We start from the raw sequence: 129,759 nt of genomic DNA, 5'->3' as shown, positions 1-129,759 counted from the left end.
AGCCAGCCTTCTGAACACACGGTCTGCCATATCTGTGGGTGAAGCCTGTCACATCACCTACCTGAGCTCAGGATAGACATTCTCCAGGTACCAGCGGAACGAGTTGCAGTTCAACTTATGGCGCAGTTCCACCCGGTCTGCAATGCTGCACAGTTAAGAAGAGGTAAGGGTGGGGGGGTTGAGAGAGAGAGAGAGAGGAAGAGAGAGTGAAGAAGAGAGAATCATTACATAAGGCAAATAGATTGCTAGAGACAGACAGAAAAAGAGAGAGAGAGAGAGAGAGAGAGATGTAAGTAGGAATGTCTCAAAGCTAATTGTGTCTTACATGCTGAGCTTAGTAATGACGGTGAGAACAGATGTGAGGCAGACTTTTATAGGAAAGAGAGTGACTGCGCAATGACTGAGTCAGCCTTTATGAGCAAAGAAGAAAGTGCACTGACCTCCCGAAGGCTTTGCCCTGAGCTGAAGGTCGAGCAGCGTAGTAATACTGCTTATACTCGTCCATCCACACCTCCGCCGCCCTGCGAGTGTTCCTGGAAGGGCAAGAGAGAGATGAAGACATGGAATGTGTGTTCCCCTTTATGTGCCCATATGGCTTTGGGAATACTGCACTCAGTCAATCAACCCACAGAGAGAAAGAGAGAGACAGAGTCAGAGGAGTTTGATAGAATGAGAGTAAGAAAGGACACGGTGATGGCGGGGAAGAGAGAGGCGGACAGAGGTAGAGAGAAGAAGCGAGAGACCGAAAGGAAAGTGTGACGAGTTCCCACGCAGACGCGGCTCATCTGCCCGCCAGACTCTGTCTGGCACGGGCGCCACTCACTTGATGTACGTGAGAGCGTTGCCCTCCGGGAAGTCGTAGGGGTGGCGCTTCCTGAAGACGTGGCCCACCCGACTGCAGGGCAGGATCTCCAGACTGCCCCCACACATCCACACACGGAAGGACAGCTCTGGGGAGGCGAAGGCAGAGAGAGAGAATGGCAGGGGCCCATTCATTAACAGGTCAAGATCAAGTGTAGACAATTCTATTGAGTGCTTTTTATTTTCTATTCATTATTCTATGATCGCCTTTCATCTCCGAATACTGAATATTGATAATGGACGGGTATGGGGTTGAAACAGACATGATAATGAGACGTGACAAATTCAGTAGTGAATCATTTCTGCTCTCTCTCTCTCTCTCGCTCTCTCTCTCTGTCACTCTCTCTCTCTCTCTCTCTCTATCACTCTCCCTCCCTCTCATCCCTACCCCTGTAAATCTGAACCTGCTGGTGAGCAAGAGGGCCGTAGATAACCTCTCATTTTCATGCTTACATAAACTGCAGATTACATGGGCTTAGCATGTCAGTCTGAAACACTCAGGTAAAGCTGCAGGACAAAACCAGCAGAAAGACCGAATAGATCGAAGTGTAGACAATTCAATCAAGGTCTTTTTATTCTATGATCTCCTTTAATTGCTTAAAAATCCTTAATTCTCTCTCTCTCTCTCTCTCAGGACAGACCGGCAGGCTTTCACATTTCTTCACACCGAAGCCACCATTCCCATGACCATAGAACCACAGAAAAGAGATGGCTCGAAGCTGTCATTGCTTTTTCTTTGGGCTGCCTTGATTTGTAACAGCTATTATACAATTACCCTCCAGCAGGGCAGAGGACACCCATGACGATGGTTGTGGTTTGGGTCTCTGGAGGGCGAATAAGTTCAACTGGGCCAGATGACAGAACCTTGTTGGTGATAACCTTTGTAGTGAGCTGCATATGTTCGGGCGGGAAGGTGGGGGTGGGGTGGGGTTAAGGTGATAAATTTACCAAAGTTCTCTCCTCCCCAGATGTCCATGTGTGTGTCATACTGGCCCAGGTGGTTAAACCAGCTCTTGTCCATCACAAAGATTCCTCCAGCAATGACTGGAGTTCTGGGAGAAAAATTCTGGAATTAGACTTTGACACTATGAAAACACTATGGAAAAATATCAACTTGCTTCATTTGGCCTTTGGATCCAGAAACACATTAATTCTGTGGTGGCTGACAGAAGTCTGAAACTGATTTATTTATTTATTTCGATGTAATATTACCCTGACTCTATCATGAAACCATGTCACTTTCTGAGCCAGTAGTTTCCAAGATCAGACTGAAAAGACCCATACATCAGCCTCACAAACTGGGAGCAACTGAATCCAACTGAAAGAAGGGAAATGGAACTGCAATGCAGTCAGAGCAGGCGACACAGTCACTAATCAAGTAAGTACTCACTTGATTTGTTGGGTCGGGTCATTCCTGGCCATTTTCTGCTCAATGGGAATCTGTTCCCATTTAAAGTGCAAACTCCAGTCAAACCCTGAGAGAGAAAGCGTGGGTCAGACACAAATGGGAGAGAAACCGATAAAATCGGCAGACAATACAGGAGACAAACAGAGATGAGAAGACCCTCAAAATAAGTTTCAAAATGAATAAATCCCAGAGGCTATGTCTGGAAAGAGATACTGGGCAAAACAAGGCATGGCTGAGCTTGTCAGTCACTGTCAGTCTGATTTCCCAGAGCTGTGTCACATCAGCTTCACAGGTGACTGTGTGGAGACAGCTCTGTCGCTGCCCCCTGTTGGTGCATCACACACACACACACACACACACACACTCACCTCCCCTTAGGTCAGCTGAGGCTGCCAGGTAGGCGAAGTTGTCCAGACTGATGACATCGATGATAGGGCTGACAACCCTCGTGTGGTCCTGGGGGGAAGAGATCAGCGCTGGAGTCAGTTATGTCACTACACGATCTTCCAGGCCGAAGTGACTGCTTTCACACCAGCCTTATGACACTCAGTACAGTGACAACAGAAGTGTTGCAGCACAGCTTTGAGAATCTCGAAAGTGCAGGAAAGGATGCACATGTCTCTCTACACATGTAGCCAAGAGATGACATCATCCTGACATCGGAAACCTTTTTCCAACAAACATATAAGCTAACTGCGTCGCACATGTATTCCATAACACACAAGACTGGCTCTCCTCGTGAAAATCCCTCGTGAGGCCCTAGGAGGGGAAACTAAGGGGTTCACACTGAGTGAGTTGTCCCAGCCAATGTAATATGAGTTATATAAACAAAACAGATTAGCATGCATTTGATAAGTCTGTGTGTTTCTCTTTCAATCTCTTTCTTTCCCTGTGTGTGCGCGTGAGTGTGTGTATGTGTGTGTGCCAGATGGCAGTGGACAGAGCAGAAGAGTTTGTTGGAGTGTGTGAGTCTATTTGTGAGTCATAACTGTGTGTATGTCTCTGTGTACCAGCGAGTGTGGACAGAAGAGGATTTTTACAATACGCCAATCAAAGCAAGTGTTTCTAGTTAGTGGAGACATTGTTGCAAGGGGGTCTGAACGCCAGCTGAACTCTGCTCTTTGCGTCAGCCATAGTGCGGGGGAGAGCCCAGATAAAGCTTAGCAGAGCCAAAAGCATTCTGGGAATCATCCCTCACAGTATTTAGAAATAAGCTCCTCATGGATCTTATTAATATGCCTCTCTGATCGGGAAGAGAACACGGAGGCACTTAATTTCCAATTAAAGCCCTCTCTCTCTCTCTCTCTCTCTCTCTCTCTCTCTCTCTCTCTCTCTATCTATCTCTATATATCTATCTAACACAAATATATATAGAGAGAGAGGGAGAGAGAGAGAGACTAAAAGAGAAACCGGTGACCTACACAAAGACGAGGCATCTGTTAGTTGAATCCAGTGGGTTAATTCCAGCATATCTAACCTCGCCTCTCTAGAGTAGTGATTGGTGGGTGGAAACTGGCAGGTTAATGAGGCCATGCCTGAAAGGAAACATGGACCACACCACAACAGAGGGCAGAACAGCGATGCATAGACATGCTTACACACACACACACACACACACACACACACACACACACACACACACACACACACACCCACACACACGCACACACACACACACACGTAAACACAGACACACTCACATGCTGTGTAAGTAAATCTGAGGTTTGGTTAGCACAAAAATCTATGAGTCACTCCATGGGCTTTACAACTACACAAAGGGGAAACTGCTACAATTCAGATTCATGCTACACTCAAGGGTCATCTGCAATGCCAAGAAAATAATAATAAAATTGTGTGACAACACTAGATTAGTTACAGCCTAAAGAGATGTGCGATCTGGAAAGACACAGCAGCTCCAGGAGTCAGGTCACTGTTCGTTAACACTCTCATTTGTGCTCGTCTTAATCAAGCCTGCTGAGTCTGTTATTAGGTTTTCTAGTAGGAGTCCCAATTGTCTCAGAAGTGTCTCATAGAAAATGAATAGGTGATTAATTGAGAAATGGGAGTTCCCTGTGTGTTGTGGGATGAATGGGAGAAAAATGAATGAGCTGCAGGACAAAAGAGGCATGGTGAGTCAGGACAGTGTGGTGGATAAGGTCCACCCTTAGGGGAACGCCAAGAGAGGGATGTGGTGAACTGGGAGCAGGGAAGGGAGGGCGGAGAGGAGAGGAGAGGAGAGGAGAGGAGAGGAGAGGAGAGGAGAGGAGAGGAGAGGAGCAGCTGTGTGTGTGCCTCAATTACTCGAGCCTTTTCTCCCCAAGGAGAAACAAGTCTCAGGAGCAAATAAAGTCAGACTGTGACTGTGTGTGTGTGTATATATATATAAATATATATGTGTGTGTGTGTGTGTGTGTGTGTGTGTGTGTGTGTGTGTGTGTGTGTGCGTGCGCGTGCGTGTGCGTGTGCGTGTGTGCGTGTGAGCGTGACCTCCAGTGCATTTAATTATTTTTTATATGTGTGCACGAGTACAAATATGAGTGTATTTGTTAGTGATCTGCTTATCTGGGTGTCTGGATGTGGGTGTAGTCATGTGTGTGGCTGTGCGACAGAGTCTGTGTGTGCTTGTCTGTGAGACCATGCATGAATATTTATGTGTGGGTGGGTGTGACAACGCATCGCTGACCATTCTGAACTCAGTGACCGACACAAAACCACGATCTTACATTCTCTGATGTGCACACAACAGGATGTAGTGGAGAGCGAACAAATGCCAGTGGATGTTGGAATGGGGACATGTGGTCATACAGACACGAATGCTGATCTCACCTCCTTGACCCTCTGGATGAGGGGCTGCAGCCAGTCAGTGTTGACCTCGCAGTGGCTGTCCAGGAAGGTGAGGATGGTGGCAGAGGCGACGCTGGCCCCTCGAACCCGTGAGCGAATCAACCCTGGGGGAGGGCATCGCATCATCACATTTACAGAGATGACAAACTCAATCACAGTAGTCTCAACACTGTATATGTATGTAACGGAATCAGGCTGCATTAAATCCATGGTGATGTATTTGACTCCAGTCAAGGAGGAATATAGACATTGACATTAACCTGACAAAGGTTTAATGACAAGGATGTACTATATCTCAATTCTATTAATACATCTGTCAGCGTTAATAACAAGACTTTGCTGTATGTCTGTTCCATTTCACTCCTGTTGTGTTCTCTGTCATTAAGGTCTTTGTCACGTCTCAGTGGATACGGCAGCCCTACATCTTCCTGTCAGTCTAACGTCTCTCACACTCACCCTCTCTGCGTCCATTCCGCAGGCAGCGCACTTTGGGGATCTGAGAGAGCAGCTGGCAGTCCTCAGCTAATGACAGAGGAGACATGAGATTACTGATAGAACACACACGTGCCTGTGCACATGCACACACACACACACACACACACACACACACACACACACACACACACACACACACACACACACACACACACACACACACACACACACACACACACACACACACACACACACACACACACACACACACACACACCAAACCGTGCAACTGATTATTGTAGTTTTAGAGCTAATGGTTCATTATGCCATAGCATCATGCGCAGCTTCTTGCTGACACAGGAAATGTCATTTCAGCCACTCCGTGCTCATTGACATTTGGATGGGTTTGAAATGGCCCGTCGCCCACACACGCCGCTTGTTGTGTTCGCTAATTTCAGCCAGGTCACTGTCATTTCACAACACTCCAGGCTCCAAGCAGTTCAGAAAGCACCCAATACAGAATGTGGAAAATAGACAAATAGCATCAGTGGCCAAGATACTAGGTGAAATGTTTTCAGCAATTATTATAATTATTTATAATTATGATTAATTAATTATTATTCAGCAAGTAAATAACACATACCAATATATAAAATGTCCCATATATTGTGTGGTATATATCAGTATGTCCAATATATTGCTATTAACCTTTTTTAAATTTTGTATGGTATTTCTCCTGTCTTCAATGAACTGCACAGCAAGCAACTGACGCACAAACCATGGTGTAGCAAAGGTATTGGCAAGACTCTCTCTCTGCTCTGGAGTAATCTCCAAACACACTGGCATCTTCCTTGGCCATTCAGACACGGCTGTGGCTTGGGCTGTGGCTGTGGCTGAGGCTAGTGGCTTGGGACTTAACAGTAGTTTGATCATGCTGGTCCCTTGCTGCGCTGATCAGACAGATTTGGCCCACAGTGACACAGCTTCACCAGGGCCCTGGCAACAGAGCGAGCCACATCAGCGCAGTCGAGACTGCTAATCCACAACGCAAGGGAGAGACAGGTAGAGAACGAAAGAAAGGAAGGAAGGAATGAATGAATGAAGGAAGAGATGGAAGGAGAAAAGAGACAGAGAGAAGACAGGAAGAGAGAACAAGTATCTGTATATCAGTAGATAAGAGGTCTATAGTCAGAGTGTAATATGTCTGTGTGTGTGTGTGTGTGTGTGTGTGTGTGTGTGTGTGTGTGTGTGTGTGTGTGTGTGTGTGTGTGTGTAAGAGAGAAAGAGAGAGAGACAGATGGCGTGGGAGGTTAGTGGGGGTGGGGCTGGACAGCTCACTCTGGATTACCATGGAAACAAAAGTCACACTCTCACATCAAGTCCTACACAAAACAGTTCTTACACCCAAACCAGATGTGACATATATCCTAGCAGAGGAGGATAAAGTGCTTGTATGTATGTGTGTGTGTGCACGCATACACGGGCAGGCATGTGTGTGTGTGTGTGTGTGTGTGTGTGTGTGTGTGTGTGTGTGTGTGTGTGTGTGTGTGTGTGTGTGTGTGTGTGTGTGTGTGTGTGTGTGTGTGTGTGTAACAGCTTTGTGCTGACAGGTGAGGTGGTACGCATGTGTAAGCTAAATGTGGTCTGTTGTGTGCGAGGCAAAGATCAGTGATGTTGATTAAGACTAGCATTAACAGGATTTAGGGGACAGAGAGAATCCTTTCGGTTCAGTTCATGCCCCCTCAACAACCCTGATGCCTACAAGCTCATCAAGGCTTAATCAAACTGACTGCATAGACCAAGAAATCCACTCTGCATGCGCTGTATGTCTGATTACATGTAAAGGGACTGAGGAACACACTCTTAAGTGTAATGTGATGGCTGCACAGATGCTTTCAGCATATGCCTGCATCAGTGTGCTGCTTTGGATGGGACGTGTTTTCAGCATCTGCTTAGTTCTTCAGCAGTGTGTAATCTCTGCCCGGGATAGATTAGCATTTGAAAATAAAAATAAAATTTAGTTTTGTTCCTGTCTATCATGATCTGACCTCGGTCTCTCAACAGCACATGTGGTGCCAGGCCATCTGCTGAGGCTCCATGGATGTGTTATCATCAATAATGGAGAAGACATTGAAAATATAGCGTGTCAGAGAGCCAGAGGGTCAGAGCGCAGAGGAAAGCTTTCAATATATATTCTGTGTGTTTGGTGTGTGTGTCTGTGTGTGTGTGTGTGTGTGTGTGTGTGTGTGTGTGTTTGTCTGAGGCAGTGAGGAGTTATGTGTGTTATATAAGGGCATAACAGAGAGAGTGTGTTTGCATGTATGTGTTGTGTTTTGTGTATGTATATATAGATACTTGTATGTAGAGTATATATATACAGTTCATCCGCAAAACATGCTTGTGTGTATGTGTGTGTGTGTGTGTGTGTGTGTGTGTGTGTGTGTGTGTGTGTGTGTATATGTGATGTGCTGCCGTTGACATAAGGTGCATGTGGTGGCAATCAGAAGAGCAGCGTATGGTCTGTATGGAGCGGCAGCATGAGCTCACAGCACTAACCTGGCTTCTGTTCAGGGGAAAACGCCCGTCATCTAAATGCTCTCACCTCCCCCATCTCCCCACCTCCTCTTCCCCAACATTACAGTGTAATGCTCTCACCTCCCCCATCTCCCCACCTCCTCTTCCCCAACATTACAGTGTAATGCTCTCACCTCCCCCATTTCCCCACCTCCTCTGCCGCCCCAACATTACAGTGTAATGCCCAGGATATTATTTCAGCTTTTCCCTCATTTGTGCATTACAGAGTGTCTTGTAATGGGACGCTCAGCCACACGCCATCACTTCTGTGGTGCCGTTGACGGAGGCCGATCCAGAGGCCATTTGCATCTCTCTTGGAACTACGGTCACATATGTGGACATGAGGTTCTCGTTTTCTCAGCAGGCACTATTCCAAAATGCATTTTGGGTTGTATGACTTCAGCCGAGTTCACCCCCATGTCCTCCTTTTCTTTTGTCTTGGTTACAAAATGTGTGTGATCTCTAGCAGACTTAGTGGAACTGGCGTGCTCTCGGGAAAAGTGCGTGTGAACGTCGAGATGCTCCTCCTCCGTAAACTCAAACACACCGCAAAGCCTTGTTTAAAAAAAGGGACACAGAAGATGGAGGAGATACTTACGGTCAGAGCTGAAGTCATCCACCAGGATAATCTCCTGAATCAGAGAGGGAGGACTCCTCATCAACACACTGGCGCAAGATGGGAGAGAGCAAGAGAATCGTTAGAAAAAGAGTATAAGCGTATGTGTGTATTTGTGTGTGCGTGCTTGCGTGTGTGTGTGAGTGTGAGGAAAAAAATAGAGAGAGAGAAAGAGAGAGCAAGCGAGAGAGAGAGAGGAAGAGAGAGAGAGAGAGAGAGAGAGAGAGAAAGAGAGAGAGAGAGAGAGAGAGAGAGAGAGAGAGAGAGTATTGCGTAGAGTTTTTCAACACCAAGCTCCCAGAGCACCTGACAGGTGCAGTGTAATTACCTTTTAATGGTGCGCAGGAGAGTGGACCGAGCTTCATTGTGGAAAGTGATGATTACGCTGGTGGGGGGCAGGTCTGGATCAAAATTCACTGAAGCGCACCTAAAAAAGACAAAGCCATTCCAACACTGCCTTTTTCAACATGTCACTGGCCTACTTATTATGCATGAGGTTTCTAAGTAGAACTATACTAGTGTGACAGTGTGTGTGTATGTGTGTGTGTGTGTGTGGGGGGGGGATACAGGTTTATTGAGAAGTGTGTTTGTGTGTGTGTATATATATATATATGTGTGTTGATGTAATTCTGAGTGGAGCTCTGTGGTTTTACATCTGCGTGAGGGTTACCTGTAGTGGCGAGTGTCTCTGATGGCCCTCTCACTGCCTATCCGGTCGCTCTCCTGCAGGTTGAAGGCATGTTCCCGGTAGGCGTCCTCCCCAGGCTTCAGCTGCTTGCTGCTCAGGTAGGCCTTCTCATCGAAGCTGGCCACCAGCTGGTTCTGGAGCTCCCCGTGAGGCGCATGAGTGACCTACAGGGGGCGAACGCAGAAGCACTACGGGTCAGAGCCCCAAAGAAGCAAGTGCCATGACAACCATCTTCCACCACGTTCTGCTGTGTCTCATTTGAGTCATTTTAAGGTAAAGGTCTGTTAGGAAATTCTGTTGATCATAGTTTTAACTTGCTTAAACTTGCTTGAAGCTGTCTGCGCAGACTGCGTGTTGCGCCTAGAGGCAGAACAGGATGCTGGGCCGAGAAAAACAACACATTCTGAGAAATGTCACAGAGTAAACACATTCTGTGAAGTGTGAGACGGTGTCCAAAAGACAGGTTCTGTTGATACCAAATTAGGAAAGGTCACACTTTAGTGGTTCTACCCCAAATGAGGAACCACACATGTACTTTAAACGCTGCAAGAAGGGATTGCCCCTTCGGAGTTGAGTTGGCAGCAGTGATGTTGTAACTTCTCTCCCTCTTTGCAAAGATAAATACAATTGTCTAAATTCTACAACTGTGTGCCTCTGCCTTATTATAAAAACTGCGTATTGTTGATACTAAAATAACCAACAAGGTCAGACGCTTTTATCCGAAGCGACTTATAGACAACCTACGTGATCAGAAATCAAACCCAGGTCAACCACTTAGCAAGTGGTGACGCTAGCCACTGCATAGTAATTTAATTTAATTGTATTAAAAAGGAAGCCATGGCAACATTTTAACGACTGAGCTCTCTTTGCTGCCATATGTGCTGAGCAATTGGAAACAACAATATAAGTAACACATACATGCATTCTACCTCCTGTTCTTTTATCATGCCGTGCTAGGTTAAATTGCCATTGTAGGATTACTTATTTATAAATCAATAGTGTTTTACAAAATTTTACAAAAGCCAGATTGGTCACGACGATAGAATAAATGTCTAAAACAGAAATAATCCTTATTTAAGTAGCCACCGGCAGCACAATGAAAATGAGTGGCTATGCAGTTATTTTAAAACAGAACATTTAAAAAGTATTGTATGTCATGAGTATGTAAAGATTATTCTTAAGGACAAACAGTATTGCCCTGCTTTCAATTATCCCTGGACACAAAAATGTTCGTTGCATGTTGTCCTAAATTACCAATAGTACTGCTATTAGGCATCCTTTGCAACAGCCCACACACTTCTGGTGACCTATCAGTACTGAACAGTCAACCAGCGTCTTTGGACTCTCGTTGTGACACCAGTCCGTGCTCAGACCCCTCAGCCAACATGAGCAGCTGGACGCTGAGTTTGGTCACCTCCTGACGACAGAAAGGTCACATATCAGATTACTCCCTGATCACAAGTGCTGCTCTGGAAGAACAGTTCTGCTCAGTCTATCCTGCTCTAATCTATGTTTCCCATCAGAGTAATTACTTATTACAGCAGTCCTGGTCTACTCGTGTCCAGCAGTGGGAGGCCCACTTCAGCTTGTACAGTAAGAATGGTTGGATGTCGTCTGTGTGTAACAAAGCAGGCCAGATTAAGAGGGAGCTAAGGTACAGCCATCTGAACAAGGACTGACATGAGATTTGAACTTGTTGCAGGAAACATCTGGACATGGCCGAGTCTGCGGACCAAATTAAAACACTAGAGAGGATTGACAGGCAAACACTCTAGAGATGGATGTAGGAAAACATTTGATGAATCGGGAAAACACAGACCTGCAACAGACAACAAAGAGACCATGAAGAAGTGGGAAAGGAAAAAAAAGGTGGAATGAAGTGGATGAAAGAGAGAGAAGGGAAAGGTGCGGGGGGGAGGGGGGGGGGGGTGGCATTCCTCAGCGAAGTGTTATTAATTGGCTGTCAGGGGGATGGCTTAGTTCAAATGGCATGACCACACTCTCATTACTGTGTGGAGAAAGTGTCCTCACATGCAGAGTAAAATATTTGGACTCTGCATTTACAATGCTATACGGTTAAGTATACGGCTAAGCACGGTTTAGTAATCCAGGAGGTTAGACGAGAGCTTGTCTTCAAGAAAAGACTGGCTGTGTATATAGGTTCTACTTTCACTGAAGACCACAACGCTAAATTTGCTATGAAACCCCCTTTTCCTTTGAAGTCTGAAGTTAAGCACAAGCTTATATGAACAAAAAAAACTGATAATCCCTCAAATGCATATGATCTATGATCTATCTATGATGAATTTGAGTAATATGTACCATGTGTACCATATGTTAGTTGTGCTTTGACTTACTTTACCAATATGATGGTGAATTTCAAAGATGCAATTCTTTGCTGTCCTAGTTTGCCAACTTAATATTTTTAGATACTGCTTTTAGTCATTTTAGCTTAAAAATTCAATTTAAGGAGACACAAATGACTGTGGCTATTTCTCTCCGTTGGAGCAGCTGGTCTCTGTGTGCCTCAGGTAAACAAGGGATATTTAAAACAGGGACGGGCTGACAGAAGCAGATACTTTAAAAATGTATTCCAAAACAGGGAGCTTCCATCTTCACTGTGAGCTTTTAGAAATCCACAAATCCACAGATCTTCTTTACAGTATGTGTTTGCAACATAGAGTAGTATGAGATTTACATCACTCAAGGTCTTGCATGTGCCTGAATATGTTGCGTTATGCACCATTTTTGTGGAAGCAAAAAGTGAAAAACTGTTGACAATAAACCACATGCGTATCTCTCCAGATCTTTACATTGTGAATGTACAATAGAAAATACTAGGAGTCTTAAAATAAAAGTCCTTCGATACTAGGGCAGGATATGCCAAACACAGCAGTGCACTTCAGCCCCAGGGGTCCTTTCTAGCTTTAGCACACTATATTGGAGATGCCAAGATGTCCAATTACATCTAAAATTAAACAGAAATCATGGGAGACTCTCAGGGCTGATCTGATCTGAGTTTGAGAAGCCCCCAGTTTCTGAAGTTTCATAGAAAGATCCTAATAAGAAAGAAAGAGAGAGGAGGAAGGCCAAGATTCAGGTCATCTAACAAACTTAACTTATTAAATAACAATGCCGACAGTACATTCTTCAGAAACACAATGTAATCACTGCAATGTTATGTGTGACTATCAAAGAATTAGGTTATTCTCCATGGCTACAACACATTGCATTACAAAGGTTTGCACATAGCCATGTGACTGCCTGAGATAGAAAGAAAGAAAGAAAGAAGGAAAGAAACCCGATCCCATTCCTAATTTCTGCTAAATTGATCAAAGAACCCCTTAACCAAGATTCTAAGTAAAATCTTCAAGGATTTTCTTAGGTGAAAAGTCAAAGACGCTTTACATGTTGTAGGCTGCAGCTTTTAACAGCCTAGACTGGACTAGAGTTGGTACTTTCAAAACACCACATATATTATAAAACTATCCGCCAACTCTTTATTGGAAGAAGGGTTTTTAAGAAAAACAAAACATTTCAGGAATACCTTACAAGATGTGTCCACAACAGAGGCACAGCGCCAGGCCTAAAAAGCTTATCACATATCAAAGCGTCCGGTGAGACAGCAACAGGACGGTTTAGATTACATCGCTTGTTTGGGTCTTGTGAACATGTCTCTTATTAAAGTTGGAGCCATGCTGGACTGGAACAGTGCTCACAGGGTCACATGGTTTGGTCAACAGCCAGGCACTGCACTGAGTGGGACATGCTATTTGCTTACCCACCACTCCTCAACCAAGAATGTATCTAAGAGTTGTGGCAAAGAAGGAGTGATAAGGCTTACTAAAGATGTAAAACAACCTAAAACCAACAGAAGCTTGAAATTATGACACTATTTTCATCATCTATGCGACTTTCTCTCATCATTACAACACACCCTATGAAGTTAGGTTTAATAGACAGTGTCCTGATGCTGGCTTGCCCTTAACACAGACAAGTCAGTGGGTTTTCTTTGTCAAATAGCGGCCATTAGTCATGATGACACACTCCAGCAGTTTTGGAGAAAAACTGCTCTGTTACCATGGAGCTTTCTAACGTGGCACAAGGATGCTGGTTTTCACTTAGCTCAATAGGACAGCCAAGTTGAGCGTTGCCTAACACATGACACAGGGCAATGGTGGCCTAACCCGAAGAACAAGATTCAGACAACAATTCCACGTATTATTTTCATTTCTGAAACTATGAAATGATAGGCAGGTAGCCTGATTTACAAAGCCAAGAGGTGTGTGTCGGTACATGGCAAATATAACCTACAATTGGTTAGACTAGCATTACAAATCTTCAGACAACCTAGTTTAATGCCCATTGGTGATGTAACCTCATAAATGCATAACTCTTCATATAAAGCTTTCGACGGGTTTTTATATATTTCCGTCCATTTGAAGAATTTGGCGTATGAATGTCAGACGAAGGTCCAACCAAATTCGTTCCCGTGAATTGATATCCGCCACGGCGTCCTTTTGCACAGCTGTCGCCATTCACTGCCTACTAGGCTTGTAAAATACCAGGAACGGAGAATGTTTCGTCCCTGAAGCAGACTTCATCCAAACCCTGTGTTTTACGGCTTTGTTCTCCCCCCTTATTAGCGAAATAAACATAATTTATAGATAGAATAAAGTTGTCAATCAGAAGTGGGCTAACAAGTCAATGCCTGAATAATAGCCTCATGAGCTCATTAGAGAAATGAAACATGTAACGACACTAAATGCCAAAGTAGTGATATACACATAAAAAAACAGGTTTAGTTAGCATTATGTCATCAGTTGCCAAATGGGCCACATTAACCACGACAAACTGAAGGCATAGTCTACTACGATGCAAATAAGAAGCAGAAAGGAGTTCTTTCGATTAAGGACTACTGACGAAGTAGAATAAAATCACAATAGCCCATCTCTAGACTATTTGAGATATAGTACGTATCTGTATGAAGGGATTTTAAGAGTAAATATTTAGTAAGGATGAGAGCAGGCGTGCAATCTGCCCAAAGTTCGCTTGGCTGCAGCTGCGCGTTAAACATTAATTTGGTTAAAATATAGCAACCTATGGGTGTCACTGGAAAAATATAGAATAGTGTTTCTGACCAATTTCCTATCATATTTTCATAGATGATAGAAATATATCACGCAAACTAGTCCAATGGCTCAAAGCGATTCTACTCAAACAAACGCCCGAAGAAAGGGGAAAGCACGCGCATAGCTCGCACCTGCACCAGTCTTAGGGAAAGCCTCTTACAAGGGCCACGTAAAAGCCAACATGGATTTCAGTATTATCACTTCTTTTGCAAAGCTAAGACCGAGAACAACCGGCAGCAAATACGCTATGTTAAATGTGACATTTCATTGTGGTGGTGCCAAATAATAACGGCGCCCTATGTTTTGACTAGCCAGTATACGATGGCCACACTATTTGTGTGTGGACGAAGCTTCAGTTTATGCGTCCGTCCAAACACAGAACACTGGCGCATCAACATGCAGCACACACTCTCCTGCAGTTCGCCACTGCTCGCGTCGCGTCTTGCCAGCCTTGTAAATCACCGGACGCTTTCATCTGCGTCTCACTTACTATAAGCGGAATTGTCCGGTCCTCTCGATGTATTTCCACGCGTCCAGCAGATCCCTTTTGCCCATGAGATTTAACGCCTGCAGCCCGTGGCTGCGACGCGGAGGAGGCGGACAAACGTGGTTTATTGTCCTGCCACAGGTAATAAAATGTGCCCAGGATCCAAGCGACGGTTAGAATAGCGATGGCGTTGGCCCGAATCCTGCGCATTGTGAGCCCATATGGAGGGCTCCGGACTTGTGCCCAGGCGGTTCCGGTTCGTTTGTGTTCTGGGCAGTGTGTGCTCGCTGCCCTGTGATGCTTTGCGCAGCGGCTGTCAGCTTCTCTGCCTGCAAGCTCTTCTGATGGAACCGAGATCCCTATAGAATTTTCCGCACTCAGAAAAGCCCGGTCCTAGCGCCGTGATATTTTCCTGGTCAATGTAATGCGCTCATCATTGGCAGGGCAGGGTCAAAGGTTTTCGCTTTTCTTGTTGAGGTTTACAGATCTGTGCATTACAAAACATTTTTGACTACAACCTATCTTCAGACGTTAGTAGCCTATTTGTCTGCCGAGAAACAACGCGTTTCAATATGTGGTCTTCTTCGTAGTGTAGGCTACATGTCATGTAGTCTACAAAATGAGAGCTAAAACGACTGCTAAGATGCCCAAAGCAGCGAGGATCCGCAATATATTTATTCCAAGTCATTGTGTTCATCATACAAGTAAAAGACAGATTATTGATGGACTTTCCCGGTTATGAATTCTGAATATTTTATATTTTGCTGCGCTCAGGGGATTGTGCTTTCGGATGAGGTCATTTGCACCCCACCTACAATGTAGAGAGTTTAATACTATACAGCTGTCTCTACAGTGTCAGAAAATTGAAAGTGCCTTTTCTTCACTGAAATTAAAACTTGGAAAGAGAGAGAGAGAATATAACAGTCTGCACCATACAGAATAGGAATAGTGATTTTAAACTATCCAGTTTTCCAAATGAGATGACTTAGTCCACTGACCTTAATTATATTACACTCGCGACATGTGCAAATGGGCATCTACATTTAGAGAAGTAAACGATAAAATATGTGACGAGTTATTTGCTTTAAGATGCTACTTCCTCGGACCACTATGTCATAATTAATAATTGACTGAGGTGGTCGGATTTCTCGCTGGTGTGGCGTATCTGTTTCTGGCCTGCCTACCCTGTTTGTGCACCAAATCCAATTATACATGTAAGCCTAGAGCTCGGCGTTCCCTGCATAAGTGGCGCATGAACCAAAGCCAAGAGCTGCCTGACACCGAGATCCGGGACTGAAGGCTTCTCAGCAATGGTTCAGATCCTCTTTAGAGGCACAGAGGGAATGCAGACCATGAATAGGGACTGTCATCACTTTTGTACGGGAGATCTGCTTTGATGGGAGCACAGGGAACGGGCAAACCGGAAAACATACAGGGGGTGCGCATTTTTGAACGAAGTAACATCTGGAGTTTGCAGCGTAATGTATGGCACCGTGTCATTCATCTCAACAGTGCCGATCCTCCAGAGACGCGATGCCATACTAAGCCCCTTCGTCCTTCCTCTGATGAACTACACCCTGCTAACCTCGCCAGAGTCTCCCTGTTGGCATTTCAGACATCTATGCCAAAATGGTGATTTCCCCGAAGGAGGGAAACAAAGACACACACAGTCAACACACAGAATCCTTGCTCTTTTTTCTCTCTCTAACACACACACACACACACACACACACACACACACACACACACACACACACACACACACACACACAGGCGAATTCCATGCTACAAGGGATTCCACTATGATAACAGTGGAAATGTCCAGCCTCCAGCCAGCAAACATCCTCGTCTCCTGTTGGTCTTTTGTGCCGTATCTCTAAGGGTAAAGCTCCAGACTGGCCAGCCTATGGAGCTCATAAAACATTTTAAGATGTAGAGGAGTGGGGTCTGGAGAGTGACTTATGCAGGCAACCGTCTGTTTAAGAAGGGAACACATGTGAGAGTAGGCTGGGTGAACAGAAAGGGGTCATTGTGAAATGATGGCCAGTACAGTCGTCCCTCCTTGCCCCCACCATGGTGGGGGAGGATGGTTTTTCCAGGCCTGACATGGAGTGCAGCTGAAATTGACAGGCTTATTAATAAACTGGTTTTAAATACTGTGTAGAACTACTACATTCAGAGCAACAGCGATGCGTTATTCAGAGGAATGTGTTCCAGTCCATGGTAATGAGAGCTCCCATAAGCTGTTCTGCCATCACTGGCTTCTGATTGTGGAGAGATAAAATCTGAAAGCTTCTCAACAGGTGCCAAATATGGAACGATTCTGCATGCTTAACAGAAACACAAGCACTACGTTTTAGGCTGATATCTACCAGTCACAACATTTTTAAAAAGTACAATGGAACAGAAAGTTGTGAATGTACAGAGCATATATAAAAGCCTTACATTTTTTTGTCCAAAATAGACAGCGTGGTTTATTAGAAAGGATAGAAGGATCTAATATACCACCTTTGCACCAACCACACTCTGAGCCAACAAGTTTCAGTGTCAATCGAACTAGCGGGTCCTGAAGTAAAGCTTACCCTTTAATCCCCCAAGCAGAGAGAGGGGAATGACTACAGACGTGTGAGTATTTATATGAATCCCACGGCTCAAAGGGGGCTAAATGATATGACCGAGCTAGAGAAACAAAGAAAGGGTGAGTCACTGCTCTGACAGATGTGGGTGTGTGTTTGTGTGGCTAGAAATGTCCCAGAAGTCATGTGTGTGTGTCTCTGTGTGTGTGTGTGTGGTTGAACAGGTCATGCTGACAGAGTTCAACCTTATTTATTTGTCTTTCCACTTTCAGGCAAATGCTTTCGTTTCCACATCTGCATGCAACTGAAATAAATATGAGCCACAATTCATTTGTTTAGCACAGTTCAGTCAAGCGAAGCCTCCAAGAGTAATATACTTGAAGAGACATGGGAAAGGAGTGGATGAGGTCATTTGCACAATTAGAAATGTAGTCATTTGCAATCAACTCCCATCAGATTTGACAACATCAACATCAAGTTTCAAGTCAGGGTCTTTGAGTGTGGTGAGGACTGCCTCTAATACAATGATGGCTTTGGGAGATCAGTCATTGTTCTTCTTCCTCTGGCTGTGTCTGTCACACTGGCCAGTAGCTGGGTGAGTAAACCCAGGCCAAGCTGCATAGGAGTAGCCGTGACTAAAACACTTCTGTGGAGAGCTGGCTGTGGCTCTGTTACTCCGGCTGGCACGGTGTAGTGTGAAAGTCCATTAGGGGATATGTAACCCTCCTCGAATACACCACGGCACTTAGGGCATCAACTCTGAGAGATGGTGCTCGGGGGGCTGTACCAAGAAGTGGAAGACGTCATGTGCTCTTGCACTTGCACTCAACTGCTCAGGCACACATACACTAGGGACCCAAAACAATCTCAGAAATCATGTTTCCCACACCTCATCAAGATGAAATGCCTAAATGTATTCAAAAACTCGCAAAGTGTCTTTAAATGTACCGTTTTATGTATTACAATAATTAGGACAATTACAAATATGTTTAATGATATCAGCAGTTCCTTGGTCACGAATGTCAAAGACATTCTCAGTGTGTAATCAGTGCTGTAAGAGTGACAGGTGAAAGTGCAGTTACATTGTGGAAATTGAAATTGAAAAGTAAATTGTGCAATCTTTAAAAAAATAATAATAATTTGTGATTTTCCAACAGCATATGAGCAAGTGTCTCTCATTTGAGTTCTTAGATATTAAAACAGTAATGATTAAATGGATAGATCTGCCCCTGTCCATCCCTGGATAGTTTTGTCACTTTGTGTCCACAATAACAGAATCTCAACAGAACTCAAACAGACAATTCATGAAGTGTGAATATGATGCAAGTTTATTAGCAACTGCCACAGCTTCAGACTTTGTTTTAAAAATACAATCATTTCCATCAGACACCCTCTCTATACAAACTGCGGTATTTTGCATGTTTGCGAAACAAGAATAACAGTCAAGGTTGAGAGGGGCAGGAGAGCGAAATGAATAAAAATAAAACAAAAACAAACAAACAAAAACAGATAGGCGCAGATGGACAACCAAAGCTCAGCAAATGATCACAGGGTTAGTCTGACAACCCACACCACCTGATGACAGTATTGCACTCTGGTGCCCCCTAAGGGTCATCCTCCTCCCCAAAACCGACCAATGATCACAGGCGAGACATTCCTGCATATTCATCAGTTTCTCTCCTGTAACTTAGGTCCCTTTGTGGGGTTAGATCTTGTTACAAATAAATACGAAACCATAAATTAGATTACACAGGCTTAAAGTGCCATGCTTACTGTGCAGTTGACTTGAAGCTGCTTGAAGTGAGTATTTCTGCTTTAAGCTTTAACCAAAGAAAGGCTGTATAGAACACATACACACAAACATACTTCAATTAAGATGGAAAAACGCATGAAAGGAAGAATTTTTTTTTAAAAATGCAAGTAAGAGTGGCTGGGCAGGCAGAGAGAGAGGCACACTCAGCCCAACAGCCGTGCCATGAGCCTCAGCCCATTCTGAAGGGCCTCTCTTGGCCTCTATTGTGTAGTTGCAGATAAAGCTGCTGTCTGGTGTCGGGTTTCCTGCTTGGCGCAGCTTGGTACAGCCCCAATCTAAAGCTATAGAAATGGAACACGGAGTCCAGCGCAAAAACACTGTTGGCCATCAGCTGAAACTCAGCGCTCAAGTACGAGAGCGGACAGACAACAGAAAGGACATCATCACTTGTTATAAGAGCAAACACACTGCAGAGCTTGACAGAGAGTGTTAATGTGCAAATTTGAGACATGGAGAGCTGAGAGAACATCCAAGCATACACACAGGACAGACAGGGGGGCTTTTGGGCCTTTAGACTTCCCTAAAGGCCTCACAGAGTTAATGTTCTCACTGCATTTGGCAGACCTGTTCTTCTCTTCAAAGGTCAGGGTTGGGCTCACATCCTTCCAGTTCAGACAAAAGTCTGGCCCCATCCCCCCACCCAAGACTACACACGGTTCGTTCCAACAGGCTTGAAATGACTCAGTGAAAGGCTAACAAGATGCCTGAGATCCAAGTCCTTCAGCCGACTAGTCATATTCCTGTTTCCCACACATGAATGGATCCCTATAAAGTCTTTAGGTTCTTGTGAGATCTGTGGGTCCCTGTGAAGTCCACATGGTGCCCACGAGAGGCGGAGGTGTGGTGCACCCATACCACTGGTGTGCCCGCCTGGCAAAATGGACATCACTGCTCTGTGGGGCACACGCTGCGGTCCTTGCAGCAGAAGTAATGTACCACCACACCGTTAGGATACCGGGCAAAGGCACTGTGGATACAAATAAATATTTGTTAACACTATTGTTCATTCTGAGCATAAAAACAAATGAGAGCAGAATTGTAGTGTGCGGTCAAAGTAGAAGTCAGCAGCTGAAGTACTCAAACTTTCCAGGGACTTCAGGAAGCATGTACTTGAACATTTTGGAAAAGGGTGGGTAGGTCTCCTTGGCCTACTTTGTGGTTTTCTATACTTATGCTTAGCCTTTCTCCTTTGTCAGCTGACAATAATGCACAACCTGACCAGACTGTCCATGGAAGGGTAGTCAGAAGACAGGATGAGGCAGGGTTCATTGAGAAGGAACATGTGCAATGTATTCTGTATGTGCTGGGACAACATACAATGAAAGAAAATCACAAGCTTACAGGATTAATTATTATATACTACTGTATATACTACTTTTATATACTAACCACTTTTTCACTTGTACGATTTAGGGGAAAAAAGGTAAGCAGATGAATTGCATCAGACTACTGGAAGCAAATTAACTGCAGATCCTTTGGGTGCTCAAACTCCCACCAGGACTCCCTGTGAGACTTAAAACTTTAGTCACAATGATCCTACATTTTTTATTACCCCTTCTGGTTTTTTTTGCCTCCCCAGTGAGATGTGAGAAACTGTCATATTCTTCCTTGGAGAACTGGCCCTCTCCTGACCCCCTTTCTCTGTTCACAGACTTTGGCAGACTAGAAAGCCTTACGGATGACAATATAAGCTTCACCTTGTTTGTAACGTAACATGTGCTGCCTTAGAGGCTGTCTCCGACTACCCAGAAAAATGTAGCAGGGCCATCAGTTGGTAGCACTATCATAGGAGTGTGCAACCACCTCTGACTACCTCCGACCACAGTGTAAATAAAGCCAATGAATGGACGCCTGTGCTGCTTGTAGACAACAGTTCTAAAAGAATACAGATCAACCAAAGCAAGAAAGTCTCAAACAAACACCTGCAAAACCTGCTGCAAAATCTTCTCATTAAGGTTTCATCGAATTCAGCTGAAGCCAGCTGAGATGTAGCACTTAATTAATCACGTTAGAGATTGTTACACCAGAACTACACATACCTTTTCAGGGAGTTCAGGGAACATAACACAATGCCATCAAATAGACTCTTTCAATTCAAGTATTAATTTTAAAATCAATCATGAAACAATAAAATTGCATCATGAAGATTCGTCAAAGTTCCCCCAATAGGAACTATCCAGTGTAATTATGACTGCTGACGTTGATGTGGATGTAATGAATGCTGTGTACTTTTACATGTGTTTAGAGTATCTACCTATTCCCAATCTTCTTCTTACAAACTCTGCAGGTCTTCTCCTCTGTTATCACACATTTCACCTGCTGATGGAAGATCCTCTCCTCCTGGACCTACACACATGAACAGACACCATTTCACACATCTTATGCACATAAACACATATGTAAAGCATACACACAGGAAGGCAAAGAAACACACATCCACACAAAGGGGCTCACCCGCAGAAACTCTGCCTGCAGCAGGCTCTTGAGCACCTGGTTGTAGCGCTTCCTCTGGGCCCTCTCCTCCAGCACACTCTCCAGAAAGACACGGATTTCATTGATCTGGGTGTTTGCTGGGAGCAGGTTGATGGCCTGAGCCCCATAGCAGGGGAGTGACAAAGTGGAGGAAAAGAGGGTGAGACAAGACGGACAAAAAACAAACTATTGCAGAAAAATGTGACACTGCTCTGCTAGTTTGCACAGGCTGGAGAACACAAACATCCCCAACTCTGTGACATGCACCACACTTGGCTCTCCCACAGTTCAAAACGTTCAACTATTGCAGCGTAAAAATAGTTCCACAATGCAGTAATGGCACCAGTCCAACCCATGTTCTGGACATCACTTTACCATGAGAGCTTTGTAAAAGGGAGGGGGGGGGGCAGGAAACAATAAAGGGAGTATGCTAAACAAGGGGGAGCCAGTGAGGAATGACAGAAGAGGGGCGAAAATGTGAGTGAAAAACTAGCTAAAGAAATGAGATAAAGGATAAGGATTTAAAGGGTAAAGGAGGGAGGTTGACAGATGACAGAAATGTTAAGGCAATGAGCTGAAACAGAGATGGCGTAGACATTAAGCGTGCGGGGGGACAGCATGTGTTGGGCTGGCGTGTGGGCCAGGTCTGCAGTGGGGCCTGACGCGTGCTGGAGCCCCTGCTGCCGCCGCTGCTCTGTTGTGGCTTTGCTCTGTTCTGCACTGCTGGCACAGCCCAGGCACCTGGCCCAGCGCCAAGGGAAATAAAAGACCAGACACATTATAGCATATGAGAGAGAGGGAAAGGGGGTAAAAAAAAAGAAAAGAAAAAGAAAAAGCAGGTAGGACCAATGGGAAGCCCCACTCTACAAACCTCATACTGTACAGTGTGGTCCCTTTTATTATTGAGCTCAAGGGAGTCACCAACAGAGGGGAGGCAAATACCTCTGATTCCATTCAATTGCATCATTCCATAAAAGCTCCAGATGATGACTTGGGGAAAACATTATCACTTGTTCTGAAAATGCTTTTGGACCCAACATCTTAATCAATTTAACTGGGAATATGTCCAAATATGTGAACCACTTAATTGTTCCTCCAAAAAAATTCTACCTCTGACTAGGGATACATTTTTTTAAAAAAAAACCTATAAAAAACTTGTATTGGATTTATGGCGCCACACAAAGCTCTTCATTCAATATGCACATGAATCCTCCAAACCACAGTGAAGAGAAAGTACAGCTTATAAAATCAGGGCCATTAACCACTGAACAAGCAATCGTAATATAAGGAGGGCCCCTCCCTTGGGGCCTCTAAGGGCCAAACTTTTGACTGTTGACATAACCAACCACAGAGCATTACATCAGTGTGTTGTTTACCCTGTGTGACCAACACAACACAACCTACTATGACTGACGTATTTTGCAAAACGCTGACTGGTTCGATAACTTTGTTTTTCATGGAGAACTGATGAAACCTACTTAGTATTATATTTCAACTTCTGGAAATATGTGTCACTCCACAGTTACATTTCAATGTTTGAATTCACTGATTTACACCTTTATGTTGTGTTCCCTTTGCGTCACCATGTTAGAGGCTTGACATGTGATGGCACAAAAGGTTTGTCGAAACAAATTGTGTGTAAAATGTGACTATATATTTGCAATATATTTGCTGTACTAAATCATAAAAGGACCCATGACGCGTCATCCTAGATTAAGGAAACATTGGCTTCTCCGAACACCATCCTACAGCCAGTGTGTTCTCCTTTGAAATTTCCGCTTCGGAGAGGACTGTCTGTTTGTGTTTTGGCTTGTGTGATCCCACCCACTGCCCCTTTTCCCAGTACCATTTCGACATTCCAGGTTGCCAGATGAAACAAATTGGCAGGCAAACACAGCGTGCTGCAGCCATGGAAGCAAGCAAACAAACTGGATCAACAGAGATAATGTTAGATTCTACCCGACCCTAAAAGCCTCGGCATCCTTCTAAAAAGCGTAGTAAATATTTGGGTAAATATATAAAATGTGGGTAAATATTTAAGATGCATTTGAAAGATGGAGACAGCTAAGAACCCAGAAGGATTTTAAGTTGGGGGCCGAGTTGGCACATTTTCTCCTAAAAAGGAAGGCACTGAGCTTCAGCTATGGTTAGCTAACGTTAATTAATTAATCACTACTGGCAGGGATGGGCATTTTAAGTAATTTCAACATTCCAGCACTCGCATTCATACTCCACATGCAGCTAGGTTATCATGTGTATTTGACACACACAGCCGGTGAAGTGATCCTGACTATAATGTTGGCTAACGCTGCCACGTTAAACACGGCAATGTTAACGACGATCAGTCACACCGGAGCTCATTCGTGTAGGTTCAGTGTTCTTAACCTGGCAACCTGCGTGAGCTTCAAGTCTGAGGAGGATGGGGTGGGGGGAGAAAACTCTCCATTATTTTGAATTTGGACTGCAGTACTCATTCAAGTAAACACTTGATGTCAGTGTTAAATATTGTTCCTTTACATAAATTATGTGTGAAAGATCCTCAGGAAACAGGATAAGAAATAAGAAATAAGAAGACATGAGACAAATAAGAAATACAGTTGTTGGAAGGGGGTGGATTAACTCTCAATCTGCCAGATAAAATGTGAAGGTTGATGGAAGCGGGTTATTAGTAGGTTTGCTGCATTTTGACATGATGAACCTGGGTGTGTCGTGAGCATCCTCTCACCTTGGTGGTGTTCAGCTTGCTGTGGTGCAGCTCCAGCACCTGGAGCGCGGCCTGCAGGTTGGCCTGGGGCTCCGACAGCTCCATCTTGATGGGGCCGAGGCAATGGACATCTGGAGGGGACAGGTACATGCGCAGCAAAGACAGGTACACCTGCACATACAAATATACAAACACATAGAAAAAACGTATGTGTGAGTAGACTGCACTGACTGATGATGGTTATAATCAACCCATAGGGATGGAAGGTGAAACCTAATGTCCTTAGTGGTTGTATTCCTATTGGAGAGCAGTTTACATGTAAAATTCCATAGACTGGATACAAATTTATATATTTATTACAAAGCCATATCAGTGAAGTTTTCGAAAACAAATAAAAAATATTATTACAGTAATAAGCTACTAACTGTGAAAACAAGTGTTATTTTGCCTTCTTTCAAAATTTTGAAATTGTTCCTTTCGTTTCATAAATGGACTACAACTCAAGTTCGACGTGGGCTGAGACATACCGGTATGTACCATTAATTTAGCCTATTGTTAGAAACGCTAACACCAGGGGGAACTCGATTAGCTACTTTCCCTCCACCAACTGTATATAGAGACACACTGTCCACCTCTATACACGGTCATTGTTTCCCATCCCTATTGCCCTGCACATACTGTAAAATGATAGCCTACTTTCCTTTGGAGATAAAGAACAAAAAAGGTGGATAGCGATGCTTTAACACCGAAGACATAGACAATCTTTCAAGATGTTATAAATAAACAGGTCGATACACTGATGTGAGAAGGTCACACTTGGTTTCGTATATATTCTAAGAGCCAAATGTTTCCCCCTATGTTCTCTTGAGTTGAAATGATCTGGGCACAGTGCCCCGACCCAGCTGCCCCTTTGCAGTGTACTCACATCCTTATTCCCATCGGTCAGCCTGTCGTAGTGCTTGTGACAGTACCTGTAGGGCAAGGACAAAAAGATATGAGCACAGGGGGGGGGCAAACTTCTGGTCACAACAAGAACAACTTTTCTAGAACTTTCTAAGGTCAGCATTGGCAGAAGGCCAGACTTCGGTGGCAATGGCCCACACTGGGCCAGCTAATAGATGAGGCCTTGAGATGACAGGGACAGGGGCCTGGTTGGAGAGCGGTGTGCTACTTACTCCTCAGCCATGCGCGTGTCGTTCAAGATGTGCACGTAGATGAAGAGGGCCTGTTCGTGCTTCCCCATGCGGCCCAGCAGCAGGGCACGCTCCTCCAGCAGACCTGACACAAACACACGCACAAGAACACACAACAATTTTTAGTTTCTTTTCTATTTTGTTTTTCTCTTTCTTATGTGAAGTAGTATTTAAAGTAAAAAGTAGTATTATTTGTTGTTTCACTAGGTCTCTATTGCTCGTAGCTTGACTGTTCTTTTCCTTGTACGTCGCTTTGGACAAAAGTTTCTGCTGAATGACTAAATGTAAATTCACCTCTTGGCCGTATGGTAACCACATTGTACATATATAAGGACATATATACATATTGAAAAACACAATGCTGCACAATTCTTTTTCATGACCAAAGCATTTCTCACTCCATGCTCATTACCTTGTAACACACCAAAACCATGAGTTTATTACCCTTGAAAGAACGTTGTCCATTCCCATGAAAGATCTATAGACCACAGTTTAGCCTGGTTTATGCTCGAAACTCAAAACACTGAATAATTGGAAAGCATTTTGCTCGGAGGCTGTTCTTCAGAATGTGGTGATTGTGACAGTAAGATGGTGTTTACACCTTTCCTTCTTTTAATAGAAATGCTCATCTGTGAACATATAGCCAAGACCGTACCCTTTTAATTGATGTGCATATCACAGTCACATTTTGTAAACATCTGTTATCGCAACTAAACATAATGAAACCCCACAGCTGCTTCTGCTGTGAAGTTTGTAACTTGTTAAAACCCAGAGCCTCATGCGTATCTTGCAGATAACAAATGAAAAAAACTTTAAAAGGAAAGGACCTGGAAGAACATTTAGCTTTATGTGCCCAATCCTCTGAATGGCTGAATGAGTCCATATGACACTTCCCTGTAGCTCTCAACGGGAGGTCTGAGATTAAGCTCCTGGACAGTACAACCTGTTTATTATCAGTAGTCCTCATTGACACTAACAGTCAGCATTCATACTTGTTCATAACAATAGCAAACAGTAGAACATCACGTGAAACTAGTTATGCTAGGAACTTCTCTAAAGGGAACTCCTTGGGAGTCACCACAGACTCACCATCAAAAGGAAAGTCGCTGATGAGGCGCCCTGGCTCGTAGTTGCTGGAAATTTCCAGAAAGTTCAGCAGCTTGTTTCTGAACTCCCCCAACTGGCCTTCCTCCTGGCCTGCAGCTACCGCAGGCACTCCTACTCACCAGAGGCAAGAGACGGGAGAGAAATAGAAAGAGAGGAACAGAGGATAAAAGCTGATAAACACAAGGCAATAACAAAAATCCGCCCAGTTAAGAGGTAAAACAAACTGACAAACGTTTAAAAAAAAGGGGTTCAGGTTAGTGTTGAATCTCATTGGGTTCCTACCCTCAGGCAGAGAGACGAGATACTCCTTCATGAGGGCCTGCACGCGCTCGAGGTACAGCTCGATCAGCACGTTGTGGAACTCGGGCACCGTGTCTTCCCACACGTGGATGATGTGCTCCAGGTAGGGCACGGCCAGCTCCTTAAAGCCTTCTTTCAGGAAGTTCAGCACTCGGTCTCGTGGAAGCGCCTCCACCTCGGGCAGGTCCTCAGTAAAGATCTGACCCAAGATGACAAATCGTAACAGTGTGAATTATCGGACGGCGTGTGTTATCGGCAAACGTTCGCGTTGTCATGTTAATCCATTATTAAACTGAAGTTATAGATTGTTAATCCATTATTAAACTTAGCATTTTGATTGTTTAACAGAATGGCCGATGTTTGACACTGTCCGATAACTGACATAGCTACGCTACATGGCCGAGTCAGACACATACTGCAGATATCTGTTAGCTCACAAGGCTAATCTACTGGAGCATGGGTACAAATAATGATGAATAAGAGAAAAAGGTGCTGCCTTCACAACAAGCGCAACACTAAAAATTATACTGGACTCATATTCTTAGAATAGGAAAAAACCTCCTGGTAAAAGTGGAAGATTAATAGTTTATTATGCTTCCCATTCTCTCTGGTCTACGTATCTCATATCACCACCATGTCTCACAACGGTCTCATTACTTCATTCTTGTACCTTTAAGCCATCCTCGGGGCAGGTTTTCAACACCCAAGGAGAGAACTCAAAAATGATGCCCATGTTCTCCACGCCTGGAGAAATACACAGAAAGAAATGGTTAGATAGGGCTCATGCATAGTGTTTGGGATGAATATGAGTGAACAGAAGTGAATGTGAGTCAGGTATGTTTGTGAGGGCTCTGCGTATGTGCATGGCCCGGGTTGAGGCTGGTGTATTCAAGTGGGCAATGCCATACAACTCAGACACTGACTCTTGACTTTTTGACTTTGACTGTTTTGTGCCCAGTAGATCCAAACACAGATTCACTACACAATATACAAAGTGCAGCCAATATTGAACTGGTAATAACAGGCAGGCGGAGCCAGGGCATTAGTTCACATTGCTGTATAAAAGAATAGTAAGCAGTAAAGACTTGGACGTTTCTCCAAAGATACATTGGTTACAATAAGCTCTGGTTGACTGTGTGGTTGTAAACAGCTGAAATAAGTGCACTTTCCCATTAATGAAGCATAATTCAGGCTAGCACTAACAGGAATATCTCAAGAAAAAAGAAGGAATGTAAAGATTATCTTTTCATAATAACCACATTACTGCTGTATACCCAAATGCTCAGAGAGTTTAGGCTACCTCTAAGCCATATCAAACATAGGCAACACAGCTATCCATAATACAACAAACAGTAATCGGAGGCTTTGCCTATTTCTGCATAAGGAATCTGCTTGAATTATTAGAGCATGTCTGATTAGTTTGAATGGTCAATGGCATCAACTAGATTATTTTGGTATTGAAAACCTTGGCCATCTGCCTGGAAGACACTGCTGAGCGCTATAGACCCATTGGTCCAAAGGTCCATGTATGGGTCTGGGCATTTACAATTTCCTCTTCTCCTTAGTAAAAAAGGATGGTGATACCAATTCTGGTTTGCCATGCCATGTTTCTGATCGTTTCCCTCCCCACCTCCTCCTCCCCTTCTGCCACAAGCCCCTCCTCCCCTTCTTTTTCTATCTCTACCTCTATACCAGTCAGGATCCAAGCAGATGGGCCCCCCCCTTATGAGTCGGGGTTCTGCTAAAGGTTTCTCCCTGGTAACAGCGAGCTTTTCCTTGCCCCTGTTGCCATTGTGCTTGCTCTAAGGGGGTTCAGGTCCTGGGCTCTGTAAAGTGCCATGAGACAATTTTATTGTTTTGGAGCTATATACATACAATTGAATTTAATTGATTTTGGTACAATACTGGTACCTTACTATTGCATTTCTGGTATTCTGGTGTGGTTTTAGCACAATAAGGTATGCATGAGAATATCACTGCAGTATGCACTGTAGAAGGGTTTACAATATCCATGTAGGCTAAAGCCAAAAAAAACTAACAACCTATTCCAGAGCATTTAATAGCCATTCAGACAAAATGCACACACTGGGAAAATAAATATGCTGAGGGAATGCAGGTCTGAAGCTGGGAGTTGGCAGAGAGGAGGGAGAGAAGTTAACTCAAGGTCGCCTGTGTTTATTTGTGGGGTATGCAGTGTGCTTGTGCTTGGCGTAAACAAACATGACCAGAGGCAAAAAAGAAGAAGTGTGTGTATGTGTAAAAAAAAAACGCCTGTGCGGTTCTCACCCAGTCTCTGTAGGTACTGCACTGTCCTCTCATGGCCCTTCAGTGGCGAATTGGCCTTGGTAGACTGGTCCAAGAGGACCTGCAGGGCTGCAGATCAGAGGGAGGAGGAGATGAAGGAAAGAAGAAAAGAAGAAAAAAAGAAAAGAAAACAGAGTGCTGGCTCAGAGTGAAGGAATGAGTGCGTGAGCGAAGGGGGTCAAGTAGAGCATGAGAGGACCAACAATTGAGAAGAACATGGGGAAAAGAGGATTTTGGATGACCCCTGTGATGTAATATGCAATGTGGTGCTGAGCTGGAGCTTTGCCTTGGCAGCGCCGCTAGTTTAACTGGCTGATCAATGAGGCTACACGGGGGGGGAAGCCAGAGAGTGAGTGAGCAAGAGACCATGGGAGTGAGAGGGCGGCTCATCCCCAGCTGCCTGCACTGAGGAGCATGACATCACCACAGCAGCTGAGAATTACGGATGAAAACCACTCGCTGTGAACAAGAGCAGGCCTCAAGCCACCGCCACGAACAACAGGGATCGGCCCAACACTCAGATGGCTCTCTCTCCCGCTTAAGGACCACCACGGGCCACCGCGTGTCTGGACCTCAAAGCAGCTTATTAGCTTTCAAGCTCCAATCAGCTGTTCAATATAAGCATATATAGGTATAAGCTCTTTCCACAACTCAATTTGAGAAAGCCACAGAGATCTCATAAAAGCGGAGAACAGAGAACCATGTTTTGTTTTGTTTTCCCCTCATTGTGGTTTGTTTTTAACATGTGGTACTTATTGTGGTACTTATTGTTGCCTTATACCAGCGGTCTTTAATCTAATATTGAAGCTAGGCAATTGCAAAATACTGAACATCTGTGTTCAACAAAATCCATGTTACGTAGATGGAGCAAATGGCAATATCAAGAGGCATTCGTAACAGTGCCACTATCAATGGTGTACGAGGGGGGGGGAAAGACAGCAAAGGGCAGATCTTTGGGGTACCTTTCTGGTGCAAACCCTTCTTCTCATAGAGGATAATGAGTTCGCTGTATTTGTGGGCCTTCTTTAGCACATACTCGCTCTCTTCAATGTGGCAGTGGTTGTTCTCCAGACGCAGAAGAGGTGACACTAAAGCCACATTGGTCTAGAGGGGGTAAAAGTATGCAATGTTTCAACAGAGCACTTCTGTTCATTTAAAAGGAACCATTAGTAACAGCATTCACAGTAAGAGGAAGCAGAACTATGGAGAAAAGAGGTTTACATGGAGGTAGCACTTGAGGAGGGTGGTGTCGATGATCTGCAGCAGTTTCTTGCGGCTCTTAATGGTGGGCGTGCCCTCCATAAGGGGGGAGGTTGTAGAAGGGTCGGAGTCGTTCAGCTGCTTTACTAGGTGACTGCGTTTCTGCATGGAGAGCACCAGGTGGAAGGATTTAAGAGGGTTTACACCAACACATTGTAATGATAACAGGCATGCATGACCTTGCAGACTCAGGCGTTAAAGTGTACTTTTTCATAATTTCAAATAAATTCGCACCTGAGTAAGGTAATCAATCAGAGCGAGATGGGCCTTTTCCAGTTCGGCTCCTGACAGCGTAGGCAGTGGGTTGGGGTAGTGCAGTTGCTTGCGGTAGTCTGCTGGTAACAGGTCTGGATACAGCCCAATCACGTGAGTGGGATCTGAAAACACAACAGGGGAGCTCTTCACAACTCTTCCGATCCCAAGAAAACTAAACATTCCAAGAAAACTACTAGCTGGATCTATAAGCTTTCCTCCTTGCTAGCTAGCCCACCTGTTCCTAGTTTGGCGAACCCTTGCATGGAGTCGTCAAAGCGTTTCTGGCAGAAGAGGTTGAAGGCGTATAGATTCTGGATGTGGTGGATCTGCTGACTCTTTTCCCCGTCAGAATCGTCCTTCATCTTCTGGGGACACAGGGAGAGCAGCACAGGGAGAGTGAGGTATGAGGGGTCATAACAAGATGAGGGGGGTATTCAGACTCAGCTGTTTCAACAATGTGTAAAGCATTGGACTGAACACTCGATTGAGACCAACAGCAAGCAGCCCAAGCATTCCTATTCTCCTTTCTATAGATTCTGACATGGTTTTTGTCTGAGTTAATTTTATTAAGCAGACAATTCATCAAAGAAGACTTGCAAAACCATACTTTGTCAACACTTTTGTTCCCTGGGTATTGTGTGTGCAGTCGCTGGCATAATACTGTACTGTTTCAGCTACGAACAGGGAATATGAAACAGAGCTGGGGGGATTTGAATGAGAAATCACTCTGCAGTGCACATTTGCATTCTGGACCTGTTTGGGAGCGCTCAGGCCCGTGGGGGTTTATTGTGGGGCTGCTCACCGCCAGCTGAAGCGCCAGCTCAAACTGCTTGTCCTGAAGGAGCTGCCGGATCTGGCTGGCAATGGAGACGGGCACAAGACGCCACACAAAATGGTTGCTGGCCACGTACACAATGTTAGGCCTGAAACAGGAAGAGAATGGAGGTGGGGAAGAGAGAGACTTCAGTTTGACTTATCCACAGGGGAGAAACTGCACAAGTCTGGCCTTTTTTCTTCAAAGAATAGCAGTGACAGAATAAGATTTGAGAACACATGCATTTGTATCACAGTGTTTAACTGTTATATAAAAGCCCCAGAAAACAAGCCAGCTAATGAATTAATCCAAGATGGCAAGACACCTGAGGCATCCTGCTGGTGTTTAATTCCCCTTAGCAGCTGGTGTCCCAGTAATTACATTGAGTCATTCAGTAGATACTACTCGCATGACAATGCATACATGTACAAGCACATCTCCTGCCTGGAACATGACCCATGATACTAAGGTTCCTAGAGCCAGCTGGGAGAGGATGGAAATCACTGTTTCTGAATCAGTTAAGATCGAGCTTAAGTAAAATTTGTAACTGTACCAATAATGATGACAATATGACTATCGCAACATGTTACACCCCTCCCCTCCTTTTAACATATAGGCTAAACAGTGGGCTCTGACCATATTATATACGCAAGTACAAAGTGGACTATAAACTCATCACCAAATAGATTAGTTACAGGCTACTATGCTGTAAGAGCACTGCCATACGGAACAGTAGTTGGTTTTTCAGGGTTCTTGTTCTGGGGGATTAGCCTAAAATCGACCTAAAAAGCATGCACCAACAGTCTGGTTGCCCCTGGAAAAAGCTTGTAAACATGCTAACTGGCATCTTTTGGCTTTATGGTTGGAGATGTCGTTGTGTGAAGGCTGTTCTTACTTTTTCGAGGGGTGTTCAAACCCCAACCACACAACAACATAGTGCATAGCCTGCACAGCTAGTGGGAAAGAGGTGTGTTTATCTATCCTTCACGTGACTATTTACCAAAAAAATTAAGTTAGTTGTTGCTGAAAAAGTGTCAAACTGTTGTATAATGTTCCTTTACTTTTACCAGTACTTGTTTGTGTTGGGTTCTCATTCCATTTTGTTTCACCCTAAACCCGCATGGATGGATATAATTGATGATTCCATACAGAAAGAAGACTTCAGTACTGTACTGTTCACCCCTGTATTCCACATATACGAGGCATGCACATGTGTAGTGAGGAGGCGTCTCTCACCCTGCAGAGGTGATGAAGCGAGGCCTCTGCAGCTCCACACTCTGCACCAGCAGCCGCGGCTCAAAGGTGCGGATCTCTACGTAGCGTGGAAGCACAGCTATGATGTACGGAGGTTGGTGCTCTGAGCAATTAAGAGAAGGGGAGAGAGATGAGGTGAAGAGACAAAAGACAGAAAACAGTACACATAGTGCTACATAATAATCCCCCCAGACACACACACACACACACACACACACACAAAGAACACTGAATGGTATTTCCTTACTGATGTTAATTAAATCTGTGGGACGTTAAGAACAACACAAGGTATTGAGAATGAAACAATAGCCTTCTTCAGCAAACGGATGGTTTGGAATTGAGAGGAAGGGATTTGGCAAAACTGAATCAGTGCTTCTTGCAACAAAGCTAAGGTTCGGAGACATCCAAGTCTCCTGGGCTGGCGAGTGGCAGGAAATGTGATTGGAGACAGAGGGCCAAAGCCCTGGGGTAGAGCCTTCATCAAGCTGCCATTTGGACGGAGTAAGGAAATGACTGAAGGTCACTTTTGAGGACAGCTCTAGTTCTGCTCTAGCATTTTAAATAGGGAAGTAGATAGTGATTTGAAACCTGAGCAATGACAGATCATTTCCTATTCTTTTTTTATTTTAAAAGCTATCTAAACCAGAAAAAGGCATAACTGTTGTTTTGTGATTGTTGTATTCTTAGTAGCCCACACAACATCCGCACAGTTTTTTGTCATTTGTGTTCCAGAGAATCCCACTAGCACGGTCTCTGTTTAGACTGTGGGCTTGTCTGGAAAGGCAAGCTGACCAAAGACAGATAGGACTGATAGAAAGGGAATGGGTCAAAGGTTTACTGGGTTGGATGAGTACAATAAAGGGCCGAACAAGCAGTTACTGTCTGGAAGAGCATCTCCATCCCAACTTGGGGGCTCCACGGCCTTTTCCCACACTCAGTGAACAGAACTCATAATAGGAGTTCTATGCTCTCTCTGTTGAGCAACTGGGGAACTGCTGTAATAGAACTACTGAGTCCAAACAGCATAAATCAGTCATTTCACTTATAGCACTTGGCTGCTCTACAAAACAGCAGCGGGAAAGTCTTGTTTACACTTAATAATAAACACAAACATTAACACTAAACATATTCCCACAAAGCCAGTAAATGCTTGTCTGCATGTTCAATCTTTTTCTAAAATCATATTCATTCAAAAAGGACAGTGGACAAATGTATCTGTTTCTGTGCGTTTTTTCTTTCTTTCTGGCTGGCTATCAGGCTGGGACACAATTGTAAATTTGGAAAACTTAAACAAAGGAATGATGAACAAAGGAATGCCACATTTTGACTAGATGTTAAATGTAAATGTTAACACTTAGCATAAGATGTTTTGCAAGAGGTCAAACTATTTCACTTTGTAAAATATATAAAAGTTGGAACAGTACCCATGGCAACAGGAATGTCTGTCCAATTGAGTGCACATTTCTGGGTGCAAACTCCCTCCTCATTTAGTACAACTGTAAGATCATCCTGGCCCACTGCCACTTTCCCATCAGCCAATGGGGCAACCAAGGGCTCTAACTGTTTTCCAGTAGGAAAGAGCTCCTTGATAGAACCACGACCATCCATCTGAAAGACAGGTACAGGGATTTTAAAGGAGGTTCTACATCACATATAGCATTTGGGCATTTGACCCTCATTAATGGATTAGCCATTCAGCTTAGAATGTCTGACACTGGATATTTTTAGCATGAGAGAAAATATGAAAACTCACTCGGATAAGGTAGTAGTCCCGCTTGAATCCTACACAGATTGAACTCTCACACCATGCCATGGACTTGGGGATGTCAGGAGCAGCAAAATCCCCCTAGGAAAGCAGTGTCACTAGCTTATTATTATGAAACCGCTGACAGGAATACACTCACAGACACCGCTCATGAAGGCCTCCTTCATGTCTACTCTCTCACCTGCAGCTCGTAGAACTCTCTGTCTTTCCAGTAATACAGCTGAAGCTTCTTTTTCACAGCCACACACATCCTTAACTTTGCCTCTCCAGACGCGGAATGCTACAGAAACATAGAGGAACATATTGACAACGGGCCAGGAGAATGAAATAAGACAGAAAGAAGAAATATGGAATAAGTTGACAAGTCAACGAGTACAAAAATGTACAGTACGGGAAGGCAATGATGACACATCTACAACAGACCTGAAGATCACAAGCAAAGAGCGTGGCCCCTCTGGCCTTAGTTACGACAGTGATCTGCTGGAAGGTCAGGAGGTCATGCACATGGATGTTATTCTCTGTAGAGAAAACAAACATATAATCAATACTGCTAGTCAACATCCAAAGGTCTTGTACATTGTACAGCAACCGTGCAAACAATATCAAGGCATCTTACCAAGAAGGCTGACCAGAATTTTGTACTGCGACACCACATACAGCTAGGGGGAACAGAATGTATTGAATTAATTGATGGATTGTTGTACAGGTGTGATAGACCAGGTCAAAACTCGTATTCTATCCTCTTGCCATTGGAATCATAGCATCCCATAGGCTACACAGCCAGTGACAAACCATCATTAATTCACTACGGTCACAACATTTCCAACGTCCTGAGAGGTCTCTGGGTAAACCAGTGGTTCCCAAACGTTTCATGGCAGGGCCCCTTTTGACAACAGGGAAAAATTTAACTCACCACATTTCATAAGTACAAAGTAATAACCAACAAGTTAGTTATATGCTGCTATGCTGTAAGAGCACTACCATAGAAAATGTCACCCGTAGTTGATTGTTTAGGTGTCCTGTCAAATTTAAGACACATTTCCTCAAATAAGAAAACTGATTCCAAGCCACCAGCCCTACTAATAAGAGGAGGCCAATGTAGCATCACTTTGAATATTGTAGCCAGTTACAGCCAATTTTATATTCTGAGAATCTTAATAACTACATGTGTGTTATTCTAAATGAGTTCTTAAATTTAAGAATTGAATGTAAGTGTGAGAGCTCAATGAATGTACCTGCTGAATCTTCTTTGAAAAGTTCTTGTTGGACTTCTCTAAGGTCACCTCAAACCTATTGGTACCTGTGAGAGATGAAGGATGTTGGGAAGACACTACATCATGGTCCACAGGCTGCTTGCAAATTGAAAACAATCAATCGGGTACCTTCGTATTGTACATTATGGCGGCATCACGCCTTTTACCTGCATCTTTCTTGATCCTATACAACAGAAGATGGCCTGGTTTTGTCCCCACAAGAAGCCAGTCCTCTGTGAATACGATATCCACAGCAGCATTAAGTTACAGGCATAAATGGTATAAAAAAATGGCTAATGCTGCATTGTTCACGTTAACGCTACCATAAACTAACCCTTCGTATTTTGTGTTCTGTGATAAAACAGATCTGCGTAATAAAGGGGCTACTTCAAACAAATAGAAGAAAGCACGATACGAAATACAGAATAAAAGTGTAAACACCGTATGCTAGCAGGCCAGTTGACACCTGTGTACGTAATGCTGTAACCTGCTGTCTCCTACACAAGAGCAACCAAGCCCAATTACATTTTGTTTTCAATGTCTCCAGGTACTACATCGGTAGAGGAACTTACCCCAAGCCGCCAGGCAATCAATCTGGAGCGGCAACTTCTCCAAAATAGGGACAGGCTCATAGGCATCATGCATGGTGAAGGAGTCTCGGACGTAGCTTCCGTTAACGTTGGCTGACTAGCTATGATTTCAATGGTAATTTAGTCACGTTTGCTGGACTAAAAGACGCAGTTCAAAGAACAGCGTGGCATCTATTTATGTTAGTTAGCTAACCTTCGCAAAGACAACACAAGGTAACTGAAGAAACAACTACGGACTGTCAACTAACCAAGCAAGCCATCTTGTCAAACCAGCACCACAAACTAGCGAATGTTAAATGTAGCCTTTGACTAAACAAAGTGTCCAAGGCGAAACTTGCCCATTTCTTATACTTTGCGTAACTCTAATACATCATAATATCTACACCATCGTCGTGTCACTTTATAAAATGTTCTCAATAGTTAATGTTTGTTAGGCTATTTAGCCTACAGCTTCTGGCGTTAGCTGTTATGCTAGTTAGCTAGCTACTCAACCAAAAACGAACATTTAAATTTTAACAAATGAACAGCCACTTTCTCAGCCCATTCTTCAAAATACAACCGTCGTCTTGTACCATGAAGATATATTCGGTCAACTGAGTAAATAAAGTTATTGTGGGCGCTGCCTCAAATGCAGAGTATGTCCACACAGTCAGCAGGCCAGGCAGCAAGTCTTCAGCAAGTGAAGTGATGCACTAATGCTGTTGTGACAGGCACGTGATCCCCGCCCATGGACTCACGAGAGACGAATTATAGGTGGAGGTGTGAGGCTTTTCGAACATGTCTACATCATACAGATCATGCCAATTTTTTTTTTACAAATTGTAAAATGGAAAGCACTCTGAAAATGATTCAATTTACAAAACTGACCAGAGAGCCAAAAGTCAGGATACAGAGGAATTCTCTGATCTCCTATTTGTTCCTGGGAACCTTTTACTTGGGCAAACAATGAGAAACACATCTGGTGTTGACTGTGGATAATAACTTTTGTATTATAATGCACCTCTGTCTTTCATGTTTGTCTGAAGTGACTGACCATTGTTTCACATCCCTTCTATGGCTGTCTCTGCCATTGGGCCTCCTGATTTCCCCTCACGCTCTCCTGTGGCCCGAATAGCGCCCCCTCCCTTCACCCCTTCCCATGGGCACAAGGCATCATGAGGCCACACCTCTGACATCTTGAGATGTCTGTTGCATTTAACTATCTATACTGTCTGTGAATGTATATGAATATATGTGGACTTAATAATTCAATTAATCGATTCGACTAATCATATTTTTCACAATATTTACCACTCTAATGCATGCTTCTGATCCATTACTTCAAACACGGTTAAGCGTTCCAGCCTGTTGTTTGTAAGTTGATTTTGGTAATAATTTTGGGTATCTTGCAAAATACATAACCTATGTAATACATATATTACAAACATAACAGATGTTATAAAGGATATATGAATTTAGATAGAAAGTAGCCTACTCCCCAGAATTACCTTTCGACCGGATCTGCATAACAAAAAAAATATTAGGCCTATTTAAATGGGTCAATGTCGAAGTAATGTGTGTAAAATAAAATAGTTCAACAGATTACATGACAAAATAGTATTTGATAGAAAGTTTAATCCCCAACAACAGAAATTCACATAAAGAAACTGCATAGTAACATCATTACAAACATTATATAGCCTACTGCCCATTTAAAACTTAAACATAGTGACACAAAAATAAATAAGTTAATCACCCTATTGACCATCCCTGTAATAGACTGCACACAAAGTATCATTAAGAATGGGGGAATTTTGAAGAGAGAGTGACATAAAGCACTGAATGACAGACATGATGCACCAAAATTTTACAATCGTATAAGTGATAATGCATGGTGTTGCAAACAAGAAAAGGCATAATGTTACACAGGTTCAAGTAAGAAAATCTTGGCAGCCTATTTCGAAGTGAACTAACTGGCAGCATTGACTTAACACTGCTATACCATGTATACAAAATAAAATGACCAGATGCCAATCATGTGCATCTAAACAGTAATATTTCTAGGCACCAGGCAGACCACATAAAATGTACAGCTGCTCAGTGTACTGATGTGTCACTCCTGCTTTTCCTCTTCTTCCGTGTCTACTCCATTTTAGATCTTTCCATTTTAGTTTTCTGAATTTCCTGCAGAGAAAAAAAGAAGGGGAAGGTAGGATAAAGGAATAAGTGAGAGAATTATGTATAATTAGGTATGGTCTAGCAAGGGCTGCTACAATAGAACATCTGACTGCAAGCTTCTAATAGATAAGAATGTGACTAGAGATCACGAGACAGTGGGAGACGAAGAAAGACATTCCTTTACCTCCTCCTCGTCCAACATAACAGGAAGGGCTCTGTGAACGAAAGGAACAAGAGAATAAAAAAAAAAAAAGGTCTCAATATATTTGTCTGTGTATTACTATCTGTTGTAGATCTGGTCATATAATATACAGTACAATGTGCCTATTCTGAAATCTTTCCTCAAATGTCTCTACACACTGTGAAAAATGTGCAGCTGTATTACAGTACTTATTTGACTGACCACTACTGTTCCAATGGTGTTCAAAGGACACTCTGATTGACCACTACTGTTCCAATGGTGTTCAAAAGACACTTACACATCAGCCACAGTTGTGGGAATGTTTTCTTCCACCCACTTGAGGTCTTCATCCTGTCCCCACAAAAAGAAAATGGCATTTCCCACATCTTAGCTCATGAAATGCAAATATGTCCAATCAAAAATACATCAAGCAATGCTGAAATTGGCTTTAGTAAAAAACTTAAAAAATGTAATACTAGATAAAACGACATCAGACTGAAGTTACTAAACCCACTGTTTACAAGTAGATATGTTAACTTTAACATAGAATATACATTAATATTGTGTAACATTATAAGAAATGCACTGATTATGGCCCTTTAAATAGATGCATAGATGAACCTCACCTCTTTACTGAGAAGTTTCTGGGCCCCATTTGTCTCCAGCTTTGAGCCCCTCATCTTCATGCCCTCTGACCGCCATCAAATCAAAGCCATTGGTTGTGTGAGAAACATTATAATAATAATAATAATAATAATAATTCATTTCATTTGTAACGCACTCTTCATTCAGAAGAATCTCAGAGTGCCATTAGTGTGACCCAGAAATGTCCACGCATCACAAATGTCTAAAAGTTCTAAAAGTTGTTGGTTTATGTTCTAACTCACCAAAAGCCGTGTTCAACATGGGTTCTTTGGCTTCATCTTCATCTTCCTCATCGTTATCATCTATGAGAGGAGAATGGGAGAACCTGATAGAAGCACGGGAAAGAACCAGTGCATTAGTCAATATTCCAGTATAAGGTAGGAGCTTGAGTGAGATGTGATCTACATTACAGTCTTATTCTACAGACAGCTAAAGCAGCAGTATCTATACAACCCACCACAAAAGCAGCCTTTATGATGTCCTGTAATGGCTCCAGTGACACCATTTCTGATGCTGCCTTCATGTCCAACGCAGTCTACTCTGGCAGCTCATAACCTATCCTAGTCAGTTACACAGTTTATCTGTGTATATTATTATTACACTGCTTATTAAGTATATATTATTTTGTCCCGTATTTGTAGATTATTTCGACTGTAATAGTTCTGTTTCCTTTCTTTACAGACCACAGGCACAGGCCATAGACCACTCATTTACACACTGAGGCAGGTTCAATAAATGTGTTCTTCCACGCTTAATCCCTGGTACCATACCATATATTATTGACACTATTAGATCCTGTTCCTCTAGTTTCCTACTGTGTCTATTGTTCATTGGGGACTGGATATGCCTGCTTAAGATAATTTGACTAATATGTTACATAACAGGAATGCCCCCCCCCCCACACACACACACACACACACACTAACTAACCTCTGGCTGTTGACTGAAGGCCGCAGCAGCACCATAATGACAAGCAGGATGGAGGAGAAGAGTAGCCTCCAGAAGGCATCATCTACCCAGAGATCCCTCCATCCCTGACAAACACACAGAGATGATCAAGACAGCACATTCATGTATACTCACTCTCCTCTTAGCAGTTTGCTGACCTCAATTAAAATAAAACCCCTTCCATATACTGAAATCTATCTTAATTAATTTAGTTAATTCATACTCACAGTCTGGCAATCAACAAGTTTGAAGACTTTGGTTGTCCAGATAACAAATACAATGGAGGCTACAAAAAATGGACATCAGCGTCATAAACTCAAACACACATGCATGCGCACACACACACTCACACACACACACACACACACACACACACACACACACACACACACACACACAAACACAAACACAAACACAAACACAAACACAAACACATATACATTACAATCATCCTTACCTAACACTGAAAAGATGAGTGTGTTGGTAAAGTGCCGATATAGAGAAAGCTTCACTAAATTTCTGCGTAGCGTAAGAAGTCTTGTTGTTTGGGACAGACTGATGAAGATGTGCACATCACTTAGTCAAGGAACATACCACACATCTGGTGCTAGTTAGGTTTTTACAAACATCTGTACAGATGTGTACACCTGTACATAAGCAAAATCACAAACAAGAACATATTTAATCAGAGATTGTCAAGTATGTGCTCCTTAATGCTCATTCTTTAGAAAGGATATCCACCACATGACACAGGAGTCAATGAGGGAGAGGCTCAGATTGGCCACCAGCGCCACAGTGCCATAGAAACCCTGAAAGGTGAGGGAAGTATTTGTCACACATTCACTCATCACCATCACAGGCCAACTTTAAAACATGTTAAAAATAAAGGACACAGCAGGCTGATGTAATGTTACAGTCCTGAACAAGTAAGATGCACATAAAAATCTAATACGTAGAGCCTCCTCCAATGTTAATAATTTATATGTTATAATCTAACAGTCATTTAATCCTAACTTGACACTGAAAAATCATGTGTGTTGTCAGGAGCTATGAGGAGCTGCAACCCACCCCCGTCACCCTGAGGACACCCTCAACAGAGGAGAAGAGCAGGTACAGCAACCCCACTGCCACCAGACGATGGACGGTGGTCCCCAGCCTAGGCCTGTGGAAGAGAGTAGTATTCAGCACCAACATCCCTCTCTGTCTCTTGCAAAAGAAACAATAGCTTCTTCTTTCAGTGAAGAGGACTGGGAGCAAGAGAGATGACAGGTCAGATATGACACGTGGGTGTGACAGTGTCATGTTATGTTGGGTCTTGGGCCATTTCTCTGGGTGATGTGATTCAGATGCTGGCAGACTCACCTGACGATCCCATAGCCGAGGCTGACAATGAGCATCAGGATTCGTGCTAGAGATCTCTTCAGTGCAGAGAGCAGCTCAGCAAATATGACAGCGCCTTGGACTTTAGGAAAATATAGCAGTTTTAAGAGACAGTGAGCAGTAAGACACAGAAAATCATCTTTCTACATGTATTGATACTAGGGACAATATAGATATGGAAAAAGGTCATTGTAACTAGCAAAACCAGAGGAGTAGAGGGTTTGGACAAACCATAATCGCCATGGTAGCGAATGCTCTGGTACTCTGAGTAAAATACAGCCTTTTCCAGCATTCCCAGAATGATCACGGCACCAATCCAGTACTGGATCCTCAGTAGGTCTCTCCAGTAGCAGGCCGACCAGAGCAGCCACAGGGCCCCGAAGAACACATACACGATGCACATGACCATGTAGAACTGCCAGGGAAGGAGGTCATATGTGTTTACAAAGACACAAGGAGGCAGGTGGCCTAAAGAATGTTTCAGAAGGGTGTCTATATGAAGACACATAGCCGCCACATGGCAGAGGTCAGGCAAGGAGAGATCCAATGGAAAACTTACCATCATGAGGGGCCAGTCTGCAGGTGAGGAGTACTCACGGGGACCCTTCATCTCCACATTCACTAAAGATGAATGCAAGTATACATGCAAAAAAACACACACACACACACACACACACACACACACACACACACACACACACACACACACACACACACACACACACACACACACACACACACACACACACACACACACACACACACACACATTTGGGGGTCAACACAAGCTGCATGTAAGATTACAAATGGTGTAACTGGCTTTCTGAAAAACAAGGTAAGAAAGAAGTGTCTCACTTACTTATGAAAGGATATTTAGCCTGATTACCATTAGGCCTTTCATCTTCTCCGCCTTCTCGTCGGCCTATCTGGACACTCACTATGAAGAGGTAAGGGCTATCTGACCATGCCTTGGCCACAGCACCTATGGTCTACCAAGATACAACACTCACTTAGCACACATAACTATGGTTATCAACACAGTGCACACATTGTAAAAAAGAACATGCTAAGGAAAGAGTTAAAAACTTACTGGTTTGTCTTCAAACAGGATTGTCCCACTCTGATTCAGTGCACTCTCATCGGCCTGTGCAACATTCCAAGTCAGGGGAAAAGCATGAATGTTGTCCCTCACCAAAATGTGTTTATTACCCAAAACATATCAGAACCTTGTCTTAACACAGACCATGCGTAAACAAAAGACCAGGTCTTTTATATTGGTAGTTCATATTACAAAAGTTCAAAGCTTCACCACAAAACACCAACATAAATATAGAACATAACACTTCCCTGTATTTAGGTTTCTCCTCAATTATTAATTACAAAGCCTGAGTCTGATTAAAATGGTTTTAGTCCTCAAGAGTAAAACATATTATTTTATCACTGGCTTTAGATCAAATACCTGAAATCATAATGAAACTGACTTGAAAAACAGTCTTAAGAACATTGAGTTCAAAATCAAATCTCATCTGTGACAACAAAATAGGCTCTAATGAATGCAATTCCAACAAGACTCACCACAGGGCTGACAAGAGGGTGAGCTGGCACAAACTCTTTGTAGTATGACTGAGAGGAGCACAAACAGACACATATATAAGCCATAAGAACAGCAAATTGGTTAAATGGTTATGGCACTGGCATCTGTGCGCCTGTCCCTCCCCTACTAACTTGAGGAGTGAGGAGGGCTGAGCAGTTGTCAAAGTAGATGAAGCTTTGGCTGTAATGGCCGCTCCAGCCCTCTTTCAGCATGTCATTTCTTCCAAACAAGCCCATGGCCTTGGAGTCCTGCAAGTGGGGCACAGCAGGACGTTTGTCAGTTTGGTAATTCTGGTGTTGTTGTGTCGCGTTCGAATGTCACAGGAATGTTAAGCAATGTATTATCATTGAGGGGGCCCGTCCACACCGCCAACGCTAACTATATCAATTACTGTAAAGTTTTTTAATAATCACTCTAGCTCATAACAATGGCAACGTCCGCACCCCACACTATAACAATAACATGAAGAACAATATAATTGTTCAGACTGTGTGAAGAGCCAATCAGAATCCATCAAATTTTAAAGGCATCACATTAAAACATGAGTTATATTTCTAAAAGGTAAGGAAAGATTATGAAATCAATCATCAATCAATATCACAGGCAGTAACCGTGTCTGTCCACCTTGTTCCTGGCCTGGCATGCCTTGCCCAGCTTGACCTTTCACAACCCATCAAACAAGGCAGGCTTGCTTAACATATTATAGCGTTACTTAAATCACATTAATTGTAACCTTTACTATTTGTAAAATGAAAATGTGTCCAAAAACGATGCTTTTTTTCAGTTTGATAGCCAGGCATGATAAAAGATTATAAAGACTTAATCTGCATAATTATATCATCAACAGCATATCCAATCTGATATATTTAAAAAAAAAAAAAAAAAAAATGTCCTTAGATGGATAAGTATAACCACAATTCAACCAAGTAGTCTATAAACTGTTAATTAAACAAAGGGTATTCCAAATCTAAGGATCCCCCATCACTACTAGAGGCCCACAGAAAGCCTGATAATCAGAACCTGTAAATCTTGCTAGGGGAACCTAACCGAAAATTCCGTCAGGGGGCCTGGAATTCGTAACAGCGCCCCTGTCACTGACAAACACACGCTAGACATTCATGGATATATAGGACCTCACATGCAAAACATCCTTTTAAAACAATAAATGTCTACAATGATCACTAGCACTAAACCATTTGCATTCATAGCTGGGGGCCCATGTTTCCCTTTATGTATTGCAAGGGTTAACCCTGAAGTAGCGGTGCAGGGTTTTACGGGCTTGTGCCCGTAGGCCTGTGTACTAATTCAGGCCAGCTGAGAGGTTTTCCCTATAGTTGGTCAGTATGGACGCTCATATTGTTATTGTTATTGTTATAGTTACAGTTGTCATTGTTGTTGGCAGTGTGGACAGCCCTTAAAGCTTGATGCATTACTCTGATGAAAAATGTAAACAAAAATGACAATGCATAAATACATCAGGAAAAAATTATTTCTCTACTCACTGGCGTGTTAAATACTTCATTGAAGCAAACAGAGGAGCGAAGATACCAGGAAATGTTGAATGTCATGTGTTCATTACATGGCATTTCACTTTTAACTAGAAGAGAGGAAATAGAATGTTTTGCTCAAGTATTTTTCAAAGGAATGCCATTACTTTGATAAAGACAGCTGAGATCGATCTCCTTGACTCACATTTCATGAAGATCGTGGTGTTAGCATAGAGTGTTTTGCGAAAGACTGCAGAGTCCTCATCCTGAAAGCAGATCAGTTAAGGTAGTCATAAGTAGCCAGAGCCAAACAAACAGGGTCTCTGTCAATAGCTTTGCACCGCTGCATTATGATAGGAAGAGGCCACAAAGCAAGATATAAACATCCAATTTTGTATTTACCATGGCCCAAAGGCATCTCCATCTCGTGATAGAATGAAAGGTAACATGTTACAAATATGTTGCGGGATCTGCTGGCTTTGCACAGACTGGTTGTTGCCCTCTTGAGAACTGCTTTGTTTCTATAGCTATGCCAATCACCGTCGTAAACAGTACGTGTTTCTGCCTTGTGTTATTCGTATGTCCGAGATAAATAAACTGCATCCGAACGATGAACTACAGACACTAGGCTGAACACTGCCATCTTTAAGGAGATGGCTGCAAAATTCAACAACAGTAGCCTAGGCTATGCACCGACTACACTGACAGGTGACAATTCATCCATACGCGAACGCTTGCCTTCAGGGAACGAAAACAAGCAGCTGAAGCATTTTCTTCGGAAGTTATCATTACCTAACATAGGTTGAATTTAAAATCACTGCACTGCAAGAACTTACCTCATTTATTTCTACATTCCACAGGGATACTTCTGCTCCAAAATTGCAAGGAATATGGGAAATAAAATACAAGAAGCATGACAGGCATACCGTGACATATGGCATTTTCACTTTACTCAAATCAGTTCCGTCTTATTTCCGGGTACTTCAACAAAGCATCAGTAGAGGGCGACTTTCTGACATTTTCCAGATGTTCGCCAAGGATCTTTTACATAGACATAAGAAACTCCATTTTACCCAATCTGATTATGAAGGATTACGTTAGTTGTCACCATTGTGAATGCAAAGGGAACTGAAATAGTAGCAATGGTCTTTACGAAATTGCATGTGATGAAAAAGAAAAACAGACCTGCCTAATGCAAACACTACATTAACCAAGAGGGTACTCTGGCGCAGTGTGATGATGAAAGTTGTGTGTCAGTTACCTATGGTTTGTTTGCAAAATTCATGAAGGACATGCATTTACGCAGGAAAATTTCCTTTCAGGCCTGTTCACCTGTGCGTTTGTGCGTCTTTAGTACGCAATACTGACAGGGCCGTTTCTGCCAAATGTTATTTGTTATTGGCAACACTTCAGTGGAAGTACGTGCCGACACGTTCACCGAAACAAGTTAATGGCAGATGAAGCGTCTACAGAAAAGACGGAGAGGTAGCATGCATTACAGTGATTACAGTGTACAGATTACAGTGTTTCCCTGCAAATGAACTTCAAAACTGTCTCCAGTGAAGTTAACAGAAACATTTTCTATTAGTTTGCGTAGTCCAAAGTATTTCGACGCATGCAACGTCATTTGACAATGTAGCCAATCAAAATAAAATGTAACCATACAGTAAGTTAGTACAAACATTGTATTGACCAAAACAGTAATTACCGATTTTTCTGTTTGTTTCAGCGTCGTTCCTGATGATGAGTGTAAGGAAAAGTACAAGAAAAGTGAACATATATCATTTTACAGGTATTGTCCAGTTACTCCATCTGAATGCACATCTTTATAATATTCCAACTGAATGTGCATTAATTGTAGGCTACATTTGCTGGTTTCTAGGCGGCATAAACAAACCCCTGGAGTGCAATACTGTGTCTCTCTGGAAAGCTTAGTACTGACAGAGAAAGGGGCCAGCTTGGAACTCTTTGAGCCAAAGTCTAAGGTAGGCCTCATACACATGTGCTTCAGTGTTAGGAAGAAAAAAACACATGTCCTGTAACTGATTGCAATGTGTGTCACTCACAGCTGCATTTGCTTTTGCAAGTGAGGGCCTGCCGGGAGAGAACTGTAAGAATTTCAATAGATGAGATCCACCCAATTAAAGTACGCTACAGAGTTCCAGATGTTTTGATTGGAGAGCTGGTGTATGAACAGTAAGCCTGAAATTGATTGGTTCAATTACCTAATTTGATAAACGTAAGTCTGCAAGGACATACAAATTATGATAACATAATTACTCATACATAATTACTCATTACATAGTTACACTCTACATAGCAGTAATCCTTGTCAGTAGTCATAGAACATGAGACTACCAAATGGTAACTCACTTCAAACAACTCACCACCCTGCCAAAATGGTTAGCCAATGAGAGAAATTAGGAAATGGGGATATTTTCATTGGTAATCAATTGACCACCTATCCAAGTCTAGGGAAGTTCTGTTGGTCTGCCTGTCATTCAGTTCAGCACCTGATACATAGTATTTGTGTGGCAGGTTACGTGTGGAGAGAAAAGGTCAAGGTTTTGTAACACTGTCCTGGGGCCTGGGGCAGCACCAGGTGCGGATCCACGAGGTCCCTTTCAATCTGGAGGTTCTGTGTGGGGAAGAGGTGACAGCCGCACTCAATCCAAATGGGCGGCTGTTGTTTGAGACCCTGCAGGATCCTCTAAGGTGGGTTTAGACCAGAGTAGAGTGAGAGGAGACTACCATGAAGCTGTTCCTTTAAACGGGGAACTAAGCATTCACCGAACATCACAGGCATCAAGTCACCCGGTAGTCACCAGAAAGAACCTTCCTAAAAGTGCAGCATATTCTACTGTGCTGAATTAGGCACATGGTTCTTGCTTCAGGGTTTCATTTAGAAGTTGTTGGTGCCTAGGTTAAGTAATAGTATGTGACAGTGTGTGGTATATTTTGGATACATCAAAGCTTCAGCAGTAGCACCGGACACACTTAATGCCGTATTATATCACAGTTAAATGACTGATAATGTTTTTAGTTTTTCAACTCACTCACTCATCCTTTTGCTTGCTTTGACAGGAGTAACTCCACAGGAAAGCAGGTCAGGTGCCTTCCATTAGATTTCATTAGCCATGCATTCATTTGTAAATTGACAAAAAATGTCTTGTTTGTTTATTCAGTGACTTTGTTTTCTGTTATATTAGGGAGATCAGTCAGGCCAATGGCAAGAGACCCTTGGAGAGTTTGTAGATGCGAAAGCCGATGGTAGGTGCCCTCCTATTTTTTGCACGTTCTGTATAATCCGTGACTTCTGATAAGGCAATTAACTGGTTTTATACCCTAGGTCCAGGTTCTGTGGGAATGGACTTTTGCCTTCATGGCTTCAACCATGTGTATGGCATTCCAGAACATGCAGACCGACTCCGACTGAAAGACACCAGGTCATACAGTATCACTGACACTTATAAAAAATCTGAATGTTATTTCAATAAATATGGATGGATGGTGCTGTACTAATTAAGCTATTAATACTAATTCATTTAATTAAAATGTTGCTGTCTGTGTCTGGGCTTCTGCAGTGATTGTGAGCCATACAGGTTGTACAATCTGGACGTTTTTGCCTACCGTACGGACAGCCGGCTAGGCCTCTATGGCTCTGTGCCACTGCTATTCGCACACAAGTCTGACAGAACCTTGGGGCTCCTCTGGCTTAATGCTTCTGAGACCACTGTAGATCTGCACTACAAGCCCGAAGATAGTGAGGTAACCTGAATGTTGGTGATGGCCTTCATCTCATATTCATCTGGTTTGACCCATGTTATTAAGCTACTAACTTAACAGATATCTATTAGGTATTTATTGTGTATGTGTTGACTATCAAATCCTCTCTCAAAACCCACCTTTTCAGGATTGCATTTTCACTGTAGTTGCCATGCTGTTTTTACTTGCACTTTTAATTTTAATTGTTTTGTTATTTGTTTGCTCCTGTTTTAAATTGTAAAGCGTCCTTGAGTGACATGAAAGGCGCTGTGAAATAAAATGTATTATTATTATTATTATTATTATGAGTTTCTGTAACTCTTCTCAGGAAGACATGGCAGCCCCAGGGAAAAGGAGCAGAACGCCCATCCAGACAGACGTCCACTGGATCTCAGAGAGTGGAGTGATTGACTGCTTCATCCTCCTTGGGCCCACGCCTTCACAGGTCCTCTCTCAGTATGCACAGCTGACAGGTGTGGGTTTCATTTAATGGCTGCCTAAAAGGAATGCACTATTTGGTGGATGAACGTTGTGTGCAACCAAATCTGCTCCTTCCGTTAGGTTACCAAGCTCTTCCACCACTCTTTTCCCTTGGATACCACCAATGCCGCTGGAACTATGAAGACGAAGCAGATGTGAAGTCTGTGGATGCCAGCTTTGACCACCACTCCATCCCCTATGATGTGATATGGCTGGACATTGAGCACACAGATGGGAAACGCTACTTCACCTGGGACTCAAAACGCTTTCCCAACCCTGTTGAACTCCAACAACACCTGGCAAAAAAGAAGAGGAAGGCAAGGCTGTTAACACTCTCCTTTAAAATACATTTCAGTCATTGAAAGATACAGTAGAGAAATCTTAAAATGTTATGTTATGTTAAGTATCAGTAATCTCTGTCTGTTTCAGCTGGTGGTAATCAGTGACCCCCATATTAAGGTTGACCCTGACTGGCCCCTCTACTGTGAGGCGAGAGATGGAGATCATTTTGTGAGGGTCAAAGATGGAGGTGTCTACATAGGCTCCTGCTGGCCAGGTCAAGTCTGAGCAGCTTCATCTTATAAGTGCAGTTATACTACTACTTTTTTTACAGACATTCAGCTAACTGTAGTTTTAAACAGTTAAACAAAAAAAAGTAAAACGTGCAAATTGATTTAATTAGCCTTGTGTCATATCTGTGAAACACGAGAAACACAAGACATGCAAAGGTTTCTTGACATTTTGCATTTCTCTGGACCCAAGTACTTCTACTGTTTCTCATAGATGTTTTGCCTCATTTCACAGGTGACTCCAATTACTTGGACTTCAGTTGTCCACAGACGAGGTCTTGGTATGCCAGATGCTATTCTCTGGACAAGTACAAAGTGAGTCTCAGAACAACTGGCATCATTCAGCTCATTTAGTCAGTTCTACTCATCACAGTTGACATGTGTTTGCGTATTAGGGGTCTACGGAATCTTTGTTTGTGTGGAACGATATGAATGAGCCCTCGGTTTTCCATGGTCCAGAGCAGACCATGCCAAAGAACACAGTGCATCGTGGGGGCTGGGAGCACCGGGATCTACACAATCTCTATGGGTTTTACCAGGTGTGTGGTGGCTCCACTACATTAAAAGAATACTCGGCGGAAAGATATGGAGCTGGTGCCCAGTTAACAGTGGAATCAAAGCTCATGTCCTCTTGCTTCTTTCAGCACATGGCCACGGTGGACGGGCTGATAACCCGCTCTGGTGGAACTGAGAGACCCTTTGTTCTATCACGCTCTTTCTTCGCTGGATCTCAGAGGCTTGGTAAGCCAGCAAAACACATCCGGAGCATCCTGAATTATGTGTCTTGGTTGGTAAGTGTGAGCTAGTGGGTGGATGTACTGTATGTGTGTTTTTACACCTACCTGTATTAGCATTGGTTGTGTGTTGTAGGTGCAATCTGGACAGGAGACACAGAGGCCACATGGGATCACCTGAAGTTCTGCATCCCTATGCTGTTGTCCTTAAGTCTGGCAGGCATTGCCTTCTGTGGAGGTAAATTGCACAAGATTACCATTTTTTGGCCCACAACAACAATGCACTTTTGTGAAAGTCAGATATTTAGGAGAGACTTGTTGAGTGCACACACAAACGCTGAAGGATCCATCCCATGTGGAGGATATTAGGTTCATTTTAAAGCAGCTGTATTGCTGTATCACATTCACATCGAATCTCCCTCAGCTGATGTAGGAGGCTTTGTGAAGGACCCCGAGCCAGAGCTGCTGGTGCGCTGGTACCAGGCGGGGGCCCTGCAGCCATTCTTCAGGGGCCATTCTGACAAGAGCACCAAGCGCCGCGAGCCATGGCTCTTCGGCGAGGCTGTGACAGCCAGCATCCGCTCAGCCATCCAGCAGCGCTACTGTCTTCTGCCCTACTGGTACACCCTCTTTCACCAGGCTCACACCTCTGCCCTGCCTCCAATGAGGTAGGAAATCAAATTGGAAATATAGAAAAATATGATGATACTCTTTACTCTGAAAAGTATCAATTCAGGTTGTTCGATGTTCATAATATCCATGTAGCATTGTGTTACCCGCGATGGCTTAGGGGTAGTTCAGGATTTAATATTAGAAATAGCTGAAGAGGTGGTAAGTGGCATTCATACCGACAGATTTTTAGGAAGTGCAGAAGCCATTGCCTGGTGCTATCCTTGATTACCAAATGACAGGACCAGTGTGCATACCTTCGTTTAGAGCTGTAGTTTCAGTTTTTGGACATAGCAAAAATACACATATTGACACTAGCGCAGTCATAAGTTCTAGTGCCCTAGCCAAACAAATGTTGTTTTTACTAGACCCCTGTGGGTGGAGTTCCCTGGAGAACAGAGCACCTTCAGTGTGGACCATGAGTACATGATTGGTAAACATAACACAGCATGTATTATATTATTATAACTGTATTAATTCTCCTGTTGTAGATGATGTATTACTGTTATTTTATCTCTATATAATGATATTGTTATATTATTCCCATATATTTGGTTGTGGATTCCTGTGGTTAAGCCTTGTGTTTCTCTTCATAGGCAGTGCACTACTTGCTTGTCCTGTAACTGCACCAGGCATTAAAGAAGTCATGGTTTTCCTCCCAGGCTCGAAAGAGGTGTGTGAGATTCTGCTCAGTAAGTGAGTTTTAAGATGAATTTAAGTAATTGAAGTTCAAATGTATGCATTTCTTTTATCAGCTGTGGTACGATGTTGACTCTGCTCGAGTATTCAGTGGAGATAGAAACCTGACTTACCCTGTGACACTGGACACTGTAAGTCAGATTTTCATAGTTTGTTCCCTCATGCAGTCATTGGAATGCATGCCCAGCCCACTGCTACACATAATCATTTTTGCTCTCTCTTTCTACCCCTCTCTCTCTCTCTCTCCCTCTCTCTCTCTCTCTCCCTCTCTCTCTCTCTCTCTCTCTGTCTCTCTGTCTCTCTGTCTGCTTTACTCTTTCAATTCAATTCAATTCAATTCAATTCAATTCAATTCAATTTCAATTCAAATTGCTTTATTGGCATGACTGCATACAACACAACGTTGCCAAAGCATGTTTACACAAAATGTACAATCGCAATTAACATAAATAAAAATAAATAAAAATAAATACGTTATAGATGGTAACAATGTGGTATATAAACATATAACAGGTTCATTGTTAATCATTAAACATTAAATATTAGTTATGTGGGACAGGGGGTTCACATTACTGTGGAGCTCATGATGTGCTTTCTCCATCACCCTGTGGTCTCTCCTGCAGGTCCCTCTGTTCCAGCGCGGGGGCACAGTGGTGTCCAGGAGAGTGGGCCGTGGCACCTGCTCCTCTGACTTTCAAAAGCTCCCCCTCATCCTGACCGTGGCACTGGACTCGAAGGTGAGGAGCATTAACTCATCCGTTCCGGTTACAGCTTAGAGACACAACATGGAACTAGTGCTAACCCCTGGTAATCAATCAACAGTACTTTTTAAAAATGAGTTTGTTTGTTTCAATGTTGTATACCACTGGTGGGCTACTGTAGACTATTAAACTGTGAGTAAACTGTGTACAAGAGAACTTCATATGGACATCAACATCCCATGAGCATGTGAAGCTGTAAGAGATGGTCTGTCATGAGTCATGTTTCTCCTGGCAGGGCTGTGCTGAGGGGCTGCTCTATGAGGATGATGGGCACTCCTTCGATTACCGTGACAGGAAGAAGTTCTCCTTGCGCAGATTTGCCATGAAGCCATGGACCTTTGCATGCAGGTAAGAGGGACTGTTGCTGAAAACTAACCCAGGTTTTTGACGTTAATCTGCTGTTGAAACTAGTTTGAGGCTGATTTTCAGAGGTTTCATCAACACTATTCCCTCTATTTTCATCATACTTGCATGCTTATACTTTTGAACTATAACCACACATCATCAGCACATAGAGCAGACAATTACATTTCCATAGGTATGGATTAAAGAGCAGTGCAAGAGTCCACATTGTTTCCAGAACAGCCCTGAAAGCTGTACCAGGATCCTGGTGTTTAGCAACATCTGAAGGGTATATATTGTCATGGCTTATCTCCTTCCCCAGTCATGTGTGTGAGGACAGCACCTTCATCTCTGGCAGCTCAGTACAGTCTGTACTCATCCTGGGCATGAGAAGAAGGCCGTCAGCAGTGACAGCTCACATCTCAGGTATCCCACAGGATCGCAGTACTCACACATCTTCCCTCATTATTATTTTTTTTTTGTATGTCTGTATCAGTAAGGCCCAGTTGTCATTTCTATATGCAGCTTTAAGGCACCAGTTGTGTTATTAGCTGTTCCAAGAATCAATCAATCAATCAATCAATTTGTTTATTTGATCAAGAGGGACGGTGTACATTCATGAACATTAAAATGTAAATGCACCCAATTATAGCCAAAAGGCTAGTTTCCATTGGCAGTCCCCCTGCCAGAGTGAAAAAGGCTATACAACCAAAAAAAAGGCATGAACTTATATAGGCTATCAAACATAGAATTGACATAAAATAAAATAAAATAAAATAAAATCCCAATATACAAGTTCTACTGCGTACCCACTTATTAATTAAATTAAATGATGGCTCAGTTATTTCACATACTCAGCTATGATATGTATTCACATATGAAGATGACATCAAAAGGACTAGGCTATGTTCATTCTGCAGGCAAATTGGATTTGTGTCTCAAATTAGATGTTTTGAGACGACTCTCCGACAGTTATTTTCAAGTGATCCGATCGGGTTTGTGAGTCCAGACATCACCAACCACACCACAAATCTGTATGGGTTGCTGTGGTAACGACGTATGCGTCAGTAACTACGATAAGTTCCCTCCAGCTTTGCCTCCCCCAAAGTGCAAATTTTGTATTTATTCTGTCCACGGCTCCTCCATAGCGCCGTCAAACAGTACTGAATCAATGAATCAATCAATGTAAGTTCTTTGGCGTTTTTCTTTTCAATCGTTGTAAGTTCATTGGCACCATGAATTCCAGCACCCCCGTCACTCTACATTTGACGTCGTCGACGTGTGTCGCATTGCGAGTGACGCAAAAGACACTGAAATCCGATTTGTGCGTCCAGCGCGTCCGGACTGAGACGCATCTGTAGAAATTGGATTGGAATCCGAAGGGAATCGCATTTCAAACCACCTCCAAATCAGATTGGAAAAATATATATACAATCTGGATATGCCAAAATCGGATTTTGGACTGGCACTCTGAACAAGTGTCAGCTAATGTTTGTTGTGCTGTAATGTTGAGCAGAGAATACATTTTGCCATTCCTGTTCACAGGTATCCAAGTTACACTGATGTTCCAGTATAGAGAAGACCAACACACATTGACTTTGGGGGGGCTTGATCTGGAAGTGGGTGGGGACTGGGATATCACGATGCAGTAGGGACTGTTTTGTTTCTAGCATGCAAATTATTCTAGAAAAGGTCCTCCCTGCTGGCTAAACATGCGGCTAAACCTGTGTGTTGACATATTCTGCTTTTGACATGTGATGACATATTCTACCTTGGATCCTAAAAACACATTTTAAAGTAATCTTGCAAGGGTTGTGCTAGTTAACTGACAGAAGGATGATCAATAACCTATGTCTTTGGTCATTTCTAGAGGACAGTCAGGGTGGCAATGTAAAGACTGTGTCAAATGTTTAAAATACTTTATCTTGAAATTCAAAGTTTGATCTGTGGAATGTGTGCATCTTCTGTTCATTTAATAAAGTACATAAAATATTCTCTACTTTTCATTGTTAATCAATTGTCTGTTAGGGCCGCATGCAAAATGGTTTCACCAACACAAACTTTCAAATGCTGATGATGCCTAATGGCTTCACAAATGATCAATGAAAGTCTTTTGAAATGCATTTTTTTTGGAAACGGTGAATATATTAGGTCACCGACCTTTGACCTTTGCCATGTGTGATACTTAACAAAGCAGACAATGAAGTCAGAGTAGGAACTGCTGTTTTAGCCCAAATGTTCAACGTAGTGGTCCATTTTACTCTCAAAAGAATGTCATGTCATACCAAATAGAGTAGTTTGGTCATGTGGTGTTACACCTTGGCAGACAACCCTATGACAATGACCACCCTCAGTATACATGACGGGTGATGAAATGAGACCCATCCCTGAATTGGATGCTTTGTGTTACATGGTGGCTTGTCCATGGCTATCCAAAGTGCCCCACTTAAAAAAAAAAAAAAAAAAAAAGCTGCGTAATTTTGACTGGGACATAACGCGTCAGTCTCAATGTCAGATTCCCATTGCCACCACCCTCCCACCGAAAATGAAAAAAAAAAAAACAACATTGGTTTGTCTCTCAGGATTAGCCTGGTGGCGTTGTGCTGAGACTGCTCAATGCAGCTCCATTGAGGACAGGTTTAAAGGGCTTGAATGCCTTCTGCTGAGGCAGGCCATCCCACCAGCCGACCCACTCTTTGCAGCCACTGCGCCACGGCTCACTCCCCCTTTGTGTTCCCCAACAATGCTGGCACGAGGGCATCGTTAGGGAACCCTCATTGTTCAGTGGCCAATGGGAACCCACTTTATGAGTGTGTATGTATGCCCATGTAGTTGGGTGTGTATGTGTGTGTTTTTGTGTGTTTGTCTGTGTGTAGGTGTGTGTGTGTGTGTGTGTGTGTGTGCATGGCCAAGGGAATGTTAACATACGTGAGATGAATGTCTCATTCTTCTAGTGGCAGTGTCCACTCCATAACCAGGTGCGAAGGGACGTCATTTGGAGAGCCGGCCAATCAGAGATTAGCAGTTTGGATTTATGCCAGAGATTTTTAGGCTTGTAAGATTTTACCAGAGGTGGCCAAAGCCAGTTTTTTATCAGCAACAAAAAAAGTCCATCAGGTGAGTCGTGATGCCCTATACTCCGTCTGGCTTTTTCTGCGACCGGTTGATCCGGGAGAGAGAACGCAGGGACGGGGAAGGATCCTTGAGCAAGCCTCTGCGCTTCAGCGGACAGGACTTCAACCTCCTCAAACAGGAGTGCCTCCAGAAGAAGACCCTGTTTGAGGATGACACTTTTCCGGCCTCCGTGGAGTCCTTGGGATACAAAGAGCTGGGTCACAAATCCAACAAAGTCAAGAACATCGTCTGGAAGAGACCCAAGGTAGGATGGGCATGTATGGGAGACATGGTGGTCGCAGGAGGACATGGAGCTGCTGCTTTTCCTGTTTGGGAACTCCTGTGATGGAAGTGTTAGCTAGCTGAAATGAAGCTAATGTAATAACAGATGGAGAGCTATAGTAATTATCCTCACTCCCAGGAGGATTTGTAGGGTACAAAACGCTGTTTGGATATCTAGAAATTTCAATTTGAATAATCTTTGAATATAAAAACGTAACAAAAGCACAGTTCAGTCTTACGCATGAGCTTGGAGTTTAACTCGGAATGGAGATTCAAACCTGCTAGCAAGCATTTTTGGAGAATGCAACTAAATACTTCTGTAAACTCTGTTGAATATGGCAGCTAAAAAGTATGCTGGTTGTCTGTTACTAACTAGGTGAGGGGTGAAAGAGCAAAAAAAGAACACATTTTTTAGTTACCATGATATGTTTTTTTTTTTAAATGAATTCATTGTTATTTTAAAAGCTATATGTTTGAGGGGAAGGGCTTATTGTTGTATTTGTCTTTCATGTGATCATGGGTAATTGTATGGATAGCTCACTGTGTGATCTCATACACAAGAACTGAGTCAAATGCTTTGTTAAACTGTCAATGTACAATGCCCAAACTATTCAGTTACTAAAGGGTTTAAAGCATCTTATTGAATTATATATTATATATATTTATCTAATAGATATAGAATAGAAAAGCCTTTATTGTCATTGTATTCACATACAATGGAATTTGGATACAATTATAACCTAAATGTATAATTTCTTTTGCAAAACATGTTACAATATAGCACAAATGATATTGAAGAAAGAAAAAAGGACCAGCAGAGAATCCACTGGCCCAAATAGCCATCAAAATGTCCATCACTAGTCATTTCTTATAGCATAACAATGGTGTTGGGGGACCCATAATCACTATTATGATGGCCATGTGACTTACTGTGTCCATACCAACATCTATGCTCATACTCTTAAAACTACAGGCATCCCTCCAGACACGCCATGAAGCTGTTAAAATAATTAAAATGGTTCCACACAAGGTTAAATACAATGTCATATTACAGTACACTGCAGTTCAATGGTAACAACTGCTGACTGTATGGTAAGGATGGAATGTATGGTTGGATTCACTTCAATGAATTGACTCACAAATACATTTGTCTTACTCTAAATTAATCTCCCTTTCTGTTATTTTAGACTAAGTACCATCCCTGTAACTATACATTAGATGTCCACACTTGTCTATCTATGGGGATTTCTTTCAGACTTTGCACCTAAAAAAGATAAACAAACCAATTAATTCCTTCCTAACTGTCAGGCTAATTTAGTAATTTAGTAATTGAATTACTCTTGTAAGTATTAACTTTTGCACTTCTAATATTTCTTGATTTTACAGGAAATTTCTGATAATCCCGAATTCATTGTTGGAGGAGCCAGCAGGACAGACATTTGTCAAGGAGACCTGGGTAATAGACTCATACACAATGTCATTATTCAGTGCAGACACAACAACAGTGTCCAGATGAGATGTAGTCCAATGATCTGTAATGAGAAAGACTACGTGTGAGTGAGAGAGAGGTGGTGAGGTGGAGGTGCACAGAGCCAAGAGTGACCCAGGTCATCAGGAGTGAGAGGCTGCGGCTGAGGCTTGTCTGACCAGGCTAAAGTGCGGTTGATGGGCCCTGGCTAGACCCTCTCTCCGGGCCCCTGTGCATAGGCCCTCTTCACCTGGGGCCACTCCACATTGTGCTTACTCTACTGGAAGGGAATCTAGGCTGCAGCACTTCTCATTGTTCCTGCGATGTACATGAAAAATAAAAGGCATCCAAGGGGACAAAGGTGTGGACAGGGCATGGTGCCCCCTCCCCCCCTAAAATGAACATTGTCCCCCAGATCAAGCAGACACCACCCTGGCACATTTCCTAGGGCCCGCAAAATACTGATGTCAGCAGGGTTGTGTTATTTTGCCCATTGCAAAAGCAGTCCAAATATGAAATATGAAAGCTTTTGACTAATTGTTAGTGAGAGAATTAGGGTGACTGTGATTAATTGTCAGGTGTTTCCATGGTGTGAATAGGTGACTGCTGGTTGTTGGCTGCCATTGTTTCTCTGACACTCCATGAGAAGCTGCTCTACAGAGTTGTCCCAATAGAGCAAAGTTTCAGTGATGGCTATGGTGGAATCTTCCATTTCCAGGTAAGTGCTGGCCACCAACAGTGATGTTCTGTATGATAGCATAGTCACCTGTGCGACTCTGTTACTTCCAAAAATCCCTCTATCTTCCATGTGTTCACTGTAGTTCTGGCGGTACGGTGATTGGGTGGATGTTGTCATCGATGACCGCATCCCCACCTTCAACAATCAGCTGGTGTTCACTAAGTCTGCGGAAAGGAATGAGTTTTGGAGTGCCCTTTTGGAAAAGGCCTATGCCAAGTGAGCTTTCTCCAGATTTTGAAAAAAAAAACAAGTTGTTAATCCATTCTTATTAATCAGTCTACACTAGATAGGGCCATGGTATATTTCGCATTGCACCATCAATCATCCACAAGCTATTGTGACTATCACATTTTAATGTCCCCATTTGTGGTCTAATCTGTGTACATGTGCATATGAGTGTTTTGGGTTTATTTTGGGGGTAATTCACAATAAATATATAATTAAAATGACATCCCGTCCCCTTCTCCAGGCTGCATGGCTCCTATGAGGCCCTCAAAGGAGGCAACACCACAGAGGCCATGGAGGACTTCACTGGAGGAGTGACCGAATTCTATGAAATGAAGGAAGCCCCAAAGGAGCTCTTCAAGATCATGAAAAAGGCCTTGGAGAGGGGTTCCCTCATGGGCTGCTCCATCGATGTAAGAGAGCTTCTGTACCCATTGCACTGAGACCCATTCTTCACAGCTAAATAATGCATCATCTATTTGGTGGTTGGCTGGTTGGATGGCCTCTAACAGACACAGATGGATAGTATTAGGACAGATGGATAGATGGATAGGTGTGTAGAGTAAAACTGATGTCTTTATTTTCCCAGTCTCTGGTTCCTGCTCGCTTTGAGACACGCACAGTGACAGGGCTTGTGAAAGGACATGCTTACTCTGTGACAGCTGTTGAAGAGGTAAGATGCTATGTTTAAGTATTAATATCTTTTATTATTTTAAAATGAATACATACAGTATTGAGCCGGTACTGAGACAAGGCCAAATAATATGTTTCCCTAATATCCCTTGATTTGTGTTGTAAGTATTGTTCAGCAATATTTTTAGTTTTGTGTTTCACCAACCATGAGATGTGTATTATAATGTATCATGTACCGTGAATTTTAAATTGTGGCATGGTGTGTTTTTGCTCAGTGTAAGCAGTCCCAGCACAAGGACTCCAAAGTACGCCTGGTGCGTCTCCGCAACCCATGGGGTCAGGTGGAGTGGAATGGACCTTGGAGTGACAAGTGAGCCATCAAATCATTTTTGTTAGGTTTTCTATGCAAAGCTAAAGCTAAAGGTTCTAAAGTTGACTTTCTCCACTTACTGTTACCTCAACAAAGTCATTCTAATGTAATTTTACCTCATCGGTTTAGCTCTAAGGAGTGGACCAGCATCTCTAAAACTGAGAAGGAGAAACTTCAGCATCAGAATGCTGAGGACGGAGAGTTCTGGTGAGCAACATGTCAAATAGTATATTCAAATGCATGTCTGTGTTCAATTTAGCATGTTGAAGCTGGACTTTGTAGCAGATGTGCATTATCTATTAAAACGATCTCCATTTGTTACTCAGGATGTCATTTGACGATTTTAAGAAGAATTACACCAAGATTGAGATCTGTAACCTTACCCCTGATGCACTGGAGGATGACAAGATACACAAGTGGACAGTGTCTGTGAACGAGGGGCGCTGGGTGCGAGGGTGTTCAGCAGGTGGCTGTAGGAACTACCCAGGTAAAAAAAAACACCGGACAAACACACACACACACACACACACACACACACACACACACACAAAACTGTCAAATGTAAAAATGCCAGTGTAAATAACCATTAGAGAAAAGTTACACAGCCCCTGCACAGCACAATGTTGCATGTGAAGCTTTAGTACACCTTAGAGAGCCATACATATGGTATGCAGTGTATAATGCAAATAATTCTGCAGTGTAAAGGAAATATGTGTTCACTGTCTGAATAGCAGCAAGATCCATGGTAATATATTTTCGTTTCTGTAGATACTTTCTGGACCAATCCCCAGTACCGTCTGCGACTCTTGGAAGAGGATGATGACCCAGAGGACAATGAGGTTGCCTGCACGTTTGTCGTGTCCTTGATGCAAAAGAACCGTAGAAAAGAGCGCAAGATGGGTGCTAACTTGTTCACCATAGGATTTGCCATCTATGAGGTGCTGCTACTGCAAGTTTTTCACTATTTTTTTCCATGTCAGGAAGAAATAAGTTAAGTAATTGAAATTCACATTAAACAAAGACATTTTAGAATGTTTATTTTAATATGTTTGTCCTTCCTGTCTCCGTAGGTGCCAAAAGAGGTATAGTATTTTGTCTGAGACCATCAACATGTTTTGAGACCTGCTCAGTATCACGGCTACCTCAGTGTATGCGTATGGTTACACAAACTGCCATCCTCGTTTTTTGTCACTACATTCTTTGTTTACTCCATTCATTAAATTAATTAATTATTGACCTGTTTAGACACTGTATATCACAACCTCCCCCATGTTTCCCCTGTTGTCATCCACCCCTGTGCCAGATGCACGGAAATAAGCAGCACATGCAGAAGGAATTCTTCCTGTTCACTTCCTCAAAGGCTCGCTGCAAGTCTTACATCAATCTGAGGGAGGTGACCCAGCGTTTTCGACTGAGTCCAGGAGAGTATGTCATCGTGCCTTCCACCTATGAACCCCACCAGGAGGGCGAGTTCATCCTCCGCGTCTTCTCTGAAAAAAGGAACACCTCTGAGTGAGTGGGGGCGGAGGGAGAATTAAGGGTACACTATGAGTATCTCTGACTTTGGTGACCGGGATTTTATCTAGGTCTCTTGCTGTGCTGGGGTGTTTTGAAGTGTTCAGTGCTTTCAGATTTGTGTGAATGTATTCATGTATATTAATGTTTATTATTCATGTAAATCATTGGCTAGTTATAGTTTCATGGCGTATGTAAGTCAATAATGATTAATATGTTATGTCTATTTAGTAGTGATTTGAGAACTTTGTCTCTTTGGGGGTGGGAAGAGAGAGGCAAGGAGAACGGATTGGGTTGAATAGGGGGAGGAGTGCGGGTGAGGGTTGGTTCGATTGGGGGTGTGGGTGTGGGGACAAAACCACCAAGGACAAACAATTTTAACGGCGATTTGATTTGTAGACCTGGAAGAAATCGGCCCCAGTTCGAAGCTGTAATGGAATCTTTTTTAGGACAAGCGACTTCAGATTTGGGCACGATCCGGTAAACATTCCCTTTCAGTATTAAATTTCCATCTGGTCTGCACCCAAATTGCCCCAGAAAAATGAAGACGTGACCAACTGTGGATTCACCCGAGATGTGCTTCCAGTGCCAGGATTCTTGGGAAGACGCAGATCAAAGCAACTCATCAATTCCTCAGTAATAGGGCATTTGGTGTTTACAAGCATTTTATTATAGAGGAATTGTCAACATGGAAGCATGGAAGAAACATGTTAGGTCTACCATACTGTAACTGAATCAGAGTTGGCAGAGTGGACTGTCGACTGAGAGGACCAGCAGAAACAAGAACACTACAGGAGAAAAGGCTGAAATCAAAGGAAATACGTCTTCAGGATCAAAATCTTAAATTCTCTTTAAATATGCTAACAAATAAGCTTTTCTTCACAGTTTTATTTAAGACGGTAAGTGTTTGTGATTTGAAGTTGACACTGAAGTAAACTTCAGTAACTAACGGCACATGTAAAGGAGTTACAATTCTTTACAAAAGTGAAATTCCACCAGCTGTTAAATCACAATTGCTGAAGATGCCAAAGGAGGCTCTGGCACGGTCTTGTAGTCCAGCTGCTTTTGAACTCATGTGGGTTACTATGATGATCACTGTTTTCATTGATCTCTACTTAGGGAGATAGAGAACAGGATCGAGGCTGACCATCCGGTGGTACGTATCCTTATATTAACACCTTCAACTTAGTGTCTGCCCTTATGTATTTGCAGTTACACTCAATCTCACTCAATATATCCTCGTTAAGAACATGTGGAGTTCATCAGGGTTGTATTCCTGGACCTTTATTATCTTGTCAACTTTGTAGAGAACATTTGTTTTACGTGTCATTAAAATGGAAATAACACAATTGAATTATTTTTAGCAATCTGTTTATTTGCATTTCCTATTGATACAAAAACATTAATAGATATCAAAACATTAGTAACCAACAATAGAAAAACTGTTAATTTAAAGACGTACTATGTTTTTATCCTTCTTTTCATAATACAATTAATGTCCACAAACCTCTAAATATTGAGACTTCATAATGAAGGAAAAACATGCTAGGGCATATAAGAGCATGACTTCTCACTATGTCTGTGTGTGTTTGCCTCACGTGCCATCCAGCCAGCACCAGCTTCAGCAGGCGAGGAGAGTGAGGAGGATCAGCAGTTCCGGACCATCTTCCAGCAGATAGCGGGGGATGTGAGTACATGGAGACCAGGGAGTGCTGGGGGGGATTGTGAGTGTGAGTATGGTGGTAATGGGGGAAGTGGTTACTTCTTTTCTGTTGCTGTCATACCTACACTCCTAGATGGATGTTCACTCACACGGACAAGTGTGGAGATGCCATCTATAGCGCATAGTCTGCAAATACCCAAACTGGCTCTGTCCTCTCCACCTCACAGGAAATGGAGATCTCAGCCAATGAGCTGAAGAATGTCCTGAACAGGGTGGTTTCCAAACGTGAGTAAGATGATTCCCTGTCAGACATCATGCTAATGCTAAGTCCATGTATTTCTTAACTCTCCACCTTCGTTTCTCTTTTTTCCCCTTTTTCATTCTCTGTACACAGATAAGGAAATGAACACAGAGGGCTTTAGCTTGGAGAGCTGTCGGAGCATGATTGCCCTCATGGATGTATCCTTGGTATCGAGAACATCAGCTAGCTGTATCTGCGCAGTCACTCTATTACAATGAGATTGCCTGCGCAGTCAGAGCATATTGCGCTGATGCTACTGATAAGACTATAAAACAATAAAAAACACATAAGCTGCCAGATTCCACTACATCTCAGTTGTACTTGGCAGGCAGAGATTAAATCATATTGTGCATGTCTCTGCTCTGTACCCATACCCATTTAACTAATTGATGGAAGTGATTGGTTTAACATTGTTTTGGTTTCTTAACCATATCTGTCCAGATGGATGGGACAGGCAGACTTAACCTACAGGAGTTTAGGCACCTGTGGAACAAAATTAAACAGTGGCAGGTATGTATGTCTCTAGCTACCTTCACTCATTGTCAATCTCTTTGATCTCACTTATCGTTATTATTTTGTATTTGCAGGGAATCTTTAAGCACTATGACGCTGAGCAGACTGGATGCATTAACAGCTATGAGATGAGGAATGCTGTGAATGATGCAGGTTAGACCAAACTGGTATTTTTAAACATTCCCTTCAAGCCTTACCAGGCTATAATAGTGTTTTACCTAGAGACTGACATCAAATGGACTCTAATGGACTTGTCGCTGTACAGTTATTCGTTTTGTGTACCATTCAGGTTTCCGTCTCAACAACCAGCTGTATGACATCATCACCATGCGCTATGCCAATGAGAGCATGAACATTGACCTTGACAGCTTTGTCAGCTGTCTGGTGCGCCTGGAGGGCATGTTCAGTAAGTGTGAGCCCAAGGCTGTCTCACCGGACATACAGCAGACAGTCAGTCAGTCTGTGTACTAATACTTTTTTTTGTCATTGCACACACCCTAGGGTCTGCAGAAGATGCAGAACATCTTGTGGTGCATAGTCAAGTAGTATTTTTACATAAATACTCAGGGATATGTATGACAGGTTGTATGACAGGTTGTTAGACACAGAGACCGGCACTGATCTCTTGGGCTTGGCCTTAGCCTGATGCAAACACCTTTTTCTCTTTTAGGGGCGTTCCAGGCCTTTGACCAGGACGGGGATGGCATGATCAGGCTCAGTGTTCTTGAGGTGAGAAGAAAGACCATGCATGAGCAAACCCTCTTTAGATCAAGTTTTACATAGCTGACAATGGATTAAATCATGTCCTTTTTCTCCATAAATACAGTGGCTCCAGCTGACCATGTATGCCTAGACAGGCCCCTGTGGCCTTCTGGGCATCCAGGTGAGCCACATCTCCTCTCTGCAAGGACCAGAAAATTACCTGCCTTTACCTCAACACTCAATGTGCCAGTCAAGCCCAGCAGGAAAACATCTCTCAGCACAACACAGTATCTGTCTCTTCTGTGTCGAGCATCCTCTAGTTTCCCTTCTCAGCACGTACCATCATTCACCATTTCCTCGACTCTCTTGGGAGTTCTCCCTCTGTAATCAACTCTCAGGTTCCTTACAGCAGCCTCTCATCACCCATTCATTTCACATTTGTGGATTGTTTATTTTCTCCCCCCCCCCCAGCATTGTTCAACTTTTTTCTCAGGCACACTATACACACATACAACCTCTGTTTTTTTCCAGTCACAATACCATACCTCACCATCACCTCTTCTTATAAACCCCCAAATTATTATCTTATACAAATCTGTGGGAACTTGCTTGACACCTTTTTACCAAAGCTAGATTCCACAACTCCTACCCACCATATATTGTTATTTTAGTTTTCTTTTGGTGTCTAAACCCAAACCCACTTGCTCTCCACAAGATCACTCTCTGTGTGTCCTCAAGGGCCATAGACGCAGCAGCGCTTCCACTCAGGCCAGTGTATTCACCCATTATTCTTGTGGGAGTTACGTCTTCTTCGTTGGTTTTTACTACCTAGTCAATAACAGATTCTGCCAGTTCATCAGACATACCTTCAGACTGAAAGAGAAAATATTCAGCAGTCTTTGTGAACTCTCTCCCATTACTGTAAGCGGATGAAGCACAAAAGTATTATGGTGAAGGGGCAGCATCCAGGCTTTGCGATTGGGGAAAGGCATCCAGGCTTTGGGAAAGGAAAGAAAAATCACCAAACATGGAGACAAACGTGGGTTTGGACTTAAGGTTTTTTTGTTGTGGTTTCCTATTAAAAGCTTTGGGTCGAATGAGTGTACTGGATTTTTAACACTTTTAATGAATAAATAACTGTTGTTCTTGGTTGGAGTGCTTCTCGAGGAATGCAAATTCTGGATGTTTTTCAAATATTTTCAGTGTTACTGTGAAACACACTGCTCTAAGGGTCGTCACTGGAATCCTCATTTCAGTCAGTGGAAAACATTGTATGTATTCAACATGGCAAAAAAAATGTAACAAACCGTGAACATCTCTTTTATTCCAGTCTTTTTTTTTTTTTTTTTTTTTTAATCTCTCAACAAATAAGTTCTTACAAAAACATGTTATAAGTTCACAGCATTTTAATGAACAAAATTCCGTCAAAGAAGAAACTCAGGAGGACTTGTTCAGAGAAAAAGTGAATGCTCAGCCCAGCGCTACACACCAGAAAAAACTCCCCAGAAAAGACCTCCAGTAATCAAGGTGACTGTTGGGGTCACTGGGTATAATATAGAAAAAAATAGTTGCAAGACATGGTATCAAACTCTGTGACAAACAATTAAGAATGTGCTAGAAAGGATCACTGGGTGTTTTAAAAGCTGTAAAATAGCTCCCTTAAAGTCACATGAAAAATGACTAAACATGAGACTGCATCCAATTACAGCTACTCATGGTGGCAGTAGAGTCCACCCTTGTGTGTGGTGGCAAATTTGAAAGCCATCGTTTGTGTGTGTGTGTGTGTTAGTTCTCGGGTTGAGGTATGGCATGGGAGAGGATCATGGTACTTTGTACTTCCAACCACTTCCCTTTTGAATCACCTCCACTGACAACCTCCGTCACAAACACTACACAACTAGAAACACCTTCCTGCTGGCACAGAGCCAAATGGTATCGTCCCACACTTCTTGTCAACACCAACACCAAAATAAAAAACAAAAAAACAAAACTGTAAAATTCAGACCACATACAAAAACAATTACCCCAAATATGTAGGAATAACAGTTTAAAAATACCTCCCATTCCACTGATACAAACAGAAAGCCATGAAACATCACCACAAGTTAAATGTGGTTCTTAGGCTCAAACACATTCACACACACACACACACGGTTCACACACACACACGGTTCACACCTGGATAAGCAAAAAATGCCCGTTCACTGGACACCCTCACTGCAAACTCAAGTCCTTCAGAGATAAATCCACAGACTGAAATCACTACACAGTGCACACCACAGTCCCCTACCAGTTTGCTTCTCGGTGAACACTACCACTTCTCTCAACTTAGAAGCACTCAACCGGCCGAGAAACTAAACCTATTAAAAAATCTTTAGGTGACAAAGTTTTAGTTAGAAAAATAAACTCAAATTTAAATGCCTAAAATTGTCAACACCACCATACAGTATTCTACTGTATTTGAAAAAGACCACTTGAAAATTAGGGGAGGGGGGGCCAAAACCAAAAACATTCTCAAAGCACCTTGGGATTTTGTATATTCTCTCCAAGAGGTACCACTGACCCTGGATAAAGTCACAACATAGTTGCTCAACAACATACACAAGTACCATGCTTTGACAACTCACAATACTCCAACTAAAAATATATCCCTAAACCCATGCCATATGCATTGTTTAAGAATGGAATAGCACACGGAAAAAAACAAAAAACAAATAAAATGTTAAAGTGTGTGTGTGCAGCTGGGAGAGCAAACTCTTCAACCAGGTCCTAAGTTTCATTCAATAAAGTCATCATCTTTTATAGTCATTGTTTCTTCTTATTTTGGTCAGTTATTCTTTTGATCTTTCATATGCACATAATCATGTAAGATCAGATTAGAATCAACATATGTAGGAAAAGATCAGACATACTGTCCAGAAACTGATTCACAACATCCCTTTTCAGGAGAAATGGTCAGAGAGTTGCTATGGCAATAGAAGGTGTGCAGGCTCTGGCCTTTCTCCCACAGAGAGTATACGGTATAGGAGGACATTAGAGACAGACATGGAAGATATGTGACATGAGAGTCTCTAAAACTGATCAACCAAAACACAAACTCCTCCACTGAGAAGGCAAGACTTCATGCCTTTGAAAAAAGCACTTCTCTGCTATTATTTCAAAACAATTTTTTTCCCCCACAAGACAAAATGTGCCCACCAGGAGGTCCCCAGCTGGATTATCCAGAGAAGTCTCAATAGTTGAGCCTGGCACTGTCATGGTCTGTCTGAATCCCCCCCTCTCAGTGGAGACTGTTGGTGTCTGGTGACAGAAATACAAGATGGAGGAGCAAGAGCTCCAGTATCGAGCTTGCTATGGGATCTTCCCAATATGGGAAAAGTAACATGAGGCTATGGGGGAGGGAGGCGGCTGTTAACCCCCCTCCTGCTGGACCTCAATTTTGGCCCCTCAAGGTTCCATTTTGCTGTCGTCCTCTGCATGCTTCTGCATGTGCTTCTCAAGACCCTACATGGGAGAAAAAAAAAGGGCAAAACACAAATCAGCCCTCAGTTCACCTACACTACACAGCAGAAATATACTGGTTGTATAATCAAAAACAAAACTATTGATTTATCATACTGTATTCTGAATTTGCAGTCACAGTAAAACAAATACTATTATAATAGTTTGTATAATTTAAGGTGCATCCCCCCAGACACTACCACACATGTATGGGCAGAGAAGTTCCTGTGCTATAGATCAGTGTTTCTCAACCACTGGGCAGAGAAGTTCCTGTGCTATAGATCAGTGTTTCTCAACCACTGGGCCCTATTTTGGTTTTATTTACTTGTTTGTTTGTTCGCTGTGCAAAATAGGCCTCGGCCTACTGCAAATAAATTCCTTTTGTCCAACTCTTTTGGATAATAAATCCCTTTTGACTGAAAATGCTCTGTGTGGTTTTATGTTGTTTTCTGGTGCACAATACAATGTTGATATTGCAATATCCAGAGTTAGATTTTTCTTGTATTAATTTTTAGGCTTCCACCTGTAGCAGCTGCTGATGGTGCTCTTTGTGACACATAACAATCGCTTATTAATTAGAATGGAATATAGATGAGCTAAAATAAGCGGGGTGTCTGTTGGGCCGCACCCTGTTACAAATACGAATAGGTGAGCCTTGGAGTAGAAAAGGTTGAGAACCCCTGCTATAGATAATGGATGTTAAAGTTGGCTGTGGGCCTCTGTTGTCATACCTGCTTAGAGCCATTGCGGGCACTGAAGAAGCAGTCACAGTTCTTCCAGCGGCACTTGAGTGTCTGCAGGTTAGGCGTGGCGTGGTCCTGGAGCAGGTGCTGCTGAAGGTGCTCCATCACACCAAAGATCAGAGAGCAGCCGTGCCACTGCACACACACACACACACACACACACACACACACACACACACACGAACAGTACCTCAGCAGGGAGATCGATGGCTGTCACTGCAACACTGACAAGTTGAAGGCATTGCTCTAAGGTATTTCATGAAATGATGACACACGGACTTGTGCATAAACAAAGTTAGAAAATACACTCTCATCAGTCTTACCAAGCAGCGGTAATTTTGGATCAGGTTGAGCTTCACAGCTCGCACAGCCCCATCATAACAACCTGTGTAGATCTAAAGCACAGAGGAAATGAGTCACAATCCAACCAGTGCTATTAACAAGACTATTAACTATTTTTTTTTTTTTAAACAAAAAACACTGATAAGAGAAATAAGGAAGTGTAACACATTTTGTCTGCCATGGACTCACCATACTTTTGTGTATGACCATACACATCGTCATGTCCGAGTGTCCACCATACACTTGCAGCCGATCATGAGACTGCAGAACAGCAGAGGAAGTGTAAGACGACAAACAGTGGATAGTCCCCTACCAGTAGGTCTGCAGGCACTGTATACGCCTGGATAAAGCTGAACACTAAACACGGCAAGGGTCCAACTATCTGTTTTAATAAAATAATCTGATTCCCAGAGAGACTCACCTGAAGCTCATAGACCCGCACCAACTTATCCAAGCAGGCAGTCACCATTACTTTCCCCAGGATGGCCACCACAGTGACCGCATGGCTGTGGCCCTTATAGATGCGCACCAGCTCTCCTGTCTGAACACACCGATCAGAGAAGACGTGATGATGGGCTTTCGCTAGAAATATCCCACACCATAAAGTTCTTAAGTAAAGAATAAGACCTCAAAATGCATACATACAGAGTGGATAATATCAAAATTACAGTGATGGACTTTCATTTGATCTCATGTAGTGAGCACATCAAATGTTGCATGAAAGAATGGTAAACATACATGGATATTGTGCGCATGGACAGACTGGTCACTGGAACCACTGAAGACCAGATCATTCACAACCTGATGGAGACATTTGGACAGATCAGATTTGGCACAATAATAATAACAATAATAATAATAATGACACAAACACAAACTTCACCACCATCCAATACACACACACACATCCCTCACCTTCATGCAGAGCACAGTCTTGGAGTGTCCCTCCAGTGTGCGGAGCAGCAGTCCGTTCTTGGCGTCCCTGACACTGATGGTGCTGTCGTAGGAACCCACCAGCAGAATACGCCGCGCGCCCTCCTGTGCTGTCGCCAGGCAACTTACTGCCCGGGGCCCGTGACAGTCAAACACTTCCAGCTGCCGATTGGTCTGTTGGAAGAGACGAGACAGGAAGTCACCAACACCTAGTTACCCACCATCCAAGTTTTTTTACTTCTTCTAAACAGAGATGAACTGTGCTCTGACCTTGAGGCTGAAGGTCATCACTGATCCATTGGCCAGGCCTACAAACAGCACCTTCCAGCGGCTGTGCAGGCAGAGCACCCGGTCTGGCAGAGAGAGCTGCTCCACACATTCACCCGTCTGCAACAGAATAGAACACATAAGCAGTTAGATGAGGACAGCAGACGAGACAGTGGAGGAAGAAATGCTTAATGACTCTACTATAACCAGAGGTGGGGTGAGTAAGCAAAAGCTGTACTCAAGTAAAAGTACTGTTACTTCATAATAATAATAATAATAATAATAATAATAATAATAATAATTAGTAGATGTAAAAGTACTCATCAAACTGATGTAGTGAGTAACTTCATATGATGTTCTATTAGCCTATCTATTATGTATTACATTCAAATGTGTTGTGATTCACAAAATGTAAAAATTTTAATGCACAACATAAAATAAAAAATGAATAAAATAGGGAAATGTCTGGCAGCAGACTGTGCAGGAGGGTGCCTTACCCTGAGGCTGTAACAGCGGACAGTCTGATCACTGGAGCCAGAGTACAGACGTGGGGCCAGACCAGGCCCCGACGACAACAAGATGCAGTTCACCTTGGAGCTGTGACCTTCAAACACGCTCACGCACTGACGAGTCTGCCGGAGACAATTCACAATTACAAGAGAAACCGCCGTGAATGTTAACATTTTCTCTGACACGATACCAACTTCATAGGGGCTTGTGTTGGCACTGGTCCCTCCACTGGTACCTGTATGGGCTCACACAAACTAACATGGCAGTGTGAGGGGGAAGGCGAGAAAAGTGAACTGCCTGATAGGAATCAAACAGGATGTTGGAACAGTGGTACAGGAAGTAGAGGAGTCATTGCTAGTTCGATTCCCCACTCCTCCTTACCAAGTGTGTAAGTGTCCTTGAGCAAGACACTGAACCCCTAACTGCTCCTGATGTATAAATGCAATTTCCTTGTACGTCGCTTTGGATAAAAGCGTCTGCTAAATGACTAAATGTAAATGTAACTCACGCTGAGACAGAAGGCTCGTATGGTTCGGTCCCCAGAGCAGGTGTACAGCAGCCCCTCGTGGATCTGCATGTCATGCACCGCCTCCTGGTGGCCCTCGAACATGCCCTCCGTCGGCTCCGCTTTCTGCTCCTCCCCCGCTTCACACACACCTGCTGAGAGCACATTCAAAACACACGTATAAGGGTTCATGCACACCCCACACACATGACCATACAACGACGGCTGCTGACATTCCCATCCAATGGTTGTGCCCTTTCCTTAGCTGCCATGTCACTTTGTCTTTGCTCGTCCATATACAGACATATGTGTAGTGTCTATGGAGAGGAGTTAAATGTTTCATTCATCAGGATCTTCCTGACACACTGTCCACCCTAATGAACTGCTTTCAAATTCTGCGTATTAGGTCATATCTCAGCTCTAAGAATACCTTGCCCTTTAAAGTCATCCAGGGTCTATTCAAAGCATAATATGATTCTGTTACTTGTTCAATCATCGCCTGGGTTTAGTAGAGATGAGAATCAGAAGTGTTAACTTCCTGATGAGACCTACCTGCTGAACTTTTGCGCAGCCTCCCAGCCAAGACAGTCGAATATTTTCTGGAACCAAGAACATTAAAAGAATGTCAAGAATAATCTGCATTTGCAAACTTCTTCATCTTCCAGTCTGCATTCCTATTCTATAACTGTCTGTAAAATGACCCCACATAAAAGTTCAAAGTACAAGCACATGACCAGCACCCCGTCCCTCCTCATCAACATTCCAAAATGAAAGGCATTCTCAGGCTAACAAGTTCAGGCGACTCAAGTTCTCATGCGGAGATTACATTACAGTTCTCATGGCAGCATGACGTCTTTTCCCAATGACAACATTTGCACACTAAACTCAACCTATGGCAGTGATCCTTACTCGTCAGTCTTGACGGCGGCGCTGGCTTTTGGCATCTCACTGGTGGAGGTCACCTCATTGCAGGCCACCTTTGGCAGCTCTTCTTTGGTGCGAACTTCAGGCATGGCTGGGACTTGGCAGCACGTGTTGGCAAGAGAGGTGGCCTTGGCTGCCCCCACCTCCATCTTCACATCCTCTTGGTCTGATATGTCGATGCTGATCACCTCGTCGACCGCTGCTGCTGCTGCTGCTGCTGCTGCTGCTTGATGCAGCTCCACCATCTCAAGCTCTGAGGAGTCGGAGGCATGCAGCTTCAACTGCGTGAGGGTAGGTGGAGAACTCCTCGCCGTGGCGAGACCCTCGGCAGACTCCCCTTTGACCCCACTGTCATGGTTGCCGTTGTTCTCCTCCTCCTGCTGCTGCTGCTGCTGCTTGTCTATGGAGGGTGAAGTGGAGGTGCTGACGTGGGAGCCGCTGGCTCGCCGCCTGGGCCTCAGTTTGCGCATGAGTGTCCTGGACGCCGGCAACTCGCGCTCTGACTCCGAGTCACTGTTTTCCATCGGTGGGCTGGTGCCCTGAGCCTGGCGAAGCATGCGCTTCTTCTTCAACTTGCGCACCTTCTTCACGGCCTTGGCCTGCTCTAGCTGAGTCGGAGGGCAGAGGCCGGAGCCTTCGGCCAGCAGCGGCTGTGGCAGGGTGGCATCCAGGGCGCGGGAGCTCCTGCGGCTGGATGCGGTAGAGCTCTGAAGCATGGGGGCACAGCTGGACAGGGCAGCGCTGAGGTCCGCGCTTGACCGACGAAGCTCCACCATCTCGACTGATGTACACTGAAGGTCCAGACCTAATTAGGGATAGAAAAAAACTTGAGGCTTGAGCTTGAGGCACGTTCAATCACCGTGCAAGTTTTAGAAGCGTCCTATTTAAATATGTTCTGAGACTGTCTATACATAAATTAAGAAGTAATGATGGGTGCAAAAATAATCCTACAACAACAAATAAGAAAATAAGAGAACACACGGTGTTACACTATCATCACGTCACGGGGCTCTACTTGTACGGTACTTCAGCACAATGTGCTTTTAAGAAGTGTATTTCATTTTGGTTCTTACATGGAAATATTATTCAACACCAAGACCAAACATTGTGAAGGCAGAGTAGGTAATACCTGAGAGCGGTGCAGTGAAGGCGGGGATCTCTGGCGTGGTGCTATGGAGCTTTGGTACAGGGCTCTGGGCTGACTCCATCACTTCAGGGACGGTGCAGGGGGAGAGGGGCTCCAGCTTGATGACTAAGGTCTGGGTGGTGGTGGTTGGAGTGGGCTGGGCAGGGGAGAGGGGCGAGAGAGGAGCAGCAGCATGGTTCTGGCACACAGGCTGGCCCTGGTTAAAGGCAGGAGTTTCAGGCAAGGGGGAGAATGGAGAGGAAGCAGCTACTGCCATGGAGATGGCTGCTGTTGGCACCTTTCCAGGGATCTCTTCAACGCTCGATCTTCTGGGAAAACTTGTGTGCTGCAAGTCATCTACAAAAAACAAAGTATTTTGTTACATACCACCATGTCCTAAAGAATTTTGCATGGGGCGACAGTGGTACAGTGGTAGAGAAGTCGTTTAGTAATCAGAAGGTTGCTAGTTCGATTCCCTGTCGAAGCGTCCTTGAGCAAGACACTGAACCCCTAATTGCTCCTGATGTGCAGTGTGCCATCAGTGTAAATGTAAAATGTGTATACATTGTAAGTCGCACATATGTAAGTCGCTTTGGATAAAAGCGTCTGCTAAATTACTAAATGTAAATGTAAATTTCATGAGAATACATCATGTTCATATGCAGTTTACCTTGCATTCCTTTGAGAATATCAATGCGGCGTGTTCTCAGTGTGCTCATCTCCATTGTAACCTGAAAATGTCAATACAGCATTGAGGCAGAGCATCCTTAACGACTTTACAGATGAGACTATAACTTGCACTGGAATCTTCAGATACAGCAGGTATTTCCCTGAGAAATTGCACATGGAGCCTGAGGTAGGAGAAGCATACCTGCTGTTTGACCACCAGGAGGCGCTGGACCTCCATGTATGCAGCCTGAAGGGCAGCACGAGCTTGGATCAGATTTTGGTCCACTCCCTGCAGAGCCCCGTTCAACTCTTCTTCTCTCAGGGAAACAGCCAATAACTGGTCCACATGAGAACGCTCTACAGAGACATGAATAGATTGTGAAAAATAGGATGTAGAAGACTTGGAAGACTCAACATAGTGGCACAGCGCTTTCAAATCAAAGGTTGCATAGCTCCAGTGTCAAGTTTGCTACAAAAGCAATGCACCATTTAATGGAGCAATATTTCAAGTATAATGAACTCACACATTGAGTGCATGAAATGACACTAGCGACGTACCTTTCTTGCCCTTGAGTTTTCTTCTCTTATTCTTTCTCTCGGCACATGCCATTTCCACAGTGGGAACCTCCTGCCAGAAGAAGAGAGTAAACATGGTGTAAAACCTGCCATTAACTAGCAACAACTATTGAGAGCACTGTAGAAACAATTCAACTTACCCCTGCTGCTCTTCTCTTTTTCCCTCCACTGTGACACTCATTCAGCTCCGTTCCCGACATGCAGCTGCTGTCTCCCTCCACAGACTCGGGAGCCTGGGCCCTGGCGTCCTTTGCGGCTTGGGTCGGCCCCGGAAGAAGCTCCGTGAGGTTCTGTCCTGGGATTTCTTTGGGTCCCGGGTCAGACTGGCTGAAGCTCGGTCTGGCATCTCTAACATTGCTGGGTGTGGAGAACAGTGACAGGCTGGCGGAGGTGCGATCGGGGGCAAGGCTGCTCTCTGATAAGCTGCGCTTGCGGGATGGAAGGGGAGCCAGGCTGCTGCCCAACAGGGATTCCCAATGGTATCCTTCACAAAGGGGCTCTTCTCCCTCCATTTGAGCAGCATTCTCCTGTTCATTAGACACCATCTCGATGCCAAACCTGAACAGTCAAAGCAAGTGACAGTTGAGTCTTCACAAGACAATAAATGTTGCACGGAAATATAACAGACAAGTAAGGCTTAGTGTTCCCCGTTTACCGTTTTTTGACATATGGATAAACCCCCTCATCGACTTTAAATGGAGAAAACAGGAAACAACCTTTCTGTGACTGGTCTACAGTTTATTATAAGATACAAATAAACCTTGCGAATGGTGTTTTTGATTTTGTGTATTTAATTAAAGATTTACCAATCTTTATATTTCTCTATACTCCCAAAACACCTCAAACCCTCAAATGTACCTGGGTAAACCTTTGCCTTTCTCCTGTTTCTTCCTGCTGACCTCCTGGTACACCTGGTCCCAGTTGACATTGCGTCGTGACCCTGTGGAACTGATGAGCTCTCTTAGGATGGGCTTCAAACCGGAGTCCTTCTCAGCCTCATTCTTACGTGTGCCACTCACATTGCGGATTCGCCGTGCAATGTTCAGATTGGGTTCATGCCCAGGACCGGCCTTCCCTTTAGTGGTGATGTGTCGGCTCAGGTCCCGCTTGAGGCAAGCAGGCAGTGCCAACTTACTCAGACTGGGCACTGTGGCATTGCCATCACAGGGCGCTTGAGTGCTTGCATCCCCTCTCTGTGTGTTACTATCAGAGCTGAAGCCCTCGTCCGCTGTACGCAATGCCTGAGCTGTAGCAATCATGCTTTCGTCCTCTTCTTCTTTCACTTCCTCCTCATCCTCTCGGTCAGCAGTGGAGGTACTAACTTGCACAGACTGTAGGGACATGCATTCGGTCTGGCTTGAAGCATAGCTGCTGCCAGGTGGGCATCTATCAGCAGCAGAGTCCCCTTCAGAGACAGGTAGTTCAATCTGACAGTTGGCACTCTTTCCTTGGTCTTGGTCGGCTTCACTCCTGGTGCTCGGCACACACTCATCAAGCTCCTGAATGTGCAATACCGTCTCAGTGCTCTGCTCTCTCCAGGGTTCTGCAGAGGGTCTCTTGTCCAGAAGAGTCTCTTTGGCTTTTCTTAGCATGTCAGAGAGCAGACGCTCTTGCTCTGTAGCGGAGGCTGTGCTTCCACTAGCGGGACTTAAGACTCCTGACTCTTCGTGTCTGGTTGTTCTGAGGTGAACGGAGTCCTGACTGGATGTTCGACTGAGGTCAGCCCTGGAGGAGTAGGGTAGAGGTGCTTTCTCCATGTGCTCTGTTGGCCTTTCAACCTTCTTATTGCTGCAGGGTGAAGTGGTAGTTGGGCTTTCACTGGTGGTGCTTTCACTGGTGGTGCTGCCACTGTTCTGGTGAAAACTCTGGTGCCTTATCTTTCTATAATCTTGGTCCAAGTTGTGATGTTCTGAGGGCAGATGCTGTCTAGATCGCAGGTGCCACTCTGGGTGCCTACCGCCACGGCCTGGATCATTCTCCATGGAGGAACTCTGACCATCCACCAAAGGTGGTACGTCATTAAGTTTGGACGATGGGTATGGCGCCCAGCGATAATGCTTGTCTGCCTTTGGACCAGGTCCTTTGTTCTGATCTAGTTCTCCACTTGAACCTTCCCTGCTGTGGTATCCTTTCCTTGGACCATCCTGCCCCCGGGGATACTTCGGGTTGTCTCTTCCTAAAGACTGTGCCGACTTAAATGACTTAAGGGATTTGGTGGAGAGATCCCTGGAAGACTCAGGCTGCTGCCCCACTTGTAGAGGTTCCTTAGGTGGTCGCCACCATTTGTCTCTGCTATTGCCTCCCTCCCTACCACCCCAGTTCTTACCTCTGAGATACTCAGGATTTCCCCTGTAGTCATTCTGCCTGCCACCATGGCTGCTGGCTTGCCCAGGCAGGGTACCTCCAGAGCAATCCGCTCTGCTCCAGTTTTGGAAGTTAGGTGGCTCTTCTGCATGCCATGTTGCACTTTTGCTATGTCTGCTTTGGTGGTGGTGCCAGCCGCCTCTGTCTGAGTTGCCGCCTCCCCATGCCTTCTGCCAACTTGACATGTCCCCCCACCAGCCTCTAGGGGGCGGAGGCACCTCAGAGAAGTTCCAATCCCATGTTGCCTTGTTCTGACGAAGCCATGGCTTTGACCCGCGGCGCTCCTGTTGCTGCCGCTTCCTCTGTTCTTCTTCCTCACGCTCCTGTCTGGCCGCAGTTTCCTGTAACCTGGGTAAAAGAACAACCATTCACAACAGTCACAAGTTAGTGACTACACCCAGAGATAAGAACAGAGACCTATAAAGTTTGGTCTCTGTCTGCAACAAAGCCTTCCCAGCAGCGATATTTTGTTATAAAGACTGCAGAAGGGAGGCGTGATACTGCAGTACCATGTGTCAAGAGAAAGAATGAAAGTGAACCATGTGCCATCGCCAAGAGAGTCTGACCTCATGGGGCTGATCAGAGAAGGATAGACTTTGGCATGTGACAACACAGCAGCTGCACCCAAACTCCTGTTTGTGACAATCACACAACCCCACTACCCTCCCCCACTACAAGCACAGGATGTCGAACAACTTTCTCTGCCAAATGTAACCTTCATGTAAATTTCATAAAAAGGTACAGTATGAAAGGCACAGAAAAATATTCACTTTTACTTGTAAATCCTTAATAACTTTAAATGAGGAACTGTGTAGCTTTAAAATATGCAGACACGGAACCAAACAAGAGGATACAGTTATTGAGGCTTTTATCAGGAACATGGATTGTTCCTGATATTCAGTGGCAAACAGCCCCACCTCAAATTAAATTATTTTGCATTGCATAATATTTTAGAGAAGTGGTGGCTTCCTTTTCTTTCTTCAATAGTATTTTCATTCATTCACCCGTACTAAAAATGTTTTGCTTAAATACAATAATTTCTCTTGAAAGAATTCAAATGTTTTAAATCTTTACTATATGGTGCATAGAGCCCGGTGCTCATGCCAAGGTGAGATGATATGTATAGAATATAGGCTGTTTAGGGCTCAGTCTCCTGCCACCTGACATCTAACTCCAGAGTCGGCCCTGTTTTGCAGCACGGTCTAATTTAGAATCGAGCGCCATGACGCATGCAGGAAACTTCCAGCACAGCCACAAGACGGCACAGTATCAGCCGCAGTTTTGTTAACTCCTTGTTTGCATGTGTACAGAGGGGGCAACACACTGCAGTTCTGAACAGATACCAAATGTTGCCTTCTAATGTATTTACTGCTTAACAAAATAAGGATAAAAATAAAAAATGATAAATAATACAAAATAATGGATATAAAAAGTACAGAACAGTTAAGAAAAAAGCATGCCATAAATCATAACCGACAGCTGGACACAGAATCAGACTTGAACGGTACCTTATGAGCTCCCTGCGTTTCTCTATGAGCTGCACCAACTCCTTGTCGAAATATTCCTCCTCCTGGTCACTGGCTCTGGTCTGCCGCTCGTGAGCCTCCACGCACTGCTTATGGACGGGGCTGGAGATGTGGTCGGCGTAGTCCGTCAGGCCCTTCACCTTCACCCCACACACCCGACACTCATGGCCACAGTCCCTGGGGACGGAGGGGGACATCGGGCGGTCAATGTAACCTTCCGGCATGTCTATCTGCTGCTTCCCACGGCTCTCTCGGTCAGGTATGGTTAGACTTTGCTTGACTTATCAAACAGCCAATTCAAAAACAAAAGGTTTTGCAAAGTAACAAAGAAAAAATAGAGAGATTCAAAAAGACAAAGCGAAGATTCCAACACTTGGCAATTTCCATGAAAAACAAAACAAACGAAAATATCTTCCTTCAATGAGATCAGGAGGCAAACACACTTCAAACTGAAAAAAGGCAAAAATTCAAAACTCCCCCCAAAAAATTTAAAAGAAAAAACAAAGCTGGGTCTTCTTGATCGAACAAGGCTTTGTGCAGCGTTCTTTGGGAGTGGCGGGGTGATGCAAACAGGCCAAGGCTGCCTTCATGCCTGGCGCATGCCGGATGTTGAGCGAAGACTGCTGTTGCTGGAGTGTGGCGCTTTTAGCCTGGCAGTGCGGAGAGGAGTGGTGACCAGGCCTCTCAGTGGCAGCCGGAGGCCGGAGCTCTAGCACGCTGTCATGGTGGTGTCTGTCCGCCTGGCTCTGACAGCTGCTGAAGGGCAGCGTCTGCTATTCTTTCATCCCTGGCTCTGCTTTTCCTTCAGCTGCCCCTCCTTCACTCTCTCTCTCGCTGTCTGCCTTCCTCTCTCTCTCTCTAACTTGCTCCCTCTCCCCTTTTCCCCTACATCTCCCTCTCCTTCAGAGAGCTTTAGGAACAAGCAGCCAATCCGGCATTAGCTGCAATCTGAGCTTGCTGCAGCTGTACCAACACCCCTAAACCCATCCCTTCTCAAGTTCCCCTCTAGAATGCCACTCTGGTGCAGTGATGAGGGAATGCCGGTATTTGGGCAGTGTGTCTCTCCAAAAAGTGTGTCATGGCATCGAGCCCATTTCAAGCCCTGCCTGTTTAATTGTCTGTTCTGCAGTGTCTGTTTTTTGATGTTATCTTCTAAATCCATATTTAAAATGGTATAAATACAGCAATATTACAATTGAATTATGCACTGAATGGAATTAAATCCAAAAGGTCTCATCTATAAGCATTATTTTTCTGTTTGAAATATGCACAGAACAGTTTCAGACAGCCAAGTTCTCTTCTCTGCACAAGAGAGGGTACAGCTGCTCAAAAACTACACATTACCCTTGACTCTTACAGATATCCCTGGAGGTGAAAATTAAATCTGCTTAAAATGACTTCAGAGTGTCACAAGTTCTGCATGAAAACACACCACCCCCACCCCACCCACACCTTATCATGACATTTCACTCATTCAAATACTTGTCAGTGATCTCTCCAACAGACATTTGAGATAGCCAGTTATCATGAGTATCCCTCGCCTGTTGTTCCAATGGTATAGTGCCTATATATAAGCTGGAGCAGACAGCTGCCCTAGTTCTCCCCAGAATAACCAACGAGGCACGTGTCTACCAGCACACGTGCTCCATAGTTTCCATACTAAGTTCCATAAAGCACAAGACAAAACAGACCAACCATAAAAAAGACAACATGAATTACATCCGCATGACAGCAAATGACCTTGCCTCTACCTGGTCTTCATTGGGATCATCAATGAATGCCAATGGATTTCTAAATGGTCCAGAGATTGGTGGACTATAGAGCTTGTTGAGTACACCCAGAAGGGAGAGAGGGTGTTACATTGTTATCCAAAAGTGGCCTAATGTGTCTAGCCTTCACAAATCCTGTAAAAACTCACCGGCCCCTCAGATTTTCCAGCTCTCTGTGATGCAGCATGCTCCTCATGTGCTCGTCCATTTCCTAGAGACAAACAAGGACAGATAGGCTCATAGAGACTCCTCTCAACCACCATTCTTATGCTATATTGTTAACTCGTAGTTGTCAAGCTGTGTCTTGTAGAGTGTGTTTAGGAGAGCTTTTCAAGGCAGGAAATATGGAAAATGTGATTAACCTTCCACAGGCACGATGCTTTGAGAAAAGGAAAACCTGCTGAAGACTAAGGTTGGACAGTTGGACAGTCTGGTTCTGTCATCTTTTCCTAATCACACTTTGATGGAAAAATGTGAAGGAAAATTCATAAAGATGTAGGAAAAGACCACTGTGGCGCTACGATAATCCAACTGCACTTAGACTAGGCTACTAATTATGCAAAGGCAGATGGTATTGCTGTGGGTCACGTTGATCGGTTGTTGATACTGCTGCAAATAATTGTGGGGTAGTACTCGGGCTGAACGATTAATTGCATTTGCGATTTAATCGCGATATGATAGAACGCAATTTTCTAACCGCAACGTTCGCGATTAAAAAACGTGGTCTTTAAAAAGATGGTACATTTTGCACACAGTGTTTAAAAAGTGCATGCCTAGTGTTTATACTTAAAATGACTTTTTTAAATTTACTTAAATGCACAGTGGCAAAGCCACCGATTTGTTCTTGTTTCTGTAATGAGCAGTTAAATAAAAATGTAAAATGTGGGAAAGAATATTTTACACTAAATGTATCTAATATTGTGTTGGTCATATTTAAAATCATTCATTATGTTTTGTTGGGGAAAAAAAGAGGATAAAAAAAATCGCATATTAAATCGCAATCGCAATATTTTGGTAAAAAAATCGCAATTAGATTATTTTCCCAAATCGTTCAGCCCTAGGTAGTACCATCTCCTTTCCTTTCGTAAAGGATGATCCAGTGTACCCTATACTATAGGAGATACGGAAGGTGGCACTAAAGCCCTCAATTAGGAACCTTAGAGTGTCATTCCACTCAATTAGGAAACTTCCAAAGCAAAAAAATACTATAAAAACGGGGCCTATAATTGCTGAAAGTTGCTGAACAGCTCCAGCATGTTAGTAACAACAAAAGACAAAATAAGAGGGTTATGTTAGGCCTCTCTGCTCTTAGGGTAGGTGCAGGTTCAAGAAAACCAAATTGAATTTGGCTATATTTACCTGCTTGGAGCTGTAAACTATTTCACACAGAATGCACTTCTTTTCTTTCCCCATGGTGGCCATGTCTCGAGGTCACTCCATACTTAGTAAAAACAAATCTGGACAGAGAAGAAAGCAAGGGAGCAAGGGGATTAATAATTGTTCTACATGGACATAGGATATATATATACATACAAACAGACATACAAAAGATTACATTGCCTCACATCATGTTTACCAAGGGGCCGAAGCTAACTTGAAAAGAGTATCTCTATGGGAGACTGCAACCTCCATTAGTGGGACTAGGACATGACCGTTACGGTTTCACCATCCCCCAACTGCCCAACAAGTCTGGCATCCCTGAGGAGAGTTCATTCTGGACTGTGGGCTAATTCAGGCCTGCTGATAGTGCAGCACCGTGGCCAAAGGCTGGCCTTTACCATTGCAGAGTTGTGTCTGAGCAAGTTTAGGTTGTTATCACCAGAGGTTACGTAAAAAGGGGAGAAGAACTTATTGCTGCTTGCAACAGACTAAATAAAGAAAAAAATGCATATGCACATGAAATGAGCTACGATTCATAAATGGGCCAAGGACTTTGACCTACACCTTTAACATCATTAGAACAGATGACTATGGGCTATAATATTTGCACGGATATAGCTATAACATTACTGCTGAAGTAAACAAGCGTGGGCAACTTTGATGTAATTCGGTAAAAGAGTGAGAGACTGAATACCCAAAGTAATGAGCTGGGTGAAATGTGTTATCATATAGCTGGTTCATGGCTAAAACCTTGATGATTGTATTCGATCATAAAAATGCACATGGATCAACCCTTACAGTATGAGTCTGCCTCTTACCCAGCAACGACAAAGGCAGTTATTTATGGCCCTCTGGAATGATGAGAGATCCTGCAGCCTAACACCCTCCCTACTCCAAAGAGAACGTCTGGCATGTAGTCTTGCTGCCCACTGACACACTTTGAAAGGAAATACTCCTCAGCTGACCCCACAAATGGCAGGGTGCTGTGCAATGACAGGAGTTGTATTACATTCAATAATCTGTCCAAGTAGAGCAGTAGCATGTAAAACTCCATCCCCCTGGAGTCTGTTTGCCATGGGCATACAGTTTGACTATGAGGATTGCGTATGAAATCCTGTGAACGGGAGGGCAAAGGTGTCTAAAGACAATCTACTCTCCCGCTAGATCGGTTTGTTTACCAACAAATCATTGTCTGCCAAGTTGAATTAACTTTACAGGCAGACAACCATTCTGCAAGTGGACAACTGTGGCAATGAACAGGCTAATATTTAAGTGGAGGCCAGCATATTTACCTAAGTAAACAACCCCATAGTTTTATTAGCAATGCAAAGCTGAAAAGCTGAAGTGTAATGAACAGCAGTTTACTGTGTGACCCGCCATAAACGCGGCGCATTCTCTATGTCAGAACACAGGCAGATGTTTATTTTGTAAGGTTAGCTATCTAGCTAGCGAAAGTTGGCTAAACACAGGACAGCGTTTGGTCGTTTGACAAAACACGACGACTAATGTTTCACGACGATGCACTGTAAATGCTGCAGGCAATCATGAACAAGAATTAACTTTCAATAGCACCAAGTAGAGCACAACTAACGTTAGCCAGGATAACGTATTGTTGTCTTAGCTAATACAGTAGCTCTTGCAATCCTAGCTAGGTTAGGCTAATGTAAGTCTATGAGACCAAGACCAAGTGAATTTATAGTTACAAATAAAGTATGAAATCTGAATTGCATTATTTAACATTATTATGCAACTTGAAAAACCTGGCTCGCCCAACTTTCTCGTGCTACGGGCTAGCTAGATCACGCTATATAACCACTAGAGAAGAGAGCTGTAAACGTAACTTGAGTAACGTTACCCATTGCAATCTTCAACAAAATATCAGGCAGATGAATTAGCTTGCACGCTGCAGTTTTTACCTATGCTGTGAAGATGATTGCCTAAAAGTATTTAATGACATTTACAATGAAATCAGTTCAGCGTCCAGCTAACGTTAACGGTCTCCCTAGCTTAGCCTAATGGCACTGTTAACAGATTAGCATAGCTACAATAAACAGATGTTCGACTTATGTTCTATCAACTTGATCTGGGGTGGGGAAGCATAATAAAGAAATACCTCTGTACAACAGCACATGTCCATCGATTTATTCCATAGTATTTTCCTTATAGTGAAGCACACTAACCAAGAAAAGTTCCGATTTGCTAGCTAACGTTAGCTAAACAGGCGAAGGGCTCTGGACCATAGACAGTAAAATGCGATTTGCGTCGAATCTGCAGTTACCTAGCAAAAATGTTTCTCACTTCCGGGTGTTTCAAGGGATTCCGCAGGAGATGGGCTATCAAATGGTGTAAAATTTGTGTTAAGAGTGTTAAGTCTGTTTCACATCTGAAACCCGCAACAATATCAGATTAAAACTATCTGTAATCGACGGTGAACTGCCATGCTCACTGAGCCGTCAATCAACTAAGTTCATTGTGTATTCATTCATGAACCCACGTTACGGAATAGTGAGGGCAAACCTCCGCCAGACAGTCAGTATGGGGATGGTAACGATGCACCGGTGTCTGCACCCCTCTCGAGGATATTGCAATTAAAATTGGTTTGCAGTCCTCCTTAACCTGTTGAAAGCAACGTTAGCTAACACGAAAAATAAATAGTAACCTACCTCTGACTTTTATTGTCGTTGTCATGCATTACTTATTACTTGCATATAATATTATATTCAGATTGATTCCACCTCTCTGAACTTCTTCAGGGATCTAACATTTGGGGAATAACCGCCATCCCAGTCGAGAAGGACAATTTTGTGGAAAAGAGCATAAGAATTGGGCATCTGTCCTACTTAACTTAACAAGTCATTTTTAAAACATTTCTCTGGATAAGCATTTTAGAACATTAAGGTAAAGTATTTCTGGGAGGTAACTGTCATTTCACTATTGGCAGTTTGTTGACATACATTACTTGAACCTGTTGGCAGCAACCTTACTTGTCTCCTGTCCTGTTCACCATAGAGGTCAAGTGTGTAGATAGTTTTCTGAATAGCATTTAGATACTGTAAGAAGTAGGTTTATGTAGACAAAGTGTAGGTAATTAGAAGGTAACTAGTAAGTGACTAGCTGGGACAGTCATAGTTCTTGCAGTTTATGAAAGGTGATTAAATTGAAGCCACCAAAATCCAATGGCAGCCTGTATTCCACACACCAGCCAGTTCTTTGAGGCTGCTGTCAACCAATGTCAAAAGCATGTCACATAGCAACAAATGCAATTTTTTAATAATCAGTTACCATTTCTCACCTCACATGGCATTGCTAACATTCAAGTGCATTTATTCTCATGACATGTAGCCATGCCTTCAGTTATACCTTGGAATGTCCATGTCGCACAACAGAATTTCTGTCTCCGCTCATAATCACTCCAGTTGTTGTGTGAGGTGGTGCCATAAAACATTACATAGTTCTAGCGAGAGGTGTCGTGCCCTGTCTACCAAAGTTGCATAGTGCAATACCAGGCGTGCAGTGGCAGACGCCATTCTCCGTATTGAAAGTCAGTGTACCACCAAAAGGATTCTGAAGCTGTTATTTTAAGGTAAAATTGTTACATCATGTTGCTTTAAACCTGCAGAACATTTTTCAGAGCTTGCAACTTGAACTGTTCTAAATACGGTTGTAAATGGAGACCGCTTACTGATGCTCCTGCTGCTGTCTGCCATGATTTCTACTCCATCTGTCATGATTTCTTCTGCCATCATCAAGGCTACATTGCTTTCCAGACATTTTTCTTATACGGCTGGTCAACTCTCAGGAGCTGTTTCCATTTTTGATTCAAACTTGACACACATGTGGTAGAAAATGGCTTTGTCATCATCACGAGCTGTGGTGTTCAGCCAGAGACCAACACAAAACATGGCAAATTCTACCAGGCCTTTGTCCTCACATGTACGAGTTAGAGCTTGGCCCAAATGCCTTTACAGCATGAGCAGCATGATTCTAGCACCTGCTACTAGCTGGTAAGCTCTGTCAAGGTAGTTGCCGATGGTAGGCTAACAGCAGGCCTTGATCAGGGCCTAACTGATTCCACTTCCTCTTTGTGAATACGTATTCTACATAAACGTCATCAGCTAAAATGAGATTGTTGGAATGTCATGCTCGTTATTCAGCAGCAGTGACTGGCAGTGGTGGAGCATGTGTTCCCATTCCAGGCTGTAATACAGCACTTTCTTGTTTTGGCCAGCAATCGCAGCCACAACACACCGTGGCATCCAAGTACAGGGGCACCTACCAGACTAGGTTAAATAGCTCTACATAGTCACCAAACAATCCTGAGAGAAATAATGGGACCTCAGTGGGGCAAGGGCTTACTCTGATATCAACGTACTCAAAGACGGGAATCTCCCGCCATCTGTTCTCACTTAAGCCATGGTGTAGGATTGCTGTTATTGTTACAAAGGGGTAGAATGTTGGACACACTTTCAATACAAACAAAAACACTGGCTGTTTTAATCCAACATGGGTTTTAATAAACAGTGTTGAAAGGAAACATATATACAAGCAGTTTTTCAGGACAGTATCACTTCCCTTTATCCCTTTAACTCAGATCGCAGTTTCTTTTGCAGACACATCAACAGGCATATATTATGTCGCTGCTATTCATTTTTGTTTACCATACAGAGTATGTTTGGCTTGTTAATAATGTGAACTTTCGTTAAAGCAGCAAGTGATCCTTTTAATAAGTATTTCTATTCATGAACAATGAATACTCATTTTACTCATACCATTCATTCGCAGATTCAACTTTTTGTGTCAGGCCTAATATATATAACGGTCATGTATACCAGTGAGGTAATGTAATTAAATAAATATGGAATTTGCCAGAATCCATATTAACATGCCAAACTGGGTCTGAAATGCAAAATAAAATATTTATCATTATTAAATATCCACATTGCATAAACATAATTTTCAATGATGATTGATCGATGACGTGATTGTATCTTCATTAAGTTGTAGGAAGTCAATATACCATTTTGTGTTCTACTACCTGGTAACAAATCAGCTAATTTGGTTTAGCTCTCTACTTCTCTTGCCCTTTTGGTGCCTTTTGCGAATTTTCTTAATCCAGTGAACAGAGAGTTTTGCGAAGTTAGCAGCTTTAAAAAGAGCCATGAAGACTCCACAAAGAATGGCAAACGTGTTCCAAGGGTTTGCTGTGACTATCTGTAGAAAGTTGGGAAAACCTCTTTTAGTCTTAAAAAAAAAAGTGTTCTAAATTCAAGACATATGAGTTGCAATTTTACTTACAGCTTTCACTTCTTGTATAAATGGATCCCGCCACTGGAACACGACGAAGAAAAGTTCATTTGTTTTCTCTGCAACTGGTCTTCTGTCATTGTACTTCACAACACTGGACTTAAAGGAAACAACATTAACAGTTAGGGATATAGCATTATTTTAGGGGAACACAAGGGAACTTTGACAGGACATTACCTCTTGGCGAAATTCCACAGATTCATTTCTTCTCCCTGATGTCTTGACTAAAGACATCTTGACCCAGGTCCGAAATCCTCCAGAGAAAGTCCACATAGAGTAGTTTCTTTCACAGTCTCTCATAAACTTTTGCTTGTCCAAGCTGGAACAGATACACAAAAATCTAAATATAGTATGTATGTATGGTAGCAATATATACCAACATAATTACACATATTTTTCTTATTACAACATAAACAATCAACAATTTGAAAGCACGCAAAATCTGTGTTGTACCTCCTGGACATGTCTTTGTATTTGGCAAATAGCATGTAACTGATGGCACTAAAATCCTCCTCGGTTTCATTCTGACTGAACTGCAGAAAAATGAGTTCCCGGTCCTGGACATCAGTAGGGCCTTGGACCACCAAGGCTTGTTTCTGTAGTAAACCCAATACAAGTACAACTTACATTTACATTTAGTCATTTAGCAGACGCTTTTGTCCAAAGCAACGTACATAAGAAATATAAAAAAATGAAAAGAAAAAAGAAAAAGAAGTGCAGAAATGTAACTGCTGTAATTGCAAGTTACGCAGTAGTCGAAGTGCCAGTTAGGACGGGAAGTGCTCTCTGAAGAGTTGGGTCTTCAAAAGCTTCTTAAAGGTAGAGAGGGACGCCCCTGCTCTGGTAGTGCTAGGCAGTTCATTCCACCAACGTGGAACTACAACTTAGTCAGTCCTCTCCACTGGAGAATTTTGAAAAGCATGACACCAGTTCTCACCTTGGTGTAGTTGGAGTAAGGATCTGTGTAGGTGACCTCCTCCATTGTACAGTCCCCCTCTTCAAATTCCCCAAGAGACACCCGTGGAGGAATGTGGTCATGGTAGTGATGCCTGCAGCTTAACAACTTGGCCTTTCCAGGATAGAGAGCAATACCTAATGACAATACATCAGTGAAAAAAAAGCCATATTACTGTATATCATGTACTGTATTACGTACAACATAAAATATGAACAATGACAATATATTAACATATGCAGAGAAACAGTAAATATGTCAATATAAACAGATGTAAAACAGAATAGTTATGTTAATAAAATGACATACTTGATAGTGACATTCAGATTTAACAATGACATATATTTATAATTAGTAGAAATGGATAATTTAACCCACCTGGGGAGTCAAATTCATCTACCTCTTTGTATCTGACTGACATAACAGGGTGGTTAAGTTTTTCCATGAAATCAGATATTGTTTGATAGGCTAAAAACGCTGCACCTGCTGTCAGAGAAAGGTATATAAGGATAAGAATGACTGAAAAAACACTCTTCAGGCAACCCTTGTTGAATGCCAATAAGGGGTTGGTCTCAGTGGGATCATCCTCTGTAAAATGTAAGTCAGAACATCAGGATCCAATTTCATGGATAAACATGTAATTAATCATGTATTTGTTGCTCGCGAATGCACATGTACAAGAAACTTAAAAACTAGCATGGATTTGAAGCAGATATAGGCCTACGGACCAGGCGGAGCAGACCCGTCGGCCTCAGACCCCTCCTTGTCGTCTGCACAATTCTGATAAGCTTCTGCGGGCTCTGCACCATCATCGTCATTGAACTGTGAAAAAGAACAAGTTTTTCCTATTGCAAGTGTATTCCTGTACACGTATCTAACACAAAATAGCAAAGGCAACCTGTGATAACAAGACTTATTGTTGGTGTAGATAGACCGGGGAAATTGCCATTAAAGATCTAAAAGTAAGTGTTTAAAAGACACAAATCAACAAGTGCTCTAAAAGTAACAAGCAATTATGAACAACACTTGGCAGCTAGTTAGCTTGTGTCAGCTGCTGCATCACATGACAGACCTTCGCGTTCATTTGAAAAATTCACTGAATTGAAGCCATGCCTCAATCCTTTCCTACTTAAAAACGAAACATTTTTGGCGATATAATAATGTCAATACTGTGAGACTTTCATCTAGACACAAGCAGGCCTACTAAGACCAACGTCCACTTAAACTTACCTCTTGATAGGACTGAGATGTTTCTCTTCTAAGCATTGTAGCCTAATTGTCCTACTAGAGACAGCCTCCGTGATATTTTTCGTCAAGCTGTAAACTATAGCACACTACAGGATAAAGTATCGATTTCGCATTGGCATTGTGGTGCCATGGCTGAAAAACGTTGACTTTCGCGGAAGTCAGTTAAGGACAAGCCGATCCAGAAAGTTTTCACGAGGATCCTGCTTCCTTGGGTGACTGGAATGTGACATCACACCTAAGGAACCAGAGGAACTGTTGGATGCACTGACGTAGGGTTGGGTGTCCCTATTCGTCTGATCACACGTCTCTGTCACAGGTTATTTGGGTTGTTCTGTAGCCATTTATTCCCGGGCCTGTTTTATTAGTTGTAAATGTTTTTCAGATTTGTTCTATTATCCATTGTCCATTCGACATAGGGTTTCTTTGTAGGGGAAATCATATGTATACATTTGACAAGGGTTTAGGCTGAGCCGTTTCCATTTTATTAACAGATCGGAAAACCCGATGTTAAAATATCGCAAAGAGCCAACCGCAGCCACAGGTAGGCTACGCTATGTCATTGCCACTTATTTCAGTCTGGACAAGGCCTTGTTTCCTTAATATGGCTATCTCTATCTCTAATGCTCTTTGGTACGACTAAAGTCCGTCCTGTAATTGTTCTAGGTGCCATTAATAGCTGACACTATATGGGCAGTCTTTCTGATTTAAATTTAAATGTGGTTGTCTGAATCTATCGCTTTAAGTTCGACCCTAAATCAGCTGGAGGCGCTATTGAGACTGACTGAGGAAGCAGGAAACCTTGGGAAAGCCTATTCGTTCTAAGTAGCAGTGTATTCACTTATGAGTTTTGCATTTAAGTTGAAATGCAGTGCACGCAAATATTGATCGTGTTCTCAGCAGTTTTACTTGTTTGTTTAGCAAGTGACCGAAAATTAAAAGAAAAAACCGTCTCCAAGCCCGTGCGGCTGATAACCGAAGAAGAGTTGGAGATTTACGATGGAAGTCAGGTAATGAAGAAGCTGTCGCTGTGGTTACATCAGCTAACATACATTTCGATTATGAATGAATGTCTTTGACGTTACGTTTTCTTCACAGGATGGGCAGCCTGTTTACATGGCGATAAAAGGAGTAGTGTTCGATGTTACTAAAGGAAAAGGTAACCTAAAGTCTGTTGTTTATGAGAGATGAACGTTCAGTGTGAGTCATTTCCATGTGTTTGTAACATAGGCTAATGCATAGGGACATAGGGACAAGAGGAGGCTTAAGTTAAAGACATCCTATGTAGCCTAATTTTTGTCCAGAGTGAGGAAGCCTATAACCAGAGACTTTGCCATAACACACAATTATTCCCGCCCGTAGGCTATTAATGATAGGCTACGTCTGCGATAGCGAAAGCCACTATGTCCAAGCCACAATGTTTCCCAGTTACAGCTACACAACAAGGCTACAAACACCAGAGAACGGACATCTAGTGGACTGTGAAGAGCAATTCGCTGAATATGACAAAAGAATCGTGGCATATGCTGAATATGACAAAATTGTGGATTAGATTTTTAAAAGTTTGTTTACAAGTAGCCTACCATTAACCCATACATCCAGTTTTATAATTTTAATTATGAGGGGTTTTACCGCTTTATTCTTTTTTTACTGTAAATATTTAAAAATAGCAGTAAAGTTCTGCCTAATTGAATGAAATGGAGGAGCAATCTGCAGCTTATCATGTAAGCAGTAATGGCGACACATTCCATGCCCCTCAAATATGCTCATAGTTTGATTTGGCATTAACAGGTGAATGTAACCAAAGTTATTGGTAAACCTATAAATTGTGATGTGCTCAACATCTCAAAAGAATGAACAATGTCATGAGGTTCTTGTACAGTGGTCCTAGAAAGTTTGTGAACTGCTTAGAAATTCCTGGAAATTGTGTTTTTGGTCAAATGTTACATACTTTGTAGGACTGTAGTAGAGGGTAGGCTATTCTAATCACATGGAAATAATCAGAATCTGTGTCGTGTTGCCATAACTGAAATAATTAAACTTTGCCCTTATGTAGAGTTTTATGGCAAGGGTGCACCATACAATGCCTTGGTGGGGAAAGACTCTACAAGGGCTGTTGCCAAGATGTCCCTTGATCCAGAGGACTTGACTCATGACACTGTAAGCTGCTACACATTCGGCCCGTTACTATAGAGAGAGAGTGCATAAAACCACGCCGACTGGAGGGGGAAAGCTGCTGTGTGATGGGATGCACTAGTTACAGGGTTAAGAACCTAGAACTGAGTTTTTATAAGCTGCTGAAACAAAACAAACCTTTAGGGAGACAAAAGTCGATACAGCTATATATTATATATACACTGTCAAAATGCTTTAGCTAAACTAAAATATAGTAGCCTATTTGACTTCCAGTGACAAAATGCTTGCTTCACATGTTGGCATACTGAGTGTCGGGATCCCACAGTTCTACTTCATACATGTTCCGCCCCTTGAACGGCTTCACTTGTGCCAATCCCCTCTGCTGTAGGCAGCATTACCCTGAAAAAAGACTTATCAACCCTGTCCGGCCAAGCAGGGGATAGCACCTGCCCTGTGTCAGCTACTACTTGCTTGTCATGAACGGTGCTTGGTGTGGCAGCAAACTGTGGCACCGTTTAATCACTGCCCTCACCCCCCTCCAACGTGGGACTGTGTGTGTGTGTGGGACGGCAGTTGCGTGTCTCTTCTCTAAGTTTCAGCACTGACTGAGGTTACTGCGCATAAGTTAATTGTGCACGTCTCCCTCTGTTCTTGTCAGGTCATTCACTGCCCGGCGTTTGTTGGTCTGCTTGTGCTTACTGACTGCTCAGGACACACAGGTTATATCTGCCCACTCAGTGGCTGGTCTGTGCTCTAAGGCCAGTTACTATTTGCCTGACATGAGCTCTACCTGTATGTCGAGTACAGTGCCTAGCGTAGTCCCCTTAATCGCTGTCCTTGGTGCAGGGCACTGAGCCTGCTGTAACACACACACGCATGTCGCTCCCTCTTCAACGAATGACTGCATGCACAATGGCAGTTATGTGTCTCTTCTCTGCATCTGACGACTGGGTGCTGGTCACGTGCAAATCCTGTGCTCGTTCATGTAATTCACTTCTCGGTGTGTGTGGTCTGCTTGTACATACCGACTGCTCGACTTTCTTGTTACGTCTACCCGATCAGGGGACTGGTCTGTGCTCTAGGGCCAACTGGGGGTGAGCTGTGACTGCCGCTTTTGGCACTAGCGAAGCTGTTAGAGGGTGTATGTATATATTAAGTAGAACATTAGTTACTGGGCATGTAACCCCAGTTCTACAAATACATGCAAGCCCTCTAACCTTTTGTACCAGCTGGCCCAGCAAGGCGCTGAATAAGTATACTGGGAGCAGATTGTTAGGTGAGCCATCCTTATAGGGCAGGCACTATCAACTGATTGGACAGACGAGGTTGATATGTCTTTTTTGGGGGTGATGCTGCCTACGGCAGAGGAGATTAGCACTAGCGAACTCGTTAGAGGGCTCACATGTATTTGTAGAACACAAACCAGTCACAAACCAGTAGCTAACATTTCCCCCTTTTCTTCCTGCTGAAGCCTCACGCCTTCTAGCCTCTGTCCACTTTTGTCTCATTTAGAGGCTCAGTTTTTTTGGTTTGGCAGCTTATAAAACCTTTAGTTTTTTGTTTTTACCTTGTTGGTAGTGCACCCTGTCACACAGCAGTTTTTAGACACATGTTTCATTTTTTTGTTTAGAAGTCAGAAATGACAGAGGCACTTTCACGCAATACAATGTCAATGGAGAGGAATCTATTGTTTTCCCCTCTGGAGTGGGCAGGACATAATTGCACTCTGTCTCTATCTTTGCTAAGGCATTTTTTCTTGTATTAAAGGTCTCATTTTACTGGGGTGTTGTTTTTCAAATACACTCTCTCTCTGTGTGCCTTTCACTTTCTGTCAGGCTGGTCTGACAAAGGAACAGCTTGAGTCTCTGGACCGTATATTTACTGGAACCTACAAAGCTAAGTATCCCATTGTGGGCTACACAGCACGCCACATGCTCAACGAAGATGGAAGCCCCAACAAGGACTTCAAACCAGAAGACCAGCCTCATTTCACTTTAAACGATGAGTTATGATTAAATGGCCTCTTGTGTGATTTCACAGAGTTACAATCAAAGTGAAAACATTGTGTCAAATCAGGGTTTGGATTTGTGTCATACCAGGGCAGTGGTTATTATGTCTGTGTGTGTGATGTCTCAGAACTTTAGATGGCCAGTAGGGGCAGTATCGTTGTGGGAAGGGAAATGACAGGGTAGTCTGTGAGTGCGTCTGTGTGTTCCCTCTGCCAAATACATTTTAAGCAAAGAAACGTTTAAGCAATCAGTAAGTTCAGAATTGATTTACACTGAGAAGACATTCTTTGTACCTTTGAAAAAATCACATTACTCTCTGATTTTATCTCCATTTGTCTCTGATGGTAATACATAGGTCTCTGACAAATAGCTGAGGCAATTACTCCAGAATATCAATGAGACATCCAATCCAATAATCTAGTTAACTAGTATGAACTAGTTTTGTTCTGTCTAGACCGACCGTCCGTCCTTTGCATCTTTTCACTTGTTTGTGGAGGTGGAGGGTGAAATGCTTGTGGTGGTCTATCCCCCCACACACTGGTTAGATGATGCATGTTGGTTTTTTCCCCCTAGTGGGCTTTTCCAGACCAGCCCCTTAGCGTGGGGGAGTGGCAGAAACACCTGTGAACTTCTTTTGATACGTTTATATTATGATTTTTCATTATTATTTTTATTTTATTTATACAAACAAGATGATTAAAATGTAATTTGATAAATCAGTCCTATGTCATTTGTTTTGTTGGGAGTGTTGGCAGTGTCATTTAGTGGATGTTTCTGCTTCTAAAGAGCAAATGTATGTTTTAACATTTAACTGAAAAATTGGTTTCATCCTAAGCGAGGCTACAGATCGTATTGCATGTTCATTTCATTACTTTTATTAGGACTTGAATGCCAATATCACAACAGAAAATACTTTTAAAAAATAACTGCTGAGTTGAAAGGTTTGCTTTGGAAAGGACAAAACTGGTCCTACAGCACATCTTGGTCATCGGAATTTCCTCCTACTTTGCACCATCTTTACTGCCCCACATCAAACGAGGTGTTAGGCGAAGACGTTAACCTTACAAACCAGCAGTGAACAGTAGGTGGGTAGGCTAAGGCACACGTTCTCCCACTACAAACCAACCGTAAACAGTAGGAGGATAAGCTAAGGCACACATTTCCCCACTCATTTGGCCCCTTCCTGGGCTGATGGTGTTTATTGTAAGCAGAATGGACATCAACGTGGGTTGATGGATGTTGAAGTGAGCACTGTTAGTCAATAATTATAACATTCTTTTCTCAGAAGCCGTCTCTCGGGATGAGTCTTTTTTCTGAAGACAATTCAACTGTCAGGGATTACCATAAACTTCATTAGAGGGCTGTGACAGTAAATCAGAAGACAGTAAATATCTGTCATAAGAAGGTCTGCCACAACAAAAAGTTTGAAATGACAATTAGAGATGAGTATATAAGATAGTGTGTTAGCACACATTATGATGGGCACTTTTCATGTACAGTAACATAGACAAAAATATATGTTTTACATATGACCTACCTTGCGTGTTGAAGGGCATTATGCCCTTTTCTTTACCACAGATGTATCATGTACTGTACATGGCAAGTGTGATTTCTATGTCTTTTTTCACAGACCTTTTGCATGTGGGAATGCATAGTGAAGATACAAACAAATCTATCTATTGCTCTGCATTACACCAACAATGCAAAACCACACCTTTCAAGACAAATGTAACATTCTGGGGGAAGATTTGAGGAACTCAAATATGTAAATAGAACTCCTGTATTATACTTTTACACTTCTGTTATCTTGTTAGACTTAATGTTATATGTTAAGCCACATCTGCTTTGTAGAGGAATATTAAAATGAACATTTAAATATTAAACCTGCCATCACAAAAAAACATTCTTCATCTAACCTATGTCACATAAGGTCAACAAGAACAGAATGTGTTTCACATGTATCACTTTCCACCCACTGCCGACGCTGTCAACCCTTATATGGTAGGAGGGGGTGTTCTCAGTGGGTGTCCGTGATGTTGTTTCCTGTCTCCATTGCACATCAGAATTTCCCCCTTTCCAGCCCACAGCAAGTGAGCTGCTGTGGGCTGTCTCAGGTTAGTCTGTCTGCCTCTCCTGTAGTGGATGGGTGCTACTAGTCCGTGCTCTGACTTTGTCTCCAGTTTTCATAGGATAAAGAGTAAATACAAACTAGATGAATCCCACAGGTAAGAATCGCGCTTCATGAATCATTTGTCATTCTATCTGTTGCGGCTAGTTTGTTTATGATGGCATGGGTAGTTGTTTTCACTTATTAATGAAGCTAGATTTGATCTATGATGGTGTGTGTATCTGTATCTGTACTAACTGTTAATACAAGCTACATTTGCACCTGAAGTGTTTTACAAATGTAACTGGTTTGACCATGTCAAGACTTAATTACTTTTACTTGAATACACATTTTAAATGTAGAATTCATGCATATCAGCAGATTGCACATAATGTTTTACTTTTTTATTTGATTTATTTTGGTCACCCAAACAAATACTTAATGTTTAATGTAAAATGTCATCTTTTACAGTGACATCCTAAGCATCCCAAAGAATCTGTGTTTGTTACCATCTGAAGACATACTCATGAAGGTGTTAAGCAATCACGTGGTAGGTTAACACTTCTGAGCTATCTCCCATTTCTATTGTCTAATGATTCCATCAAGTAATTGAATTATCACATTTCATAGTGTTTAAGATCTAATTGTTGGCATGTTTACTTCACACAGTCTAAAAGTCTTCCTGAGGGTAGCATGGACTCATTCATCATGTTGCCCACAACAGTAAGTATTATATTTTGTTCAAGAGACAGACCCCTCATGCAAAGACAGTACCAACATAAAAATCTTGAATTTAAAACGTTTCTGAGGACACCTTCAATCTGACTTTTAGTCAGTGACAGATAAACTCACCAATGTTATTGAGAACAGATTCCAGTTGATATAAATAGCCCTTTTAATTACCATCCCTGTGTGAGTGGATGGTAGTGTTGTACAATGTTGATGCTAATTGGCAGCATTGTGTTGTAGGAAGGATATGGAAACGGTACTATTTATACCTCAGTGTTTATGAACTATGACCAATTTCAGGGAAAGGCCATTCTTGGCATTTTGTGGGGTCACCACATCAAAATGTTCTTGTTTTTCCCAGGGAGATGTGAAGTTCGAACACACGTTCCTTGGAAAGTCACACAAAACAACAACTGGAAACGTTTCTGCGACTGGTGAGAACAATAAAAGCCTCTGAAGTCTCTTAGGTAGAAGGCCAGTGCTGTTTACATTAAGAATGCATACTGCATTATAAATGGCTAGTCATTGCTAGTTCTCACACTTGTTGTGCTAGTTCTTACACTTTTTGTGCAAGTTCTCACACTTTTTATATTTGTATATTTCCGTCGACAATATAATGACCTCAGTCTCCTTCCCCTTAACAGAGAATATCAGTCAAAGGCGATGGCGGAGTATGTTCAGGAAGATTCAGAAGAAAGGCGTCCAACCCAAGTCAGCTCTGTTTGGACAACCACTTTCCCATGTCTTCGTTGATAAAAACACACTTCCAAAACCTATTCAAGTAAGTATGTTTTGCTTTTCTTTTCTTAGCATCTCCAAGCATACACACACACACACACACACACACACACACACAATATTTATTAATCATCCTTACAACTACAATGTTAATTCTATTACAGTACCATACTGTCCTATTCCTTGTCATAAGAGGTAATTGTGTATGATGTTCTTCTGTAGGAGATCCTGATGCTTCTGTGTAAGAACGGCCCTTACACCGAGGGGGTGTTTAGGAGAGCAGGGAATGCTAGAATCATCAGAGAGATTAAGGAGCAGCTGAACAGTGGAGCAGAAGTGGACTTTAGTGAAAAGCCAGTCTTGCTGCTGGCTGCCCTTCTAAAGGTAAGACAAAGACAAGACACACGAGTCTCTTAATCATTAACTGTCCAAGAAGCAATAGCTTAAAAGCTAATCTGCCCACTTTTTCACTTGATTTGAACTGAAGGACTTTGTAAGAGAAATCCCTGGTGGTTTACTGATTGAGGAGCTCTACCAATCCTGGATGACCGCAATGGCGACCAACAGTATTGCTGAGAGATGCAGAGAGCTGGAAAAGTGAGTAATTAGCAATAGTACGAGAGGGAGTAATATAATAATATTTGAACATATGTGTCCTTGGCCATTTTGCACAGACCTGCTTAGACAGAACTTTAAGGTTTATGTGTTTGATTTCCTAGGGTGATGGAAGGGCTACCAGAACAGAACATCCTCCTCCTGAGGCACCTGGTCTTCATGCTTTATCACATAAGCCAGAATTCAGAACAAAACAAAATGAACCCCAGAAATCTTGCCGTCTGCATTGCACCCAACCTTCTCCACGTTGACCAGGTTCAAGCAATTGAAAAGGTGAGTCATTTTCTCTGGTGTCATTAAGTTTTATTTTTGTTGGTGGGCAGAGTTAGAGAAGAGAATCAGTCTGACTACATGGGGAAGTTTCTCATCAAAAAAAGGGAAACCAAATAATCGCACTCCTGTGGTCATACTGGCCTATTTTCAGTATGTAGAAAACAGAAATAGCTCCAAGTTCCAAGAAGTGGAAACTATATCTGTTATGAATGATTTTCATATTATTTGATAAATCTGTGTTTTGTTTTTAGGTCACAGACCTCACAGAGTTTCTCATTGACAACTATTGTGAAGTGTTTGGTGAGAGGATTTTGCACCTCCTTGGTGACTCAGATGAGGACGAATTGAATGACTCCCAAGGTATTGGAAATTATACAAATAAACACTTGAAGTAGTACCTAAAACAAATACTGTGTTTTGAGTACTTGAAGCAAAGACACCATCTGTCAAAACACCTGTGACTGCCAATGGAAACTAGCCTTTTGGCTATAATTGGGTGCATTTACATTTTAATGTTCATGAATGTACACTGTCCCTCTTGATCAAATAAACAAATTGATTGATTGATTGATTGATTGATTGATTGACTAATTCATCTTTTTTTTTTGCACCACGTAGATCCTCTGCCTGCACTCCAACATGACTCTGCCTATGAGACTGACGGAGAGAAGGGCAGTTGTGCTCACCTGGTGTCCCCTGCCAACGGCAAATTTGACGAGAATCTGATCTCAGGAACCTCCACCCCAGCAAAGGAACCCTTTAACACCTTCACAAAGCCCTTCATCCGAAGATGCTCAGAGCCAGCCATCACCCTGCCTCAGCAGATGAAGGTCCAATCCACTCTCATCAGGAGTAACACAGAGTCCCTGCTGAAGACAGAGAGCGACACATGCTACTGTCAGAGCATACTGTTGAAGAAGCAGATCTCAGATGAGTGCATAGTGCAAAGGGACAGGACATCACTAGACTGCAGCTTGGCTCACGGACAGTACCGTGTACCCTCTGCGTCCGAGGGAGGTCCCTGTTGCTCCTCCTGCTCCCTGGAAAGTGCTTTCTCCAGTGCGTCTGAGAGCTCTGTGTTTGCCAGCTCACCCCTAGCCTCGCCCTCCTGCCGGAGGAGGAGGAGCCTTCAGTGTGAACTGGCCCCTACCCCTTCCTACCATCAACACCGGGAGCATCAGGAATGCCAGGAGCCCACCCCCCAGAGGCGCTCCCAGTCACTGCGCTACACGGCCTCCCAGAACCGGGCCGCCCTCAGGCGTGGAGGCTCCAGCCGCTTGGCGAGAAAAGAGAAGACATTGCTCCAGAGTAACACCCTCCCAGAGGACACAGAGTTCTCGCGCAGACCACCGCTTCTCTCCACCGCTGAAGTGTTCCAGCAGGTGGACAGCAGGATCCCTGGCCTGCCACCCTCTTATGAACAGGCAACCCAGAGCACCCCATTTCCCTGCTCTGTGCCTGAACGCCACTCCATGACTGTACAGGACGGCTGGCGCCTCTGTATTCAGACAGACACAGGCCTCAATACACACCCCACAGACCAATCACATACCCTCCTAAATGACATTGTCACCAGTAATTTTAATAATGGACCAGACCGAGTCTTTCCGGCTATGCCTGCAACGTTGTGCCGGACAAGGTCCGTAACGGAGTCTATTTACAAAGCCCCAACTAAGAAGGTGGTGCGTAGATGTAGCCAGCCTCCCTTTGAAGAACTAATACACACCCGAGAATCATATGTGTAAGATGGCCCACACTCATACAAAGACTATAATCATCTGAAAATAAAATGACTGTATGTATGTAATGAATGTATTTTAAAATGTTGCCTACATTACTGTGTACCCGGGCCTCTAGTAAGTGGCCAAAATGCTGTGCATTAAAAATGTATATATCATTATATGAAAATGAAAATACTTTTATAAGTCTTCTGATATTAAACTTGAAGTTTACAGATGAATGCCTAATTTTTGCCTCAGTTATTTGGTAGTCAACCCAAATGTTCACATAATGTTTACCTGTTTGCTGCGGCTTCTTTAGTCATTGTAGAGTACAGGTACTAGATAAGTAGATAGATGGACAGACAGACACTTTTCAGAAAATGCCTTTAACACTACCAAAGGTGTAGAAAGGAATGTAGTGTAGCCTTAGCCTGCAATTAGGCTATAAAGAGCCATAATGAAATCTTGTGTGGGTTTCATTTTTACTGTGTCTGTGTGCCGCCAATATTATGATCAGTCTGACCTGGAAGCCGGTCCGTTGGTTGGGACACTCTTGAGATCCCACCACAACCTATACCTTGGCTAAGATGGGAAACTCCTTCACTCCACAAATTGTGTGCAGCAACAAACAAGTAGTCAGGGACCACCGCCTGTCTGTCTCACCATACTGCTTTGTGAAATATGAACAGTTAAAGTTACACTTAAAAGCCTTCAAATCAATCAGGATAATATGTAAAGCACAATGGCGAAAACTTAAGGTTAGACACGCCTTTCCTCAGCTCCCTTTTTTATCCCAAACGTTCATCGCTGAAACGTGGTTAATACATTGCAAAGTTGGACCTGGGCTGCATATGTGACGCTTGCTTTGCTCGTTCAAAGGTCGTACCTTTCAAGGTGCTGAGGTGGGTAATTGCTCAAAAGGGTGGAGACAGGGGACTTGGAAGTCTTAAACTTTAAGTGTTTTCGAACTTATCGTGGCCATCATCAGGGTGAGGCTTTGACACAGCGTATCAAAAATGAGTCAGAAATGAACGTCGACTCGACTACTTCTTGCAGCGTCGTACAACTAGCCACTCCGCTATTGGTACCCTCAGCGCTCAGGGCGCGCACTAGTCACAACAAGTGACTGACTTCAATCTACGAATATTTTTGCAGAGTAACGCTGAGCTTCTAAAGTTGAACAAAATGCCACGACCGGTAAGTTGTTGCTTTCTTTCTTTTGTAAATGCTCAAAGTTTACCCAGTATAGAAGGCTTTTGATTGATTGTTGAACTTCTAGTCGATCTAAATGTCACGAAGGTATATGGCTTTTAAACACATTATGCATCTGCTCCATGTGGGCTGAGGCTTGAGATAACTCTAACATAATCCATGTACGTCTAAATACGTTACAAATTCCACTAGATTTAAAGCATCAGGATTTATTGATAATTTAAAAGTTTTTGTAACTTAATTGCCAGGGAATTGTTCACATTTCAGTTGGCTACAGCAGTTGGGAAAGTGTTGTAAGGCTGTTACAACGGTGAAGATACCTGAGTGAAATGTATCAAAGTGTCTTGATTCAATCAAAGATGTAAAAAGAATAAATAGATTATGAGACGGTCGATTGTTGTTTATCATTCAGGGTCCTGTTAGGATTGTCTCGAGGTTGATTCATGTGTTGGTGATGTAATCATTCTTGGGTGTGTGTTACATTTGTCCTCTCAACCGTTGTGTTTCACGTTGGTAGTTTTGCCCTTTGATTAACTTGTAAGAGAAGACATTCTTTTTCTCATGCAGTGGCATTATTTAGAAATGAGTTTGGCAACACAGGTGTGCATTTGGCCAAACTATGTATAATTATGTTTCGTATGGGAGAGCATAAACTTCTTAATAATATAGACCTATTGCACATTCTGCAAATAAGTGAAGGGTGGGCTTTTTTAACATGGCAAGGATTGACCCTGAGTTGTAAAAAAACAAGATAAAGACAGGCTGTGTGACTATATAACTTTATCAGTATATCAGCAATGCTCCTATGGCAACATAGTGTCGAGTGTGTGTGTGTGCCTGGGGGGGGGGGGTTCACCAAGGTCTTACCTACCGCACTTTGTAGGCCTATAACCAAGTTAAACATAAAATTGCATTGTCTTCTCTAAACAGTAAAGGCGGAGAAACTTGACTGAAAAATTCCACAGCTCCTAACTGGTGGTGTGATATTCAGCATGCTTCACTTCCCCTGAAAAGTATTCATTAACTTGGCCGAGGTCAGCTGTGAAGAGCTCCACTCAAGCTGCTGCCACAGAGTAGTGCTATTGGCTACATACCTGATTGCCTTTAAGTGTCCTTGAGGCACAAGGAGCATATTTCTGAGCTGGGTTTGTCCACGAATGATGTCATAATCTCTTATCACCAACCTGAGTTTTAGAGGTCTTATCGTATTGTTGTCCACTTTAATTTATTAACATAAGAAACCTCCACCTTCAATCTCATAACATTAAAGTAAACGTCAAGGGCAGTAAGAAACGTACAAATATGCTGTAGTAGTGTTGGATAATGACTCATTTACAAAAGGTGGAAGAGATGGGGGAAAAACCCCGCTTTTGCTGTTTTCATGTACTGACAGAAATTTTGCCCATTTACTTCACAGGCTGTGATTATATTACCAGTGTGTTGGTCACTTGATCTAAAAGATATGACCTGAAGCCATATTTTAGCCATTGGAAACAAAAGGGTCTGTGTGTTGAGTCAACTTATTGCTATGGAAGTTACTTGAGAGAGGGACGATGTATAGCAATCAGGATATGCTCAGGAACACTCAGTTCTCCCTCCCTTGAAGGAGAAATCCACACTTCAGGGGTCAAACTGACATCTGGAGAAGTTTCTCTGATATTCTTTGCTTTAAGATAAAGTTGTTTTTTCATTTGTGATAAGTAGTTGGTTGCCATGGGAGGAGCTGCAGTGTGAGGGTGGGATTGTCATAGAGTTCTCTCCATGGAAACAAACACTGTAGGGAAGCTCTTTGAAAGGATTGTCAAGGAAAAGGATCTCTGTCAGCCCACAGTGCAGTGGTTATATGACTGAGACACACTACGAACATCACCAACAATATCAAGAACAAGTTTAACTATGTAAAGATAACAAAGCACTGATGCAATCATTTGTGTTTATAATTTTCACTCATCTTTACATTTATATTATTTTAACTTTATATACATGTAAAGCTTATTATTTTAGGGAATCAGTTCTGAAAAATATGATAGGATTAAGCTGTTTATATGTCTTAGTGGTGCTTTCTGCCGTACAAGGTGTGACATTAGCTATGAGAAAGGTTTCTATCATTCATCTGTGGTCATCATATTAAGCCTTTCCCTCTTCACTGTCCAGCTAATGACAGACACTATAAGTCACACTTCACAAGGGGACATGGCCAGGACACGCATGGGAAACTCATGATTCATTTACATTGCTCAAGTTCACATGGTTTTATCTTTACAACACAGGAGCCGGAGTTTGTAAAAGAGTTGTGTAACCACAGCAATTAAAAAAAAAAAAAACGTCAAGGTGAATGGACTCTTATGAAATGTGCATAAAATGCTGATATGACACGGAAAATAATGCACTTTAAAAACTGTTTGGATGATTGTGAGTTAGTATATACGTACATATTTTATATTTCCCAAATTTTACAGACTCCGATTCTTTATAACAATCGCAGACTAGCAACCCATTAAGCAGTTCACTCACACAAATTTCTCAGGTTGTTGGTTGGGAACATCCCACAGCGGCCAAACCTCACACTGTCACATGCAAGTACCCAATAACCTAAAGTATTATAAGAACAGGGTGCACTACAACTGTCAAACCTATACTTAACAATACAATACAACAACATCAAAGATACCTTTGTGAACATTTCACTGGGGTTGTCAAGTGGGAACTTTCCTTTATCAGTGTTTCATTGAATAGGCCCACAACACTCCCAGAAGGCTCAACAGTGGTGTCTGGTGTCCCAGACCCACCCCCCTCCAAACTCACCATGGATTAATTAGAACACATGTCTATACCAGGGACAACAACTGATACACCTCAAGATACACCTCAAGAAAAGATTTTACATGTTTATTTCAGTGTCTGAACGGTACACTGCCTATTTATCTAAACATCAATCTCATTATACTATGGCATTACCATAGGCTATCCAGGGTAAGGGGTGGGAGGGTTGGCCTGGTAACCCCCTCAGGAGTTAGGGTAAGGGTAAGAATTGGATACGAATCTTTGGCACTCAAACATCTTGCGACCACAGGCCTCTTCACGTAATACACATCATGGCAGTTCATTCTGCCATAATCTCAGATTAGATGAAATGGCTGAATAGCCGAAAAAATTACTACTATAATGTCGCTGTGTGATTCACACTTAATGCACTCCTTCCACAATCTTCCATCTGATGTCAGTGCATATGTTTACTCTCTACAGGTCAATGTCCGCGTCACTACAATGGATGCTGAGCTGGAGTTTGCCATCCAGGCCACCACAACAGGCAAACAGCTTTTTGACCAGGTACATTCCAAGATGGATTTAGTTATGTCCACACCATGAAAGCGTGACTATCATATCATGAAATGGATTTTTTTCTAAAAACAACATGACACCACTGACCACAATCTCATTCAAATGTGCTGGGCAAACACATGGCTCACAATTACTTGGCTTACTCCAAATATCACCATGACTCAATATGGAATGTAACATTCATATGACCACATTGACATGCTTGTTTAGAGTGTCATACTGTGCAGTAATGAGTGTTTTTGAGTCCTTGAGTGTGTCAGCTACACATTGTTGCACATGATAAAACAGTATAGAATATGAATATACTGAATATGGATATAATAGAATAGAATATATATATATATATATATATATATATATATATATAAAAAGCTGTTTTATATATATATATATTTTCACACCACTCTGAGGTGGTCCTTGATGTTATTATGTTACAAGTCTCTCAGGGCTCACATGCAGTATAAAGGCCTGTAAACTAGGGATGCACCGATACCGATACCAGTATCGGTATCGGTGCCGATACTTCGTTAAAATACTCGTACTCGTACTCGTTTTGAATTGCCGATACCAAGCACCGATACCACTCATCAGTATTTCACTGCATCAAACTGGCCGGGCTATGCTGACACAAAATGTGATTTATTGTCCTACCTGTCCTACCACTCTCTGCCAGACTAGTAAGTAGCTTATTTGCCGTCTTGTGTTGCATTTGCTTGATGTTTGACTGTGTTAGGAAAGTTTGTCATAGTGTCAAAGTATTTCAGTATACAGGTTTCGCTAAATTTAGCTGCTAGCATCTCGTTAGCGATTAGCAATTCCGTTATGCTGCCTTAACGGCGATTTGGGCTCATTTTAAGATAAATGACGACGACAGGAGTAAGGCACAGTGTAAGATCTGCACTGCTACGGTGTCGAGGGGCGGAAAGGAAAGTACTTTGTTTAACACAAGCAATTTGATTAAACTCCTGAAGACACACCATAGTGCTAAGTACACAGAGTTCACTGATGCTAGTGGCGCAAGACCGAAGTAACCAATCTTAACTGACGTCTTGCAAAAGAAAAAAACGCGCACGCACACACAGAGAGAGAGAGGTAGAGAGAAAGACTGTGCCACATAGGTTAAGTGATTGTTTGTGTACTTGAGCAGGAGATTCTTCTGATCCTTTTGTAACTGAAATGTGCTCTTGTGCTAATCCAGTAATAGTTCTGTTCACTTTTTGTTAAGCAGACTGTGTTGTTAACTATGCAGCAAATTGAATTGCCTTTATCTGGTTATATTTGCATTTTGTCTAATGTGATGATATTGTCTGTTTGAATTCTTTTTTTGTGTGTTAAAACCAGAAAGCTCTGTTTATTTTTGGCTTGGGATAGCCTTCTGTTAATTTTGTACAATAGGCTTGACATAATCTGCAGAGAATAAAATAAAATCTGCCTCCAAATTAATTGCACTTTCATGGAGACCAAATCTAAGAAGTATCGGTATCGGTACTCGGTATCGGCAAGTACACAAATAAAAATACTCGTACTCGTATCGGTTTGTAAAAAAGTGGTATCGGTGCATCCCTACTGTAAACTATGAGCATATGTATTGTATGTTGATTTATCACTGACGCTTACAAATCTAAAATACCAGATAAAGTACCTGTGAACAAACAGAAGGTGATCAATCCAATCTCAAATGGTCTCCTTCCGTCATAACCTAGTGTCTTAAAGGTAGTCCTTATATGGTCATTTTGTGTCAATGGTATGTAAACAGTTAAAAGTACACTTTAGAGCCTCCTAAAATGCTAAGATTAATGTTAATGACTTTTGGGTGTGTTCTAGAAGAGAAGACCATTAGGAGGAGGTCCAACCACTCCTTGGCTTCTCTGATAAACCAGAGGGTGGTGGTAGTTATAGATCCTGATAAAAACTAGAATTCTTTGACATGACTCACCTTGTATTGATCCTTCAGCTAGAAAAATAAAGACTTGTTTTATTCCTTTCAGGAGGACGTGTGTTATAAAAGTGTCATGGGTTATCAGAGTGTATCTTCTGTTTGACAGGTGATTAAGACTGTGGGTGTGCGTGAGGTGTGGTACTTTGGGCTTCAGTACATGGACAACAAAGGTGTCTTTTCATGGCTGAAACTTGAGAAGAAGGTAGATTCCTGACATTTCTGCATTTTCATCCTTTACAACCATATGGCCAAGACATCATTATTGCCTTCTGAGTAGCATTTAACAAACTGTTAGGTTGTACTACAAAGAGTAATTGATAGATATGATTTATACAAAATGTGTTTGATTGACATCCCATTATAAGACTGACCATGTCTGGTTTTTCCTCTATCTGCCTGACAGACTAATTTAACATCTTGGACAAATTAGTTTTAAAGGATGACACAGGGTTACACATGACATATACAAAGAGGGCAAATAGTCAAGCTGAATGCATATCAGGCTAATCTAATGCACCAATGCTATTTCACCATACATAAATAACTCTCCACTATCTCTCTGTCTGTCTGTCTCACTCACCCCCCCCCCCCCACCCTGTCTGTCTGTCTAACTCTCTCTGCATCCCCTCACAATAACACACACTCACTTTTTCCCACTTTCTCTTGTCAAACATCAGGTTATGTCCCAGGACATGAAGAAGGAGGTCCCCTTGCAGTTCAAGTTCCGCGCCAGATATTACCCTGAGGATGTGTCCGAGGAGCTGATCCAGGATATCACACAGAAGCAGTTCTTCCTGCAGGTGAAGGAGGTCATCCTGAGTGACGAGGTTTACTGCCCACCAGAGTCTGCGGTGCTGCTGGCATCCTATGCTGTGCAGACCAAGTTTGGTGATTTCAACAAGGAGGTCCACAAGTCTGGCTACCTGGCAACAGAGCGGCTGCTGTCACAGAGGTTGGTGAATCTTTCAGGTTATGGTGATGGTGGTGGGTGCAGTTTAAACATTCAAATACAAGTCAGTGTGTGGAGGGGTTTGGTTGAGTCAATTTTGCTGCATGTATTATATTTTTGGTGATGACTGCAGCAGTGCAAGCAGTTGTAACAGGTTGTGTTTCCCGCAGAGTTCTGGATCAACACAAGCTTTCCAAAGAACAGTGGCAGGAGAGGATTCAAGTCTGGCATGAGGAACACAGGGGGATGCTGAAGTGAGTCATTTACTCACACACACATATACACACACGCACACACGCACACACGCACACACACACACACACACACACACACACACACACACACACACACACACACACACACACACACACACACACCTGTGTTTTTGGTAAGCTCAAACCGTGGGTGTGTGTGAACGAATGTATATTTACCTGCACTTACATAACCACCAAAACCAGTTTTTTTGTACATATTTGCGCAAACTGGTATGGTTGGAATGTTTTGAGCATTTGCCATTGAACCGTTTTTCCTTTTTTCCCCAGAGAGGACTCCATGATGGAGTATCTGAAGATTGCTCAGGATCTGGAGATGTATGGTATCAACTACTTTGACATCAAGAACAAAAAAGGCACAGAGCTCTGGCTGGGAGTAGATGCACTGGGCCTGAACATCTATGAAAAAGATGACAGGTAAACAACAACAACAACAACAATCTTTTATAAAGCAGGAATCAGCATCAGATGAGCACCACTAACCTGCTGTGAACCAGTACCAACAGAGGTCTGGAGTATGAGGGTCAGCGTGCCAGCAGTCACTTCGGTTGTGTCAATGACCTGTGTCAGTCTCTTCCCCAACCTACCGAGCAAACATGTCCGCATGGTCATTTGTTATGGAGAGTTCATTAACCTCAGTCCCATCATAACCAGCTTGCACTTACTTGTACTTACTTACTGTACTTACGATAGATGTAGAATTGTGTTTATTTTCACTAAGACTAAATGTGGAGAGTCCAATGTAGAACCTCCTGTCTTATTACTAAATTGTCTGTGTCTCGCTCTCACTGTGTGTGTGTGTGTGTGTGTGTGTGTGTGTGTGTGTGAGTGTGTGTGTGTGTGTGTGTGTGTGTGTGTGTGTGTGTGTGTGTGTGTGTGTGTGTGTGTGTGTGTGTGTGTGTGTGTGTGTGTGTATGCACTCACATATATACTTGTCCTACTTTCTTCCATTTAGACTGACACCAAAGATTGGATTCCCTTGGAGTGAAATTAGGAACATTTCTTTCAATGACAAGAAGTTCATCATCAAGCCAATAGACAAGAAATCTCCAGTAAGTTATGGGCAAGACCTGCTTTGTATACTATGATGTATGATATGGCATATCTAGAGGCTGTTCATGTTCAAAACATATACCGTAGGCATTCTCTTATAGAAATCATCAAAGCAAAATACTATCCCATGACTTAGTCTTGAATTACTTTATCAATAGGCCGATTGTGTGTGTGTTTTTTTTCTCTCATTGGAAGAGCAGTTTGTGTAACATTCTAACTATTCTCTTCTAGGACTTTGTGTTTTATGCCATTCGCCTGCGGGTCAACAAGCGGGTCCTTCAGCTGTGCATAGGAAACCATGAGCTCTACATGCAGCGCCGGAAGCCTGACAGCATCGAGGTGCAGCAGATGAAGGCCCAGGCCCGGGAGGAGAAACATCAGAAGCAGATGGAGAGGTGAGGACATCAGACATTTGAAAACCCACAAACAAACAAACAAACAAACAAACAAACAAACCAACACACAAACAAACCGACAGACAGACGGACTTGCCCAGCTGTTGCACATGAATGTTCCTAGCTTGCTACGCCACCAAGCCTTTTTTTGTCCATTTTTAATTTCTGAAAGCTGTTGTGTGTCTATGGTGCCAGTGATGGATTCTGTTGTTATTGACCGTCTTCCTCAGGGCCCAGCTGGAGAGTGAGAAGAAGAAGAGGGAGGCGATGGAGAAGGAGAAGGTGCAGATGGAGCGGGAGAAACAGGAAATGATGACGAGGCTGAAACTGTTTGAGGAGCAAACCGTGAAGGCTGAGAGAGGTCAGTATCTGTGCGGGCTCATGACAGTTAATGGTTGATGAAGATGTTAAATTGCATCCAGTGATCAAATTAATTTCAAAGAATTCACAACACATTGAACTAAAAAACAAACACTTATAATACACTTTTCATGTGTACCACTTATAGAGCTGTTTGGATGTTATGAACGAACCCTTTTTTCACTCTACTTGCATGTTGCCCCCTGCTGACCATATGTTGTTACTGTACAGATCTGAAGGATCAGCTGGACCGAGCCATACGGCTGGAAGGAGAGCGTAGGCAGGCGGAAGAGGAGGCGGCTCGGCTGGAGACTGAGCGGCAGGCTGCCATGCAGGCCAAAGAGGAACTGGTCAGACAGGCCGAGGACCAGATGAAGAACCAAGAGCAGCTGGTGAGACTAACACTGTAGTGTAGTGTGGTGTGGTCTAGGATATGTTTAGAAAACACAAGAAAAAACTGAGGCTCTTGAAATCTGTATAAATCTAATTGAAGGTGGACTTTCACTGCCTTCCCACTCTGTTGCCTTTTTCATGAAATATGATGATGTGACCAATGACTGTAAAAAAGATGGACAGCATGATGTCATGCATGTACCCTCTGAAGAAATTAAGCCAAAATTGGTCAAATTTGCCATATTGGCAAAATTGGAGCCAGAGTGTGTGCAGTCAGTGGTTTTGGGAGCCAGAGCATGAATAGTAAACAGGAAATCGGCCTGGTTACCCAGAATTACTCATATTTGCTTGCATCCGCATCATTTTTCAAATTTCCTTCCGGTGGCTTCACGTTTGACTGAGCATACGCTGCCCACTGTTTTTACAGTCATTGGTTGTGACCAATTGGTATTCCTAGAGTTCATTTTTTGACCAAATTAATAATAATAATAATAACAATAATAATAATAATAATTGTTTAATATTTGTTTAATTCTTGTTTTCCTCTTGTAGGCTGCGGATCTGATGGAATACAGTGCAAAGATAGCCTTGCTGGAGGAGATCAAGAGACAAAAGGAGGAAGAGTCTGACTCATGGCAAGTCAGGGTGAGTTGAGTGCATCATGACACCATGAGTAGATATCAATTCCCGATGTGTCAATCCTCTCTACCATCCTTCATTTTGGTATGTCCTAGAGGGAAACAAGGAAGGATGCAGGTAGGATGGAGGAATCAAGGACAGACATGAGACATGAGATGTGCTTTGCTCATTCACACACTTTTCGCGTATAGGTCCTCTTTCCTTGGTCCTCGGGTTCCTCTGAGAGCATTTAACAAAATGAGACGTCCTTGATGAATGATTTCCGAGGCATGAGTTGGAGGACCAAGGAACGAGGACGGAGAAGCATGAAAATTAGGAATTAGAATGCACCTCATGTCTACAATGCAAATTAAGCCATAGCTCCCACCCCCAACCTGGGTTTGCCTAGTTATTTGAAATCAGACAGTTAAAGACAACTCTAACAAGTTGCTCCGTCGTCTTCTTTTTCTTATTCTATCCCTCCCACCCTGTGCCGCTCAGGCCAGGGAGGCGCAGGATGACCTGGTGAAGACTCGTGAGGAGCTGCAGATGGTGATGACGGCCCCTGTGGTGGTCCCCGCTGCGGCCCCGGCGGTAGAAGAGGACGAACTGGTGAATCATGGGAACCACGAGCCAGATCACGAGGAGCCCGAGGACCACGAGGAGAGCAACAGCAACTACAGTGCCGAGCTGCAGACGGAGGGCATCGAGGACCACCGCATCGAGGAGGATCGCACCACCGAGCTTGAGAAGAACGAGCGCGTGCAGAAGCAACTCATGGTGAGACACGTCTGCTCATGTGTTCCCCTACGCACAGAGGGCCAAATGACACCTGTATGCATATATGTGTATACAGATGCACACACAAACATACAATCTCAGTGACACAATTGTATATGGATATACGAATGATCCGTTTACAAACCACATAGCTCCAGGTTTCTTAATCCATATTTAACACTACAACATGTCCAAACAGCAAAAGTACCATACAGAGGTGCAAAAGTACCATACAGAGGTGCTATGCCTTGTTCTAAAAGATATGTTAGATCTCTGTTGATGTTTCCCAGTGTACCTCCCTGTTTTTGTCTGTCTTTCTATGGAAAGCAAATACTAGATTTAATAGGCAAAACTCATGCAAACTCTCCCATCATACTTCCACAGGCTCTCAGTTCTGAGCTGGCTACAGCCCGTGACGACACCAAGGCTACAAAGAACGACCTGCTGCACTCTGAGAATGTGCGTGCCGGCCGAGACAAATACAAGACGCTGCGTCAAATCCGCTTGGGCAACACCAAGCAGAGGATAGACGAGTTTGAGTGTCTGTAATGCAGTGTTGTGATGGTAGCTAGCAACATGTTGTAGGGACCTCCATCACAGCACCAACCCAGTTGTCTGCCCCTCACCCTTTCCACACACAAACCAACCCAGCCAGTGAAGTGAAGTTATGGTGTTAGGAGTCAGATATTTGTGGTTGTATATCCACTCTACGGAGAAGTCTGTCTTAATTTGAAAATCATTGCAAAATCCTTGTATTTTACCATTTTCATTTTTTAATAATTAAAGCACATGCCAATCAAAGCATATGAGTTTACTTGGTAGACCATGAAGATTGATGTTTGTCTTAAGAAAATAGGACAGAAAAGTATGCCTTCTGTGGAAGTATAGGGTTATGGTAACTGGAAACAGCAATCAAACCAAACTCTTAGTGTTGCGGTTACAAAACACAATATCATTTCTATCTTGATTTAAGTGAATTATGTGAATATGTTGCCACTGTCCACACATGATGTAACGGTTTACTGAATATGCACCAGAGTTTGAATGCCATTGACACTATATGTTGACTTTATTTTATCACAACTGAACCACGAATATCTGAATTTCCTTTAACACAAAGTTTTTTGGGTGTTTAGTATCATTTCCAATCACCTGTCCCTAGATTAGTATTGATACAGTCCACATATAACATTATTTAATTACAAACAATCCTTCATCCTGCATACCATCTCTGAAGTGTCTGCCTTTCAGTTATTGATATTTCCTCCATGTAAGAAGGCCCTGGTGTTGTAGCTGCTACTATGACAGCATCTGCCCAGTTGCTGTTGTATATTTGAAACGAAAAGGGCTGAGGTGTTGAGTTTATGAAAGACAATAAAGATTAACCACCATGTTGTTTAAAATGAAATAGTTTTTTCTGTGATTAAAAAAATACCATTATCCTCCTGTGAAGTGAAAAACAAAATTGCTTTTGGAAAGCAAGGACTGGCTGAGTGACCACTGATATTTACCCACGGACGAGAGCATTAATTATGTTGCTAGACAACAACCTATGAAGCCTGGAAACCTTATCTGTTTGAATAGACAGTGGCTTCTGTTCAGCTTCATTTGAAAACTGTTCAGAGCCAATGCAGCCACTGTTGTAGCAGTTTAGATAACATTTATTGATAACAAAGACTGTCTTTAAAACTCTGCACATCCATCCATTTCTATGCTTAAATGCTTTTGTGGGGAGAAAAAAAGAAATACCAAGAGTTCATTAGACTCCAAGAGACTGCTGCAGTAGCTTTGTTTTTGTTTTATATAAAAAAGATCCTAATAGCCTATATGCTCAACGTGCATGCTCAAAATGACAAAACACAAACTTCTTGAGAGTTCACTTAACTCAGTTTAATTTACTGAAGTATATTTCTGTTTTCAAAAAGCAGTTGTATGCTGTTTTGCATAGTTAGCATCACGACCTGTGGCATGACAGTGTCCTTTCCGACCACGTCATCACTGAAATGCACCCAAATATACCTTACTGACCATATGGCCGACTAAGGCACCCATTTCTACGGGGTGGTGCTGAAGGAACAGCTCCGAGCGAACGCACTTTCGGTCAGCAGTGAAGGGGAAAAAATAATTACAGGTATTCACTTCTCGAATGCAGTTGAACAAGTCATGAACCAACTATTTGTTTCGTGTCCGAGACCAGGATTGAATCGCGACGACAGGGTCAAGTGAGTTATACCATGAAGAGGCAAAACGTTCGGACCCTCGCACTAATAATTTGCACTTTTTCGTATTTACTGATTGGTGCATCAGTGTTCGATGCACTAGAATCCAGGCAAGAAAACAGCCAGAAAAAACAACTGGATCTGCGCAAATTTGAACTGCTGCGAAAATACAACCTGTCCAGAACTGGCTTTGATGAGCTAGAGAAAGTGGTGCTGCAGTTGAAGCCACACAAATCTGGGGTTCAGTGGAAGTTTGCCGGATCGTTTTACTTCGCTATCACTGTGATAACGACAATAGGTAAAGAGATTGATATGTACCTCTGTTTTATTCAGACAAAATATGCAGCGGTTTTTGGGTGAATTAGATGCATATTCTTCAGAATTAGCTACGGAGCAGTTTAAACAAGCAAATCCCCTGTTCTTGTAAACTATGAAAGCTATGTTTAATCTCACATGTGTTGGTACAGTGGAAAAACACCGCCACGGGTGTTAACAATCTTCCTACTGAGACCATTTTCACCTTTTGTAACCTTCCAGGTACTCTGGCACTTCAGATTTCTCTGTTTGATTATATAAAATACCAGAAAAACACATATCCGTGAACAGGGTACTTTAAATCACCATCATTTGTGGGATGCTACAGCTGTGATATACTTTTTCAAAGTTGATATAGGCTGGATTAAATAATTAATTAGAAAGGATGTTTCTGACCTATTGTACACTGACATGTGTGAAACGGATATGGCCCCTCTAAAAGATGTTGACATTATAAGATAACTTTCCTCAATCAGCCTGTTTCTTAAGCACCACTCCGTGGAAATCCAATTAATTGCAGTATCTGCCTTCATAGAATACACAATATTTGCTTAAGTGTTGATGGAATGTTTTTTTTCATTGCTTGATTATATCTACAACATTGATATTTTTAATAGCATAATGGTCTAAACTTACAGTTATAGATAATATTTCCAGATTATTAAATGCTGTTGAAATGGAAAACATGGATGTGCATCAGTACAATGCATTTGTTCAGAGGCAATAAACCAGGGGCTAGTGATGCATGTAATGTGTTCAGGACAATATAATCTTAAATGTTTGTGAAGTGATAAACACCATCAGTAAAATGTCCTAGGAAGCGGCAGACTCCATTCCAGGGACTTGCTTCTGTCACACACACATCTTTATTAGCAACTTATTCAGCAGGAGAAACATTTTCAAAGAATTCCAATCACTACCACTGCATTTGTTTTTGGAGTGCATTAACCTCATGTGCTTAAGTCAAAATCCGAGTAGGCAGGGGCACTTTACCACCTGTCTGTTTTGTTTATTTCCAAGGTTATGGCCATGCGGCCCCAAGCACAGATGCCGGGAAGGCGTTCTGCATGTGTTACGCCCTCCTGGGGATCCCCTTGACACTGGTCATGTTCCAGAGTGTGGGTGAGAGAATCAACACCTTCGTCCGCTTCCTGCTGCACAAAACCAAGAAGTGCCTGGGCATGCGGCACACAGAAGTCTCCATGGCCAATATGGTCACCATTGGCTTTTTTGCCTGCATGAGCACATTGTGTGTCGGAGCCGTTGCCTTCTCGCGATACGAGGGCTGGAGCTTCTTCCATGCCTACTACTACTGCTTCATCACGCTCACCACCATAGGTTTCGGCGACTACGTCGCACTGCAGAAGGACAACGCACTTCAGAATAACCCGAACTACGTGGCCTTCAGCTTTGTTTACATCCTGACAGGCCTGACGGTGATAGGAGCCTTCCTCAACCTCGTAGTGCTGCGCTTCCTCACCATGAATGCTGAGGATGAGCGCCGGGATAAAGAGGAGCGCGCGCTGTTGTCCAGGGAGAAGAAGAGGGGCCCAGGCCCGGGCACCATCCCAGGGCACTGCCACCCAGGATCCGGCCACGCTGCTCCGGTCACCCGGATGGATCCCGAGCCCGAGGGCAGGAGGCGCGGTCTGAGGGACGTGTATGCTGAGGTGCTCCACTTCCAGACAATGTGCTCCTGCCTGTGGTATCGCAGCCGTGAGAAGCTGGTGGTACTACCGCAGGACTTGTCCTTCACTGAGGCGCTCATGGAGCAGGGTGACGTGTCACCCGGGGACTTCTTTGGGCCGGGGGTGAGTGGATGTGTGTGCAGCCCGCACAGATGCTCTGCCATCAGCTGTATGTCCACTGATCTGCACAGTATAACTCCCTTCAGCCTGTGCACTTTAAGACGCAGTTCAGTCTAACAATACAGACTTTAAAAGGAGGTGCACACCTATGGTATACTTGCTATGCTAAAAGGTGCTATGCTAAATCCTATGCTAAAAGGTGCTATGCTAAAAGAAGATTCAAAGATTCAAAAATAATTTATTTCAGCAATAACCTCTCAAAGCATGTGTCACTCATGTGCTGTTAAATATTTGTCCATGACCTATACAATTTACATGTTCGATGTTAGATCTAACAAATGTATCTATACATGCATCTCCTATCACCCTCAGCTGAAGGCACTGGTGACATTAACTTGACCAATATTTTGGTATCCTCATAAACAAAGATGTTTTTTGGTAGCCCTCATACTTGTTAGCCCTCAGGGTCTGATGTATTTATGTAAATAATGGCACTAGACTGTAGGTTATATGAATGTTTATCAGTATGATGCAAAGTGTTAAACAACCTCATAAAATATTGGAATGTATGCGTGGTGTCCATTTCATTTGTGCAGCTGTTAAAAATGTATACAAATAATGTAATAGTTGCGAATTTAAAAAGATTCCCACAATGTGCCATGCTTTAAAAAACCTTGGAATTGAACAAACCAAACCAAAAATAAATGACATCTCCACAAACATCTCCACACCTCCACTACTCTCTCATGTATTCCAGGCGGACTGTATGAATCCATCACAGTTCTGTCCAGAAAGGTCCTTTCCTGTTCCAGGCCTTCCTGTTCCTACAGAGGGGGTCATGGAGTCACATATAACCTACAGAGGATGGTGGGCAGATTAGGCTATGTTTGGCCTATGTATCGAGGTACTGTGCCATGTTCACTTGAAGCCAAAAGGAGAGGGCACTGCGTCCAGGACTGTACCTTCAGCCATTAGACCTGCTTGAAACTGTGACAGGAGGAGCATCATTTCAACAAATGCCTGTATCGCTCCCCTGTAGCGACAGCATCTGCTGTGTTCTGGCTCGTCCATAGCCCTCAAGAGCCCTGCAAAGGATAAAAATAGTTTTGACTGCTGGGTCACGCAGGGCGATTCAACACATGAATTCAGTTTTCTTTTTTTCTTTTTCACTGTACTGGCTAATGGAAATGTATCCTACTCAAACACACACAGACACTGAAAACATGCAAGTCTTTTATATGCCCCACATAAACAATCATGCATTCAAATATTAGGTCACAATGTGATGAGGACGTAAATTACTTAACGGTTTAATGTTAGATATGAGGAGGGATAGATTTTGAACATTAGCCAAAACCACAAATTGAACTGCTCACTGTCAGCAGACCTGGGTGCTGAAAATTCAAAACAATTTTACTGTGCCTTTAACTGCGCCACGTAGCAATCCTTTATTTCATTGGTTACCCGAGAGCATGCCATTTTGTTGAGTTATACGGAGTTGGGCAATTGGTGCTAAAAGTTTCTCATTAGAGTTCAGGAGTTAGAGGATCTCTGGTGCGCATTTTAAAGCATGGAACTCAAAGAAACCGTGTTAAAAGCGTTTGAGCAAAACAGAAAAGCCGTGCTCTACACGATCGGGGCGGGTGTTGCAGTCCTTGGATTGGGGCTCGGATACAAGTACATACGGAAACCAAAAAAGTTAACTCAGGTTGGCGTTGTTTCACAGCTTATCCTTCATCCCCTCAAATCCGGGAAAGGACTGCAAGTGGCTACAGCAGAATGTCTGCGAATGGGTCTGAAATATGGAGAACTCCGTGATCGGTGTGTTAACCAGTCTTGCAATAGCGATGACAGTTTAAATCGAACAGTGATTTAAAAAACGCCACGAACACTTGTAAAACTTAATCTTAGTCATGATGTCATTAAAATAATTTCTAAATCTTTCTAAATTTCTAAAATCATAATCAGTTAGTCAGACAACCTATGAATCAGTCAATTGATCCTATCTAAATATTCATCCATACATCCATAGTTTGTATCGGTGAACAAAGATGTGATGTGATTGGTGTGCGTTAAGGGTATATACCATTGAGTGAGTGTGCCTGTTGATGTTATAGACACTGGCTCGTAACCACCGAGGACGGACAGATGGTGACAGGGCGACAGGAGCCTCGCCTGGTGTTGGTGTCAATGACGGCAGAGGGAGGTGACCTATGCCTTAACGCCCCTGATATGGAGGAACTAAGAGTTCCACTGGGTCAGCCTAACAATAACATAATTAACTGTAGGTAAGGTTGGAGATTAATTTGTCTTCACAGTGGCCATGAACCTGGTGTGTAAGATGAATATGTTGGTATTAGATTTAGAACAACATACTTCATGAACTAATGGAACACACTGGTGAATGTTTATTTGTGGGAGGTTAGTGCAAACATTACCCCAACAACCTAAGCTAAGTTATCTCAGGTGATACATTAGCTAGAATCTATCAGTCAGTGCCAAGTTAGAACGCTGCCAGACGGTTCATATTCAGTCAGCGTCTCAGTTTCATTATATTCCATGTGAAATAATCCCTTCTGATCTTTAGAGGAGTAATAGGTTACTGCATAACATTTCAGATTTTCAGCTCAGGTGTTTTTATTGTTTCAAAGACCTGCTTGGATGTCTGCTGTAAAGTTTGTTAATTAGAGCATTTGTTCTCTCTACTTGTCTGCTTAAAAACAAAGCACTAAAAACACACATAAATTCCCATGGCAAGATGTATTAAGAGGTGTATTAAATATATAGGGCTCTAGCTTGATGGCGGAAACAGCAGATGCCAGAATGTCTTTGAGCAAAGACGTAACCTTTGCCATACATTTTGAGTTTCAGTAGCAACCTCGGAAGTTGTGATTGTGTTCCATTAGACGAATTTAGATGATTCAATTGAATATATATCACATGTTGTGCCTGTTTGGACATTTTACATTCTAGGCCTAAATAACATTTCTAGGAGGGATGTGAGATGGGTTACATTGATCTCAACAAAAATATCGTATAGCTTGTCATGGAATCTAAGTAAGCAAAACACTTTTTTACAGACTCAAAATCACATACCCTGATTAACAGAATAACAATATAGGGCATTTTAAAACATGTCTGACAAGGGGATCCAAACTAACAATAAACAATTCTTACATTGTAATCTCGTCTGACAAATTCAGTCTGGGATTGCTTGACCATGCTATTGGTCGGCTTTAACCAAACCTTTCAATAAATAACTTTGGCCTGCCTCTGCCCGCATAGTGCTTTTGACCCCCTCTTTAGCGCTGGCTCTGGAGCATGTCCATTTTAGTCCAACACTGTGTGCGTGTGTGTGTGTGTGTGTGTGTGTGTGTGTGTGTGTGTGTGTGTGTGTGTGTGTGTGTGTGTGTGAGTGTGCGCGTGTGTGCGTGTGTGTGCGCGCGTGTGTTTCTGCCAGCTGTTTCCGCCGTCAAACTAAAGGCCCATGATGTTAGACAATCCTTTCAAAATCTCTCAAAATCTCTTTTGCCGCACCTCACACCATTCAAGAGCCAGTTGTGATGCAGCCAATGCATGATGACTGGGTCAGTTTAGGAGATTAAGTGTGAACACAGCCTCCATTACAGTTTATGATATGTTTCCCTAACTAATACTACCTGACACAAAGTGGCTCATCTACCTCAATTTGACAAAATGGCAGATGTCTGGACGGTTTGTATCTACTTATAGTCTCCTATTCACAGCTAACCTATGTATCTTATGTCTGTATCTACTCATAGTCTCCAAATCACAGCTAACCTATGTACCTTATGTTTGTATCTACTTATAGTCTCCTATTCACAGCTAACCTATGTGAAGAGCATCTGAAGCAGTAACCAGAATCAGGTGATTGAATGAATCAGGGGCTCCTTATCTATCCTCCAGGGTGTTCAGCGCTGACATCCAAGGTAGAGACTGTGGGGACGAGGTCTCTCGCTGGCTCACGCGTTACCTCGCCGCAGGCAAGACTTTCCGTATGGTCCACTATGAGCCCGAGATGAAGCCCAGGATGAGTGTGAAGATAGAGTCACCCTTTCCTGCAGATGAGGAGGTAGAGCCAGGCTTCAGCCCGTTTTCAACATCTTATAACTTATATAAGTTATAACTTCTAACTCCTTTCAAGTCGTAGAACTGTAATGGTACAAAGGTGGCTCCTGCGGTGGCACTTTATCAGAGAGCACAGTGTGCTCTTTCTTTTATGGTGTAAAGTTAATCAATAATCACCTTTCCTTATCGAGTACAAAGTACTTTTTATTTAAAGGTGCAGTGTGTAGGATTTAGTGTCATCTAGTGGCGAGGTTGCAGATTGCAACCAGCTGAATACCCCTCCCTCACCCCTTTGTTTCCAAGTGTGAAGGAGAATGTACGGGTGTCCGTCAGGTGCCAGTAGTTATCTCCAAATTGATGTACTCTTCTACGACTGCATCAAGTGGCCATAATGTGTCAAGTGATGATTTTACTTGAGATAGATCTTTAGAAATTGTATTTAGTTATTTAGTCCAGGGGTTCTCAAACTTTTGCAAGCTGGGCCCCCCCAAAGCTGATTTGGGGTAGTTGGGGCCCCCCCATCCAACTGCCCCCACCCCCTGCCCGCGGGCCCGCGGCCCGCCGCCACCGCCCTCAACTACACCACCATATATATATAGATGGATAGATAGATAGATAGCATTTTGTTATTGATAGGCCTGACATGTCAAGATTAGGCTATTGTTAGGCCCATACAGACAATTATTATAACTATTTATTATTATTATATTATTATTATTGTTATTATCAGTAATAGTAGGCCTATTAGTAGGCTATTCATTATTATCACCATCATTTTGTTATTATTATTATAATTAATGATTATCGACCAATTATTATTATTGTATTATTATTATTATCATAATAATAATAAGTGTTATTATTGCTATCATTAGGATACTGTTATTATTATGGGCCTCTTGTGATCTTTACAAAACAAATCCTACAGGTCTGTCAATGTGAGACATGAGCCTGCTTTGCCCTGCAAAGGTGCTCAAATCTTGGGGCAATGTTTGACAAACATCCTCAGGTCATCCTCGATCTGTGCGCGGTTGCGGTATTTAGTTTGGAGTCTTGAAAAGCCTGCCTCGCACAAATATGTCGACGCGGAAAAAAAGGAGCATTTTTAAGGCTATGTCGCAAATCTGATCATTGCTACCCAGAATGACGAAAGAGGGGAGATGCTTAAGTCTACTGCCACTCTTCAGCTGCTCTTTCATGTCTATTGACAGCTCGTCTGCTGAGCAGATAAATGGATCCCGAACTCAGGCGAATTAACGGTAGTCCTCTTTGAAATAGGACCCAAACTGATTTCTGATATTCGGCGTGATACAGTGTCATTTGACATAGGTATTGCACTGAGTTTAGCTCCAATCATTATTCTACACGTCTTGCGCGGCCGGCAAAATCTGCAATTGTATGGGGTTTGCCAAGCTTAGCAATTCTATGAGCAACTAGCCTACATAAGATGCCTCCAGACACTGCTTGGAAATGGTGGTTCGTTGTTGCTGGAGGCCATCACGTTTATGTTTAAAGAAGTCCACAGGATTCTCTTTCTGACTTTTACGAATCAGAAACTTGTACAGTGTGTGTGAAGTTAATAAAGCTCTAATTTCAACGTCGTGTTCTTGTGTGTGGTTGTGAACGACTTGCACACGAATAATGGATAAGGCTGTGCTAGGCAATGATTCCCAACAAAACGAACTGTACACAATATAGACAGGGACAGCACAACATAGTATTCAAGTGCTGGTGTTTTATTTGTTGCAACACGGTGGATGATAAAAAAAATTTAAAGGTAGGTGTTAAGGAGAAAAGGGCTAGCTGCAGTTGGAAGAAGGTAGCTAGCTAGGCTAGCTCTCGGGGCTACGAGCTTTTTTAAAAGACTGGAGCAAATTACTCTTTAGAATAGGCTACGAATAGACCTACTGCAAGTGCAGTAAGGTATTACTAAGGAAAGAGTGAGTCTTTAAAAAGACTGTTTATAAAGCAATGAATATCTGAATGATGGAGGAAACAAGATAAATTGAACAAACTCAGCAGAGTGTAGTCTCAGGGTGAGCGCTTACCATGCCTGCGGTTTTTTTTTATACTCGGAAGCTAAGGTGCAACTCGCGTTCAAATGATAAGACTCCGTTTTGATTGGTGGATCAGGAGCGAAACAGTATTTGATTTGATTGTGTCAGTCCAGCCCCTTGCATTTCGCCACTGAGGGAGCTTTCACTAACCAGTGACAGGTCGTTTTATTTTTTCTCCGTCTGTGACATCGCGCCCCCCCTGGAGAGTGTTCGCGCCCCCCACTTTGAGAACCACTGATTTAGTCTATAAAACTGTGGGTCCATGAACTGTAAATTGCGAACATTGGCTATGTTAGTTGTTGGCTGGCATGAGCTTTAAACGTTACACTTTAATTGGCAATAACTTTCAGCAGCTGTGGGCTGATCTTGGTAATGTCAAAGGATCTTTTGGGTCCAATTACCAAAGGTAAATTCTAGTTTTGGCGCATAAATGTAAAATGTCCATTCTGGTAGCAATCCTCAACATTGACACAATTACTTTAGTTGGTAACTATGTCTATGGCCAGATTCTAGCTATAGCTATCAAACAACAAATTGCATTTCGATTGGTAGACTAAATTACCTGTCCAGAAGAAAGCAGGCAACTTCAAAATCAATCTGAAAAAATGTGTCCTTTATCAGCGATTCCATCTGGTAAAGGCCACACACATATTTATTCTTGTTTTGTGCTGTTGCCTGTCCCAATTTAGTTTTGCTTCATTTGTTTTCATTTCTTTGACAATGAGGATTCATGCTCCCTTCCTTTTTCTTGTGCTAAATAAGTGAAAACTTTGGGTTTTCAAACTACACAACACAAACTTTGGGTTCTCAAACTACACAACACAAAATGGTCAGCCAGCACCAGCAACCACTGACTCCTCTTCGTTTTCCTTCGACTGTCACTACCAAACTCAAGCTGCCACTTGAACAACGTAACAACGTAAACACATGAAAGCCAGTGAGAGAACCAGTGTTGTCCATTCTGGGCTACTGTAGAAACATGGCGACGCAACATGGCGGCCTACATGGATAATGACCCCCTCCTATGTAGAAGATTCTCATTCTAAGCTAAAGATAACACAACAATTTATAGTTAGAGGTGATTATACCCTAATAATATATTAATACTATATGCCATTTCTACTAATAGATACCCCAAGTCATTTTAAATACATAATTGGTACCAATGTCAAAATGCATTGTAAATCTAGATCAACTATACTGGTTTGTAGATATAGGTGCTCTAAGTGTGAGATTTGGAGACAATTGTGGCCTCACATGCCGACATTTGACACCAGAGTAATATACTTGCACATTGTGTAGCACTGTCAATAGTGTGAGGCCCTTATGATACTGATATAAAAGTGAATTATTTCTAAAATGCGCTCAACTTTAAATCTGTTTATTCAGTTATGGGCTTAACTTGAAGACTGTATCGTCATTTCTATCTTTATACCATAGGCTATACTCATTTTCACCACATTTTCCTGTTTCTTTTTTAGATTTAGATTGTTATATGCTATATGTTTCACCTGAATGACACTGATTGATGTAGGTGGCATACCCTGACACAGCAGCTGTCATGCTGCTGTCTGAAGCCTCTGTGAAGGATCTGAGCAGCAGGCTGGATAAGGATGTCACTGTGTCTCGATTCCGTCCCAACATTGTTGTCAGTGACTGTGAGGCCTTCGGTGAGGTATGGCACCCAGTGTACAATGAGGATGACACGTCATGTAATATTTTACCGATTAAGTGTTTAATGTTGTTAGTAGTGTAAGTGTTAGAACATTTTCTTGATTTTTTTTATTGCTGAGTGAAAATAGAATACAAAAAAAGTTTATTTTTTACTGTATAATCTTTAATTTTTTTTTTTAAGGATTCTTGGGATGAACTCCAGATTGGGAGTGTGAGGATAAAGCGGGTCATGGCATGTGGAAGGTAGCTTGATGGGGCCTTTCTCTCATTTCTCAGCCACACTTCAAAGACTGTCGGCACTCATGACTTTAACATGTGCACGTGCTCTGCAAACAGGTGCATTTTCACCACAGTGGACCCTGAAACTGGAATCATCAACAGGAAGGAGCCGTTGGACACACTGAAAAGGTAAACAAGAAAAGCATGTGCCTAGAGTGAAGTGTATATTTTGTGCGTGTAATGACACCTATGTGTAAAAGCATCCTGGTGGTGGGTTACCTTTCGCCACGGATGAAGCCCATAGTTAGTGACATGTTGAGTTACTGTGCCGTCGCACAGAAGTTTTGCCTGTTTTAGGCGAAGTAAGTAAAAGAACCTTCTGGACTAATTTGTTTTTTTAGAGCCAAAGAATGTTTGCTGGGATACCTTACCGGCTAAAGTGCCTTAAAATCCCTTGTTGTCACACTCACTGATGCAATATATATATATATGATACTATTTAGCTTTTTTACGTAAATGATAGAAAGAGTGTTTTTCATAATTTTTTTCATCTCCAGTTACCGTCAGTGCGACCCATCACAGAAGAAGATATATAAAACATCACCTCTGTTTGGACAGTACTACATTGTCAAACAGACTGGGATCCTTCATGTTGGCGAGCCTATCTACAAGATAAGCTACTAAAATAATCATAAATGTGTGCACTATTAGATTAGTGCTACTTTGAACATGTCAGTGTCAATAGTTATCATGTGCCTTTTGTTTTCACTTATGACTAATTGACTCTGATGACCTGGTTGACTTGATGAAGGTGATTTAATTTAGTTTAATCAAGTTGTTCACTAATGACCACTCTGTCTAATAGTTGTCATGGGTGCTAGCACATTGTAGGTTATGCTATAATTTTTTGCAAAGAGAAAGAACATAAACTAATTTATTTCCCACAGCAAGTTAGTTCCCGAATACTTGATTGTGTTATCCAAGGGCACAATGCATTCTCCTCTGTAATGTATTTTTGGGTGAGCCTCATCTAATAAAGGGACAGTACACCCCCAAACTATAAATCCCTCAGCTAGTAGATACCCATAACATCTCACTATTTGTAATCATGAAATTATGAAAAAAGTTCTCATACAATTCAAGAAATGTCCTCTGAATGAATCTAATGGCTAGGTGGAAGGAACAGACCAAAATTAAACTTTCATTTGCTTAAAACCTTCCCCATTCATTAGGAATGAGTATACTCTAGATTGCCGTACTGCCGACGGCAGTGCTAAACGACGCTCATTAGACGAACGCAGCATCCGGGGGGTAACATTTGCGCTTACAAGAGCATTTAAGTGGGAGCAGAACCAACAATCACTCTGTAAGCAAGCATAAGTGACTTGAACTTGATGCGAGCAGGTACAGGCAGCCAGTGGAGCTCAATAAGTAGCGGGGTGACATGTGCCCTCTTCGGTTGGTTGAACACCAGACGTGCCGCCGTGTTCTAGACCATCTGTAGTGGTTTCACCACGCAAGCCGGCAGGCCCGTTAGGAGGGCATTGCAGTAGTCAAGGCAGGAAATCACCAAGGTTTGTACCAGCAGCTGGGTGGCATACGGGGTTAGGTACGGCCTGATTTTGCGGATGTTGAATAGCGCGAAGCAGCACGACCGGCCGATTCATGAAGCATCTTTTTTTTAGCAGTTCAATTTTAGTTTTTAGCCATTAAATTATTTTTCCCTGCAGTTAGGTTGGTGTTTCTTAATTGCAGTCCTTCATTGCTGGTCTCTCTCTGCAGTGTGTTTGGTGCCCATCCATATAAAGACAACCAGTAGGAGAGCACACAGCAGCCCCAGACTCACTACAGCCCCTCTGTAGTATTTGACCTCTGTGGTATCAGCTCCTACAGAGTTAACAAATACCTTATGAAATCATTTGGAAATCACTTAGTATATTCTGCTGCGGGTAAAACATTTTCTACAACTCCACAAATATCAAGGCTATGCCATAAGCTAATTCTCAGTCTTTCACTCAGTTCTCAGTTTCATAAAACACCTTTTGCAAAACAGTAGTCTGCATTTTTTAGGGCACTACCATTCAAAATGCAAATGCAAGACATATATACCAGTTCCAAAAGAAAGACATTGGTTGTAATGTTATGTTGTGTGACCCAAGTAGGTCTTTTTTTTATGTATCAAGTACAAAGGGTCAATTAATTTATACCAACCTACTTACAAAATATTGCATATCATGTGTTTCATAACTGAACACCCTAAATTACTTGGATTTATGTGTTGACTAAATACAGTTGTATATTTCAGTTTGTCGGTGGATAAATGGGCCGCATGGGGATGGGCACATCATAGCATTGGATCAAGACATGGCAAGAAACGTCCAAGTTTAGTCAAAAGCGCCTTACAAAACATCAAAAACAAACATTAGAAAACAGATAAATATAAAAAAAATATATTAAAAAGGCAGTAATACTAGCCTAATGAAAAACCCATGTTAGGAGCCAATTAATAGAAATATTATTATTATTAACTTTTTTGATGTACCAAAGCTGTCGCTGCAATAGGTATGTCATTCTACCACCGAGGCACCATGAAAAAAAAGAGTTGATGGCGATCTCTTGCTGCAGGGAGACGGCAAAGACAACAAATGCTCATCATTAGAGCAGAGTGGTCTAGAGGGGGAATAGAGCTGAATCATAGCATTTGAATAGGCAGGTGCTGATCCAGTGGCTGTTCTTGTGAGCCAGTGAGGGATTTAAATTTAATTCAAGCAGCTATAGGGAGCAAGTGAAGGGTGACAAGCAGAGGAGTTACATGTGTCCTCTTTGGTTGATCAAAGACCAAGTCTATGTCCCAACATGACAAAGACTATGTCCCAACCATACACAGCGTAAACAGTCCTCCCATTTATCATTTAGTAAGCTTAGAAGGAGCCCTTCGTATCTACACAGGGAGCGGGTCCTACACAGACTCCGCCATGTCGCACTGCTATGTTTCCACAGTGGCCCAGAGCGGACAAACATAACACTGGCTTGAGATGGGGTACGTAGATACTCTCACAGGCTTGTAAAGAGAAGGGTATTCAGCTGGTTGCAATTCAGTAATCTCACCACTAGATGCCACTAAAAACTACACCATCACTTTTAATAGTGTTGTTGGTGGATATGTTCATCAGCAAACTGATTCTTCAGGACTTACTTAAGTAATTGCTAGGTGGCTTGTAGTGGCAACTCTACATTTCATTTTCAAGGTTTCACATGAAACTCCCCCAAAAATCTCTAAAGAAATTAATTGTTTAAAATGACCAATATCAAGATCAATTCAATTAAAATGGGGAGCACAATTTAAATTAAAATGTAACTGAACCCTTAAATGTGTTTTTTTTTTAAAAAGCTGTTAACTAAATGATGTATGTACTTTGATGAAACACATCTACTGTTTAAAATCATGCTGAACCTTGTTAGGCGGACGCTGACGTAGAGTCAACCGTATGGGACTTCTCTATGTCATGAAATTGGCGGCCCACTTCCCCCAGCCCCCGCCCGTGAGTGTGAGTCTCAATGTAATTTGCTGATGGCGACTCACAGGAGTTTACGGCAGGGCGAGCAGTCAGGTGTTTCCATTCTTCATTAGATTTTGGAGCAACATATGCTGCCTTCAAGACGACCTCCTTTCCAGGGAAGCCCATGCATATTTCAACATAACATAGCAAAACCACATTCTGCACACATTTCAAAGGCATGGCTGAGGAAGAAGGGTGTGCGGGTGCTGGACTGGACTGCAGTCCTGACCCCAATAGAGAATGTGTGGCGCATTTTGAAACGCAAAATGCGACAACAAAAACCCTGTACTGTTGCACACCTTAAGATTTGTTTGCAGGAAGAATGGGACAAAGTTACACCTGAAACGCTTCCTCACTTGGTGTCTTCAGTCCCTTAAAATGTTTTAAGTGTTGTGAAAAGGAATGGGAACATTACAAAGTGATAAATGCTTTACTGTCCCAACTTTTTCTTAAATATGTTGCAAGAATTGAAATTAAATTCAGTGTTTATTTTGAAAAAACTATAAATTCATGAGGTAAAACATCAAATAATGCGCTGTTGTATTGTCTTCAATGTAATACAGATCAAAGAGAATTTACAAATCACTGTTGTCAGTTTTAATTTAACATACCGTCCCAACTTTTTCTGATTTGGGGTTGTATTAGCAGGTCCATCACATATGTCCATCACAGAAATCCTGGTTATAATTTTAAGAGAAAATCTCAAAAGAGATCTACTTATTATCTCCTCAGTTTCTCCTAGACATCAATGAGATGAAAAGGGAGATATAAGCTTAAATCTCCTGCTCCTCAGATTTCTATATGGACCAAATTTCTCCTTTGGTGTTAAAGGAGAGATCTCAACAGGGTCACAAATCAAGCTCCATTTTTACTAAAAACTAAAATTGTCCTATGGGAAGACTCGAAAAAAGACGTTTTTTTTTATTGAAATCACATTGCTTTCTCACAAATATACATTCTTTCCCGATCGCTATGGACGTCATTCCAGCTTCTCAGAGGGTCCTCTGTAACTATTATCTCTACAGAGTTTTCTTTTCCACCACCGTCATTTGGTTCTCCCTCAGCCCAGTACCTGAAATTAGACAAGGCAAGAGATTTATTTATATGCTGTATATTTCATGCTTTGTTAAGCTGCTAATGTTAAGGTTTCAGAATATTTTTTTTAACATGGAATCACAAATTACACAAACATGACTGGAGATCTTAACATTATACAGCAATTCATTATCTTTGAGGAGTGAGTTCCAGTGATCTTACCCTGCATTACCCAGGACTTTGCCATCTACCCATTTCCAGGTTCCCTCTGTCTTCACAGCACCAATCCAAACTGCCTTCTTAAATCCTGAGATGAATTTCTGCCATGAACATGTAAACAAACAGTCAGGTCCAAAACTAATTTGTTGTCAGGCAGGTAAGGACATACACGTGGTTCTTAGCTGATTAGTTTCCTACACAACAGAACTGTGCTGCTATGGTCTTTCAAGTATCTATCTCAAACACTCAAATATCTCTCTTTTCTATTTCCCCTCTGTGTATTTTCTTGGCTAAGTGTGTTTGTCTCTCACCTGTTCCTCCTCACTGTCAATGATCACCAGATGCCCCCCTGATACGCATGATGCTAGATTTATAGTTATCCATTTGGACGGAGACGGACACATAGCCACGCCTTGGCAACACCCTTCCCCGTGGTGGAACGCCCATCCGAGCCCATCCGAGCCCTTCGGAGAGCTGGACGGACACCGACGTGCACCTCTCGATTTTTGTAACTTTTTCGGATACGAACGGATAGCGACGGATACCCCCTTGGCTGTGATTGGTCCGCTAACGAAATCATTTCCTAACGACATCATTTCCGGAATCTCACATTTCCTGTTTCATTCCCTATCTGTTCCTATTCTGTTATAGAGTGTGGATCAGCCGAATATTTCTGTCCGAGCCCGGCCTGCGTCCGACAGAGTAGTGCCCGAGCCAGACAGCCATTCAAATATATTGTCGGAATCCAACCAGACATAGTCAATGTCTCAACTGTTCATTCTAATGACACATTTATGTATGTTTTTTATGAATAGCCTGTAGACCGTCTCACAAGCTTCTTCTAGTTGATTATGAACAAACATAACAGAAGAGGTCTGAAGATATTTCTGAAACACTTATAAGGACGCTCAAATGACCGCGAATTCATAGGAGAGAATACTATCCCATTCTCACAGGAGACATCACAGCAATCGGAGCATATTTGTCAAACGCGATAAAAGATAGCCCTACTGCTCTGAAATATTCCCATTCCATACTGAATATTCTGTTTAGATCAAAGGTTTGTTTTTCGACACCGTGATATTTCAGATGATGGAACAGTTGAAATGAATGCTCATATACAAAAGCTAACATTAACGTGAAGTGGAGTTAACTTGCAGCCAACACCATTGCATTACAAACCCTAACACACACACATAATGAGAAAGTAGGCTTATTACACCTGGCGATTATCTCCTGGCCTTTTATCTTCCATCTTTGAATAATGTAACTTATAAACACGTCGTTTTAAAGTGCTGTGGCCGTCCTGAAAAGATGTGTCAATAAATTAATTTAATCCATAGAATCCACGTTGACTTTACTACTTATTAAGATATTGTAACAAATCACGGAAGTGTGGAATATTTGTTATGGCTTTTAATTAAACACTAAACACAATACAATGTCAAAATGGCACGGGCTTTATGCCCTGCTACAAGTTATCACGAACAGACTGTGCTACCGTCACACACCTGTATAAACTCCGTCCCAACACAGAACAACGACATGCAATTAGAACAGTAAGGAACATTGTTAAATAACATCGTTGGGCGCTGCATCACATCGAGAAAAGTATGTGCCCGCCGCACGGCATTATGGGGCGA

General features: G+C 42.7%; 12 protein-coding genes across 22 annotated transcripts in view; 7 read left to right on the top strand and 5 right to left on the bottom strand.

Annotated features, from left to right (window-relative positions):
• galnt16 (UDP-N-acetyl-alpha-D-galactosamine:polypeptide N-acetylgalactosaminyltransferase 16) overlaps positions 1–15,639 on the bottom strand; it is a 20,165-nt gene extending 4,526 nt beyond the window's left edge. The window contains exons 1-12 of the mRNA XM_012826258.3: positions 15,049–15,639; positions 9,409–9,590; positions 9,067–9,165; positions 8,721–8,788; positions 5,570–5,635; positions 5,096–5,217; positions 2,638–2,725; positions 2,252–2,336; positions 1,810–1,913; positions 824–950; positions 441–533; positions 62–145 (exon numbers count right to left, since the gene is read on the bottom strand). Coding sequence (XP_012681712.1) covers positions 62–145; positions 441–533; positions 824–950; positions 1,810–1,913; positions 2,252–2,336; positions 2,638–2,725; positions 5,096–5,217; positions 5,570–5,635; positions 8,721–8,788; positions 9,067–9,165; positions 9,409–9,590; positions 15,049–15,255 — 1,325 coding nt within the window. The 5' untranslated portion in view covers positions 15,256–15,639. The remainder of the gene's footprint in view (positions 1–61; positions 146–440; positions 534–823; positions 951–1,809; positions 1,914–2,251; positions 2,337–2,637; positions 2,726–5,095; positions 5,218–5,569; positions 5,636–8,720; positions 8,789–9,066; positions 9,166–9,408; positions 9,591–15,048) is intronic.
• A 3,289-nt stretch (positions 15,640–18,928) lies between these two features.
• On the bottom strand, positions 18,929–37,411 carry vps39 (VPS39 subunit of HOPS complex). Of its 2 annotated transcripts, none has more exons than XM_012826259.3 (24): positions 36,688–37,411; positions 36,283–36,348; positions 36,098–36,162; positions 35,479–35,521; positions 35,286–35,380; positions 35,044–35,142; positions 34,851–34,943; positions 34,522–34,705; positions 33,080–33,200; positions 31,832–31,952; positions 31,265–31,394; positions 31,009–31,151; positions 30,736–30,876; positions 30,477–30,618; positions 29,497–29,583; positions 27,881–27,954; positions 27,193–27,409; positions 26,893–27,021; positions 25,786–25,888; positions 25,536–25,581; positions 24,632–24,781; positions 21,889–22,023; positions 21,689–21,780; positions 18,929–20,401 (listed from the first exon to the last, which is right to left on the bottom strand). In XM_012826259.3, the coding sequence occupies exons 1-24, from the start codon at positions 36,758–36,760 to the stop codon at positions 20,320–20,322; spliced, it is 2,631 nt and encodes an 876-aa protein (XP_012681713.2). In that variant the 5' UTR covers positions 36,761–37,411; the 3' UTR covers positions 18,929–20,319. The 2 variants fall into 2 exon arrangements, with proteins under 2 accessions (XP_012681713.2, XP_012681714.2); XM_012826260.3 differs by having other exon boundaries at positions 31,265–31,391.
• Positions 37,412–38,302: 891 nt separating this feature from the next.
• On the bottom strand, positions 38,303–46,099 carry LOC105899110 (transmembrane protein 87A). Its single transcript, XM_012826245.3, has 20 exons — positions 45,934–46,099; positions 45,303–45,363; positions 45,113–45,207; positions 43,742–43,858; positions 43,592–43,639; positions 43,107–43,160; positions 42,876–43,005; positions 42,576–42,637; positions 42,248–42,431; positions 41,999–42,098; positions 41,705–41,798; positions 41,374–41,445; positions 41,094–41,202; positions 40,864–40,922; positions 40,619–40,722; positions 39,931–40,013; positions 39,670–39,734; positions 39,342–39,394; positions 39,047–39,077; positions 38,303–38,868 (listed from the first exon to the last, which is right to left on the bottom strand). Exons 1-20 carry the CDS (start codon positions 46,036–46,038, stop codon positions 38,827–38,829), a joined length of 1,668 nt encoding a protein of 555 aa, XP_012681699.2. The 5' UTR covers positions 46,039–46,099; the 3' UTR covers positions 38,303–38,826.
• A 266-nt stretch (positions 46,100–46,365) lies between these two features.
• Positions 46,366–55,115, top strand: ganc (glucosidase, alpha; neutral C). Its single transcript, XM_031579768.2, has 24 exons — positions 46,366–46,582; positions 46,827–46,889; positions 46,980–47,082; positions 47,166–47,293; positions 47,636–47,812; positions 48,182–48,203; positions 48,307–48,367; positions 48,447–48,543; positions 48,682–48,865; positions 49,191–49,335; positions 49,424–49,659; positions 49,772–49,898; positions 50,147–50,226; positions 50,307–50,450; positions 50,556–50,652; positions 50,782–50,883; positions 51,070–51,313; positions 51,683–51,747; positions 51,911–51,987; positions 52,070–52,144; positions 52,637–52,750; positions 53,010–53,122; positions 53,439–53,542; positions 54,662–55,115. Exons 1-24 carry the CDS (start codon positions 46,548–46,550, stop codon positions 54,766–54,768), a joined length of 2,700 nt encoding a protein of 899 aa, XP_031435628.1. The 5' UTR covers positions 46,366–46,547; the 3' UTR covers positions 54,769–55,115.
• An 88-nt stretch (positions 55,116–55,203) lies between these two features.
• On the top strand, positions 55,204–65,791 carry capn3a (calpain 3a, (p94)). Its single transcript, XM_012826251.3, has 21 exons — positions 55,204–56,495; positions 57,899–57,968; positions 58,580–58,698; positions 58,802–58,935; positions 59,189–59,357; positions 59,534–59,617; positions 59,853–59,947; positions 60,077–60,154; positions 60,274–60,434; positions 60,716–60,885; positions 61,018–61,029; positions 61,251–61,459; positions 62,582–62,618; positions 63,072–63,149; positions 63,353–63,410; positions 63,520–63,584; positions 63,868–63,936; positions 64,014–64,092; positions 64,229–64,345; positions 64,610–64,668; positions 64,766–65,791. The coding sequence occupies exons 1-21, from the start codon at positions 56,244–56,246 to the stop codon at positions 64,790–64,792; spliced, it is 2,142 nt and encodes a 713-aa protein (XP_012681705.1). The 5' UTR covers positions 55,204–56,243; the 3' UTR covers positions 64,793–65,791.
• A 241-nt stretch (positions 65,792–66,032) lies between these two features.
• znf106a (zinc finger protein 106a) lies at positions 66,033–84,244 on the bottom strand. Of its 4 annotated transcripts, none has more exons than XM_031579713.2 (22): positions 84,055–84,244; positions 81,756–81,853; positions 80,546–80,607; positions 78,610–78,804; positions 75,596–77,449; positions 74,878–75,295; positions 74,720–74,789; positions 74,364–74,518; positions 74,163–74,223; positions 73,496–73,849; positions 72,352–73,171; positions 71,995–72,041; positions 71,446–71,597; positions 70,925–71,059; positions 70,431–70,547; positions 70,143–70,334; positions 69,966–70,028; positions 69,649–69,768; positions 69,417–69,488; positions 69,209–69,280; positions 68,874–69,020; positions 66,033–68,145 (listed from the first exon to the last, which is right to left on the bottom strand). In XM_031579713.2, exons 2-22 carry the CDS (start codon positions 81,816–81,818, stop codon positions 68,089–68,091), a joined length of 5,226 nt encoding a protein of 1,741 aa, XP_031435573.1. In that variant the 5' UTR covers positions 81,819–81,853; positions 84,055–84,244; the 3' UTR covers positions 66,033–68,088. The 4 variants fall into 4 exon arrangements, with proteins under 4 accessions (XP_031435573.1, XP_012681704.2, XP_031435574.1 ...); XM_012826250.3 differs by lacking the exon at positions 84,055–84,244 and adding an exon at positions 83,890–84,042; XM_031579714.2 differs by lacking the exon at positions 84,055–84,244 and adding an exon at positions 83,890–84,042 and having other exon boundaries at positions 71,446–71,594.
• Positions 84,245–86,267: 2,023 nt separating this feature from the next.
• Positions 86,268–89,404, bottom strand: pacc1 (proton activated chloride channel 1). 3 transcript variants are annotated; one of them, XM_012826242.3, is made up of 8 exons: positions 89,266–89,404; positions 88,764–88,857; positions 88,414–88,623; positions 88,018–88,172; positions 87,534–87,676; positions 87,258–87,399; positions 87,072–87,179; positions 86,268–86,987 (listed from the first exon to the last, which is right to left on the bottom strand). In XM_012826242.3, exons 1-8 carry the CDS (start codon positions 89,299–89,301, stop codon positions 86,823–86,825), a joined length of 1,053 nt encoding a protein of 350 aa, XP_012681696.1. In that variant the 5' UTR covers positions 89,302–89,404; the 3' UTR covers positions 86,268–86,822. The 3 variants fall into 3 exon arrangements, with proteins under 3 accessions (XP_012681696.1, XP_031436513.1, XP_031436514.1); XM_031580653.2 differs by having other exon boundaries at positions 88,414–88,521; XM_031580654.2 differs by having other exon boundaries at positions 88,414–88,518.
• Positions 88,615–94,141, top strand: nenf (neudesin neurotrophic factor). Of its 5 annotated transcripts, none has more exons than XM_031580658.1 (6): positions 88,615–88,632; positions 89,775–89,824; positions 90,202–90,290; positions 90,379–90,439; positions 91,337–91,440; positions 93,252–94,141. In XM_031580658.1, exons 2-6 carry the CDS (start codon positions 89,788–89,790, stop codon positions 93,426–93,428), a joined length of 468 nt encoding a protein of 155 aa, XP_031436518.1. In that variant the 5' UTR covers positions 88,615–88,632; positions 89,775–89,787; the 3' UTR covers positions 93,429–94,141. The 5 variants fall into 5 exon arrangements, with proteins under 5 accessions (XP_031436518.1, XP_031436519.1, XP_012681698.1 ...); XM_012826244.3 differs by lacking the exon at positions 88,615–88,632 and adding an exon at positions 89,467–89,599; XM_031580659.2 differs by lacking the exons at positions 88,615–88,632; positions 89,775–89,824 and adding an exon at positions 89,465–89,599.
• Positions 94,142–94,173: 32 nt separating this feature from the next.
• On the top strand, positions 94,174–99,841 carry tagapa (T cell activation RhoGTPase activating protein a). Its single transcript, XM_031580898.2, has 10 exons — positions 94,174–95,650; positions 96,004–96,082; positions 96,202–96,255; positions 96,623–96,695; positions 96,906–97,042; positions 97,222–97,383; positions 97,487–97,596; positions 97,719–97,887; positions 98,139–98,247; positions 98,506–99,841. Exons 1-10 carry the CDS (start codon positions 95,568–95,570, stop codon positions 99,630–99,632), a joined length of 2,103 nt encoding a protein of 700 aa, XP_031436758.1. The 5' UTR covers positions 94,174–95,567; the 3' UTR covers positions 99,633–99,841.
• A 673-nt stretch (positions 99,842–100,514) lies between these two features.
• On the top strand, positions 100,515–112,324 carry ezra (ezrin a). The gene is made up of 13 exons (XM_012826246.3): positions 100,515–100,805; positions 104,067–104,150; positions 106,208–106,303; positions 106,779–107,053; positions 107,221–107,304; positions 107,593–107,739; positions 108,278–108,374; positions 108,607–108,770; positions 109,001–109,131; positions 109,362–109,522; positions 110,076–110,168; positions 110,643–110,921; positions 111,306–112,324. The coding sequence occupies exons 1-13, from the start codon at positions 100,794–100,796 to the stop codon at positions 111,468–111,470; spliced, it is 1,788 nt and encodes a 595-aa protein (XP_012681700.2). The 5' UTR covers positions 100,515–100,793; the 3' UTR covers positions 111,471–112,324.
• A 596-nt stretch (positions 112,325–112,920) lies between these two features.
• Positions 112,921–115,380, top strand: kcnk3b (potassium channel, subfamily K, member 3b). Its single transcript, XM_012826233.3, has 2 exons — positions 112,921–113,438; positions 114,476–115,380. Exons 1-2 carry the CDS (start codon positions 113,156–113,158, stop codon positions 115,378–115,380), a joined length of 1,188 nt encoding a protein of 395 aa, XP_012681687.2. The 5' UTR covers positions 112,921–113,155.
• Positions 115,381–116,755: 1,375 nt separating this feature from the next.
• marc1 (mitochondrial amidoxime reducing component 1) lies at positions 116,756–124,366 on the top strand. The gene is made up of 7 exons (XM_031580633.2): positions 116,756–117,084; positions 117,381–117,551; positions 119,191–119,356; positions 122,944–123,084; positions 123,265–123,326; positions 123,420–123,491; positions 123,860–124,366. The coding sequence occupies exons 1-7, from the start codon at positions 116,834–116,836 to the stop codon at positions 123,984–123,986; spliced, it is 990 nt and encodes a 329-aa protein (XP_031436493.1). The 5' UTR covers positions 116,756–116,833; the 3' UTR covers positions 123,987–124,366.
• The last annotated feature ends 5,393 nt before the right edge of the window (positions 124,367–129,759 follow it).

The sequence above is a fragment of the Clupea harengus genome, chromosome 14 (genome assembly GCF_900700415.2).
Source record: "Clupea harengus chromosome 14, Ch_v2.0.2, whole genome shotgun sequence".
NCBI classification, from domain to species: Eukaryota; Metazoa; Chordata; class Actinopteri; order Clupeiformes; family Clupeidae; genus Clupea; species Clupea harengus.
The sequence above is the reverse complement of the archived record's forward strand: the minus strand, read 5'-3'. Positions and strand labels throughout refer to the sequence as shown.

What these genes read in the sequence shown, in the direction of transcription:
- marc1 (XM_031580633.2), top strand. Translation starts at nt 116,834, where the DNA reads ATGGAACTCAAAGAAACCGTGTTAAAAGCGTTTGAGCAAAACAGAAAA. An exon ending in TATGGAGAACTCCGTGATCG is followed by an intron (nt 117,085 to 117,380) that starts GTGTGTTAACCA and finishes TTGATGTTATAG; the next exon opens with ACACTGGCTCGTAACCACCG. An exon ending in CCGTTGGACACACTGAAAAG is followed by an intron (nt 123,492 to 123,859) that starts GTAAACAAGAAA and finishes TTTCATCTCCAG; the next exon opens with TTACCGTCAGTGCGACCCAT.
- pacc1 (XM_012826242.3), bottom strand. Translation starts at nt 89,301, where the DNA reads ATGCTTAGAAGAGAAACATCTCAGTCCTATCAAGAG. An exon ending in CGACGGGTCTGCTCCGCCTG is followed by an intron (nt 88,624 to 88,763) that starts GTCCGTAGGCCT and finishes TACATTTTACAG; the next exon opens with AGGATGATCCCACTGAGACC. An exon ending in AGATGAATTTGACTCCCCAG is followed by an intron (nt 88,173 to 88,413) that starts GTGGGTTAAATT and finishes TATTGTCATTAG; the next exon opens with GTATTGCTCTCTATCCTGGA.
- znf106a (XM_031579713.2), bottom strand. Translation starts at nt 81,818, where the DNA reads ATGGCCACCATGGGGAAAGAAAAGAAGTGCATTCTGTGTGAAATAGTT. An exon ending in GCTGCGCAAAAGTTCAGCAG is followed by an intron (nt 71,598 to 71,994) that starts GTAGGTCTCATC and finishes ATGTGCTCTCAG; the next exon opens with CAGGTGTGTGTGAAGCGGGG. An exon ending in TCCGCTGTTACAGCCTCAGG is followed by an intron (nt 70,548 to 70,924) that starts GTAAGGCACCCT and finishes ATTCTGTTGCAG; the next exon opens with ACGGGTGAATGTGTGGAGCA.
- nenf (XM_012826243.3), top strand. Translation starts at nt 90,147, where the DNA reads ATGCAGTGCACGCAAATATTGATCGTGTTCTCAGCAGTTTTACTTGTT. An exon ending in AGATTTACGATGGAAGTCAG is followed by an intron (nt 90,291 to 90,378) that starts GTAATGAAGAAG and finishes TTTTCTTCACAG; the next exon opens with GATGGGCAGCCTGTTTACAT. An exon ending in AGGACTTGACTCATGACACT is followed by an intron (nt 91,441 to 93,251) that starts GTAAGCTGCTAC and finishes ACTTTCTGTCAG; the next exon opens with GCTGGTCTGACAAAGGAACA.
- vps39 (XM_012826259.3), bottom strand. Translation starts at nt 36,760, where the DNA reads ATGCATGATGCCTATGAGCCTGTCCCTATTTTGGAGAAGTTGCCGCTC. An exon ending in TCTTTGCTTGTGATCTTCAG is followed by an intron (nt 35,143 to 35,285) that starts GTCTGTTGTAGA and finishes ATGTTTCTGTAG; the next exon opens with CATTCCGCGTCTGGAGAGGC. An exon ending in GCAAGCTGAACACCACCAAG is followed by an intron (nt 22,024 to 24,631) that starts GTGAGAGGATGC and finishes TATGGGGCTCAG; the next exon opens with GCCATCAACCTGCTCCCAGC.
- kcnk3b (XM_012826233.3), top strand. Translation starts at nt 113,156, where the DNA reads ATGAAGAGGCAAAACGTTCGGACCCTCGCACTAATAATTTGCACTTTT. An exon ending in CACTGTGATAACGACAATAG is followed by an intron (nt 113,439 to 114,475) that starts GTAAAGAGATTG and finishes TTTATTTCCAAG; the next exon opens with GTTATGGCCATGCGGCCCCA.
- capn3a (XM_012826251.3), top strand. Translation starts at nt 56,244, where the DNA reads ATGCCCTATACTCCGTCTGGCTTTTTCTGCGACCGGTTGATCCGGGAG. An exon ending in TCGTCTGGAAGAGACCCAAG is followed by an intron (nt 56,496 to 57,898) that starts GTAGGATGGGCA and finishes TTGATTTTACAG; the next exon opens with GAAATTTCTGATAATCCCGA. An exon ending in ACAAAATTAAACAGTGGCAG is followed by an intron (nt 63,937 to 64,013) that starts GTATGTATGTCT and finishes TTGTATTTGCAG; the next exon opens with GGAATCTTTAAGCACTATGA.
- tagapa (XM_031580898.2), top strand. Translation starts at nt 95,568, where the DNA reads ATGGGTGCTACTAGTCCGTGCTCTGACTTTGTCTCCAGTTTTCATAGG. An exon ending in TGGAAACGTTTCTGCGACTG is followed by an intron (nt 96,696 to 96,905) that starts GTGAGAACAATA and finishes TCCCCTTAACAG; the next exon opens with AGAATATCAGTCAAAGGCGA. An exon ending in TGCTGGCTGCCCTTCTAAAG is followed by an intron (nt 97,384 to 97,486) that starts GTAAGACAAAGA and finishes TTTGAACTGAAG; the next exon opens with GACTTTGTAAGAGAAATCCC.
- LOC105899110 (XM_012826245.3), bottom strand. Translation starts at nt 46,038, where the DNA reads ATGCCATATGTCACGGTATGCCTGTCATGCTTCTTGTATTTTATTTCC. An exon ending in CAGACTGGCCCCTCATGATG is followed by an intron (nt 42,432 to 42,575) that starts GTAAGTTTTCCA and finishes CTTCCCTGGCAG; the next exon opens with TTCTACATGGTCATGTGCAT. An exon ending in CCTTCAGTCAACAGCCAGAG is followed by an intron (nt 40,014 to 40,618) that starts GTTAGTTAGTGT and finishes TGCTTCTATCAG; the next exon opens with GTTCTCCCATTCTCCTCTCA.
- ganc (XM_031579768.2), top strand. Translation starts at nt 46,548, where the DNA reads ATGGCAGATGAAGCGTCTACAGAAAAGACGGAGAG. An exon ending in ACAAGCCCGAAGATAGTGAG is followed by an intron (nt 48,866 to 49,190) that starts GTAACCTGAATG and finishes AACTCTTCTCAG; the next exon opens with GAAGACATGGCAGCCCCAGG. An exon ending in GGACCATGAGTACATGATTG is followed by an intron (nt 51,748 to 51,910) that starts GTAAACATAACA and finishes TTCTCTTCATAG; the next exon opens with GCAGTGCACTACTTGCTTGT.
- ezra (XM_012826246.3), top strand. An exon ending in AACCGTGAAGGCTGAGAGAG is followed by an intron (nt 109,132 to 109,361) that starts GTCAGTATCTGT and finishes GTTACTGTACAG; the next exon opens with ATCTGAAGGATCAGCTGGAC. An exon ending in TGAAGAACCAAGAGCAGCTG is followed by an intron (nt 109,523 to 110,075) that starts GTGAGACTAACA and finishes TTCCTCTTGTAG; the next exon opens with GCTGCGGATCTGATGGAATA.